Source organism: Nycticebus coucang, chromosome 1 (genome assembly GCF_027406575.1).
Source record: "Nycticebus coucang isolate mNycCou1 chromosome 1, mNycCou1.pri, whole genome shotgun sequence".
Lineage (NCBI taxonomy): Eukaryota > Metazoa > Chordata > Mammalia > Primates > Lorisidae > Nycticebus > Nycticebus coucang.
In genome coordinates, this window is record NC_069780.1 from 67,778,789 (window position 1) to 67,922,967 (window position 144,179).

The following is a 144,179-nucleotide window of genomic DNA, read 5'->3' on the forward strand; positions in this document are numbered from 1 at the left end:
TAGTGATAAGATTATGATAATGTCTATGTTCATCTTTATGTATTTCTGTATTCAGTTCAAATGGTCAGGGGGAGAGTGGCATTCCAGTCCAGAGCTGTATTTGATTACAATCATTGCCATTAGAAAGAAAAACTGTGTGAATCAGAGGAGGTTACTGGATAAGAGACACAGCACATACTGGTGAAGTAGAGCCCATTCATACACTTTCCAGGAAAAGGTTGTCTGGATAATGTAACACAATTATTTGACTGGGTTATTGAGAAGGAGAATACATGATATCGTAAGATGATGATGTTATTAAACATTCAAATCATAAAACACAATCCTGGATGAAACAACTGGACCATGTTAAATTTAAATTAGTATGATGAACCAAACCTCTGGCCTCTCCTGATGACAGCCTGACTGAAACTTGTTTACATCAATGAAAACTTTGTCATGTCAAGTTTCTTACATTAATTCTCACAACACATGGAATGTATATATGCTTATCATCATTTTACAAAGGTGGAAACTGCAGATATAAAATGAACTTGTACACTATCATAGAGAAATTAGACCTGGTAATTAAACCCAGGTCTCTCTCTTTTCAAAGTCCCATGTTCCCTACCTTTCTGTACACTTGAGGATCAGAAGCCCATTTTCGTACTGCCTATCACATGCCACACATTCATCTATAATGCTAGATCCCAAGGTAGGAATTATTAAAAAATAAACTCTCTCTCTATTTTTTTTTCAGCCCCCCTCAGAGATGTTTTTTTTACTTGACTTCTGAAAGGCTAATCATCTCCAAGCTTGTATCACTATCTAAAAGAGCCATGGCTCTCAACCTTCCTAATGCCTCCTAACGCTGCAACCCTTTAATATAGTTCCTCATGTTGTGGTGACCCCCAGCCATACAATTATTTTCGTTGCTACTTCATAACTGTAATTTTGCTACTGTTATGAATTGTAATGTAAATATCTGATATGCAGGATGCATTTTCATTGTTACAAAGGGGTCAGGATCCACAGGTTGAGAACCACTATAAAAGAGGAAACAGATACACACTTGAAACTACTTTAGAATAATTGCAGTTCACCCTTGAACACCGTGGAGGTTAGGGGCACCAATACCTCGTGCAAACAAAAATCTGCATATAAGGTTTGACTCCCTTAAAACTTAACAACTAATAGCCTACTGTTGACTGGAATTCTTGCCAGTGACATAAATAGTCAAGTAAAAACGTTATGAATGTTATATGTATTACCTACTGCATTTGTATAATAAATGCAGAAAGAACAAAATGTTTCCAGTGAAAACAAAATGTTACTAAGAAAACCATAAGGAAAAGAAAACATATTTACTACCAGAAATGGATGATCAGAAAGGTCTCCATCCTTCTTATCTTAAATTGAGCAGGCTGAAGAGGAGGAGGAAGAGGAGGGTTGGTCTTGTCTCAGGAGTGGCAGAGGCTGAAGAGATGAAGGAGGTGGAAGGGGAGGCAGGGAGACTCCGTGAACAGTTTATGGAGATACACTGGAATTTCCGACTTCTTTATTATGTCATTTCTGAAAATGTTTCTATATGATACCAATCTTTCTTTTACGGGGGTGGTTTAGTTTCAGTGCCTGCATCATAGAAAGATCCAGGTTTTAAAAGAAGTCAAAAGCAGTCTAGCATAATCAAAATCTTTCCACCAGATTATCTAATGTCATTGTTTCTTGGCACTACTTCTTCTAAGTCTTCCTCCTCATTGCCCCTGGAAAACACTCATTTCCATCAAGTCCTCTGTCTTCTTCTGTTAATTTCTCTGGTGTGCTGGAATTAGATCTTTAAGTTCTCTAAGATTCATATCTTGAAACCTTTCATTCCTCCCTACCTTTTTGCTATAGCCACAATCTTTCTTGTGACTGCCTTGAATGGCTCTGTCATAAATCCTGTGAAGTCATGTACAATATCCTGACACAGTTCTCTACAGCAGAAATTTATTGTTTGGGGCTGGGTGGCTTTCATGGCCTTTTCTAGAACAAAGATGGCATCTTCAATGGCATAGTCCTTCCACACTTTATGATGTTCTCTTTCTCAGGGTTGTCTTCCACAGTGTCGACTGTCCTTTTCATAAATACTGTGTGTAATGAGCCTTAAAGGTCCTTATGACCCCTAGATCTAGCAGTCAAAGTGGAGACATTGTGTCTGGGGGCAGCTAGGCCATATTGGGATCTCTGGTGCTGAATGCAGGGCATTCTGGGTGTTCATGGGCATTTTCCAACATGAAAACAACTTTAAAAGGCAGTCTCTTACTGGCAAGGTACTTCCTGACTTCGGGGACACAGTATCAATGGAACCATTCCAGAAAAAAGATTCGTATTGTTCAGGAGGTCTTTTTGTTATGCAAACCCTCCTTCCCCCTCTGCTCCCACACCAGCTTCGGTGGGGAGCACCCCAAAAAAAAGACTAGCACCGGGTTTAGCTTTTTCCATTAAGGCTCAGGGGTTAGCAGCTTCACAGAGAAGGGGAGTCCTGATCAAACACTTGACTGCATTACCACAATATAGTAGAGTTATCCTATCCCTCTCTGCTTTACATCTTGGGGCTCACTTCTCTTCCTTTCTAATAAATGTCCTTTGTGGATTTTTCTTTCAGAATAGGACCCTTTCGTTTGCATTTAAAATCTGTCCAGCAGGTATTCTTTCTCTTTAATGATTTTCTTTTTTTTTTTTATTGTTAAATCATAGCTGTGTACGTTAGTGCAATTAAGGGGTACAATGTGCTGGTTTCATATACAATCTGAAATATTCTCATTTTCTTAATGATGTCTAGGAACTCATCTGCTGTGTCCTGGTTGGCAGAGGCTGCTTCTCCTGTTAGCTTGACATGTTTTTCAAGCCAAACTTCTTTCTAAAATTATCAAACCATCTTTTTGCTGGTATTAATTTCTTTAGCTTTCGGTCCTTCACCTTCCTTTTCTTTAAGTTGTTGTAAGATGACTTCACTTTTCCTCAAATCATGTTAGAGTCTGTAGGTACGCCTTTCTTGCACCCTGCATCCACATAAAAACTGCATTTTTAATACAAGATAAAAAACTGTGTTTTTTAATACAAGATAAAAAAACTGTGTTTCACCAAAATTGCAATGTTATCATGTCTCCTGGCATTACTTCAGCGATGGCTTCACAAATTTCTTCTTCTTTTTTTGACAATGGTCCTTGGGATGAATTCATTTAACTTAAAATGGGGGGAATAGCCTCTGCAGACCTCAATCTGTGCTACATACCAAGTAATTCAACTTTTTCTCAGATGTTATAGCTTTGCTTCTTGGGAGCACTTCCAGCATCACTAGTGGCATTTTGTATGGGTCCCCTGGTGTTCTTCGAGGTTTATGGTATTGCAATAAACACTATGAAAAATACAGGAGAACCAGGGGACATCACTTTTTACTGCACAATTTACTAGAGAGACAAACTGCTCACGCAGCGATGATGAGCATCACACTGGGATTCTAAGGGATGCCACAACACTTGAGCTCACCATGCTAGCAAGAGGTAGGCACTACAAAACTGTTTATAGTACTCCAGTGTCTAGGACAGTTAATTTATGCAGTTACGATTTAATACTGCATCTTTATGTTTGTGATTCCTTCCTCTATGAATGATATTATGGATGGTTTGTATTTGTATACATAAATTTTGATAATTTTAAAGTTCTAATAATAAATTTATGTATATTTTATTGTAGTTAAATGATAAAAGAGACAAATATCTACACTTATTTTATCCATTCAAGAAGTACCTAACTTTTTTTCAATTTTTTACCGCATCTAGGCTACATACTTCATTTGTGAGTTTTCTAAAATGGCACAACACTTCAAAAAGTTTTTTTAATAATAAAGAATTGAAAAAAAATCCATGTGTACGTCGATCCACGCAGTTCAAAATCATGTTGGTTAAGGTCCAACTGTATGTGCCAATGCACAAACAAGTATGTTTAAAGGCTAAGGAATTCTGCAGGAAGATATTATGACTAGAAGCTAATATGGAATGTCTCCTTGCAGGAGAAGCCTCTTAAGAAGACATTTGAAAAAAAGAATCTACTTAACGTGTCAAATTTCAACCAGAAGAAGAGTTATAGAGGCACATCTGGAAGAACAGGAGTAAGAGGCAGCCAAATAATGTGCTCTTTAGAATAAATAAAATTATGATCATAAAGAGAGATGCAACTCAATAGATCAGCCAATAGGAAGCTTTTGAAAAACAGACTAGGAAGTTAGTATCTAATATGTAGGTAATTTCCTTAAGGGTTCAGCTATGATTTACATCCAATATGTGAAGTTGGCGTTTGATCTTTTCCTTTGGAAATAAAATTAGCACTTTATCGTTTATCTCTTTCTATGTCAATTAAAAAAGCTACGAAACAGAACCTTACTGCTTATTTGGGGACATTTTGTTGAAACCTTACGTGCAGACAGGACTTTATTTTTTACATATTATACTATTAAATTAGACTACACAAAAATAACATAGTTCAGTTATAATCCTGAGCGCTCTATAGCACCCCAGAAAAACAAACAAACATATTTTTTACAATTACATTGAAGTAGTAGCAAAAGATCATTTCAATTGTCTTTTTTCTAGATAGCATATATTTCAGCCTTTAAGAAAATATGTTTTAAAATGTATGTTTGTTTTATTGAAATTTAAAAGGAATTAAGAAAATGATACTTTATGCCACTTTTGTGCACACGTTATTAAGTCACCCAATAATCTGATAAAAGTTTATTGAATGTTACCACAAGTATGGCACTGTGATATGTAATGAAAATTTCTGAATGATAAGAAAATAACTATGATGTCTCTAGCTGTATGTTCTTTGGCACCTTACTTTATGTCCTTGAACTCCAGTTTTATCATAGATAAATTGAAAATAACAATTTTCCCACATACAGTTTAGATTCAGGATTAATGGTGATGCATAGCAAGCTCTAAGGCCATGTAGTATAGGAATGAGTTTACAGAAACTGCTATTAATGATCTCACAATGTATTACAGTGTATTGCAAAGGGGAAGATGAGCATTTATGGATAGAGATGGGATTAACCACTTAATATCTTTGTGGCCTTTGACAAGTGTACCTAAATTTCCAAATTAATAAAGCTACCCACTTTGGCCAGAAAAAAAAATTAAAAAAATGGGCACAATTTGGGGCTGGGTGGCTTTCATGGCCTTTTCTAGAACAAAGATGGCGTCTTCAATGGCATAGTCCTTCCACACTTTATGATGTTCTCTTTCTCAGGGTTGTCTTCCACAGTGTCGACTGTCCTTTTCATAAATACTGTGTGTAATGAGCCTTAAAGGTCCTTATGACCCCTAGATCTAGCAGTCAAAGTGGAGACATTGTGTCTGGGGGCAGCTAGTTTCACAATTTTATATTTTTTGTGTTTCAGGATCAGGTTACCTCATCCCGATACTACACAAATAGCATGTTATCTTGAGAATCTATATCTGCATGACACGTTTCTATGACTCATGGGACTTAAGTAGATTAAAATCTTTGGGCCTTTAATGACAGGATTCCCTTTTTTCCTCAGATTTTGAGTGCACAGAATTAGTACATATTTGATGTGAAAATTTCCGCAAAAGATTACAGAAACACACCTAGCCAATTAAAATAATATTGTGGTATTACTTCAAAGCAATTGTGATAGACAGTTCCAGGAAAGCTTTTTGTCCAGAGCCACTGCAAATCACTATTTGCAATTATATTGCACCTACAAAAATCAGCCAGGACATGTTATAAACTTTTTATTAGTAGCAATGTTGTCATATATTATCCCTTTGGAAAAGAGGAATTCTACCTCCTACTTCTTCTATGCAATCTGTGACACATAGTAGATTCTGAGTGTACAGTTAACAATCAATAAATGTTAATAAAAGGATGATTTAATAACATTAGTTTGGGATCTGTCAAAAGCCTATTTCTAATCCACAAATCTTTGCCTTCTCAAACTGAAACAACAAGGTTTCCAACACAACTTGTATATCCATAATTGTAACAATTATTTATGCATGGATGAAAGTAGGTTCAAACCATTAATACTTATTACATTTTCACTGTTTGAGCATAAAAATAATCTTTGCAAATTTAAGATTTTCTTTTGCTGCTCAGTAATTTCATTTCTTATTAATGTTTCAAATAGAACAAATATGCCAACTATCACTTTTGAAAGCTATTACTGAGGCAAATGACCTTTCAAAGTTCATCTGAATTTCTGACTTCTGCAATCAATTGTAACCTTTAAATGATTTCTCACAACATAGTACATTTTCTGTGTTGTTTTGGACAATAACCCAAATACATGCTTTGTTGTCTCAACTGCATGGAAGTGGCTACTTCTGTGGTTTATTTTATTAGTATACTGTTTATTGGCAATGCTTTCTTACAGTAAACAAATGATGGTTTTTGATGAATCCATATTGGGCTATTTTAGAACTTAATCATTTTTGCCTCTTTTAGTATATATAAAGCTGAGACCTTTAGTGATATTCCTGTCACTTCTTAAGGCATCTTCTCTGGACCCTGCCATTATTTGGATTTATCATTAGATGTAAAGTATCAGTTGCTCTATGCCACAATTTCTCTCAAAATAAAGTAGAAATGTAGAATAAGATTCTTTGTAGAACTTTTAGGATTAATACTTCTTCCTGGCAATGTTTCTTAGACTACTTTAACTAGGGAGTGTGACTAAGTTTAAATTTCAGATACTCCAGATAAATTTTATATAAGGACTTCTTAATTTAAATAAAAAATAATTCAAGTTGTAAATACCTGTTACAACTATTAAGGGAATAATTAAGTTATACTGTTATTACAAAGTGTTGTTTTAAAATGATATTTATTGCTATAGAGAAATTTTTTTAACTCCAAAACATGAGAAACATCATAGTAAAATATAAGTAAATCAAATGCAGTGCATATTTTGTGGCAAAAATAATTATTTGGCTGTTATGGCTCTTGGAGTTTAATCCAGGAGAAAAGTAATGTCTTCAATAGTGCTTTGCAAATGAATTCTATGTAATATAAGTTCTGTAAAAAATTAATTGGTGTTCTACTATAAAAAGGGTTCTTAAACAAATATGTTTGAGAAATAAGTCAAAACAATATTTAAGGAACTTTTAATATATCAGTGAACATTATGGAGTAATTTATTTTGTAATAAAATCTGATCATATTATATTTTTATTTTTACCACTTTTTTGTGGCCCATACAAGAAATCTTTGCTTACATTCAAGATCTGTGAAGATTATCTCTTATGCTTTCTTTTAGAATTTTTATCATTTTGGCTTTTACTTTTAGGAATGTGAATTGCTTTAAGTTAACTTTTATGTATCATGTAAATTAAGAAATGGAGAATAATTTTTACTAATAAAATACACAACTGTTTTTCCTATCATCTGTTGAAAAGCTCATCCTTTCACTTTCTTACATATGCACAATCACCAAAATTAATTGGACATATGTACGTGGGTTTATTTAGAGACTCTGTATTCTGTTCTATTCATTTGTCTACCTTGATGTCATCATCATATTGATTATAACTTTCCATTAAGTCTTAATGTCTGGTAGCATAAGTCCTACAACTTTATTTGCTAAGCTCTTTACATTTACATATTAATTTTAGGATCAGATCATCGAGTACTATAAGAAAGCCTGATGAGACTGCATTGAATCTATAATTGGATTTGAGGAAAACTGACATCCTAACAATACTGAATTTTCCAATTCATGAACATAGTATATCTTTCCAAGCATTTAAGGGGTTGCAAAACTTTTTCTGTAAAGGACAAGACATTAAATATTTTAAGTTTTACTAAATGGTATGTTGTCTGTGGCAACATTTCAACTACAATAGCTGCCCTAGCCATACATAAATGAACAGAGGCTGCAGGCATAATTTGCCAGCCTCTGATTTAGATCTTCTTCAATGCAGTAGTCCCTCCTTAACCACAGGGGATATGTTCCAAAACCGCCAGTGGATGCCTGAAACTGAACATAGCAGCAAGCTCTACCTATAACTAAAGTTTAAATTATGAATTAGGCACAATCAGAGATTAACAATGCTAACTAATAATAAAGTAGAATAATGATAACAACATGCCATAATAAATGTTATGAATATGGTCTCCCTCTCTCTCTCTTTCTCTGACTCAAAATATCTTATTGTACTGTGTTTACCAACTTACCTATTTTTGAACTTTGGTTGACAATGGGTAACTGAAACCTCAAAAAGTGAAACTACAAACAAGGTGGGGGGAGAACTACTGTATGTTGTAGTTTTCAGAGTAAATGTGCAAACATTAAGTATTTTATGTTGGATGCCTTTGTAAATTATATATTTAAAATTTTGATTCCAAATTATTAACATCTTCTATGCAAAATTATAATTTATGTTTATATATTTATTTACCAAGATATCCTGCTAAACACACTTGTAGTTCTAGGATATTTTGGTTGGGTGGGGGGGGGGGTTAGCTTCCTCAGAAACCCATTGTCTGCAAATAAGAACAGTTTATCTATTTCTTTCCAAACTTTATTTATTTAATTTTGTTTTATTGCATTGTCTGAGATCTCTAAAAGAAGTTAAATAAGAGTGATAAAGAGCAGGCTTTTTTGCTTATAGCTAACTTCAGGGATAAAGCATTCATCTTTCACTATACAGTGAGATAATATCTACGGACTTTTTGCAGGTGCCCTTTATCAGGCTGAAGGAGTCTTCTATTACAGTTTGCTAAAAGTTTTTATCATGGCTGAATGCTGAATTTTATCAGATACTTTTCTTCTTTATTCAATTAATATGGAAAATTTCAAGGACTAACTTTCAAATATTAAATCAGCCTTATATTACATTGAAGATCTTCATCTGTTTCTGTTTCTTTTCATACATTATTGGACTAGAGTTGCTCATTTTTTGGTAAAGTCTTTTTGTGCAATGTTCAAAAAATATATATTTTTTTTTTTTGGCTGGGGCTGGGTTTGAACCCGCCACCTCCGGCATATGGGACCGGCACCCTACCTGCTGAGCCACAGGCGCCGCCCTTTTTTTTATTGTTTTTTTTTTTTTTTTTTTTTTTTTGGCTGGGGCTGGGTTTGAACTCGCCACCTCCAGCATCTGGGGCTGGCGCCCTACTCCTTGAGCCACAGGCGCCTCCAATGTTCAAAAAATATTAATCTGTAGATTTATTTTCATATATTATCTTTGATTTTGGAAGGATAACTCTGGCCTCATAAGGAAGTGTTTTCTCCTACCACATCTTCTTAAAGAGTATGAATAAGAATGGAAAAAGTATTATTTTTTTCCTTAATTGCTTAGTAGGATTCGTCAATAAAACCATCTCAGCTTGGAGTTTTCTCTGTGGGAGGTTTTTAAATATGTATGTAATTTCTACAATAGATGTAGATTAACTTAAACGTTCTGTTTCTTTTGGTGTTAGCTTTGGCTTTCAAAGAGTTCAGTCAAGCTTATTGCTACAAAGTTATTTTTAATATTTCTTAAAAATATTACATGTCTACTCTTTCAATGCTGATATTGGTAATTTATATTTTTCTTCTTTTTCTCTTTATCAATTTAGCTAGAAAATGAAATTTACCAATTTTATTGCTCTTTTGAAATGGATAGCATATTTTCATTTATTTTCTCTTCCACTTCAGCTCTTCATTATTACTTCCCATTTGCTTTGTATATATTTTCCTATTGTTTCTAGTCTCTTAACATATAAATTTATTCTATTGATTTTGATCTATTTTGTTTGTAATATAAGTATGTTTAGCTATACATTTCCAAGGACTATTAGCTGCTCTGCTCAAATTTTAATAAATTTTACTTCCATTAGCATCCAGTTCAAATTATTTTATAATTTCTTCTGTGATTGCTTCTTTGATCCGTGATTTATTTACATAGAAACTTGTTGTTTAATTTGGTAACTTGCCAAAAAACACCTTGGGAAGTTGTCAATCCCTTTCTCATTCACACCTAGGGTGTAAGAGTCATGCTTGGAATAAAAAGCATGAGTAAAGAATAGGCTCAGGAATAAATCAATGAATGTGTGTGTGTGCATGTGTGTGCATATGTGTGTGTGTGTGTATTCCCTTCACAGGGATATAGCAGATTCAGCTTTATCCCAGGGATTTATTGAGCTCCAACGTGGAATCACATCAGAGGGAGTGGCCTAATTGTAAGAGATAGTTTCAGAATCAGAGTGGCCATGAAGCTGCAGGTCAAGAGAACCTTCAGTTAAAGACATTCAATTTGATACAGAACAAAAATTTATAAAGATGCAAAATTCAAAAAGCATACAAGTGTCAAATAAAATAAATCATCACAATCATACTATAATATGACTCTACTGTATTGTTACAGAATATGTCATTTTTCTAGAGGACTAGAAAATCATGGAATGGACTAAGCTCCTGTGAATTATTAATCATAGATAGTAAGTAAGCTAGTAGTTTTAAAATATGAGCAAACATAGGATACATGTTAAAAATAGGTAATGCGTGAGTAGCTTATAAGACATGCATAAAATTCATAAGATGTGTTAAATAGATGATAAAACAGTAAGCTGAAAGATATGTTAAACACAGAATAAATTAAATATATCCTAGAACAAAGATATTGTTTTTTACTCAGCAGACATTTTCCTGTATCATCTTTAAGCTGGCCATCCATTGATGACATCCAATAAGGTCCTATTCCAACCTCATATGTTCTGTACCCATGAAATGTTGACAAGACCCATAGTTATCAAGGAGGCTAATTGGAAACATACAGCCTTGCTCTTATGTCTCTCTGACAGAACAAGTGTGTGATCTGGCCCTGGGCAACTTCTGTGTATATATTCCATTATTGTTTAAACCTCAACTTTGGTCCACAAGGAAAGCTGATTTGGCAGAGGTAGGAAGAGATGTGTGTTATATGAACATTACATAATCCAGGATTTGAGTGGTTGGATCCTTTCACACACTTGTACCCTATACAGTGTATTGACTTTGGCACTCTTTCTCTTTTCTTTTGCTTCTTGTTGTGTGTTTTTAATTGATTTAATAAACCATGGTATTTGAGTACCTTAATTTGCTCTGAAATGTCTAGGATAGTAATTTAGAGGTTAAACCATTTCATTTCTCACTCACAGTCACCGTAATTACAGAACAATAATATTTTAACCAGTGATTAGGGCCATCTATTGGTATAGTTGGCATACATCAGAGAGCTTCTGAAAATTAATTTTTTTTCTATTTTTTTTTTTTTGCAGTTTCTGGTCGGGGCTGAGTTTGAACCCACCACCTCCTGCATAAGGGACCGGCGCCCTACTCCTTTGAGCCACAGGTGCCGCCCTGAAAACTAATTTTGATAAATATTTTGAAGAAACGTTTAGTTAAAAACCCAGACCAGGCATGGTGACTTATGCCTGTAATCTTAGCACTCTGAAAAGCTGAGGTGGGGGGATCCCTTGTGCTGAGGAGTTCCAGACCAACCTGAGCAAAAGTGTGCGTGTGTGTGTGTGTATTTGTACACATTTCATATTTTAGCTTTCTACTAAAAAATAGAAAAAACTAGCTGAGTATTGTGGTAGGTGAGTATAGTCACAACTACTCCAAAGGCACAGGCAGGAGGATCACTTGAACTAAGGGATTTGAGGTTGCTATGAGCAAGGCTGACACAACACTGTAGCCTGGACAGCAGAGTGACATTCTGTCAAAAAATAAATAGGCTCAGTGCCTATAGCTCAGGGGCTAGGGCACCAACCACATACACTAGGGATGGTGGGTTTAAACCCAGCCCAGGTCTGCCAAGCAACAATGACAACTGCAACAAAAAATAGCCAGGTGTTGTGGTGGGCAGCTGTAGTCCCAGCTACTCGGGAGGCTGAGGCAAGAGAATTGCTTATGCCCAAGAATCCGAGGTTGCTGGCTGTGAGCTGTGATGCCACAGCACTCTACCTAAGGTGACATAATGTGAGACTCTGCCTCAAAAAAAAAAAAAAGTATATATATATAATATATAACATATAATAAATAAATAGTGGTTGTAGGATTAAATACACATATAAACCACAGCATAAAATTATATAAATTGTCCAATTACTTCATGATCCTTGCAAAGAGCTTTCATATGTATGCATATGTGTACAAATATATACATACACACATACACACACATTGTAACTTCTTAGATTTAATATTAAGATGAATTTAAAACCATGAAATGTCAGGTGAAATTATTTATTTATTTATTTATTTTTCACCCTGGGTGGAGTGCCGTGGTATCACAGCTCATAGAAATCTCAAACTTTTGGGCTCAAGCCGTCTACTTGCTTCAGCCTTCCAAGTAGCTGGAACAACAGGCACCTGTCACACCACCAGGCTAGTTTTTCTATGTTTAGTAGAGATAGGGTCTCACTCTTGCTCAGGCTGGTCTCAAACTCCCAAACTCAAGAAAATCCACCCACCTCGGCCCCCCAGAGTGCTGGGATTATAGGCATGAGCCACTGTGACCAGTCCAGGTGAAATTATTTTTGACCAAGATAAATTCAACAAACATTTATTTGCTATCCATAGAGTCAAAATCAATGCCAATTTAATTAACTTTGACTATTGACATAGACATATTATTTATATCAACTTTGGTTTACACCCTTGGCTAAAGTTATTACATGTTATAACAATGCATACATTTTAATCATAGAACTAATTTAAGAAATGTATACTTGTTGTGTTCCAGAAAACATATGTGAAGAAAAGTAAAACCCCTGTTTACAATTGTCATTGCAATAAATTATGAAAAATATCCATTTTTATTGTATACATTTACAATATACTCTCAGATTATAAATCTAAGTAAAGTTATTAAAGATTTTTTGAACTAGATTTTCACGGACAAGGTCAAGGGGGTAGTATGATTAGCACATGAACTCATCTCTTGGTTTTATGTAAACCCGTTCCAAATACCAACATATTTACGATTATATGTAATTATAAATGTATTGAAAATTAAGTATGTTATTAGTGTTCTTCATCTCCAGCTTGAAATTAGGTTTCCTTTCCCCTTCTTTGCCATAGGTGCACTGACTTTTCCATTCTAACAGTCACCCCTCTCTATTAGGAACCAGACAGAATCTGTCAGCTACCAGTTCTGCTCTTTCAAACCTGCAGCTAAGCTCTGCCATCCTTTTGTCAGTCACTTATTCAAATAACCTATGCATGTAGCCATGTTGTAATAACTATGGCAGTTTCATTACAGAATTGTAAGAAGATAAGAGAGCAGAAATCCAAGGAAATTGATGAGTTTCTTCCCTGGTGGTGGGTAAAATTATCCTAAAGCAAACAAAATCAGACAGACACAGAGGTTTTTTTGTTTGTTTGTTTGTTTGTTTTTTTGTAGAGACAGAGTCTCACTCTATCACCCTCAGTAAAGTGCCATGGTAGCTGGAACAACAAGCACCTGTCACGCACAGCAACCTCCCACTCCTGGGCTTAGGCCATTCTCTTGCCTCAGCCTCCAGAGTAGCTGGGACTACAGGCACCGGCCACAACACCGGGCTATTTTTTTGTTGCAGTTTGGCTGGAGCCTGGTTTGAACCTGCCACGCTCGGTATATGGGGCCAGAGCCCTACCAGCTGAGTTACAGGCACCACCCCATACAGAGAGATTTTGCATGAGTCAATGGCTTCTCCCATGAACTCTTGTTTTAGAAGAATGAAGTTGCCAATTTAAAGGCAACAGAAGGTAGGGTGCATCTTCAAGCCAGGCTACCCAAATTCACAGCCTTGATGGGCCAATCAATTGTTATGTCATCTTAGTAAACAGCGCAATCGCTCTAGGCCCTAGTTTTGGTTATAATAATAGTTAATATACACAGCCTTTCTGTGCAGATGTACTGAGTTAACATCTGTGCTTACCACAGCACTGGAAACACAACATAAAAACTAGAGAAGTGATAGCTAATATAGCTGCAACTCTTAAAAAGCAGCAACTTGACAAGCTTTTGAAAACTCAAGTAATCTTTAAGAAGAGTATTCCTCCATGGCCAGGACCATGAACTGCAGCCTTGAAGTAAAGCTGTTTGGGGGCACATTTTACCCAAAATGGAAATTTGAGGGGTGGGCCATATATTGCAAAGACAAGAGGATCATGTTGTTCTTGGCAGGTGGTTTAATCTTAGGAGAACCATAAATAAGGCCACGGTCATGGACTTTGAACACTGAATCAGATGAGCTGATTAACTTCCTCCATGTTGTCTCAAAAGCCATAGGAAACATTTACTAGAGACTTATCTTAAAGGCAACTGCCCAATTGGCAAATATAGTCTTTGGAAAAAAAAAATCAGATATTAAAAATACATTAAACTATAATATCATTGTTTATTCTTTGAATTCAATGAGATCATTATTATGGTCACTTTTGTGAGGTTTAGTTAATTTTTACTTCTTTCCACATTATAATATTACTAGTTATCTTTAAGGCAGTTTCGCATTATTTCATCAATCTTGGTCTTTGGTTTTAATTTATGCAGTGAATTACTCATTCATTGGTATGAGTAATTTTCAATATTTTGCCAAACAGAAAATTTGTGGCAACTGAAAATACAAGTTAAATGTATTAGACTTTTCTGTTTGAGTGTAATGCAACAAACACAAAATGATGTTGCAAACCTAACTTCATTGAACTGCAGGCACTCAAAATTAGCAGAAACCACTTTTTTAAAATCTGCATTTAAGAAAACAAATCTGACCTACATATTTGGGAGGCAAGTAGTAGAGCAAAGCACCTATTAGGGTTATAATAATTGTCAATTTCAGTTTATTGTTACGTTAGTTATCTCCCCGATCAGGTCAAAGGCTATATATATCATTTAGCCCACTTTGTTCCAGACCTTACTATATTGGAAGCTTAGTCAATAGTTGTAGACTAATTTTATTATTGTTATGTACTCAGATTGTACTTTAAAGCTGAGCCTTCTGAGAAAGTTCCCATTGGTTTCATAAGGTGTTGTGAAAACACTCCAGTAGCTCAACCGATTCTTTTCAACCCATGATCAATAGGTGTTAAAAGTATGCGGTCAGACACTGACACCCCTCAGTCCTGGGATAGCCAAGGAAGTGTGAAGCCCACAGGTTACTGAGCACCAGCTGAGAGCAGCTTTCTGTAAAGGAGCAGGATCTGAGATGTGATGAAGTCCTCTGGCAGCAGCATTATCTGGCTTTGGTGGGTGGTAGAGTGTGGTCAAGGAGGTGCCTTATTGTCTGGACATCTGTTTTCACCACAAGCACACAGAATCCATGAGAGGCCTGAAGGAGGTTAGAGGAGTTCACCATGGCAGGAGTCCACGGACTCTGCAGTAGTATAAACTGAGGCTGGGCAGAGGGGCCCCAAGGTCCAGCTATTCATTCCTAATCTCTGTCTTCACACCGCCTTGCAATTCTATGTCTTTGCAATGGTATACCATCCAGTTGAAGACTTACTCACACAATGCTTGCTCATTATGCAGATAAGAGCTTCAACTTATTGCTAGGAAAAAGTCTGATTGGACTCAATATGCGCTGACATCACAAGAAAATACAGCATTCTATTGTCACAGACAGAAAAGACTGCTTGGTGTTTTTAAATACAATTTCCAATTGTAGTGAAATTTTGAATGGTTTCAAAACATTTTTGCATCATACTTATTTTGATGCAGACTAGAATTTGAAGTGATTATTATTAAAAAGTAAATATTTACAATATAATACTTGACATGGAAAAGTTGAGTGAATGCAAACAAACGTTCATGAGAATATGAAGTGATTTTATGTGTAACTTTATATACGTTTAAATTGAATAATGTCTAATACACATATTTTTCCAATTTTATTTTATCATATTTATGTAATACAAAGAAAATATAGTTAAATTTTAAATTAAGTGAAAGTAAGCTATAGGGAGCCTTATTATTTTCTGCATGCCTTGACTCTGAAAAGTTTTGGGAAGCACCAACCGGAGGAGATTTTTAGTGATTAACATGTGCATAAGGTTTTCCAAAGTGCTTTCAAAACTCGGCATGAGGCCTTGGGTGCTTACTCTGTGACTCGCAGATCACTCAGCTTCAAAAAACTCAGTCTCTTCCTCCAACTTTAAAATATTACCGTTACAACACCTTATGAGCCCATCAAATGGGACCTTGTTTAAAGTTTCACTCTGGTCTACCCAATAGACTGGGCTCATTCCTGTAAGTTCACTTCCTTGCCAACTGCCTTGCAAAAATCAGTCAAGCTGGTGTCTTCTAATGCTCTCTCCAGTAAGACTTTTAAGCTTCCATCTTCCAGCCTGACCAGCGGGCCCAGGAGGTGGTCTTGTGTAGCTGCTCATCTGGGTTGACACTTTTTCTCTTTTTCTCTGGGCCCCTGGGCAACTTGGGCCTTGCTGCGGAATCCTCCTATATAGTGCCAGTAATCTTGGATGCAGGCTGTGGGCTGGGGACAGTCTCCTGGTGTCTTCTCGGCAGGTGCCCATCAGGTAGAGGAGGGAGCTGGTGGCAGGTGTCCCTGAGAGGCGGGGCGGGTGTTCCTTGATTTCCTCTCGATCGCCCTCCAGGTTCTGCGCCCCTGGGCCGGGCAGTGACAGAGACAGGCCAGGCTCCTGGGAAGCCGTGACAGCTGGGGCAGTCTTACAGAAGCCCGCGGCTGTCCCGCCCCTCCCCCAGCCTCCGTGGGGGGTGTGTGTGTTTATTTTTGCGTCTGCTCCAGGTTCTTTCTCTTTCACTTTTCCTTTCGCTGTGAGTTGGGACTCCCGGGTGGAGGGGTCCCGGGAGAATCCCAGCTGACACGCTGCTCCCTGCCTTCGAAGCCCGACGCCCGGAAGGGAACCGGGTTGCCGTGTCCTACCGGCTGTGGTGGCTGCGGACCCCCACCTGCAGCCAGGACTCACTCGATGGAGGTACAAAACTCGGGTTCTCGGCTTTGGAAGGGGAGGTGGTGGTGATTGAAAAGGCGCTAGAATTCTCCCGGACCGCCTATGCCCTGCGCCCCTCCCACCTAGGGCGCTACCCTCAGGTCTCCCCCAACCGGCCGCGGCCTCGGCCCGCCCCACCCTCCTATGGGGAACATTTCACTGCGACTTCAGTTTTGGCCCCCCCCCCCCCCCCATGACCCTTTATTCCTCTTGTGAGTTCTCCTCGCCATCCTCCCGCTTCCGGAGGAGCGCAGATCGCACAGTCCTCCGCGCGTGGCTCCCCAGCTGGGCTGCGCTTTTCGGGTGTCACTAGCTGCTGGAGAGAGAAAGGGCGCTCTGCGCTCCACAGGGCGGGTGAGTGACCGGCGTTTGGCTGCCCTTGCCAAGCTGCTGTTTTCTGAGAAGACTCAGTCCAGCAGCCCTGAGCGCTGAATTCTGCACCTAATCGAGCTCAATAAGATCAAGAAAAGGTACCTCAGCTCTCTGCTTCCTACCCGCCCCTCTCAAGTTCCCAGCCGGCCGGTGCTTAAGTGTGCGTGAGCGCGCGTCGGTCGGTCTGCCTTGACATTTGCAAAATCAAAAGATCTGCTCTTCTTGGGTCAGACGCGTTTTCTAGGAAGAGAAATGTGCAGGAATGGCCAATGCTTGGCAGTCAGGCCTGAGTCTAGCGTTAGTTCCAATTCTGCACCAGCCACTTACCCCCTTATAACGCAGAACCCCCAAACAGCGCGAAAGAAATGCGAGCGAATTGTACTGAAGTAACATCCTCGCTTGAGGTATGCTTTAAAGAAAAATGTAGAATATAATTGTCTTAACACAATAACTAAGAAAATGCCAGGAAGGCTGTGTTAACCAGTGTGATGAAAATGTGTCAAACTGTTTATAAAACCAGTGTATGGTGTCCCGTGATCGCATTGATGTACACAGCTATAATTTAATATTAATTTTTAAAAAACTTTAATTTGCTAATGTAGTTATATTTGGCTCTCAATCTATACCTATTAAATCCAGAATCAATTTGTTTCAAAAAAATAAATAAAGGAAAATCTAGCTATTTTTTAAAGTGTTATTGAGACTGCCTCTACCATAAATTCGAATTTATGTAATTGCATGCATTTAAAAGTATGTTAAGTTCAAAATGTGTGAAAACCAAGGTTATTCCTGGATGAGTCAGAAGTTTCAAAACTGGAAGTAAAGGGATTGCCCCCTTTCCTTTTCCATTATGTATTTTAAAACTACTTTCTAATGTTATGACACTGATAATGGCTACTACTTGAAAGTGATAGCCGTCCTCATCTTTTCAGTGTGGGCTTTTGGAATTGACTGAGTTCTTGCGCTGGTACATTACAGAATAATCAGAAATGATTATCGCATCCTGCCACGCAGAGGCTGCAAGGTGACCCATTCTACTCAACAACCAGGAGTAATGCGCGCTGAATGTTAAAATACTGTCGTTTTCTTAACAGTGGTTTGGGTATGTCGACTGAGGGAGGAGTTATAAAGGTAGCAACATAAAGATACTATGTATGGGGAAAGACCTTGAAGACAAGCAAGAGCTATTTTAGATGTAAGAAGTGAAGGAAAAGCTAAACTTTTGTTGAAGTGTCAGAAAGTTCTTAAGGTTTGGTCGTGTCTTACTGTTGTCCTTATGTTTCTCTGTTTTCTCTTCTGAAAGTGTTAGCTGGACACAGAAGGGCCCCTGGTGTAGTATCCTCTGCTCTGCTACAGTGCGAGGCAGTGGTGACGTCACGTTGGTCACTGATTAGGTACTTGGGATAGGTAGGGTGTTCCCAAACTTTTGGTTTCACTGCTTTCTGATGATTTGGAATGATGACTCTAGAACTTGATTTGAAGCTGTAGTTCTGGTTTGGAATTTTCCTGCAGATTACTGATGTGTTTAAGACAAATAATATGAAGTGATTTGCTTTAATCTGTGAAATTAATATAACAAAAGTCATTAGCTGTGTTGTAGGACATGGTAGTTATCAATGAAATAATATGTTTATAAACTTTTTGGAGGGATAGAGAAAAACAATGGTTTAAAGTTTATTGAAATGGAGTTTGAATATTAAGATTTTAAGCCTTAGGAGGTTAGATTTGTGGCATCTCATGTAGTTTGGGGAGGCTGGAGAAGGAACCCCGAAAGGCTGTTCACATGTAGATTTTTCTCTACCCATAACTCTAGCCAGTTTTTACAATGTGTCTCTGACTCAAAACAGTTTTAAAACTTTTTGAAAATTAGCAGACTTTCTTTTTCTCATCTCCCCTAGAGTTACTATTAAGTGTTCTTTGTGCATCTGTTCTTTGGAAAATTAATTAATACAGAGAGCACTGGCTTAAGACCCACAACTTGAATTATGGGAAATAATATGAATAATAGTTAATACTATGGAGTTCTTATTATGTACCAAACATTGTTCTAAGCATATATATTTTTAAAAATCATCATAATAAACTTATGTGGTAGGTACCATATTTTATAGGTGAGGAAATTGAAGTGTGGAGTATAGCTTTCCCTGGCCATGGAACTAGAAAATTGTAGAGCGAAGATCCCAATTCAGACAGGCTTAAGATTGCTAGCCTTTTTATGAAGGATATTATTTCCATACAAATATTTCCAACAATTGATATTGATAATCACTCACTATTTTATTTAGAGGCAGTGTTATGATGATAGGATGTTGGTTTTAAAGTAATGTTTGTATAGTGCTTGTATAATTTGCATTATTAACTACATATTTAAAGATTATCTTTTATAAACAAATGATATTCACATGAGTATCTAATGTGTTTGATTCTTTGGAGAAATTTCTTTTATAGTCCTTGAACAAAAATATTTATATAACATATCAATATCTGCTGAAGGGACTTGACACAGCAGACACTTGTGGATTACTGTACATATCTGTCTCTGTCTATCCGTCAGTCTAAGTAGAAGGCTGGAATGTATGGAGAGGTTAGAGCAGAAGATTTTCCCTTAATATCACAACTGGAGATAGTATAGTTCATAATTTGGGAAATAAGAGTAGCTAACAAATCTTAACAGAGACTAAAGCACAAGGTATTGTTACTAGTAGTATCATTTCAGTAGAAACGAACTTGAAAATTCACTAGATGAATTTGAAAATTGCAGAAAGGAAGCCTCTGTGAAGTTTCAGGCACCAAAGAAGCATTTCATGACCATGTTAATTATAATAACCTTGCTTTTTTATCCTCACTTTCCAAAAAAAAAAAAAAACTTGAATAAGGACACAACTAGTAAGATGCATCATTGAGATATATATTGATTCCAAACTTAATGCTCTTTGTTTACATACATGCTTACTCTTTTAGCAAAGGTCAGGTGTTCAGTATAATGAAAAATAAAAATGCCTATATCCTCACCTTGAGATAGATATTGACTGTTATTTGGAATGATTTAATGCTATTTATTATTTTGTCTTATGTCAAAGAATGTCATCCCATTTTTTGAAGTTGTTTGGTGTTGGAATCAGAAATAGGAATTAAGAGACTCTTTGATCTCAGTTCAACAATGTTATTTGTAAAAATTGTACATCCAGAGGCAGAGTATTTGTATGCATATATTTTACAGTATTTTATATCACAGCAGGGGCAGAAGACTCTATATAGACCACATAAAAATGGACTAAAAATGTCTGAATGCAACACATAGTTGATTCTTCTCCAAATGCTAATGGTTCCTCCATGTGCAGACAGGATGTGGACAATCAGGAGAGTGACAAATTACTATGTCAAATGAAGGAATCGAAACTGAAAACAGTTCTAGAAGAAAAAAATCTGATACTTGTAAGGGTGATGGGAGAGAAGCTCTACTTATCATTGTGACACGCCAAAGAGTCTTGTATCCCTTATGTCACTGAATTATTCTTCCCCTTGCTGGGCATTTTGCTCATGTGTCTTCTAACTGAAATTCAAGAAATGAAGTAGTCCTTGCACACTGTTCACACTGACCTCTAATATTTTCAAATAATTATTTCTTAATCAAACATTCCACAGAGATTTTATAATGTATTTTCCAATTCCTTTGCTCCCTTTACTCATCTACAATAAAAATAAGTATATAAATTCAAATTTAATTTTTTTTGTTGTTGTTCTCATAGAGTGGCAGGATTTCAAGAGACAGGGCAGAACTATCCAAAACCATGGAAATTCTAGGTCAGAGTTGGGTACAGTCATTTCCACAACATTCTGTTATTTAAAGAAAGTCACTAGGCCAGCCCAGATTCAAAGGATGGGGAAATACACTTGACCTCTTAATGATAGGATCTGCAAAGTTTTACTGTAAAATATGTGCATATGGGAGGTATGAATGTTTAGGTAAATTTTTGCAATCAATTTATTGCAGGAATTTTTCACTTATGAATATGTATCACCATAAAAATTGTTCCAGAGTAAATCTTTATGATTGTAGATTTTTTAAATTTCTGATTAATATAAGGGTACGTATGATTAGGTTACATGTTGTTTGCATTTGTTGTATAGGATCCAAATTGTTGTTAAGTCCTTCACCTGTGAGGTGTGAAATTTAACTTTTAATTAAAGGTTTTTATTATTTAAAATTATCTTTGGTTATGTTATTTTAAATATTTTCAGTCCACAATTAATCAAAAGAACCCACTCACTTTTGATAAGTAATCCTTAGGCATAAAACTAAAATTATATTTAAAATGTGTATCTTAGAAGTAGACATCTTTGGTACCAATGCTTTGATTAAAGAAGAGTCCTCTTACATCGGCTTTTCAAAGTGACCTTTTAATTGACACCCTTGTAAGACAAGACACATGGTAAGATTCTGGATGGGCAGAGATAGGCCTCCCTTTCCTGAAGTGGAAGAAGGGTACTTATGAAAGGGGAAGTGAGAAAGAAGAACTTGCTGCCGATCATGCTTTGGACACGTATCAGGCTTGTGATTTATAAAATGGAGTTCTTAATGAAGTAGAAGATTTTGAAATTGGTTGTTTTCAAACTCTTCATATCCACATATTCCTCAGAAAGTCCTAGGGTATCACAGGGGTACACATTCTTCATTTGGGAGGTATCTGGTCTTGTCTGCCCTTTTCCTCCAAAGCCCACCCCTGGCTTCTAGATTACCATGGATTACTGTACCTACAGCAAAGTATGGGGGCAGGGGGTGGGCAGGCAGAGCAGTGAAGAACCTGGTCTGGCTGCTGTCTAGGCTTCTAGAGAAGTAGTGGGAAATAGACTCTAGTTAGGGCTTGGACAGCCTCTGCAGCCTGGTCTCCTCTCCTAGCCTTAGCTCCAGTCACACTGCCTCTGTGTTCCAGACATGCTTGCCCATTCCTTATCCTGTTTTTTCAACCTTCATGGTTCTGCTCAAAATGCCGACCCTCTATAGCCTTTGCTGTCTTCATCTACTGGCCAGGCAAAATTATTTTCTCCCTTACACGAATTCATTTGGTTCTTTCCATTCCCCTATGGTATCTTTTATGTCTGTAAATTCATTTTGTAATGTTTCTGTTCTAACATTTGCATTTGAGTAAAAACAAGATAGGGTGCTCCATGGACCTAGCATGGGTCTCATTACACAGTGGGTTTGTATTGACTTCAATAAGAGCCAGTCATATCACTGAAAAATTTGACAGCTAAGTAAATAAGAGATACAAATAATATAGCAAAAATGATGTTGGAATAATGTAATAAAAAGAGTATTTTAGGAAAATTAGTTTGGGTGGAATTTATCAGGAAAAAAGAGGGATTAGATATAAGGCAACCAGCTGGAAATCCATCATGGTTTTATTCCCGTTATCTGTTCAATAATGTAACTTTAGTAATTCTTTCTTTCTGTCCATCAGCACTTTTCTTTCTTTTTATTTATTTATTTATTTTTTTTGTTTGTTTGTAGAGACAGAGTCTCACTGTACTGCCCTCTGGTAGAGTGCCATGACGTCACACTGCTCACAGCAACCTCTAACTCTTGGGCTTACGTGATTCTCCTGCCTCAGCCTCCCGAGTAGCTGGGACTACAGGTGCCTGCCACAACACCCGGCTATTTTTTTGTTGCAGTTTGGCCGGGGCTGGGTTTGAACCCGCCACCCTCGGCATATGGGGCCAGCGCCCTACTCACTGAGCCACAGGCGCTGCCCAGCACTTTTCTTTCTTTGTCTCTAATGCATCTTTCCCATCACCAAGTAGCCATGTTATAATTTCTTCCATTTGAAAAATAAAAGCCTTGTGTTTTTCTCCTCATGTTTCCCTTCACTTGTGCCTGGTTTTTCTGTCCACATTTTACAATGTTAGCTATATTCCCTGCCTCCATTTTGTCTCAAACTGACCAGGTTGTGATCCTTGCTTCTCTGCTGGAAGTGCACTTGTGCAACAGAACCAAGAATAGCCATGTTCCTAAATCTGGTAGTTAGTTATTGGTTCTTTTCTATGCACCCTTTGAACAGGACCTAAAAATCCACTTGGCTTCCAGGACACCCTCTTTTCCTTATTTTCTTTTGACCTCCCCAGCAACATTTTCGGTCTCTGGCTGGCTTCCTTCCTTCCATAGCCTGAGAGCCCAGTTGTCAGGCCTTTTCTATCTGCACACACTCCTTGCTAATCTCATCTAGTCTCCTGACTTTTAATGCCTGCATATATTGATGATTCATGTATTTATATCTCCAGCTTTGACCTCTCCCTTGAACTCCAGGCTCATTCAACAATCTATTCAGTATCAGATCACATGAGATACTTATTGGATTTCTGAATTCACTCCTATCTGCTTCTCTGACAGTCTTCTCCATCTTACTTGATGACAGTTCCATTTTTTTTTCTTGCATGAATAATCAAGCACTGAATCTTGGAATTGTTTTAACTTCTCTTTTTCTCACATTCCACATCAAATCTGTCACCAAATCATTTAGCCATGTCTTCAAAATATAATCCCACATCTGACCTCTTCTCACCATCATCACGGCTGCCACCTAATTCAAGCCAACACCATGTTTCACAGTACTAGCTGCAGAGTTGCTGCTGTATTTGTCCCTGCCATTTCCACTCCAGCCTGTCCTCAGCACAGCAGCCACAGTGTTTCAATATCTGTCACTGCAATATCAAGACCAAGAACCACATCAAAACAACACCCAGAATTCGCCTTAAAAAAACAAACAAACAATAATTTGTTATCTGCTATGATTTAGCAATCTGGATTGCATTCTACAGGTTGACTCCTCCTAGGAGAATTCTGGGGATGAAACATTCAAGAAAGAGTCTTCCTTCACATGTCTGAACCCTCAGCAAAGATAACTGGAAAGCTCACTGCTGACCAGGCATACATCTCTCTCTGTGTGGCCCCTTCACATGGCTAACTTGTGCTTCTTTATACCATGTTGGTCTCAGACAGTTGTATTTAAACAGTGACTGACTTCCAAGATGCCCCATAGCTTATCTCATTATGGCATCAAGCTGAAACTTAAAGTCTCTAAATTAGATCTCAGGGTATGGATTGGATTTCTCTGGTGTAGTTTCTTGAATGCAGAGAGCTATAAACTAAAAAGACATACTCACAAAAAGATAACTTGTCTTCCACCTTCTCTTTGTACACAATAGTAAGACAAATATAGGACAATGGCAATAGAAAATACCATTGAAAAACAAGAAAATAGAAGGCAAATAATAGTCATTAGTTCATAGCAATTTTAAATACAGCCAGGCATACGGCCTCAGGTCTTCTTGTTCTAGAAACAAGAAGTGTTTCTGATTAAGGCTTAGATTTTTTCCTTAGGGATGATATTCCAATCTTTTAACTTTGCCTTTTGGACTTTGGACTCCTCCTTCGATTCTTTCTTCCTTTCCTATAAGAAATAATTGATGTTATTTGCAGTTGAGTAGCCTGCTTCCTGCTGTTAGAGAGTTAATGATCTAGAGACCTTTTGTGTACTATGTTCTTTAACTTTTGGTACTTTTTTCTTTTTAAGTTCAGTTCTCTTTAAAACCTTGGGGGCTTCCTATGAATTTTATTGAGGTCCACTCACTCTGTTAGATAAAAGAGATACTCACAAAACTCTTGACACAGGTCCATCTTTGCTTTGTAAGTCAGGATGCTGTAGAAGCCCTTAAGTATTTTAGAAACCCCTTTGAGTAGTTGACAAGGTTTGTAAGGCGCCAATTTGAGCCTTTCAGAGGTCTTAATGAATGGTCTTCCAGCTATACATTTGATTTGATCTTTAACCTGAGAGAACACAGTATTAGTCCACTCTGGATTTGATCTTTGCCCCCTGGATTTGATCTTTGCCCTGAAACCACTTATTTCTTTCAGAATCTTTTGCTGGCTGGAGAGACAAGAATGAGAATAAGTTTTATTTTCTAACTGAGCAAGTCTGGGGTTGAACTATTAATATTTCCTCTGTATTCTGCTTGAACAATTCTTTAGCTATCTGTTTCTGCACTTAATTGAAGGAAGTTAATTCTCACTTTCCGAAGTACATTTTCTTTATTCCATATTACTGCAGGCATCAGTGTTACCAAACATCTTGTTACATGTTACCATGTTACAAAACATATGACATCAGTTACCCTCTTCCCAGTCTCCAATAAGAATTTTATCACTGCCTTTCTCGCCTCCACTAACAGTGCCCTTGCCTCTCCCTAGGTGTCTGCCAACTCCTGGTCTGGTAGAAGTTTAGTGTCAGTTATGCATTGCTATGTAATAAAGTACTCCCAAAACTTTGTGATGAATAAAAAGAACTATACTTATTTTTTTTTCTTTTGGGTTAAACATCTGGACAGGACATAGTGGGAATGACTTGTCTCTACTCACAATGTCTGTGGCCTCTGCCTGTATAACTCAAATAATCAAGGGGTGCCTGAAATGGCTCAAGGCATTAAGTGTGTATATGGAGCCTCAGTTCTCTCTGTTGGCCAGGTTCCTTGTTTCTCTTCTGTTTGCCCTTATCATAGGGCCAGGTTGGGCTTCCTCACAGAATGCGAGTCTCTTAAGGGCATGCAGCTCTTAAGACACAGATATGGAATTACCAGACTACAAAATTGGTCTTATTGTACTGGGAAAAGCATGTCTGAAGGCCATCCCAGATTGAAAGGAAGAGAACATAGATTCCACCTCTTGATAGTGTCATGCGTGTTCATGGGAGGAGTTATCTGTTTATGCCAGCTACATGTATCTTTGAAGATTATCCACTACAGATAGACATCCTTTTAAAATATTAATCAGATCATGCTACTCCTCTATTTAAAACCTTCCAGGCCTTCTCATATCACCTCGGTAAAGGCCAAATTCTGTTACAATGACCATGAAGTCTCTAAGGGATTCATAGCCCTATTATTTCGTCTACCGTTCTTCCCTTAGCTCACAGATTCAGTCACATTGACAACTTTTCTATTCATCAACCACACTGCTATGTTCTCATCTGAGGGTCTTTTACCTTGCATTCCATCTGCCTACAAAGCTCTTCTCTCAAATACGGCCCACTCCCCTTTACCTCCTTTGGAACTTGACTCAAATATCCCCTTTGCAATGAAGCTTTTCCTGACCAGTGTGCTTCCAATTGCACTGCCACCAACACTTCCTCCACCAGCCCTCTCCATATGCCCATCACTGGCTTATCAGGTTTGTATGTTATCAGGTATGTAGCACCTTATCCAAAACTATTAAGGTCAAAACGTGTCTTAAAATTCAGATATTGAGAATAATATAGTAACAATAAAGCTTATTCAGGCTTCACCTCACGAAAGAGAAATAAATATAGCTTATGAATAGTCTGATGTCAGTTCAGTTCATGTTTTGTTAAACAATGAATTAACGAACTTTCAGTTTTTAGAGCTTTTTTGATTTGATATTTTCAGGTAAGGGATTATCAACTTGTCTGTATTTTATTTAATTATTTATTTTTTAATATCTTCCTTCCTCCATTAGAATATGAACTATAGGAAAGCATGTATTTTTGTTAATTTGTTCATTGCTGTATCTCCATCATCTGTAATACTACCATTGCCAAGCATATGGTAGTTTCTCAGTAAATATTTGCTGAATAAATGAATGGATGGAAGGGTGAAGGGATGCTATGGAGAAGGGTACTGTTAAATGTAATAAAGAATAGACACACAAGCTGTTTTCAAAGAAGAGATCATTTATTAATGCATTTTATTTATTCATTGCATTGATTGATACCCTTTAGCAGCAAATAATTTTGAGTGCCTAGTATGGTCCAGGAACTTTTCTAATCACATGACTGGCCTTGATTTAATGGGAGGGGAAAATGCAGAGAGGAGTCAGCGGACTTTGAGACTTTAATCACAAGGGGCAGGAAAGGTGAATGTAACAGGAATAGATAGGGATTACAGACAGAAGAACATGGGGCAAGGTGGGGAAGTGGATGAACTTGATTTTGGAAATATCAAGACTGGGACACCTACAACTCTTATGTACCCATAATAATTAAAATTAAAAAAATATATTGAGACAAAAGTTGAACATACAACCGAAAATGTCCAGTAAGTTATTGCAAGTACTGGACAGAAGACTGAGTTAGCTATGTGTACAAGAGATTTGGGATTATGAATTTATAAATAAAGCAATATTGATTAAAACAAATGGTCAGAATATTTCCCCAGGAGTTAAATGTATACATAAAAGGTCTGGGGTCACCAAACATGACAGAAGGATTGTCACTGAGCTGGGCACCCTGAAAGAGGAGATGCTCAGGGAAGGCCTTCAAAAAAATGTTGGCCAGCTCCCAGATCTTCAAAAGAGAATGGGGATCTTCTCATACCTTCTAGGGCCGGCTTGCCTGTCAGACTTACTCTATTACTCGCTTGGGGGATTTCATGTTCCCTGTACAGTTATTTTTATATATTTTTTCTTTAAAGAGTCACTTCCTCTATGATATTTCCCTGGGAAAATCCAACTTCACACTTCTACCTCCCCATATCCTTCCTTTGTGCTTCACACCTGGCAGATACTTTGTTAATAATTTATGAAATATTTTACTACATTGACTTGCTTTCATATTGCCTCTCTCCTGGGATAAATGATAAAGGTGGTAGGTGGTAGGAATTGTGATGATGCAGTTGGAAGGGCTAAAGGTCAGGAAACACTTTATCCTCATGTGCCTAGCACCTTGTCTGGCTCATGGTTAACTATAATAATGTTATTTTTATTGTCAGTGACCCATCACAATATGTTTCTGAAGGGTCAAGTAAGACAAGATTCTGAGAAACGGACTTGGACTCAATTTGGTTTAAAGTAAGTTACTGGTGATCACATGGCTGTTGGGAAACAATACCCAGCATATTCCTTATTTTCAGGGTCAGAAAGGAAACTAAATTTTCCTGACAATGTAATTTGGTCCAGGCTATAAACAGAATCTTTACATTCATTATTGAGAGTATGAGCTTTTAAGAAATGAAAGCAAATAGTCCTATTTAATATTTTGTGCCAGTTTTCACATAGAGCTGATAATTTTATAAATTGTAAATAAATGCTTCAAAAAAATGAAAGGAAATGGAAACAAGGCACACCTATTCTCTGAATTCCTTCCAACAGAATTCCTTTCATTTTCTTAAAACTATTTGCTGAAGATTTTGAAAGAAGTTATTTTATTAGTATAAAAAGGATGAGAGAAATTGTGTAAAAATGATAATATTGTTGACATTTAATTTATTTAGTCCCTCTTCTGAGAATCCAAGAGAACAAATATACAGTCCTAACAACATGGCAATGTCATTTTTAAGTGCAGTAACCCCAAATATCAGATTCAAAAATTCTATTATATATATTTTATTATTAGATTTTACCCCTGGGCAGCAAGATCCTTGTGAAAGATCTTTACGACCTGAGACATGCTTTTATCAATGGTTTATTTAACTTGATATTGAAATATTAACCTTCTAAACCTTGACTTTCCTTAACTTGAGCCTCATTACTCCAAGGCACTGTAATTTATAAAGCATGGCTAAGGCTCTTAATCCTGTTAGGCTAACAACAGACCAGAAGTTTTCCTAAACACTAGCAGATATTTACTGATCCCTTTCGTTGTTCATGGTTCTCTGCCAAGTGATGGATGGGATAAAAAGAGGAAGGAAACGTGATTCTCTTCAGGAATGTATTTATTGTCAAGTGGAGCCATTAATGTTTGTACATAGAAAGAAGCAGAGTATCCAGTGTATTGAACTGCTGCCTGTTCTCTGAACACACATGCCTTCTTTCATAGCTAAAGATTTAGATAAACTCCCTGCATTGGGAATGGACCATTTTCTCCACTCTCTCTTCTATATCCCTTTCTTCTAACTTGCTTATTATGTGATCCAGAGTTCTTAATTTGATAGTATTTTCTACGGAAATATTTTTCTAAACTTCCAGTATTGAGTTAGTTAGATATCTTTCATTATGAACTTCATTCAGTAAATATATATGTGTATATATATATATATATATATATTTTTTTTTTTTTTTTTTTGCAGCTTTGGCAGGGGCTGTGCTTGAACCTACCACCCTCGATATATGGGGCTGGTGCCCTACTCCTTGAGCCACAGGTGCTGCCCCATTCAGTAAATATTTTAATAGTTATCATTTGCAGTCATCCATAGTTCCAAACACTTTTTTGTTGTTGTTGTTGCAGTTGTCATTGTTGTTTAGCTGGCCCAGGCCCTGCTAAACAACCTGCCAGCCTGAGTGCCACCCCTACACACTGAGTTATAGGCGCGGAGCCATAGTGCCAAACGCCTTAACGTATTTAACCCTACCAAAGTCATACTTTACTCTCACTTTTCAGATGAGTAAACTGAAGAACCAAAAGTTGAGATGGCTTGCCCAGGGTCCCCCATTAGAAAGTTGCAGAACTGGGGTGTGAATGTAGATCTCTGTCCATAGCCAAACACTTCACATAGAGGGTACTACCTTGCTGACCATTAGTAAGTGTAAAGATTAAAAGAGGGAAGATGAAATTACCATTATTCATTAATGAAAGCTATGCAAATTAACAAACTACTAAAAATAATGAGAGTTCAGCAAGGTTGCCAGACAGATTAAAAAAAAAATCAATAACATTTTTAACAGTAAATAAAATATTAGTTAAGATAAACAACAGAAAACACAACCTCCCCCAGCAGGAACACACTCACCACAGTGAAATGTGGTTTGCTTGAGGATTGTTTAGATGGATCAATATCAGAAAATCTATCAATATCATCTTACTCATGCAGGAAGAGTTAATATAAAGTTCTGAGAAGAAGAACAATATAGGCAGTCCCTGAATTACAAACATCCAACTTACATACAACTTGCAGTTATGAATAAGGCTGTTATAGTAAGTCCCCTATTTAAAAACATCTGACTGACATACGACTCGCACTTACAAATAGATACTATAGGTAATAGGTTGTACCTGTTCAACTTACATACAAATTCAACTTGAGAAAAAAAATTATAGAACCATTCTTATTTGTAACCTGGAGACTGCCAAAAGTTGGATCTCTCAAAATTGCATAAAGTGTATCTACAAAAAAATCTCCAGTGAACATCAAACTTAATAGAGAACTTGGAAAAGCATTTCCTTTAATTTTGGGAGATAATGAATATACCAGTGTTTGCACAAGGATTCCACAGAATTCTGAAGACAAAGATGATAATAACAGCTCATTTTTATTGAGTATTTACTATGTGCCCAGCAAAGTGGAGTAGATTAGCCAAAGTGGAGTAAAGAAAGTCATGAAACTTCCATCTTCCATTCCTCCAAGGTAGAGAGGTGATTATTGAACAGCAGTGAGCTAGGATGAAACAGTCATTCTACAACAGAGAAGTTGTAGGTGGGATATATGACCCAGAAAGTAGCTATTTGGAAATAAATGGAGTGGAACAAATTGTAGTGTAGTAGAATTTTGCTGATGGTAGTGATGAAGTAGGATAGTTAGATCGAATATACAAAATGAGAAACAAAATCTTCTAATAACTGACCTTTGTATATAGTCCATACATGTGGAGTTGCAAGCCCCAAACATATTAAAATCCTAGATAGATTTTAGGGATAAAGGTACACCTTTTGGCGGAACACTATAATGGGAGGGTCTTTATGTGACACAAGCAATCAGTGTAACCTGGCTCTTTGTACCCTCAATGAATCCCCAACAATAAAAAAAAAGTAAGCTCATTTAGAAATTGAAGTTAACATGTGGGAAGCAACATAATGTGTAGCATAAACATTATGCTTCCTCCTAACTACACGGACTTCTGGTGAAGAATTAAAACAGGGGTCCAAAGCACATTGTTAAAACCCAATTTACTTCTTTGTTTAAAACTGGAAAATGCATTTAATTTCACTTTTTTTCTCTTCTGAGAAATTAAGATAATTAGACTAGAGAAATTCCCGCAGGTCTGAGAAGTAACATAACAAAAATAGATTTGACCATTAATCAACTTGTGGACTTTATAGATGTTACTTAGGCACAGAAAGAGACTTTAGAACATATAACCTTTTTATTTTAAAGTAAGGTAACCAAGTCTTAGAGACATGAAGTACCTCATTGGTTACACATAGCTGTTTAATGACGGAACAAAGACCAAGGCCCAAGTCTTTAAGTTTCCAGTTCATTCCAGGATTCTAGTAAGATTAGAGAAACTCCCAATTTCATCAAGGAGTCTTCAATCTCAATATTACATGAACCACAATTTTGGAAATATGTAACATTTTAATGATGAATAGATTGGAGTCTATATGGAATATAGTAAAAGAATAGATAATGAATACTTCCACCTTTGTTTACACCAGACAACCAAAGAGAGAGATTCTATGTCTATGGAAATGAATGTTTGGGCAACATTCAATGTTAATTGCCTAAAACTATTTATTACATTATGACTGAATGAAGATAATTTTCTCTGTTTTATTCTAACTTATATAATTGGATTCCACAAAAGTTTCCAGTTTTCCTTTGTTCTTACACATTAGTCAAAGAATCTTCTTGTTGGTAATATACTCACTTAAGTTAGTAGGGCAATCTTAGTTATTTGGAAATCACTGCTACAAAGAGCAAGTTTTGCCCAATTCTACTTCCTATACCCTTCCGTGCCTGCCTCCAACAAAAAGGAAAGAAAAAGAAAAGAAAGAGTTCTCAAAAGAAATGTGACATCTTAGAATACAAAAATGCAGCCATCTCATGCATTCTATAACAAGCATATCCAGCAGAAGAGGTTAAAATCTTAAAGTCTGTAACAAATGTGAAGTCCAACAGAAGGAATGAGGAACATTGCTTGTTTGATGATGTCTATAAAGCCTACTTTCTTTGCACAAAGGCTGAACTGATATAGGACAGGGAGAATTAAAGCCAAAAAACTGAGAGGCGACATCAATGATAATCTATGTATAGTAATAGTTTTGGTAACTATTGCTTAAATAAAAATATGTGATGAGGTCAGTGAAAGAAGAGGTAAAATTCTGAAACTGACTAAGTCCCCTATCTTGAGGACAACCACTCTGTTAGCTTTGTCTCAGATAATTACATTCAGCTCCAGTGGTGAAGAGAGAAACGGTAGTGCTGTAAAAGATAAACAAGTTCTGATGTCAAATCCAGGAAGAAAAAGACAAAGAGCCACATGAACCACACTAGAGCTCAGGAGTCCAAACACTCTGCAGATTGCTAAATAAACTTTATTAATAGAGACAGCCTGCCTCTCAGCAGCTTTACAAGCACCATCGCTTTGTTATACAGATTTGAGGGGTTTAGTTTATTTGTCAGGAAGGAGCCCAACAAGTGATGCTTTAGAAACAAGCCATTGGAGAGGATTACAGCAAAGGCACAGCCACTGCATTGATTCAGAAATCTGATGTGCAGAGTAGATCACTTGATACAGTTCATAAAAGCCAGGCCTTTGGAATAGGAGATGCCAGGGGTCTAACCAGCAAGAATAATAAAAGATTAAAACGACAGCCAGCTGTGGTGAAACTGTGTGGAAACAGAGTACTGAAGAACTGTGAAGTTTAAAGTGCATCTGTGTTTAGTAAAGCATCAGCTGCGCCTTAGAATTTTTAATTTAATTGTAGATGTTACTCCTGAGAATTGTAGTAATTGCATCTCTTTGCTTCTTTAAGGGATTGGTGGCAAGCAATAGAAATGTTTGAATCCAGTTATTTGACAGCAGGAGATGTGCTGTATCATTAGGCCATTATTTTCACTGATAGGTTATCATCAGCAGGTAATAAGAAATGTGCATTATTATAAATTGTCATACAGTGTTTCATGCTACGATAGATGAGATATGTCTTCTGTGGCAGCTCTGAGTGATCACATAGAGATTCGTGTCATCAGGGCTGTTATAAATCACAACATATGTTTTCATAGTTAAATAATTATCTATAGAGGCAGTAGCAGAAAACTATTTACCAATAATTGTCTGATTTCCATGAGGAAGAATTTTTATATAGTTTTTTTATATAAATTTTTATATAGTTTTTTATATAAATAAATTCAAAAGGAGAACAATTATTTTAAACACATACCTATGAACTTTTTGTTTGTTTGTTTATATTTAACTGAAAATGTTTGAAGTGTACAAAGGCACCAAGATAGCTTTCCGTATATATTTTTAAAGTTTACATGGAAGTTAAGAATAAACATATGTACATATGTAATTTCTATGGTATAAGTGTGGGTCTCAAGAAGCCAAAACTGGCCACTACCAAATTTAGGCCTTTCCAGTTTTCTGTTGCTGGAAGACACAAGTGAACAAGAAAATGGCTTGGCCTGTGGAATGAATGGAAAATGTTTCCTGCTAATGCTAAAAAATGGTTACATGTCTTTCTCTCCTTTCTCTTTCCTTTCTTTTGGTATTCACTGTCATTCTTCTTCACTTCTTTCTTTTCTCCTATCATAATTTTTATGTCTTCAAAACTTAGTTCAAATTTACCAACCAAATAAACCTTACCTTGACTGCCAGCTTGTCTCTGCCCCTTCAGTTCTGCTGTACGAGGCTTTGTCCTATTCATGACAAAGTTTGACAGCTTTCCTTTTTGTGAGAACTTTTATTTCATTTTTTAAATTTATTTTTTTTTATTATTTATATTTTTTGGAGACAGAGTCTTACTCTGTTACCCTGTGCAGAGTACTGTGGGATCATAGTTCACAGCAACCTGATATTCTTGGGCTCAAGTGATCTTCTTGCCTCAGCCTCCCAAGTAGCTGGGACTAAAGATGCCTGCCACAATACCCAGTATATCTATATATAGATGTATATAAATATACACAGATATATATATGTGTGTATGTATATATATAAACATCTATCTATTCATCTCTCTTGCCATCTCTCTTGCCAAGTGATTCTTTCCGCCATGAGCATGGTATGTTCTTCCATTTGTTAATATCTTCTGCTATTTCTTTTCCTAGGGTTTCGTAGTTTTCTTTATAGAGGTCTTTTGTGAGGTATATTACTAGGTATTTCATTTTCTTTGAAGCTACTGAGAAGGGAATTGTGTTCTTGATTAGCTTCTCATCTTGGCTGTTATTGGCATATACAAAGGCTACTGATTTAGGAACATTGATTTTATGTCCTGAGATGTTACTGTATTTTTTGATCACTTCCAGGAGTCTTGTGGTTGAGTCTTTGGGGTGCTCTAAATATAAGATCATATTGTCAGCAAAGAGGGAGAGTTTCACTTCCTCTGCCCACATTTGGATGCCCTTTATTACCTTATCTTACCTGATTGTATTGGCTAGAACTTCCAGCACTGTATTGAATAAAGGACATACCTTGTCTGGTTCCAGTTCTGAGTGGAGAAGTTCTCAGTTTTACTCCATTCAGTATAATATTAGCCGTGTGTTTGTCATAGATGGCTTCTATCTGTTTAAGAAATGTGCCCCAATGCCTATATTCTTCAGAGTTCTAATTAGAAAACGATGTTGAATTTTATCAAATGTTTTTTCTGCATCTATTGAGAGGATCGTATGGTGTTTGTTTTTGCTGCTTTTGATATGGTGAATTACATTTATGGATTTGCATGTGTTAAACCAGCCTTACAACACTGGGATGAAACCTACTTGATTGTGATATATGACTTTTTCAAAGTTAAGCTGTAATTTATTGGCTAGGATTTTATTGAGAATTTTTGCATCTATATTCATTAGTGAAATTGGTCTGTAGTTCTCCTTTTCAGTTGGATCTTTTCCTGGTTTTGGTATCAGGGTGATGTTTGCTTCATATGTGTTAGGGAAGATTCCTTCCTTCTCAATTTTTTGGAATAATTTCTGCAGTATGGGTGTAAGCTCTTCTTTGAAGTTTTGATAGAATTCTGGGGTGAAGCCATCTGGACCGGAGCATTTTTTTGTTGGGAGATTTTTATTGTTTCTTTGACCTCAGGGATTGAAATTGGTCTGTTTAGAAGATCTATTTCTTCTTGATTAAGTCTGGGTAGAGGGAGTGAGTCGAAGTATTGATGCATTTCCTGCACATTGTCAAATTTCTGGGCATAGAGTTTCTTGTAGTATTCAGAGATAATCTCTTGTATCTCTGTGGCATCTGTTGTTATTTCCCCTTTTCATTCCTGATTGAGGTTACTGGAGATTTTACTTCTCTGTTTCTAGTTAGTCTGGCCAAAGGTTTATCTATTTTATTTACTTTTTCAGAAAACCAACTTTTGGTTTCTTTAATTTTCTGAATGATTCTTTTGTTTTCAATTTCTTTAATCTGTGATTTAATTTTGGCATTTCTTTTCTTCTGCTGAGTTTATGGTTAGATTGTTCTTTTTTTTCCAGTTCCATAAGATGGTTTGTGAGTGTGCTGATGTGCTCACTTTTTGTTTTTCAAAGGTAGGCATCTAGCACAATAAATTTTCCTCTCAGGACTGCTTTGGCTGTATTCCAGAGGTTTTTGGTAATTTGTGTCTTCATTGTTGTAATATTTGATGAAATTAATAAGTTTCTCTTTTATCTCTTCCTGAACCCAAATATCATTCAGCATAAGGTTGTTTAGTTTCCAAGGCTTTGTGTAGGGATGAACGTTTTTTGTTGGAGTTGAGCACCATTATAGCCTTGTGGTCTGAGAAGAGACATGTTATGATTTCTGTTCCTTTAATTTTGCTGAGGTTTGATTTGTATTCTATGATGTCATCTATTTTGGAGTATGTGCTATGAGCTACTGAGAAAAAAAGTATATTCTTTTGCTTTGCAATGGTGTATTCTGTGTGTCTATTAATCCCATAATCTAGGGTCATGTTTAAATCCTTTGTATCCTTATTTTACTTCTGTTTAGAGGATCTGTCCAGTTCTGTCAGAGGGATGTTGAAGTCCCCAAATATTAAGGTGTTGTGTGACATCATATTACTCAGACCCCTCAATTCCAAATCTGGGAGCATTTAAGTTAGGTGCATAAATATTTAAAATTGAGATGTCTTCTTGTTGTGTCGTTTGTTCGACCAGTACAAAGTGTCCACCTTGTCTTTCTAAATAAAGTTGTTTTAATCCGCTTATATCTGAGAATAAGATTATAGCCCCTCCTTTCTTATGATTTCCATTTGCTCAAGACACTATTTTCCATCCCTTAACCTTGAGTCTTGATTTATCCTTCAGGGCTCAGTGTGTCTCCTGGAGATAGCATATGGATGGTTTGTATTTTTTTTTTATCCAGTTAGCCAGCCTGTGCCTCTTCAGTCGGGAATTCGATCCATTGACATTTATTGAGAGTATCGATAAGTGTGGTGGAATTCTATTCATCTTCTTATGAGATAGTTTGTTGTGTAGTTTTATTCTTTGTGCCACTGTGGAAGCTAAGCTCTGGCCTTTGGTTTCTAGGTGTTTACTTTGGTGATGGTCCATTGTGGTGTTCAGTATTGAGAATAGGTCTAAGTATTTCCTGTAGAAGCAGTCTTGTTGTGACGAATTTCCTCAGTGCTTGTATATCTGCAAAAGATTTGATTTCTCCATCAATTTTAAAGCTAAGTTTAGCAAAATACAGGCATCTGGGTTGAAAATTATTTTGTTTAAGGATGTTGAAGGTGGACGACCATGCTCTTCTGGCTTAGAAAGTTACAGTTGAAAAGTCTGCTGTCATTCTAATGGCTCTACCATTGTAGGTGAATTGGCACTTATTCCTAGCTGCTTGCAGAATTTTCTTCTTCATTTGACTTTGGACAGGTTCATTACAATGTGTCTTGGGGAGGCTCTGTTAGAGTTGAGATGACCTGGGGTTCAATATCCACAAAGAAGTGTGTCAGGATATTTAGTAAAACTTGGAAAGTTTTCTTTTATGATAGTCTCCAGCAGGGCTTCCATACCTTTGGGACAATCTTCTTCTCTTTCAGGGATTCCTATTATCCGTATGTTTAAATACTTCATGGTGTCTTATAGATGTCTAAGTGCCCACTCTGCTTTCTCTCTCTTCTTTTCTGACTCTGTAACTACCTGTGTTAACTAAAAGACTCTGATGTTCTTTCTTCTCCATGTTCTAATCTATTTTTGATGCTTTCTACGGCTTATTTACATTCTCTGATTGTCTTCTTCATTTCTTTAAGCTCATCTATATCTTTTCTATATTCTACATCTCTCTCATCTGACTTTTGGGTCTGTCTTTCTATTTTCTCATCCATTCCCTTTATTGTCTTAATCATCCATATTTTAAATTCCCTTCTGTTAGATCTATAATTCTTTGTAGGATGAGTCTTCTATAAAAGCTGCCTTATGGTCCCTTGGAGGAGTTTCTCTATTTTGTTTTTTCATGGTGCCTGAATTTTTCTGTTTGTTCCTCCCCATGTGTGCTTTCTTCTTGTTCACCTCTGTGCACTTTTTTCCTTCTCAGTGCCTCCTTTGTTTCAAAGTCCCTTGTTTCAGAGTTTATGTGATGAATAGACCTCTTGGTATGAGGCCAAAATGGGGAGAAAGGTAAGGAGCAGGCAGGGGGAAACAGAGAGAAGAGAAAGAAAGAGTAAAGAAGAATGAAAGAATAAAAGAAAGGAAAAAGAATAAAATAAAAATGGAAGGAGGAATAACAGAGGAAGAAAGAGAAAAAAAAAAACACTTGGAGAACAAGAGAAAAGGTGGTCAAGGGTATATGTGAAACTTAGTAAATGTGGAATGTAAATATCTTAGCAGAATAACTAAGAAAATGCCAGGGAGGCTATGTTAACCAGTATGATGAAAATGTGTGAAACGGTCTATGAAACCAGGATATGGTGCCCCATGATCACATTAATGTACCCAGCTATGATTTAATAAAAAAAAAAAAAAAGAAAGAAAGAAAGAAAAGGTGGTCAGGAAGAGAGGCTGAGAATAACAAAATAAATGGTATTGATCTGGATGGTGCTAAGGCCATACTTACAACTCAAGGATTTAGAGGGGGCTGCACTGGGAGGGTTCCTCAAAATCAGGTGGTGTTTACCAGCCAAAGCAGAGCCAGACTTTTCCTCTTCCAAAACTAGGAAGGGAAGGAACAGAGCTAAACCAAAAATCCCTAAGGACAAATTAAGTAAGAATGAAAATGAAATAGAAAAATTCTCCAGCATGGTCTTGCCAATACTATCTTCCTAAGGCCAGAGATAGAAAGGTCTCTAAACGCCCTTGAGCCCAACCACTGCTGTGGCCTGTCAGACCACAGCTGTGTCTTTCCAGCTCTCAAAAAAAAAAAAAAGGAAATAATATTAAGATAAGAATGGATAAAGGAAATTAAAAAATACTGTTGTATGTAATAGAGGGGAGAGAGAGAAGTGGAGTAAATGTTGAAAAAAGAAAGACAAGAAAAAGGGAGGTGATATCTTAGTTGTTGCAGAGGCAATTATTGTGGGAGAGATGAGAAAGGTAGAAGAGTCTCTGTCCAAAGAGAGAATGTACTCGAGTGAAATATGGAGAGAGAATAAATGAGGCTAAAATACTATAACCAAAAAAGACAGGAGTTCTTGCTCTCAATGAAGGTAAAAATAGAGGTTAAGAAAAAGAACCAACCATACAAATAAGCAAGAAACAGAACACATCAACAGAAAATATTAAAAACTCTAAATTACCAAAAATAAGCAACCTCAGTAACTAATAAATGAAAGAAAAAAAGGAGAAAATACTAACAAGAAGAAAAAAGAAAAAAATTAAAAATTAAAAAAACTAATTATACATATTAGATAGATAGATAGACAGACAGACAGACAGACAGACAGACAGATAGATAGATAGATAGATAGTGGGAGGGTTCAACTTTAGTAGGAATATATTTGTGTTGCAATATATTGCCAGGACATCAGGTGGTGCTGTAGGTTTAGGGGACGGACACAGCTGATACCCTCTCTCTGGAACCCAGGCATAGACCAGATCCTCGACTTAATTGTCCATAGTGATCGCCTGGTTATTTATTCCACATTCAGAATCTGCGGGTTGGGAACTCAGATCTCTCCTGAATCCTTCAGAGGCAGGCCTCACCAGTGCCCCAAAACAATAGTTCACGAGGGGTGCCGGAGTCCCTGAGCCTGTCACCACTAGAGGACCAATCCTAGCAGGCGGAACTAAAATGCTGTGTTCCTGTCAGGACCCGGCCTAACAGCCTTGCTGCCAGGACCTTCCCAGAATGGCTGTCTCTACTGCTGCCAAACCGGTGGCAAGTCCCCTCTAGCCAGCCCTCAAATCTGGCTACTATATACTGTTGGGGTTTGCCCACTTCTCCAGAGAATCTGCTCAACAGTCTTCCCCCGCCAACCGAAAGCTGCCAAAAGGCTTCCTCGCACCTCCACAGCTGCCCACTGCGACTGCCCAGGCCTCGCACCAGCGCCCTTCTGGAGACGGGCCTAGCAGGTCGGATCTCACCCGGCTGCTCCAGTTCACATACAGCAACCAGCATCCCATGGCCTCGCACCCCAAGCCACAGCTCCGGGCAAAATCTGTCCAAACACCACCTGACTCTGGTTTCTCAGTTGCTCCAGGAGGGCTCGGCCTGACGGTCTTCCTGATTTGCCATCTTGCTCCGCCCCAATATTCTCTTTATCTTGAACATTGGGCTGTAGTCACCAGTTACATGGTATGAGTAAATCCACATTCAAAATCCTGTTAAAATACCATTCTTCATCCACTCTCTTCAATTCTGTGGACAGCACTAAGGGCACCTCAGACATCACCTTCTTTCTAAAGTTTTTCCAAGTCCCTCATCTTCCTCATCCTCATAGAATTATAGGCATCATGTAGCACTTTTATGGGGCTTTCTTTACTCTTTACTCTTCTTTTAGAACACTCAGAGCCTTCATTATACAGTTGTTTTCAGATTCCTCTCCACTTGGTGAGTTCCTCAAGAATTAAAATTAATTATTAGAGCAACTAACATTGGTCTTTATAAGTAAATTTGGAGTAAATATTTTTTAATAAATATTTTAGGAAGATGACAGCTTTCTAGCATGCATATAGAGAGGTTTTTGGTTTTACAAATACATTCAGCTTTGACTAACTCAGTAGTGTTCAGAAATAGGATTATCTAAGATAAATATATTATTGTTAAAATAAATATCTTTTATGTCATGGATCATATTGAAATTTAATTAAGATGCTTCTTAATTTATTTTACAAAATAAATTAATGCACTACTTTACTTTTTTAAAGGACATAAGTTGGACTACCTTTTAAAATATAAGTTATACTACTTTAAGTTTTTCATCACATTTATCTTAAAATATGCTATAATGTGATTTACTACTGAGTATCTGAGTGGAAGTTTTGGCACTTTGCTTTCACAGTGGAGATGCTTGTAACTTACTTTTAACATCTTCTTCCGACTTGATCAGTAACGTGTCATCATGCATGCTCCCAAATTCATTTGACATCACATGTGCTGAATGAAAAACATTTTATTCAAGAATTGTAGGAAATAGGGCAGTGCCTGTGGCTCAGCGGGTAGGGCGCCGGTCCCATATGCCGGAGGTGGCGGGTTCAAACCCAGCCCCGGCCAAATTAAAAAAAAAAAAAAAAAGAATTGTAGGAAATATTATAGTTTGTTTCAGTAATAAATTATGATTTGCCTCCAAAATGAGGTAGCTATAGTTGACATAGATGGATTAAAATTATGGGAAATTCTGAAGTTTTTAAAAAAGATTAACCCAAAAAGTTCAGTCTTGACTTCTGATGTATTTTTCCATAAGGGCATTACTTTGTTTTATAGCATGATCAGGTGTGTCTGTAACCATGAATCTGCATAATTTTTGATCTGTCTATCCCTACCTTTGACTCCTACAGAATCCATTCCAATATATGGCCATTTGGCTCTTGGAAGCAATGCTCCACCATGTTCCATGCTGGTGATGCTACACAAGGCACAGAACTCAGTATTAGCAGACAGCCAGCCTACAGAAGATTGTGTAAGTAATGTTTTAAAAATTGTATCAAGCAATATAGACATTTTATGCAACAATGTGATGAATAATACTGAAAATGTGGCAAAGTAGGTAAAGTTACATATACTCATAATTTTTTAAATGAGTATATTTATTGAAAAATTACATCGTGCCATTAATCATAGAAGATTTTAAAGTATTTAAAAGGATAGAGCATACTGCTCATAACAAAAGTGGGCCAATTTTTTTTCCAGAAAAGAGCCAGATAGCAAATATTTTAACCTTTGTGATCCAAATGATCTCTACTATAACTAGTAAACTCTGCTCTATTACTTAAAAGCAGTTTTTTTTGTTTTTTGTAGAGACAGAGTTTCACTTTATGGCCCTGGGTAGAGTGCCGTGGCATCACACAGCTCACAGCAACCTCCAACTCCTGGGCTTAAGCAATTCTCTTGCCTCAGCCTCCCGAGCAGCAAAAGCAGTTATTAACATGGATGGGTGTGGCTGTGTCTGACAGAAATTTATTTACAAAAATAGGGAAAAAAATGAGATTTGTTCTATGGATCCTACTTTGGCAATCCTGGGCAAATAAGATGATACAATTCTGTGTCTCACTTTCTCCCATATTTCTAGGTTAATTTTGAAAGAACTAAGGTGTTTAAAACTAAATAATAAATGTAATCCAATTATGTAATTTCCAAATGAGTTTATTCTATAGTAACATAAGGAAATTAGAGAATGATGTACATTAGATTTTTTAATGACTAATTGAAACTTTTGAAGAATATTTGAGAACAACATAAGATGAAATTAGGTCTTAAGAACTAAACGCAATACAGTTATATGTCACTACACAATGGTGATGTGTTCTGAGATATGTGTCATTAGGCAATTTTTTTGCCTATGGGCACATGATGGAGTGTACTTCCACCAACTTACCATAGACCCAGCCTCTGTGGTATGTTCTCCTAGGCTACAAACCTGTACACCATGTTACTGTACTCAATACTGCAGGCAATTATAGCACAATTGTATTTCTACAATTGTAGAATGTATTGTATTTCTAAACATATCTAAACACAGAAAAGGTACAGTGTAAAAGATCGAAAATGGTACGCTTATATAGGGCATTTATCATGAATGGACTGGACGTTGTTATGGATGAGTGGTGAACAAATGTGAAAGCCTAGGACGATGCTGCACAGTGTAGACTTTATAAACACTGCACACTTGGGCTGTACTAAAGGAATACATTTTTGTTCAGTAATAAATTAACCTTCATTTGCTGTGATGTTTTCACTTTATAAACTTTTTAAATGTCTATAACTTCTTGATTTTTGTAATATCGCTTAAAATATAAACATATTGTACTGCAGTATAAAAATATTTTTCTCTATATTCTTATTCTATAAACTCTTTTATTTTTTATTTTTTTTAATTTAAATTTTTTTGTATTAAAAACAAAGACACAAACACACGTTAGCCTAGGCCCATACAGGGTCAGGATTATCAATATCACTGTCTTCCATTTCCACATCCTGTCCCATCAAAAAGTCTTCATAGCTAATAACACACACACAGCTGTCATCTCTAACAATAAAAATAGCTTCTTCTAGAATACCTCCTGAAGCACCTGCCTGAGACTGTTTTAGTTTCATATATACAGTATATAAGTTTTGAAATACACAAAAATAAAGAAACATAAAATCTGTGCAGGCAGAAATAAATGAGCCTGACCAGCAACACCAATAAGCTGAACAAGTTGAAACTTGCACAGGTGAATCAGAAAGGACGCTGTAAACTATGTTTCTAAGAAGTGAAATAATGGCCCATAGCACAGTCTCAAAACTTTCATAGCAACCTATGTACATATATGTATACAGAGGGCGCACAATTTTAGAAAGGAAAAAAATGATTAAAATTGTAACACTCAAGTGACATTTGACTTCTGCAATTAAGAGATACATTATCAGTATATGTTGAGTATTACAATTTTAATGTTTGTACATAAATATATATAGTACATGGTTATTCATTGTCATTATCAAGTATTATGAACTTTACATAACGGTATATGCTGTACTTTTACATGCCTGTCAGTGCAGTAGGTTTGTTTACACCATTCCTATACACAGGGCATCATATTGCAATGTTATGGCACCTACAATGTCTCTTGGTAATAGGAATTTTTAAGCTTCATTTACTCTTACAGGACCACCCTTCTTGTACATGTGTTGTTGACTGAAACCTCATTATGGGACACATGATTATAAAGTCACAGGTATTTATATTAAGTCCAAGCACCTTACTTCTTATTGATAAAGTGAACATGTACATTTCATTTTTATTGTCAGTTATGATTTCTACTTAACTTTTTCAGACATAATTCTGTAGCATGTTTGTAGATAAAAATAACCAGCCGAGTAAGTGAAGGGTATAAGGAAACTGAAACTCTTTATGAGAATCTTAATAGGAAAAAGGTAGTTTCCTTTTTGTTCCGTCATTGTTGGCACTGTAAAATAATAAGGGAAATATAAATGGAAGGAAAAAGTATGAAGAACATATCCCTTGGGAGTAATTACCTATAAACCAAAATTTACTCCTTAACTTCATGTGCCTCCTTGAAATTACTCTGTTTCCTAGAATTCTTATTAAGAATTCTCTCAGATCATGGACTAGTTTACTGGCATCTTACGAAAACACACGTACTTGGCACTGCTACCCCTGAGGGCACAAAGAAGCAGAAAGGAATTTGGGAGATTGAAGGATAGAATTTGGGACATTTTCAGCAATAGCAATATAACTCTGACAATAACAATATAATCTTGTCACTGAGACATTGATGAAAATGAATTAAGATTCTTTTTTTAAAATTCCCTGATGATCAATTCTGGGCCAAGTAGGCTATGCCAGGGGAATTTCCTTTGAATGAAATCATGCTTGTGTTTTCTCTCATGTGGGCATAGAGTTGTTTTTCTATTGGTTTCATATTAGTATTGAGTATTGTACTTGCCTTTCCATTCTTGGGACTCTTTACTAAGAAAACACAAGTATATTCAAGAGAGGAGAGTGGAGAGGAGGGAAAGGGAAGATGGAGGGAGAGTGGTAAGCTCTCATCTAATGGGCACAATGAAAGGGTATATAGCACACCACGGTAAGAAGGGCTCAACTACAACTTGAACTTTACCTCAGAAACACAAAACAGTGTAACCAAATCATTCGTACCCTCATATTAAATTGAAATTTAAAAAAAATCTTTAAAAAAGAAACCATGCTGGAAACAAACAAGAAATTGAAACAGGAATGTCTGCTAGTCTCTCAGTAGTAAATGTACTTTGAAGTCATAAGCAAAGTGTTGTGTGCTTTTTTTTTAATGAATTCTCTTTGATTCCTCGATTAGTTCTAGTTTTTGCTTCCCTTGTTGCGGTACTTAAAAATAGAGGCGTTTTGATTGTTTATTTTGTAGTGGCCAAGGATGGCTATTCATGTCTGAAGTGAGAGAAGGCTGCGAATTTAGCCTAGGCAGAAGGAAAAGGCCTCTGATGAGTCTTGCTATTTGTATAGTAAAAGCCAGCAGGCAATCAAGTGAAATTTGTTTCTTATTCACTCCTTCTGTTAGAGTAACAGGGACCTAGAAAGGCACTATTTGTATATAGGATGTTCTCTGGAATGTAGCTTTTATTTTGGATCATCAATTGGGAAACATAATAGACTTCGTGGTAAAGAATCCTTCACTGTGATGACATCTAAACTAACCAACTCTCACTTCTAGTGTTTATCATGATTTCTTTGTTGTATTTCTCACATTTCTGAAAATGATTGTATTTATAAAAAGGAATTTGGATACAGAGTAGAATAATTGAGATTTCATTTGTGCTGGTTTTTACCCAAAGACTGTCCTCTTTTATTTAGATAGGCCACACTTGGGTGTCCTTCAGTTACCATCCAAATTTGGTAAAGATTTTCATTTTATTTCTTATGATCTTTCTGATTATAAAAGTAATATGTGTTCATCATAGTAAGAGAGAGAACTACAAAGTTTAGTAGCTGAAATATCACCAGCTATGCAGTTACTAAGAAGCAACTTATTACATGATTCTTTCCAGGGTTATGTTGTCTACATAGTTGATACAAAAAAGATTGAAAATTTGCTTTATGGCTTTGTTTATTTAACAGTAAATTCTGACATTTCACTGTAAATTACATAAGAAATATAAATATTTTTTTTTTTTTTGGCCGGGGCTGGGTTTGAACCCGCCACCTCCGGCATATGGGACCGGCGCCCTACTCCTTGAGCCACCTGGGAATATGAATATTTTTTTAACCTGTATATAATATTCTAATTTCAAATATACACCCATTTATCATTAATTTTCCTAATTTGGGGTTATTAAAAATAATATTTCAGTGAATATATTTGTGAATACATTTTTGTCCAGATTTCTGACAATTTTGTTAGGAAAATTTCCTAAGAGGGCAATTAAGATGTCTAAAGTTATACGTATTTTAATGGTGCTCAACGCATTCTCCAAAAAAAAATGTGGAAATTTACACTTTTGTCAACTCTAACTTATTCATCATTTCTAGGTGAGCCTTGGTGATATTGATTCCACCAGTGCTGTTTAACAATTCTAGTTCCGTGAAGAATATTTTATATTAAGTGTAATTCTGTTAGAAATCATACAGAAAACGAGGAGAATAGGATTGCAGGGATACCCACAAACTAAATCTAGTAAGATCTAGAGACAGTGAAAAACCATAAAATTCAGAACATATTAGTGTAGGCAAAGGTAGCTGAGGCTAGCAGTGTTTGTGCAGGAGACGCTATCAGGAATGCAGAGAAGAATGGGAGTGTGGAGGAGACACAGTGAAGGCAGATGGCAATGGTTGTCAGCACTTAAGTATTCCAAGAAGGAAAGAGCCCTGTTCTGAACGGAACTAAACTAGAGCTGGGAAGAAACTGAGAAAGATACTTGGGCCCCATCAGTGGCAGATCTCAGAATGCACATCTTTAGGAAAATAGGGAAATGCATTGCCAGGAAGTGGTTGTATCTTTTGGTGGTGCTTTCAGTGAGGAAGTTGGAAGAGCTTCACTGGTGTGTATGACATTCCTTATAAGTGATTGCTTTATGGCTTATAAAGCAAATTTTTCACAGGGTGCATCCTGACAGGTAGAGCCAGATTCTTGCCTGCATTGTGCCCTTCTTATCTGGGTTTTTTCTCCTCACTTGGAAATGCAGACAGTTAACAGCCTGTTAGCTTACCTTTGACCAGTGGGATACAGAAGTTTGCAACACATTGTCCCCTTTATCTGCCTCGGTATGACTCCTTAAGATGGAGTTTGTATATCTCTGTGCACTTAGAAATGGCCAACACTGCATTACGTCCTTGTACTGGCTCCCTGAAACCCTCCAACCCCCGTTGTCCTGATTTTTTTTCTTTCTGTTTTCACTTCCTCCTGCTTCCCTGGAATTGCACTCCTTAATAAAATTCTTTCTCTGTATCTAATGATGATGTCAAACTTTTATTGTGTTTCTGATTTTCTGGGGTTCTTTTCTGATCCATGGATTGTTTGAAAATGTATTACTTAATTTTCAAGCAACCAAGGATTTCCTAGTTATCTTCTTTTGTTTATTGATTTCACTGCTGGAATTCTGTCTGAGAGTAGAATTTTGAATAATTTTATTTTTTTTAATTTTGTAATGACTTGCTTTATGGCCCAAGGTATGGTAATTCTGCAGAAATGAAGACTCAAAGACTCAGGATTAACTATCCATTTGTATGCCTACCTTTGGGACTTTTAGGGAGGAGACTTTACTGGCTAAGTGTGATTGAAACATGAATAGCCATGCAGGAAAGAACTGTGCTTAGACCAAAAGCATACGATCCAGCAAGTCCTGTTTAGATGGGGGGGGGGGGGGCTCTTTGTGCTGCATTTCTTCCTCCTTAGTATGGAGTGTGATCTCTCCAAAATGATGATCTTAATTTCTGTATAACTAATTGTTACACAGAAAGGTGGGGGTGGGGGGGAGGCTAGAGTAATATTTTTAGGTTTTATGGCTGGTTTGGGGAAAGGAGTTCTGATTTTTATGACTTCCTTGGAAGAATTCTAGTTTCTATGACTTGCCTTTAGGGAGAACAAGGTGGAGAGACAACAGAGCAGGAGAAGGTCAATGAAAGACGTTGCTTCTGAGGTCTTCATTTTCAGGAATCATTTTCTGAACTCCAACAGTGCACATCATGCACATGTGTGCATTCACAGACACACCCATACACACTCTCAGCCCAGACAGTAGTATGATAATTAGTGACAAAACATTGAAGGCATTTCTGCTAAAGAAACAACGGAATTAGGACAGACAACTCTCAACCCTGCTGGTGATGCTGTAGTAAAGATATCAACCAACAAAGGGGACAAGAGGAAATTTGAGCTTTGAAACATAACAGATGAAAGTAAATCTGTTATATTTTTATGAGTTAATGTTTAGAAATCCCAAAATAATCTAACTGAAAATTCCTAACCATTACTCAATTTCGTCATTTAAGATAGGGGGAAAAAGATAAATATGATTCATTAAAAAAATTCCTTTGGTTTGCAGAAACAACTCTGGGGAAATTCAAAATGTTGATAAACTAGGGAAAAATATTTACTTCTCAAGTCACCAAGTTTTTCTCCCTAATATATATTAAAAGCTCCTAGAAATTGTAGGGGCATGGGGCAGTAAAAAGCATTAGAGTAGTGAGCAAAGAACAGGAGGTGGCACTGGTTTAATTTTAATTCTATGAGGAACACTGCTTAATGGTAAAAAACAGTGTCTCTAAGCCAGGCTGCCGGTTTCCTGTTCTGGTGCTATCATTTATTGGCTATATAACATTGGGTAAGTTACATAATTTCTCTGTTCTGAGATTTGTCTTTTTTAAAATGGTAACAACAGTACTTTCACTATAAAGTTGTTAAAATATAGTTAATAACGTATAGCAGTAATTGATAAATAGTCAATTTTTGTTAGCTATTATTCTTTTCATTTCATTATTACGGATAGTCAAAATTATCCTTCTTTTATAAATTTGAAGACACAGAGCACAAGTTTAATATGATAAGGTGAATGACTTAACTACAGATAGAAAAGTGACTTACTTTAGGAGACTAAATGAAAAATAAACTTGGAAGAGGCAGGTAACTTTGAAAGTGCCTAGAATTTAGACATGCAATAATAGTAGATAAGCAACAGGAAAACTTGAAAGAATTTGAGCAATTGTATGATAAAGCACACACAGTATAGTAAGCATGAGAAAGAAATTATAGTTACAAGAATTCAGCCTTAATGTGATGCAGGCCTAGACAAAGCTGTTGCAAATAGCAGCAGGAACATCAGGGAGAGGGTCTGCCCAAAGGTGATTTGATCCAAGGATTATGCTTGCATTGTGTTGAGTTTAGCAGAAACAGAGAGTTGGAAGAAGGGTGTATTGTCTGGGCAGAAAAATTTTGATTTTAGATTTATGAAGTGTGAAATTATAATGGGATGTTCAAGTAGAAATGTATCAGAGGCCAACAATTGGCAAACTTTTTCAGTAAAGGCCTAGATGGTGAATATTTTAGTCTTTATAAGCCAGATACAGTCTTTGTCATATATTAAATCTTCGTAATTTTTTTCTATTCTATGTGTGTGTATATATAGTATGTGTATATATATGTGCACACATATATTCAATAAATATATTGATAATTTCTTTTGCTGTGCAGAGCTTTCAGTTTAGGTGAGTGCCATTTGTCTATTTTTGGTTCTGTTGCATTTGCTTATGGGGTCTTAGTTATAAATTCTTGCATAAGCCAATGTGAGAAGAGTTTTTCCTAGATTTTCTTTTAGGATTTTTATGGCTATAGGTCTTACATTCCCCAAATGGGGAATTTTTATATATAGTGAGAGATAAGGATCCAGTTTTATTCTTTTATATATGGCTGTCCAATTTTCTCAGCACAATTTATTCAGTGATAAGCCCTTTTGCCAGTATATGATTTTTCTACTTTGGGAAGATTGTTTGATTGTAGGTATATGGTTCCAATCTGGCTTCTCTATTCTGTTGCACTGATCAGAGTGTCTACTTTTATACCAGTACCAGGCTGTTTTGGTTGCCATAGCCTTGTACTGTAATGTAAAGTCAGGTCATGTGATACATGCAGTTTTGTTTTGCTTTTTTTTGCTTAAGATTGCTTTGTCTTTCAGGCTCTTTCTTGGTTCCATATGAATTTTAGGGTTATTTTCTCCAATTATATAAAAAATGTCATTGGTATTTTGACAGGAATTACAATGAATCTATCGATTTGTTTGGGCAATATGGTTATTTTAACAATATTAATTCTTCCAATCCATGAGCATGGGATGTTTTTGTTTTTCGTGTGTGTGTTATCCATGATTTCTTTCATCGGTGATTTATAATTCTCTTTATAGTTTTCCTTATAGAGATCTCTCATCTCCCTGGTTAAGTATATTTGTGTTGGGGGGCGGAGGTTGAAACTACTATAAATGGGATTGCATTCTTGATTTGTTTCTTAGCTTGGCAATTAATTACTGATGCTACTGATTTGTATACATAGATAGTATAAGCTGAAACATTATTGAATTCATTTATTGAAGCTAAGCCTCTTTTGGCAAGGTCTTAGAGTTTTCTAGCTATAATCTCATATGATTAGCAAACAGAAATAATACTACTACCTCTTTTTCAATTTAAATGTTCTTTATTTCTTTCTCTTGCCTGATTGCTCTGGCCAGGACTTAACAGTACTATGTTCAATAGAAGAGGTGAAAGTGAGCATCTTTGTCTTGTTCCAGTTCTTAGGGAGAATGCTTTCAACTTTTCCCCACTTGGCATGATGTTGGTTGTGATTTGTCATATAAGGATTTTAGTATTTTGAGATATGTTCCTTATATTCCTAGTTTTTTGAGTTTTTATTGTAAATAGTCGAGGGATTTCATCAAATGTTTTTCTGTGTCTATTGAGATTATCATATGGTTTTTATTTTTAATTATGTGTATGCAGTGAATCACATTTATGTTAAATGTGATTTATGTTAAAACAGACTTGCATCCCTGTGATAAAAGCCACTTGATCATGGTGAATCTTTTTGATATGCTGCTGTATTAAGTTTGCTATTTTTTTAAGCATTTTGCATCTATAGTTCACAAGGAATATTGGTCTATATTTTTCTTTATTTGTTGTGTTTTCTCTTGGCTTTTTGGTGACTGTGGCTTTATAGAACAAATTAGGGAGGATTCCCTCCTTCTCAATCTTATGGAGAAATCAGTACCCGATCATTTTGTACATCTAATTTGTGTATGAACCCGTCTGGTCCTACATTTATTTTCGTTGGGATTTTTTTTTTTATTAAGTCTTTTGTGCATAGATCGTAAATACATTTATGCCCATTTCAGTGTGTTGATTATTTGTACAAATTGGAGTGCTTACATCGTGCTTATCAGCATAGCTTTCATCTCATTTACCCAATGATAGCATTAGGACATTTGTGTTCTATACATGATAGAACGTTGGGATTTTTTTAATACTAATTCAATTACTGCTCATTATTTGTCTGTTTAGGATTTCTATTTATTCCTAATTCAAGCTTGGAAGATTATGTATTTCCAGAATTTATATATTTCACTAAGTTGTCTAGTTTGTGGGGGCTAGAAATATTCATAGTAGTCTCAAAAGATCTTTTGTATTTCTGTGGTATCAGTTATAATGTATCCTTTTTTATTTCAGATTCAACTTGATTAAATTTCCTCTTTTCCCTTTTTAGTTCATCTATAATAGCTAATTGTCTGCCAATTTGTTTATCTTTTCAAATAACCCAGCATTTCATTTTGTTGATCTTTTGTATTTTTTATTCTCAATTTCATTTAGTTCTTCTTAGATCGTTGTTATTTCTTTTGTTTTTGTAGTTTGGTTTTAGCTTGTTTTCTAATTCCTTGAGGTATGATGTTTGGTTTTTAATTTGTGATTTTTCATTCTCTTTGATATAGGTATTTAATGCTATAAACTTCCCTCTTAGCACTTCTTCTTCTGTATCCCAGAGGTTTTGATAAATTGTGTCACTACTTCCATTCTTTTCAGAATCTTTTAAATTTTTGTCTTGATTTCTTCATTACCTAAATATCAGTCAGGAGCAAGTTGTGTAATTTCCATGTGTTTATATGCCTTTGAGAGTTCTTCTTCGAATACACTGTGAATTTTATTCCACTGTAGTCTGAGAAGTTAACTTGATATTATTTTGGCTTTTTAAAATTTATTAAAACTTGTTTTGTGTCCTAACATATGGTCTATCTTGGAAAATATTCCATTTGTTTATGACAAGAATATATATTCTATGGTTGTTGGGTTCTGTAAATGTTTATATCTATTCTAGAGTTTTGTTTAACATTAGTGTTTCTTCATTGATTTTTGGCCTCAATGATCTGTCTAGTGTTGTCAATGGAGTGTTGAAATCCTCCACTATTATTTTATTGTTGTTTATCTCTTTTCTAAAGTCTAGTAGTCTTGCTTTTATGCATCTAGATGTGATGTTCTGATGTTGGGTGTATATATATTGAGAATTGTTATGTCTTCTTATTGATCCCTTTACTATTAATACAAGTATGCCAAAGTTGTCCCTAAAGTCACCATACATAGGGAAAATGGAAATTGTAGCTAAATGTACCTTTATTTACAAAAGAATCCATTACACAGTTCATAAAGATGGCCAACGTATAGAGAATATTTTGTAAATATTTTGTAAAATTTCATAATGAATACTTTGTAAATAAAGGTACATTTATCTACAGTTTCCCTTTTTCCCTGCATAAGGTGATGTTAGGAGTGACTTTTGGGACACTGTGTAATGACCTTCCTATCTTTAGTTACTATTATTGATTGAAAGTTTTATCTGAGAAAAGGTATAGCTACTTCTGTTCATTTTTGGTGTTCATTTTCATTGACTAGGACTAGAGTCATTTTCATTTTCACTGACTATGACTAGAAGTCATTTCAATGACTTCTTTCATTCCTTTACCTTCACCTTATAAAAGTTAGTTATATGAGTCTTTGGAAGATAGCATATGTTTGGGCTCTATTTCTTTTTTTTTAATCTATCTGCCAACTTACATCATTTAGCCTATTTATGTGCAAAGTTAACATTGGTATGTACAGTTCTTTTCTCATCATTGTGTTAATTATTACCTAATTGCTTTATATTCTCAAGTGTGAAATTGTTTCATAAGACCTGAGAGTTTTATGGTTTCATGTGCTTTGATGACAGCGAGTATTGACCTTTCATCTTCATTATTTAGAACTCCTTTGGGCATATATTGTTTGGCCAGTCTAGTGGTGATGAATTCCCTTAGCATTTGCTTGTCTGGAAAATACTTCATTTCTCCTTCATTTATGAAGCTTAGTTTAGCAGGATACAAAATTTGTGGATGATTTTTTTTTTCCTTTGAAAATACTAAAAAGAGTCCAAATTTTTCCTGGATTGACAGGTTTCTGCTGAGATGTCATCAATTAGTCTGATAAATTTTTATATAAGGGTAATTAGTTGTTTTTGTCTTGCTGCCTTTAATTTTTTTTTTCCTTCATGTTGACTTTAGATAGTCTGGTGACTACATACCTTATTTGTCTTATTACAATGTATATCCCTGGTGTTTCTTGAGCCTCTTTTATATGGATGTCTATATATCTTACAAGACCAAGGAAGTTTTCATCAATTATTTCCTCAAATAAGTTTTCCACACTTTTTACTTTTTTTTTCTTTTCCCTCAGGAATACCTATGGCTTGTATATTTGGATACTTTCTAACCCCATTTTTCTCGCAGTCTTTGTTAATTTATTTTAATTCTTTTTTCATTTATTTTTGAATAGATTAATTTCAAAGTTTTAAAGCTCTGAAATTCTTTTTTTGGCTTGGCCTGTTCTACTGTTTGAGCTTTCAATTGCAATTTGTAATTCCTTCAATGAGTCTTTATTTCCAGAAGTTCTGTTTATTTGATTTTTTTTTAATCTAATTCCTTAGTAAATTTTTCTCATTTCTTTGTGTTGGTTCCCACTTTCTCTTGGATATCACTAAGCTTTCTTACTATTCATGCTTTAAATGTTTTGTCTGTCATTTCAGAATTTTTATTATGGTTGAAATCCATTGGGGAGAACTAGTGTGATCCTCTGGGGGTGTCAAAATGGTCTGTTTTTTCCTATTGCCAATGTTCTTGCACTGTTTCCTCCTCATCTGAGAAGACATCACTTCTTATTTTTGAATTTACTTTCATTTGAATGGGGCTTTTTAATTGCCTTAATCTTTTTATGTTTTCCCTCTTGAGGATGTGCCTACGTTGTACACTGTATTTGCTCATTTTGCTTTCGTTTTGGGTATATTAGGTAGGCAGAGACTTTGTATATGTTCTTGGTAATATAGCCTTTCAGCTGAGGCTTTCTCAGATGCTGATTATAGTAGCAGAGTACTGGGTGCAGTTCAACCAGTAAGTGGCCAGTAGATATGCTTATGTCTAAGAGGAGCCAGTTGCAGCAAGAGCCAGTGGGTATGATCTGTTTGCTTATTCTGGTGGTCTGTGTAATGTTAGATTTTTTGCCTTCTCAGCTCAGGCCTGGAGCAGAGATAAACTTGTGTGGAGCTAGACTGCCAAGTTCACCTTCATACACCCCAATGATGAGAGAAAGTACTAGTCCTGACCGGATGGTGGGAAAAACTCATTTTGAAAGGTGTCATGATCTCCAGTGGGGGACTAGACTAAAGGGGACTGCACTAGCTCCATGAACTGAGCCAGGAGATTCACGATAGGCCTCCCTACTGTACCACTGCCCTTGAGCTCATAAATTTGAGTTCAGGTAGACACTCTTATTTTCTTCCGATCCATTATGTAACTGAATATTGAGTCCAATGACTCTCTGCCAAGATGGTCTCAGGCTGAAAGTTCTTCGCTCAGCCTGCATGCACTCCACTGCAGGAAGCTGCGACTCCTTAGGGGAGGAGTATAGACACCCCTCTTCTGAGAGATACACTTTCAGTGAAGGCACAGGGACTCCTAAATGCCCTGGAATGACCAACTCCCAGTGTGCTGGTGTCAAGTCCGCCAGGAACAACTACAGCTGCATCTGCAGCAGTGGATTCTACAGACAAGGAGAAGCCCCCTCCATTCCCATCCATTCCCATGCACCAGTGCTGCCTGGTCGCAGGGGCAGAATGAGCCCAGTGGGTCTACAGAGCCCAGTGTTGCACTTGCGGCTCCCCTAGGGGTAGAGCAGAGACCCTTGGCTCACTAGGGATGGAACTGTCAGATAAAAGAAAGGATGTGCTCTAGGTTCCCTTATCCCAGACAGCACTCCAACATGCTGCACTTTCCCCTCCCCTAGAGACAGCCTACCCTGAGTGTTAAAAACTCCGGAAGTCCCAAAGTTTTCTTGGAACCTCCCAGCACCCTGTGACTGCTGTAGTCAGAGTGTGTGCTGGGGAATTTTTTAGGGGGGAACTCAGTGATATCAAGACACAAATGCTGAAATTCCCTGGAAAAGTTAACTGTAGAGATGCTGCCAGTCCTTGAAGGGAGGGTCATGGGCTTCACTCCCCATTGAAGCCTGGGCACAATGGACACACCATCAATAGGTATGCAGCTTCCTCAAATGCCCTCGAATGACCATTTCCCAGTACACTCATGCCAATCCCCCATAGGATCAATCTGTAGCGGTGGGTGGTGAGTGGAGAAGTCCTCGTCTCCATGTCCATTCCCACGCACTGGTGCTCCTTGGCCTCTGGAGTGGATCTACTTCTTGGGCAGGACAGAGGCCCACAATAAGTGCACAGGTAGTATGGCACCTACCAGCTCAGGTCTAGGGGCAAGAGACCATGTACTGGCAGGCAACCCAGTGCTTTCCCATAGGTTCTTAATTCCTGTCCACTGTAGTGCTTGGACCAGTGTTCTGTTGCAAAAGGAGGGGAGCAAAAAGAAATACCCCAGCTGGGGGATGCCTGTGGCTTAAGAAGTGGAGGTGGCAGGTTCCAACCCTGCCCCAGCCAAAAAACTGCAAAAAAAAAAAAAAGAAGGAAAGAGAAATACCCCAGCCCACCCTTTCCAGAGCACTCCAAGTTTCTTAGGGGTGAATCACTGCCAAACTCTTGCTTCCTTCTTATTTTACACCTCAGCTTTTTCCTGTGGGTTCTTGAATAGATTCTGACACCCTCCCCTCAGTATTCCCCTTGGGCCATGCTTATCTTCCTGTAACCTAGATTCTTTCTTATGAGAACTGGTAACTGATAGCTCTAAACAGCTATCCTGAAAAAACACAAAAACAAAACTATTGTTAATTAAATAAGTATTTAAATGGTAAGAGTTATTGCTCCAAAATACATTTTATAAAATCATGTCCTACTTACTCTAAACCTTGTAAAGCTATTTTCTAAGGCTTTCTGTCAACTAGATACTATAATATTTCATTAATTAGAATTTAAAATAATAGTTTCAGAAAATTCTTAGTTTTATAATTCTGTGAAAATTAATGCAAAATAACATTTGACTTGCTGGCTATCACAGAGACAGAAAGCAATCTTTGGTTTATTAGAGTATCATGACACATTATGGATGGAATGAAACAGCCTCTAAGAATTATAGCAAGCTGCATTTGGCATTGAGAAATTGGGATATTTATGTCTTAACTACAGAATTAAAGAGGATTGTATTCTTTTTAACTTGACAAAAATAAATGCGTTCTAGGTAGAATTTAAATAAAAACAATTTAGTTCTTTATTTCCATCCAAATTAACCAAAATCAATGTCACAATTTGAAGAAAGCTTTTAAACCAGCCACAATTAATGATTCCATTAATTCCCTTAATTCAAGTAGATCACTAGTGTTTTAGTATGTATTCCTAATGGAATTTTATTGATTGTAAGTTTAGCCAACAAATTTTGCTTTTTACTACAGATTTATAGAAAGGGAGATTCAGTTTCTTTTCCTCATACAACCTAGGAATTATTTTATTTATCTTACTTAAGATGATACCTTATTAGTCTAGTTAAAACAGCTTTTATTTAGATAAATTTGTTATATCTGCAAAGTGTTACTTTCATGTATTTCAATGCAGAGCTAGAATTATAGAAAGTAGTTTTAAATTCAACATTATGTCTAGTTTCAAATACCTTTGTAACCTGAAGTGTTTGAGAGAAGTATTGACAAACTGAATTTTACTTAGAAAAACACAACTAGGAATATAACACATCTGCATACTAATTCAAGAAAAAAATAACTGAAACAACTAGCTTGGAGAATAAAGACCTTGAAGGAGTCTTGGCAAGGGTTTATGTGGGGGTGGCTATGTATATATCATAGTTGTCTTATATATTTAAAATAGCAGATGAAAGAGCTGATTCATTTATCTAATATTTTATCCATCCATCCATTCTTTTAAAAAACAACCTTCCATATACTAGTCATCAGGTATACATTAGAGATACAAAGATGAGTAATATATACTTACCTAAAGAAGCTCATGAACTTATGGGGAGTTTTATAGTTTTGTGGGTATATGTGTTAGCTAGATAAACACAGCTTTTGTTCCCTCCTCTGTAAGTTTGGATAATAATAATATCTAGTTCATAAGGTTATCCCTACACCTCAATGAGGCAGTGGAAATTACTACAATATGCTACAGAATGGGAGGTGGTTTTATATTGTAGGCTGAGATATTTCTTGGTAAGTGATTACTGACTCATATTTTCTAAATCTTATGATCAAAACTTTTAGAAGAAATGAATTATCTGTTGTGTGACAAACCGTTTAAAACTTAGTGTCTTAAAACCACACCACTTTATTTTTTCTCATGATTTTATTAATTATGTGATTTTTTTTTCTGGTCTTATTTGGGATCTTTCCATATTTTCTCATTTGTGTGTCTGGGGCCTTGGGTGGGGATGGCTGTGGTCTGAGCTTCCTTTCTCATGTGGTTTATTCATGACAGCAGAAATATTAAAAAATGGAACAAATGAGTATCAAAGCCATTTAATTCCTAGCTTTGGAAGTCACACATTATTTGACATGCCATATTCCCTTTGTCCTAGCTAGTAATAGGGACAGTACTCATCTAGGTTCTAGAGGACGGGAAATAGAGTCCACCTCCTAATGAGAGAACTGGCAAAGTCATTTTGTTGTAGTCATCTTTACAAATAATCTAGCATGGAAGGTTTTAATTTTCTGTTTGGTAAAATATGAATAATTTATTTTTCTACATATAGTGGTTAACAGCTGTATTTACCTTTATGTTTCAATAATCATTACTAGCAAACAATAGTATGACAAAAAGCATAGCTTAACTTCTAGTTCATAGTGATTATTGGTTTTGATTAAAGAAATATGGCAGCAAATCCTAACCTATGCAATATGAGTGAAGAATTTGTGTCTATGAGAAAATTCTGTGTTTTCAAATCTTGTTACTTTATCATTACAGTATCTGCAGTGTTTCAGCAATAAGAGGTACATTCTGTCTCTTAATTTCTATCATTTTTATTCCTTTATGACAAGGAGATAAATATTTTAATACAGCACTCCTCTTAACTCAGTATATAACCAACAGTTAGCATAGATTTGGGGGATGGTTTTGTTTTGTTTTTATTTTAATCTAGTAGTTTCGATGTCATTTCTAACTAGACAGTCTTCTTACTTTCCGAATGCCTCACAACAAAATATTATTTTATTTCTTAGATCTTTTTTTTGTTGTTGTTTTGTAATCTCAGTGACTTTCACATTTATATGCCATGATCTCTAGAGGGGTCTGTATGACAAAAGCAAAATATGAACTGGTCCATTTTGCTAAAAATAAAGGATTTCAAACATTGGAGTGTAGCAAGAATTCTTCATTGAAATATATTCACAATATTGAGATAGAACTGTAGACTTTAAATATATAAAGGTAATGATAATAAAAATAGATAGTGAACATTGTCTCTTTTTTCATCAACTCTGTAAATTACATAAATTTCCCTGTACATTAGTTTTCTATTGCTATATACCAAACCACCACAAACTTAGAGACTTAACACTACTAATTATACCACAGTTCCATAGATCATGAGTCCCAGCAGGCTTGACCAGATGTTTTACTCAGTCAGGGTCTCTCAAGGTAGAAATGTAAGTGTCAGAAGGCTGGGCTCTTATCTGGAGGCTGAAAACAATTCATTGTGAAACTTACTCAGGGTATTGGACAAATTCAATTACACTTAAAGCTTATACAATATGTGTTTGAAGTGCCTTGGTCCACTTATACCCAGTTTTTTTCAATCAATATATTGGAAACATTTTTGAAGATTTGCAACAATTTAAAAAAACTTCCACATGAACCATGTAGCCTAGAAATACCTAAACAATTAAGAAAAAGTTAGGCATGTCATAAATGCATAAAATTTATGTGGATACTTTTGTATTTTAACACTTGCTACCATAAAATATACAAAGTCTATTATTATAAAGTTAAAATTTATCAAAGCTTGTGCATACACAGTTGAGGAAAAATTTAAAACAAATTTAAAGATGCATAAAATTAACTCTAGTACATACTGTACTACCATAATAATTTCATAGACATCTATTGTTGCTATTTCAGTGATCAAATATACATTTAAAATGCTATGTGACACTAATCATCTGCATGCGAGGAGTTCATCTCTCTAGTAAATTGCATATCAAAGCATAATGAAAGAAGATCTCTTACAATTGTCAAGTATTTGTCATAATGTCTAGTGCAATACTATAAATCTTGAATAACACCATGGGACCCATACGAAGTAGCACTGGTGATGCAGAAGTGCTCCCAAGAAATAGAGAAAAGTCATAACATTATAAGAAAAAGTTGAATAGTTTGATATGTACTGTAGATTCAGGTGTGCTGCTTTGGCTGCCCACATTTCAAAATGAGTGAATCTGGAGTAAGGACTACTGAAAAAAAAAAGAGAGCGTGAGGGGGTGGGGGAGGGGGAGGAAGAGAAGGGAAGGAAGGAAGGAAGGAGAGAGAGGGAGGGAAAATGGAAGGAAAAAGGAAAGAAGAGAGGAGAGGAGAGGAAGAGAAAATAGAAAAACGTTTATGAAACTGTAACTGCACATACCACAGCAGAAACAAATCTTACACTATTTGTGAAATACATTTTTATCTCAAATGGCAAATGTAGCTTTTGCAACATTTGCAAAATGAACGAAAAAAAACTGTGCCCAGATATCGGGCGTGCTTTCACAGGATCTACGACAGAGCCAGTCAAGGAAATTACAAAAGAGATTATAGATATGGCAAAAAAATGTGGAGGGCGAGGTTTCATGATATTCCTTTCAGAGAAAAGAAAGAACTAATAGGCACCACAGCAGAGGAATGAACAGAAGATGACTTGACCTTCCGAGATGAGGGCTTCTGAACCAGTACAGATGATGAGGAAGAAGACTTGGAAGAAGCAGTGCCAGGAAACAATTTGACATTGAACAATCTAGCGGAAGAGTTTCAATTATTCCAGACAGCTTTTGACTTCCTTTCTGACCTAGATCCTTCTATGATGCAGGTGTTGAAACTAAACCACCCCGGTAGAAGAAAGACTGGTACCATATAGAAACATTTCAGAGAAATGAGAAAGCAAAAAAGTCATACAGAAATCCCCCTCCACTCCTGCCTCCCCTCCCATGCCCTCCGTCTCTTATGCCTGTGTCACACCCGAGACAGCAGGACCAGACCCTCCACTTCCTCTTCCTCAGTCTGCTCAGTGTGAACATGACAAGGATGAAGGCCTTTACGATGATCCACTATCACCGAATAAATAGTAAATATACTTTCCTCTCTCTTGTGATTTTTTTTTCAATTTATTTATTTTTATTGTTAAATCAAAGCTGTGTACATTAGTGCAATCAAGGGGTACAATGTGCTGGTTTCATATACAATCTGAAATATTCTCATCAAACTGTTCAACATAGCCTTCATGGCATTTTCTTAGTTACTATATGTAGGCATTTGTATTCTGCATTTAGTAAGTTTCGCCTGTACCCATTCTAAGATGCACCGTTTTCTGTAGCTTTATGATACATATCTGTAGTATATGATACATACAACATAAAATCTTTTGTCAATTGAATGTGTTATCAGTAGGACTTCTGATCAATAATAGGCTCTTATTAGTTCAGTTTGGGGGAATCAAAAGTTCTTTGTGGATTTTTGAGTATGTGGTGGGGGGTTGATGTTCTTGACCCCTGAGTTGTTCAATGGCCCATGGTACTTGCAGCTGTAGGAGTTACTGAGGTCCCTGCTCACAGCTCCTGAACATTGCCTGTATTCCTTCTCATGTGGCTGACTTTGTTTTCTAACCAGTAATGGCATGTCAAATCCTTCTTATATTTTGAGGGTCTTTGACATCTCCTTCACCGACCAGCCAGATATAGTTCTCTACGTTTAAGGGCTGTGTGATTAGATTAGCCACCTCATCCCGCTAAAATCTTCCTATCTCAGGGTCAACTATGCATCCTATATAACATGACCTAAGTACAGCAGTGATATCTTTGAGGGGAAAGGGCATAATTCTGCTTACCATGTGCTATTACTCCAAACAGTAATTGGCAGAGTTAAAGGTCAAGCCTAAGCCTGGTTGAACTCCAGATCTATGTCCCTTATATCACATTCATCAGAAGGCCTGATTTCATCTGCCATGATCATGGACACCAGTCTTATTCTTTATCTAGCCAACTGTGTTGATTCCACACACTGCTATAAAAGTATTGCTTCAGAGGGCTCCTGCACAAGTTTTGTAGGAGAGAGAAGAAATTCAGCTGGTCAAAAATTACAGAAGTGGGATTTTGTTAGGCTGCACATACTTTTGTGATTTGCACTTGTGCTTAGCTGTTTGGTCTGCCCCCATTTTAGCTTTGATTTCTGCTCTATGTCTTGTGTCTTCTCTACTTATCTTGTGAACATGCTTTAAAACCTTGGTTAACTAGGAGTTATGCTCATTGCAGTTTCTTTTGGAAACTTATAGTCATAAATTCTTAGTTTTTCTATTTCCGTAAACCCTTTTCAAAGGTAATCGAGTTGAGTGACCATAATTCTTATAATGATGTGGTAAGAGAGCTGCAAAAGTCAACCAAGAAAAATTGCATCCTTGATCATACACAGCTGTTATTTCGTGATGGACCACAGAGACTTTTATGAAGCAGAATATCTGAACTTGTGCAAACAATAAAAAAAAAAGATGAAATGTTATTTTGTTGATTTTAAATACCATAAATGTATGCCATGTATTTCTTAGCCTGTTGAGGGTGACATTTTTTGAGATACTTTGTTTCTTTGCTGACAGCTTTTGAATTTTGAGAAAGATTTACTTGCCTCCATTAAGAGAATGACAGAGATCTGCTTTTTCTGCCCAATTCACCAGGCTGGACAGAGCCTCACAGATTCCAGCCAGCTTGACTGTACAAGGAACAGTATGGTTTGTGTGTGAAACAAAATCCAATCCTGGTTTACTCAATATCTAAGTGATTCAGAACTAGATGTCTCTGGACCTCATTGTTCCCAATTATAAAATAAGCAGTTCCAAAATTCTATCATTTTAAATGACATCTGCTGTGATATAATTTGGTCAGTATCCAAGTTTCTGGATGTGTTTAATTTATTTGGACTTGGCAGATGAGAGATGTGTTTTCTGGATCTCATAAAAGCATATGGAAGAAGTTTACAGATGAATACATGTGAATGCTACGGGAAAATTTATTTCAAAGTCTATGAGTCTTGCCATACTTTATCAAGTTACAGGATTGTGTTTCTGTCTTTATTTGGTAAAATGCTTTCTTGAGTTCTAGTATTTTGCATACTCTTGCGTTCTCAAATAGGTGCTTTTTTTCCCCCTTTTACTTCACAGAAATATATTTTATTTTGATGTTATTTGTCATAAATTGTGCCTTATTGTGCTTACTTGAAAGGATAGGAATACTTCTTCCATCCAGGATAAATGACCAAAATATTACAAAGCAGATATGGTGTTCACAAACTGTGGCCAGCATGGCTACACGTTATCTTAGAAAAGTTGGTGCTGTCTTTCTTTGTGAAATACATCGTATAAAATACTGATGTTGTCATTTCGATGAGTTCACCCTAAAATTGATGGCCCAGTTTTGACAAGTCAGAGCATCCTCATGATGTTTTAAAGTGTTAAAGAAAATTAAATGAACAGTTAAATTCATGTCTCTTCCTGGAAGGGAGGATATTATGGACAACATGCACATAGGAAATGATTTTTTTGGTAATAAAGTTTGAAAAGCAGCAACCAAAACAGAATGAAACTATTCATGTTGTCATTCAACATATAGAAAACAAAAAAGAGTTTCCACCGTGTAAGAACCTATACTACTAAAGATTTGCAATGATGGCTAGCGCAGGGGAAAACAGCTGTTTATCTGTTTTTCCTTTGTTTTTATTTTCTTTTTACATTGCCATTCTGTCAGTACGTGGCTTCATAAAGCTCTAGGATTCTGATAGGGAAACTACCGAGTCCATGTGCTTTGGAAGCCAGTGTGCTGATTTCCCAGCTTGATGGCAATGTTTTATTATAGCTGGAGGGAGAATGTGACGATGTTTGTTCCAGGCAGGGTGGTATCACCAATACCATGTCCAGAAGTGAGCTATCTCTTGTGTTTTATGCGTTTCATTCCACTGAATGAATATTGTACCACTGTTTTTATTTTTTTTTTTGTTTGACTATCAGAGACTTGTCAGGCGGTTCTGTTTCTGTCACATACTTGATGGAAAGCCTTGTTGTAAAACTTCCTTCATGGAGACAGCTTTATGTCTTGGCTATAAAGTTCCATAAACTTTGATCGGAAATTGTCTTTATGAGTTGCCTTCTGCGTGTCATTAAAAGCTAAAAACCAGACTGTTACTTTTTAACTCAGACCTGTATTTTCTTTGTGGATTTGGACTTATCTTTCATCTTACCACTTTCTTCCTGCAAAACATCTCTCCCACCAGTCTGCCTCCTGAGTCTCCAGTAGTCACGTTCTACCTGTCCTCTGCTTTACACCAGAGCCAGGCTCTTTGAATGTCTTCCTTGACTATTTGTAATGTCAAGAAGCAAATATTATTTATGCTCAATAATTTACCTCTTTCATTATCCCAGTCATATCTTCTAAGAAGTGCTTTACACCAAAGAGTTCTCAATGAATATTAATTGAACATTTGGGGGAATTTTTTATTGAATGAACATGTTCTGATGCCACTTCTTTCTTATTAAAATGTCTTGTTTTCCACTTAACCTTTTGGGGCCATATCACTCTGGCTTTGGGTCCTTATCAGCTGACATCTGTGGTATTCACTTTGGCAAGTACACACCTGTACACACCTCTGCTCTCCCTGTAATTCTGTGACCTGTCAGTGGTTCTGTTTTTTTTTTTTTTTCACTTTTATTATTTTTTTATTGAAAAATAATTGTATATATTTGTGGGGTGCAATGTGATTTTTTTATTGAATTATAACTCTGTACATTAATGCAATCATGGAGTGCAATGTGCTGGTTTTATATACAATTTGAAATATTTTCATCAAACTGGTTAACATAGCCTTTACGGCATTTTCTTAGTTATTGTGTTAAGACATTTGTATTCTACATTTAGTAAATTTCACATGTACCCTTGTAAGATGCACCGTAGGTGTGGTCCCACCAATAACCCCCCCTCCAGGTTCTGTTTTATCTTAAGGCAGAGTCTAACACAGGACCCTCTTCCATTACTGCACGTTTTTCTTCTTCCTACGGCTTTGGATTGGTGCTCTGAACTCTGACACAAGATGTGCTGTAAAACATAATTTCTTTCCTTTCTTTTTTCTTTATGAGTTGCATAAGTAAACATGGGGAGAAGACATTCTTTTATGAGGGTAATAGAAGCTATTATAATCTTTTGCTTTGCCTGGAAACAGGTTGCTCAGGATCCAAAGGGAGACTTTGGTAAACGGTAAACCTGACAGGCTTTTAAGTTGAACCTTGATGCCTCAGGGTGGCCTAGATGTTTAAATACTGTAAGCAGGGAAATTTTTTTTTTACTTTTATGTAATGCTGTTTGCTTAATGTAAACATTCAGTTCTAACATGATAATGGGTATCTCAGGGAATTAAAGTGAAATGACAAGATTTTAAAAATATTTTTATTTGCATATAATCTATGTTTTATATATTTCTACTGGAAATTGAGAAAACATTAGCCCCTCAAAGGCAATTACTCTGCAAGATCTTTTTACCCAATTAGAAGACTTTCTTTCTTTTTAGTTCATAATTCACAGTATCTCTTCAGGTGCTCCAGTTAAGTCATTAATTGGCTTGACTAAGGGGTTGCTAGTGAAGAAAGCTTATTCTCTCCATTGGTTGTGCATAACTCTCAGTCATTAAATGACCCATTTTGTTGTTCCTAAGACCAAGAATCATTAGTTTCCTTTGGCAGAGTACTGTGGACTTAATTCACAAACTTGCAACTCAGGTTAAAGTAATTTCGTATAAGAAGTGATTTTTCTAGACAGTTGTTCATATTTCTTAATTAAGAGTCAACATTAGATACAAGATTTGAACTGGTAGACTGCTCTAGAGATTATTAATGTGAGACTTTGTTCTTGTAGTGTACCTTTCTCCCTTCTGAAATAATTTTTGGTGAGCTGTTTTGTTTTTTTCTGAACATTTATTCAAAGTTAGCAACAAAGAAAAGTTTAACTATTATCTTCACACAAATATCCAGCTTTGTTTTGTGTGTGTGTGTGTGTGTGTATATATATATATATCCCTCTTCTTAAATTAAGATCTGAGTTTGCTGAAAGAAAATTTGAATGCTAGGAAAACTTTACTTAATAATAATGGATAAATCTGAATTTTCTTTGCTAAGTCAAATCTTGGAAAATATTGATAAGCAAATCTCACAAATGAAATTAAGTTGATCTAGAGTTATGCATTTTTCCCTATCACTTTTAATCAAAACTATTTAAGGTTTCAAGTACTATCTAGAATATGTCTGTCAGAAAGTCATTGCTGTTTACCTTTCTCTGCAAGTCTATAACACACATACATAATGTCTACATATATAGTAATATTAAAAAGGTAGTATAAGCTCTGTAAGAGGAGACATTTTTTCCCTTTTGTTCTTTAGAGTGGCATATGCACACATGTGCATACATAGTGGAAAGCCAACATTGGAAAGTTCTCTGGGAAGTTAGGAAAAGGGGAGAGACAATGTGGTGTAAGAGAAATAATACTGGACTTGAGTCTCCTATTTAGTTGTTCTACTAAACGCACAGTGGGAACCTGGCACAAGTTATTTAATAACTTCTGGCTGACCTTTATCTTGTCCACATATTAGGATAATGTTCTCTAGTATCCTTTCACATTTGGTTATTAGAATAACAGTTATTTGAAGATGGAAAAAGTGATGCGAAAGATACAGAGTAGAGCTTAGCTAGGAGAGATAAGGGTATTAATTTTCTAGGAGGGGAAAAAAGAATTATTCACTTTTTACTTTTATTTAGAGTGAGAGTTTTAAAGAAAACTATAACCCAAACATATCATAAATGGATTTGTATGGAGATTAAATAATGATCAGCTTTCATAGGCAAGCTAAAACATAAAAGCAAGAAGAATACTTGATATAGAAGATTTTTTTAAATATACTTAGGGAAGCAACAGTAACAAAGAGCACCCCAATCCAAATAGAAGGTCCTAGTGTGCATGTGTGTTGAAGAAACTGGGAGATTTCGTGCTGTGATCTCAACTAATTATGAGCCAATCCTGTACCTATACAGCTAATAATTAACATGGGCGTTCGGCATGCAATCAACTGTAAATTCTCACTTGTCAGTAATCAACCATCTCTCCTTTTTTATTAAAAATGATTGTTGATGACCAAGAATCATAAACTAATTTGCTCAAGTAGAAGGCTGTTTATTAAATTAAGATCATAGTCCATGTAACAGGTAAACACGTGGTCTGGGTTTCTATACTAGCTGATGTCAAAAGAATGTGTAAGTATTTAACTTTCTTTTCAGTTATGCATTTAATCGCTGACTAATCCCTAACAAATACAATTGTTTAGGTAGCATTAATGTCTAAGAATCTGAACTGGTATCCCATTCCCTGGTAAACCAATCAGATTCGTCAGCTTGGCTTCATATGTCATGTGGAATCTGACTCTAACCTGCCTGCCCACGTGTATTTCCTTTGACTTCTTTCAAGACTTTTCAATCAGTAGCTCTTCTTACAATTTCTCCTACTATCATGGTATTATTTATGCTGGGGCTACATTAGCTTGGCATATCTTTCTTTATCTTGTTCAAAGTTCATCCACCCTTTAAAACTAACCTCAACTACTATCCAATCCAAAGGCCTTCTTCATTTGCAGCAGCTCTCATAGGCTTGTATTCACAATCACTCAACAAATATTTTCTGAGTACCTTCTATCTTACAGGTGCTACCCTTTCTTAAATATGAATTTTTATTGCATCTAGAATGATAACCAAATAGTATACTGAGTTTGTAGTTTAATGTCTACTTTATCTCCACTACAAAATTGGGCTCACCTTGGCGGTGTTTTGTCCTTTCTTTTTTAAAGTCATTAAATAATGTAACGGAAACCACGCAGGGAGTTAGGAAGCTGGCTTTGTGTCTTTTCTTGGCTACCCCTTAGTCATTGAATACTTCAAACCAGTGAACATTTTTTTAAGTCTTTCATGTACATTGCAATGTTAGATACCAGAGATAAATCATTTTATGTAGGCAACAATCTAGAAGATAAATACTCTACCTGAGATCTCAAGTCTTAGATAATTTAATATTTTAGGTTCTGAGGATTTTATCTGAAGTTTGAATATGTACTTATGTGCATTTTTCCGAGAAGAGAGTTCATAGCTTTTAGATTTTAAAGGTATTGATCTTTTTTAAAAGGTTAAAAAGCTCATGATCTCAATATGTGTAAAACAACACACAACTAAAGAACAAGAGTCATAGAGGAGCAACGGTATCCTAAGCTGGACTTAAAAAAAGGTAAAATGCTGGCTCAGCACCTGTAGCACAGTAGTTATGGTGCTGGCCACATGCACCAAGGGTGGCAGGTTCGAACCCAGCCTGTGCCTGCTAAAAATAGGTAAAATGCTATCTAACTGTAGTTGTTCAAGGGAAAGATTCCTCTCGAAACAGATATCATGCATCTTTTGGCTGAGGCTCCCTCATGGAAAAAACAGGATAGATTATAAGATATCTGCTATTTTTTCCAGTTGTATTTCTTGATTTGATCACCAGATGCCCATCAAAATGCCAGTAATACCATAGGTATTCAGAAAACATCTGTTAATTAGCCAGCCCTAAAACTAAACTTTAAAAATGTGTTTCCTCAAATATATCTATTAACCTGAGTTGAAATTTTAGAGTACTTTAGCATTAGCTTCCTAATATTCCATAAAAAGAAGGGAAGATTTATCAGATGTTTTAAGATAATTGCTTTAACCTTTTATATGGCTGATCAAAATATTTAATTCATTATTTTTCTTCTATATTTTATGGCATTTTTAAATATCTTTGTTATTTTTTAATGCTTGTTCTTATAGCCATTCAAGACTCCTCTTTAGATTTTAAGCTTTGTGGGGGTAGGAACTCTTTTCCCTTTCCAATTTTTCTGCCCTCTGCATACTCGCCTAGCTCTTACTTATTTTGGTGGGCCACTTTCCTACAAACATAACAGCACAAATATAATTCACAGTCACCTGTTCACATCAGAACACATGGCCTGCTGAGAAGCAGAAGGAGTATGCAACCTGTTGGCCAAAGTTCACACTACAAGAGGAAATGCACCAGACAGGCTCCCACAGGGAACAAAGGCAAGCAAAAAAAACATGTCAGCCGTCTTCAAACATCGGCGCAGAGTGAGAAATTCATTATGTCACCTGAGGTCCGACATAGGGATCAGAAAGGGTCTTAAACCTGTTTGATGTCATTTGGAACCTAATACATTCCCTCAGCCAAAATGGGCTTAGTAAATTGAATGACAAATGAAAGGCTGCATACCAAAGTGCATCAAAATAATCAATAAATTACCTAGTTCTGGCTTGGCACCCATAGCACAGTAGTTAGCGTGCCAGCCACATGCACCAAGGATGGTGGGTTCAAACCCAGCTTGGGCCGGCTAAACAACAATGACAACTGCAACCAAAATATACCTGGGAGTTGTGGCAGGCATCTGTAGTCCCAGCTACTTGGGAGGCTGAGGCAAGAGAATCACTTAAGCCCAAGAGTTGGAGGTTGCTGTGAGCTGTGATGCCACAGCACTCTACCGAGGTGACATAATGAAATCTGTCACAAAAATAAATACAGAAATAAATAACCTATTTCAATGTAGCACAGACATGAAAGAGTATGGGCTCCAGAGTGACACTGAGTACTCAAATCTTGTCATTGCCTTGCTTCCTATAAGCCAGCACATTTGACAAGTTCTTTAAATTTATCATTCTCAGCTTCCTCATCTGAAAAGTGGGGTAATGACAGAGTCTGCCTCATATGGTTATCATGAGGACTAAAATAATAAACGTTGGCAGGGTGCCCAGGACATCATAAACAAGAGAGAATATAGGTTTGTAGGCCTCCCAATTTTTCTTGTGTCTGAGCCCTCTTTAAGAGAAATAATTACAGATTTTGAATGCAAAATCAGTTAATTAGAACATTTTGGGGGTTTTTTAAGAATGAAAAAATAAATCACAAATTACAGATATCAAAACTGAAAAAAATCTATACTCATTACAAAATATTATTAATTAACTTCCTGGTATATCTTTATACTTAATTTCCTATAAATTTTTAGATGCATACACTCAAATTTCCTTTTTCATATGATAAAGAATTTTAAATATTTTCTATAGAGCCAATAGAAGGAAAATCATTTGTTTCCTCAAGCAAAGTCAATTACGATTTGCTTCTTACTGTTGGCAGTTTAGGAAATATTCATTTACCTCCATAAAACATTCCTGGAAATGCCACATTTCTAACTTCCTCCCCAGCTACTTGTTGAGACACTCTTTGTTTGGAAGGAAGCTTCTGAGAAATCCACCTTTGGAGTCTTACTTGACACAATCTCAGGTTAGGACATTGGCCAGCTCTCTCCCAACTCTCCATTTTCACCATGTTGGGCAGGTTTTGCTGTGAAAAATGAGGGGATGTGTTCCAGCTCCATCCATGTAAACATGAAAGAGGTAAAGTGTCTCAAGAATGGAAGAAAAAGTACTCAATGTACTCACCCTTATTATGAAACTAATGTAGGACCTTCACATGAAAGCTATATCCCAGTTATAACCTAAGAATAGGGAGAAAGGGGAAAGGGAGGGGAGGGAGGGGGGAGGGAGGCGGAAGAAGGCGGACTAATGGGATTACACCTGCGGTGCATCTTACAAGGGTATATGTGAATCCTAGTAAATGTGGAATGTAAAGGTCTTAGCAAAATAACTAAGAAAATGCTACAAAAGCTATGTTAACTAATGTGATGAAAATGTGTCAAACGATATATGAACCAAGTGTATGGTGCCCCATGATCATACTAATGTACACAGCTATGGTTTAATAAAAAAAAAAAAATGAGGGGATGAAGTAGAAAGTAGTCAAGATCCTGGGAGACAGTGGTCTCAAAGCTTCATGTACATTCTTAGGGTCACAAGTAAGGTACTGATCCTCTCTGAGGTCCATTGGAGTTAGGTTCTCACTGGAGTCTAGATAGATCGATGGAAATTTTTCAACATGACTGTCTGATAATGCCTTCTGCAAACCCAGGATGGCTTTTAAGAGGTAGAAAGTAAGCACGGGCTGAGGCCACCTCCATGCCTTCACTGCAGGCCTAGGGCAGAACAGGTGAGGGGCATTGAAACCTAAGCTTCACTAATTCTGGGGTAAATTTGATTCTAAGAGCTCAGTGTCTTAACAATTACCCTTATTGTTTTGGTCTTTCATTGCCAAATAACTTCTGGCAATTTTTTAAAATAAATTCATAGGAATTTTGCAGTGAATGTCTGTTTTGATCTTATATAATTTTTTATTTAAAGGAATAATTCTTTGTCCACTTTATCCCAAACAGGGTGGGATTCTAGATAACCCAACCTCTTACTAAAGTAGACTTTAAAATGCGTTGTGCCAGAGTTAATTTTTTTAGTACTTCATGATCTTATTAGGATCTAATTATAGTGAAATCAAATGCAGTATTTATTTTATTCTTAAATATCTTTTGTAATTGATGCCATTGTGTGTTTTCTATGAAAGACTATAAATTTTGCTATGATTATGCTATTGCCATGTTCCATGGTTGCTTTATTTTATCTTTATTTATTTATTTTAACTGATACATTGTAATTATACACTTTGGGGGGTGCAGTTTTGTATTTTTTTTTTTTATTAAATCATAGCTGTGTACATTGGTATGATCATGGGGCATCATTCACTAGCTTCACAGACCGTTTACCAAGTTTCACATATACCCTTGTAAGATGCACCACTGGTGTAATCCCACCAATCCCCTTCCCTCTACCCACCTCCCTCCTCCCTCCCCTCCCTTTCCCCCTTCCCCCTATTCTTAGGTTGTAACTGGGTTATAGCTTTCATGTGAAAACCCTAAATTAGTCTCATAGTAGGACTGAGTACATTGAGTACTTTCTCTTCCATTCTTGAGATACTTTACTAAGAAGAATATGTTCCAGCTCCATCCATGTAAACATGAAAGAGGTAAAGTCTCCATCTTTCTTTAAGGCTGCATAATATTCCATGGTGTACATATACCACTATTTATTAATCCATTCGTGGATTGATGGGCACCTGGGCTTCTTCCATGACTTAGCAATTATGAATTGGGCTGCAATAAACATTCTGGTACAAATATCTTTGTTATGACGTGATTTTTGGTCTTCTGGGTATATGCCCAGTAGAGGAATTACAGGATTGAATGGCAGATCTATTTTTAGATCTCTAAGTGTTCCCCATATATCTTTCCAAAAGGAATGTATTAATTTGCATTCCCACCAGCAGTGCAAAAGTGTTCCCTTTTCTCCACATCCGCGCCAACATCTCTGGTCTTGGGATTTTGTGATATAGGCTAGTCTCACTGGAGTTAGATGGTATCTCAAAGTAGTTTTGATTTGCATTTCTCTGATGATTAAAGATGATGAGCATTTTTTCATATGTCTGAAGGCCGCACGCCTGTCTTCTTCAGAGAAGTTTCTCTTCAAATCCCTTGCCCAGCCTGTGATGGGATCCCTTGTTCTATTCTTGCTAATGCGTTTGAGTTCTCTGTGGATTCTGGTTATTAAACCTTTGTCGGAGACATAACCTGAAAATATCTTCTACCATTCTCAGGGCTGTTTGCTTGCTTTACTTACTGTGTTCTTGGCTGTGAAGAAGCTTTTTAGTTTGATCAAGTCCCAGTAGTGTATTTTTGAAGCTGCTTCAATTGCACGGGGGGTCCTCCTCATAAAATACTCGCCCATCCCGATTTCTTCAAGGGTTTTCCCTGCACTCTCCTCTAGTATTTTTATAGTTTCCTGTCTTAAGTTTAAATCTTTGATCCAGTGAGAGTCTATCTTAGTTAATGGTGAAAGGTGTGGGTCCACTTTCAGTCTTTTACAGGTTGGCAGCCAGTTCACCCAGCACCATTTGTTAAATAGGGAATCTTTTCCCCACTGAATGTTTTTAATTGGCTTGTCAAAGATTAAATAACAGTAAGTAGCTGGATTCATCTCTTGATTCTCTATTCTATTCCAGACATCTACCTCTCTGTTTTTGTGCCAATACCATGCTGTTTTGATCACTATTGATTTGTAGTATAGTCTGAGGTCTGGTAGCGTAATTCATCCTGCTTTGTTTTTATTTCTGAGTAATGTCTTGGCTATTAGAGGTTTTTTTCTGATTCCTTATAAAACAAAGTATTGTTTTTTCCAGATCTTTAAAGTATGACGGTGGAGCTTTAATAGGGATTGCATTGAAATTATATATTGCTTTGGGTAGTATAGACATTTTAACGATGTTGATTCTTCCCAGCCATGAGCATGGTATGTTTTTCCACTTGTTAATATTTTCAGCTATTTCTTTTCTTAGAGTTTCATAGTCCTCTTTATAGAGATCTTTCACGTCCTTTGTTAGAGAAATTCCCAAATATTTCATCTTCTTTGGCACTACTGTGAATGGGATAGAGTCCTTAACTGCTTTTTCAACTTGACTGTTGTTGGTATATATAAAGGCTACCGATTTATGAATGTTGATTTTGTAACCTGAGACGCTGCTGTATTCCTTGATCACTTCTAAGAGTTTTGTAGTAGATTCCCTAGTGTTTTCCAGATATACTATCATATCATCCGTGAAGAGTGAAAGTTTGATCTCTTCTGACCCTATATGGATACCCTTGATCGCCTTTTCTTCCCTAATTGCAGTGGCTAAAACTTCCATTACAATGTTAAAAAGCAATGAAGACAATGGGCAGCCTTGTCTGGTTCCTGATCTGAGTGGAAATGATTCCAATTTAACTCCATTCAATATGATACTGGCTGTGGGTTTGCTGTAAATGGCCTCTATCAGTTTAAGAAATGTCCCTTCTATACCGATTTTCTTAAGTGTTCTGATCATGAAGGATGCTGGATATTATCAAAAGCTTTTTCTGCATCGATGTAGAGAATCATATGGTCTTTGTTTTTTAATTTGTTTATGTGCTGGATTACATTTATAGATTTACGTATATTGAACCAGCCTTGAGATCCTGGGATAAAACCGACTTGGTCATGATGTATAATTTGTTTGATGTGTTGCTGGATTCTGTTTGTTAGGATCTTGTTGAATATTTTTGCATCTATATTCATTAGTGATATCGGTCTATAATTTTCTTTTCTTGTTGGGTCTTTCCCTGGTTTGGGGATCAGGGTGATGTTTGCTTCATAGAACGTGTTGGGTAGTCTTCCTTCTTTTTCTACCTTTTGGAACAGGTTGAATAATATAGATACTAATTCCTCTTTAAAAGTTTGGTAGAATTCAGACGTGAAACCATCTGGTCCTGGGCTTTTCTTTTTAGGGAGGTTTTGTATGGTTGATTGTATTTCCGAACTTGATATGGGCCTGTTCAACATTTCCACTTGATTCTGGCTAAGTTTTGGAAGGTGATGTGCTTCCAAGTATTGGTCAATTTCCTTCAGATTTTCATATTTCTGAGAATAAAGTTTCTTGTAATATTCATTAAGGATTTTTTGGATTTCTGAGGAGTCTGTTGTTATTTCGTCTTTGTTGTTTCTGATTGATGAGATTAGAGATTTTACTCTTTTTTTCCTGATTAGGTTGGCCAAAGGTTTATCTATTTTATTGACCTTTTCGAAAAACCAGCTTTTTGATTTATTGATCTGTTGTATTATTCTTTTGTTTTCAATTTCATTTAATTCTGCTCTAATTTTGGTTATTTCTTTTCTTCTACTGGGTTTGGGGTTGGAATATTCTTCCTTTTCCAGTTGCTTGAGATGTACCATTAAGTTGTTAACTTCCTCTCTTTCCGTTCTCTTGAGGAAGGCTTGCAGTGCTATAAATTTCCCTCTTAGAACTGCCTTTGCGGTATCCCAGAGGTTCTGATAGTTCATGTCTTCATTGTTGTTTTGTTCCAAAAAATTGGCGATTTCTTTCTTAATCTCATCTCTGACCCAGCTATCATTCAGCATAAGGTTATTTAACTTCCATGTTTTTGTATGAGTATGCAGATTCCTGTTGTTACTCAGCTCAAGTTTTATTCCATGGTGGTCCAAGAAGATGCATGGAATAATTTCTATTCCTTTAAATTTACTGAGGTTAGACTTGTGACCTAAGATGTGATTGATTTTAGAGTAAGTTCCATGGGCTGATGAGAAGTATGTGTATTCAGTTTTGTTGGGATGAAATGTTCTGTAGATGTCTGCTAAATCCAGATGTTTGATGGTTAGTTTTAAATCTAAGATTTCTTTGCTCAGCTTCTTGTTGGAGGATCGATCCAACACTGCCAAAGGAGTGTTGAAATCTCCGACGATTATGGAGCTGGAGGAAATCAAGTTGCTCATGTCTGTTAGAGTTTCTCTTATAAATTGAGGTGCATTCTGGTTGGGTGCATAGATATTAATAATTGAGATCTCATCATAGTGAGTATTACCCTTAACAAATATGAAGTGACCATTCTTGTCCTTCCTTACTTTTGTTAGTTTAAAGCCTATTGTATCTGCAAACAAAATTGCAACACCTGCTTTTTTCTGATTACCATTTGCCTGAAATATGGACGACCATCCTTTCACCCTGAGTCTGTATTTGTCTATTAGGTTAAGATGTGACTCTTGTATGCAACAGATATCTGGCCTAAGTTTTTGTATCCAGTCAGATAACCTATGCCTCTTTAGAGGACAGTTTAAACCGTTCACATTAATGAAGAATATTGATAAGTCTGGTGAAGTTTTGGGTATCGAGTTTTTCAAAAGTCCAGTGGCCATTTTTAACCCTTTCACCAGTGTGGAAATTGGAGTTTGATCTGAAGTTTCTGAGTGAGTTTACTTTTGTGGTATAGGATTGGGTTGTTCACTATGGAGGAAAAGTCTGAGAATATCCTGAAGAGCTGGTTTGGTTATGGCAAATTTCTTCAACATATGAATATCATTAAAGTATTTAATTTCTCCATCATAAATGAAACTCAGTTTAGCTGGATACAAGATCCGGGGTTGAAAGTTATTTTGCTTTAGGAGATTAAAAGTCGGTGACCACCCTCTTCTGGCTTGAAAAATTTCAGCAGAGAGATCTGCAGTCATTCTAATATTCTTGCCTTTGAAGGTAATGGTTTTCTTTCTCCTGGCAGCTTTGAGAATTTTCTCCTTCATATTAACTTTAGTGAAGTTAATTATGATATGTTTTGGGGATGTCTTATTGGGGTTGAGTCATGCTGGGGTTCTGAAGCTGTCCGCTATCTGAATTTCAGAATCTCTAGGCATGTCTGGAAAATTCTCTTTCATAATTTCATGCAGAAGGGCCTCTGTGCCCAGCGAGGCCACTTCATCTGTTTCTGGAACTCCTATGATTCGGATATTCGCCTTCTTTGAATTATCCCAGAGCTCTTTGAGTGAGCGATTCGTTTTTGCTCTCCATTTCTCTTCCTCTTTGAGAGTTTGGGAGCGTTCAAAGGCTTTATTTCAATGTCAGAAATCCTTTCTTCTGCTTGCTCCATTCTGTTACTGAGGGATTCTACTGTATTTTTCATATCTTTGAGGGCTGCAAATTCTTGCTTCAGTGTGTCTAAGTCTTTGGTGGTTTTATCTTTAAATTCGTTAAATTCTTGAGACAACTTTTGAATTTCTCCTCGAATTCCTAATTCCACTTTGTTAATCTTGTCTGCAATCCAAATTCTGAATTCGATTTCTGACATCTCAGCCAGTTGTTTATGAATGGGACCTTCAATTGCATCTGCCATATCTTTCCTTGGGGGGGGGGGTTGATCTATTCTGGTTATTCATGTTACCAGAATTTTTCTGCTGATTCCGCCCCATGGTTGTTTTACTCCCTCTGATTTTTTCCCCTGGGGCTTTGTCGAGGGCCGGTACAGTGTTGTGGCCTGAGAAACTGGGGCCCTGTCTGGTGTGGTGGGGCTAAATGGTTCTGCCTTGTTTTCAGCTGGTTTCTGTTCCACCCTAGTGAAACAGAAACTTTGGATTGAAGTCTCAGCTGTGGAGAAATATCAGCAATTAAGTCACCCCATCCCCCACCGGCAAACAATTGGAAAAGAAAAATCAAACCTTCCTACCACTGTGCACCTAGGGCACCACCTAATTTGTCCTCAGGTGATTGGTTCAGTTCAAAAATGTCCAAATCAGTTGTCTCAGTCTGCACCTGTCCCGGGTGAGAGAGTTTAAGAGGTCTCAGGGAACTGGATCACAGGGGTCTGGTGACTACTCTGGTGTGGCTTGCTCCAGTGCTGTGTGGAGTCAGGAGAAGCCACCCAGCCTATAAATCAGTCTGGGAAGGTTGCTGCCTCCTTCCCCACCTTGCACCACTTCACACCCAGTCACTGATAGCCCTGCAGTTGGCTGACCCAGTTGCCTGTAGTGAATCGGTACTCCAGGAGTTTGTACCTGCCTGAATCACAAGGAAGTCTGCCAGGCCGCTGCGCTCTGCCTCTCTCCAGCAGGAGGAGGTGAGGCCTGACAACCTCGAGTGCTAGATGAAGGTTGAGGGGTTTTCACTCAGATCCAGTCTCACTCCTGATTAATGTTACTGACAGAACAGAACAGAACAACTCTGTGTTTCCCCTGCAGAAGAGAAGCTGAATTGAGTTCCAAATCAGCTTGTCTTTGCTCTTGTATTGTCTATAGGCTGACGATCACCTGAGGGCCAAGTGCATCTTAGGTTTAGTAAAGCAACGTCTGGGTCAGCCCCACCCTGGGAGTTTCTCTGGTTTGCAAGTTTATGTTGCCTCAGGCAAATTCAGAGTCTCTGGTTGCCCAGGGAGACAGGGGGTGTGGCTTCAGAATATTCTGTAGTGAGCCGTATTGCTAGCAAAAGAGGGCTGCTGCCCTATGGCTCAGGCAACCGTTGTTCTGTTGCAGCTCCCCTCCGGCCAATCGTCCTCTCTCCGCTCCGTACCCCAGAGTCTGCACCGACAGGCTGCAGCCCAGCACTGTCTATACCCCTTGAGCAATCGCCCAAGAGTCTGGACCCCTGGGGGACAGGCCTCCAGACCTTGGAGCGAGAGCAGAGGGGAGCGTGGGGAGTGCTGGAAGCCTGGGGTTGCAGGCAGAGAACACACACAGCTTTACACAGTTTTATTCCTGGCCGTATTATCACCAAAAGACAGCTGTCGCACTGTGCCTCAGGGAACTGCCACTCCGGTGCAGTCCCCTCTCCGCCGACCGTCCGGGACTGGCTTCCAGACCCCAGTGTGAGGGAAGGAGAGCGTTGGGAGCTCAGAATTCCAGGTAGAGACCATATACAGTTTATACAGTTTTATGCCTGGCAGGAGGACACCGTGGCACCCCAGTAGGGGAGGTAGGTCCAGTTTTTAGAGGGTCTCTCCCGTGGAGTGTAGTGGGAGGACCTTTGAACTCTGCCTGGTTGTTTGTGGGGCACTCTGAGCCGTTCTCATGGGGGAGAGGACTCCCGTCCGCTTGGTGATGGATTTTGTACCTTTTGTTTGTATCCTTGTGGTCGCAGCTCGCCTCAGCGGGGTTGACGTGCGTTCTACAACCTTCTCTCTTAGTGCAGCTCAAATCCACCAGGTTACTTGCTAAACTTTTGTCCTTTAACTCTCCTTCTGAACGGGAGCCTCTGTGGAAAGCTGGCTTCAGTAAGCCATCTTGTCTCCTCCCCCCAGTTTTGTATTTTGATACTTCTCTGTGTTGTGTAGTGATCCAGTGAGGCTACTTGGTGTATCCATCACTTCATGTACTTAACATTTCTTTATGGTGAGAACATTCAAAAACATCTCTTCTGGATATTTTATAATATGCAATATTTTATTGTCAATCATAATCACCCTACTATTCAATAAAACACCAGGAATTATTCCTCCCCTATAAATATAACTTTGTACCCATTGATCAGTCTTTTCTAATCCTCCCTTCTCCTCTTTCCTCAGCAGTCTCTGAAAACCATTGTTCTACTCTCTTTTCCTATGAATTGATGTTTTTGAGATTCTACATGAGTGGAAGTCATTACCATAATGACTATGATAGTAAACAGTCCTACCTACAGTGTATAAGTGTTCCCTTTTTTCATATAATCACCTTTTTTTGTCTTTTTGATACTAGTCATTCTAACTCAAGTGAGGGAAAATCTCGTTGTACTTTCAATGTGCACTTCCTAATTATTAGTCCCATTAAGCATTTTTTCATATACCTTTTGGCCATTCATATGACTTCTTTAAGAAATATCTTTTGAGATCTTTTCTTATTTTTTAAATTGTATTGCTTCTCTGCTACTATTTAACTTCCTTATAACGTATATTCTGATTATGAACCCTTGTTAGATGTGTAATTTACAAATATTTCCTATTTTGTGGGTTGTCTCTTCATTCTGTTAATATTAATAGTTCTTATTTTGCTATGCAAAAGTTTTTTGTTTTGGTACAATCTGATTTGTCCGTTTTTGCTTTTGTTACCATTTTTTTCGTCATTAGTTTCATAGCTTTGGATTTTACATTTAAGTCTTTAATCCATTTTGAGTTATTCTTTGTATGTTGCTTATTCTCATTCTTCTGCCTGTAGCTATCTAATTTTCCCAACATCATTTTATTGAAGAAATTGTTTTTTACACAATATGTGTTCTTGGCATCCTTGTCAAAAATCAGTTGGTTATAAATGTGTAAATTTATTTATGGGATTTCTATTTTGTTCAGTAGGTATATGTGGCTGTTATTATGCCAGTACCATTGCTGTTTTGTTATTATAGTTTTGCAGAAATCAGTTGGTGTGGTACTCTCAACTTTATTCATTTTGCTCAGGATTGTTTGGCTGTTTTGGTTCTTCTGTGGTTCCATATGAATTTTAGGATAGTTTTTTCCATTTCTGTGAAAAATATTTTTGTTATTTTGATAGCTATTGCATTAAATCTGTAGGCCACTTTGCATAGCATCCCAATTTTAACAGTGCTAGTCTTCCAATCCACATCATGGGATATCTATCCATTTGTTTGTGTCCTCTTCAAATTCTTTCATGAAAATTTTATAGTTTTTACTGTAGAGATGTTTAACCTCCTTGGATAAGTTTGAAATGTAATAAAATTTTCCAGATAGCTCACTATTAGCATATGGAAATGCTACTCATTTTTATATGCTGGTTTTGTATCTGCAACTTCACTGAATTGTTTATTAGTACTAGAAATTTTTCTGATGGAGTCCTTCAGAGTTTTCTACATTTAAGATTACGTTATCTACAAACAGAGATAACTTGACTTCCTCCTTTCCAATTTGGATATCTTTTGTTTTTTTCTGTTGCTTAATTGCTCTGACTGGGATTTCTAGAACTATGTTGAATAGTTGTCTTGTTCCTTCTCTGAGGCAGTGGTCCTCACCCTTCCTAATGCCTCCTAATGCTGCAACCCTTTAATACAGTTCCTCGTGTGTGGTGACCGCCAACCACAAAATTATTTTTATTGCTACTTCATAGCTGTAATTTTGCTACTGTTATGAATCATAATGTAAATATTTGATGTGCAGGATGTATTTTCACTGTTATAAAGGGGTCACGACCCGCAGGTTGAGAACAGCTGTCTTAGAGGAAAGACTTTCAAGTCTTCCCAGTTGAGCACGAGAATTATGGCTTTGTCATATGTGGACTTTACTGTGGTGAGACACAGACATTCTTACCTAGTTTATTGAGAATTTTTACCATGAAGTGATGTTGAATCTTATCAAATGATTTTTCTGCATCTATTAAAATTATCATATTTTTTGGTCTCTCTATTAATGAGATATATTACATCTATTGATTTGCTTATGTTAACCCATCTTTGCATCCTTGGGGTGAATCCTACTTGATCATATGGAATAATGCTTTCAATGTGCTGTTGAATTCAGTTTGCTATTGTCTTATTGAAAATGATTACATATACCATGTACCAATGTACATATTGTTGTATAGTTTTATTTTTTGTTATGTCATTGATTGATGTTGGATTCAGGGTAATGCTGGCCTTATAAAATGAATTTGGAAGTATTTTCCCTTCTTCAATTTTTTTCAGTAGTTTGAGGAGAATTGGTATTAGTTCTTTAAATGTTTAATAGAATCCAACAATAAACCCACCAGGTCCTGGGCTTTTGTCTGATGGGTGAGGTTTTATTACTAATTCAATCTCCTTGCTCATTATTAGTCTGTTCAGATTTTCTGTTTCTTCATAATTGAATTTTGGTAGGTTTCATATATATGTTTGAGATTTATTCTTTTTTCCATGTTATCAAATGTATTGTTGTGTAGCTGTTTATATCAGTCTTTTATGATCCTTTGTATTTTTGTGATATCAGCTGTAATATCTCACTTTTCATTGCTGATTTTATTTATGAGTCTCCTCTCCTTTTTTTTTTTTTTTTTTAGGTACTCTAACTTAAGGTTTGTCAAGTTCCCTTCATTCTGTTGCTATTTGAATTAAATTTTGTAGTCTCTCATTTTTTTCTGCTCTGAATTTTAGAGCAGAATTTTCTTTTTCTTGTTTTTCTAGTTTCTTGAGGTACATTGTTAGGTTATTTATTAGAAATATTTCTACTTTTTTTTTCAGGGCAACAGAGAGATTTTATTCAGAAAGAACAAAGAGAAAGTTTAGAGCATTTTCAAAGAGAATTGGAAGTGGGTTCCTCTCATGAAGAAGAAAAAGTGGGAGAAATGGAGATGTAAAAGCCTGCAGGCGTGTAAATGCCCTCTCTGTTTTAAATTGGTTGCAAGTCTTTCATTGGCCTCTCGGTGCCTCCAGGCAATATTGCCCTTTTCTATTGGTCACCGATTGTCTCTTCCTATTATTACCTAAATTACTTCCCACCCACATTCTTATGAGCCCTCCAGACTACCTGGTTCAGGAGGCCAGGTTTTGCTCCCATCCCCCTTGAAGCCCCATCCTTAATGTCCCTTCTCATTCCCCCTGAGGAGATATAGTCCTGAAATTTTGAAGGGAAAATGGACAATAACTGTTCTTAGCTACTTCCTGCTGTTAAAAGAGTGTTGGCCTACCTGTCAGGCACCCTCCTCAGGTTTCCTATTCTAAAGGGGTTTCAGGTTCAGATGATTCTGGCCACTTGCAACAGGTCCCATTAGGTATTTGATTAACATTAAAAAAAGGATGATCATAACTGCAGGCCCGATGAAAACATATAAAAAGAAAGGTTTCTTTCAATCAGGTCTTCTTAAGCAGATGCATTTAAAGGAGCTTGTTTTGAAGTTGAGAATGCTTTTTCTTGTTCCCTACCCCACATTAGTTCTGGTACCTCTTCCCCCTTTAGAACCTCTGAGGCTTAGCCAGCTCTCCATATTAGGGAGTCCATATTCAACAGTACCTTGTCATTCCCAGAAACTCTCTGAGTAATTTTTTTTTGAAGAGAGGCTAGTGAGGGAGAAAATTGTCCTGACACTTTTGTGTGAGAGCCTCCTCTTACCAGGGGCAAGAACAAAGCCCAAGTAAGTAACTCAGGTATGCACAATCGAGCCTTTTCTTTTGACATTGTAAATATTTTCTCCTTAAGGAAATTTAACACCTGTCTAGTGTCTTCAAGCAAAGATTTATATGAAGAACTACAGATTAGTAAGTCATTGGCATACTACATACATATTTACAGATTAGTAAATCATCTACATGTAAGCTCTTAGAGGAGCCAAGTTGAGCTCTCTGAGAAGTTTACCTAGAGCATTCCCCAAAATTCTAGGATTGTCTCAGAATCTCTGGGGGAGTAGGATCCACATTAATTTAGTTGGATGCCCAGTGTCTCAACTACAAAGCAAAGGAGAAGTTAAACACTTGTGAATGTGTTGCCTGTTGATACTAATGATGAAGTGAGTGGAGAAGAACAGGTAACCACCAAAGGCTTTCAAAGCCAAAAACACTGCTCTTGTGTCCCAAAATGTGACAAGCTCACTGGAGACATTCATTGTGACCCAAAGCCTTCCTGTTTGAAGAGCCTGGGCCCTGTCAATCTGAAGATGATTGGTTTGCTGTCATCTCCTGGGCTGCTTTCTTGGGACAGTCAAGGATCTGGTGTCATGGGGTACCACAGTGGAAGCAGGTGGGGTGGGGTGGGGTAATACTCTACCTCCTCTGCCATCCATGTTAGGTCCCTCTGGTGACATTCTGTTCTCTGAGGGCCTGGTTTGCCACAGTTGAAACATGTCTGGCTGGACATCATACTACTACCAGAGGACAAATGTCTCCCTTGCTTGTCTTGTACTGGACCATGGGGATTGGCTGTAATAACGGGTCTTAACAATTTAACCTTTTGGCATTCTTTACTTGCCTCCTCCAGGTTGCGGTTGTTGAACACCAAGGTGGCCAAGTTCAGTAGCTCGTTTGAGTCACTTTGGGGTCCCAGTGCCTTACACTAGAGTTTCTGAAGGATATCAGGGGCTTATTGGTCAATAAAATGAGTAGTAAGCATAATTCTCCCTTCCACTGATTCAGGGTCCAAGTTGGTATGCTTATGAACTGCTTCCACTGGCCTTCCCACAAAGGAAGCTGCATTTTTACAGCTGCATTACACTGGGTCAGCTCAGCTAACTTGGAAAAGTTTATTGGCTTTATTTGCATTTACCTCATGCCTTTTTTTCTATAAGGCAGGTCTGCATGTAAGCCCTGGCTGCTCTGCCAGCCTCTTCTGCTTGCCCAGGTTGATAGTTCACCCATGGTCTTGAGTAGGAAGCGCATTTGCCTCATTAGCCAAATTGTAATTAGCAGCATGTTGTCTATCTGCCCTGTGCCATTCAGCTGTTACTATAGGCTGCTTTTCATGAGTAAAATCATTAGGTTTTTCCAAGTCAAATCAAAATATTAGTCAAATGCTGAAAATCCTCTATAAACTTCCCAAGATCTACTGAGAAATTCCCTACTTTTTCTTTACATGTTTTTAAGTCTGCCAATGCTAAAGGGAGTATGTACTTTTAAAACCTGCTGTTTTTTATGGGTGGCTACTCATGTAAAGAAAGAAGAGTAGGGTAAAGACTGGAAACCCAGGGTCTCAGGGGGAGCAGAGGGTGAGGTGAGGCTGTGTTCCCTCCTGAAACGTAAGCTGGCAGGGAGTCTTTCATTTTTGGTCCCTCCTTCTCGCCACCTAATGGGGTTTTCTCCTTTGGGAGTATACACAGGCAGTGCCAGCAAACCACCTGAGGGGGAAATTTTGGTGTTTTTCTCAGTCTGTTTCCCCTCTAGTCCTTTCCTCCTCAGTTGACATTTCTCTGCACAGGACTCACAGTATTGATAATTATCCCTTAAGTACATAAAAGTTTGTACATAGGGTACCGCTGACCACTTTCCCTCATTTCTACAGAAGTCTAGCTGCAAGGTGGTATTATAATTTAAACTTCCAAGTCTGGGCCAGACTTCCCTATATGGTAACTGGTATTGAAGCCAAGCTGTGTTACAAAAGAAAGTTAATTTAGACTTTCAGAGGCTGTCAAATCCAAGAGTCTTCCAATTCTTTAAAAGGCATCCCAGGGGTGAGTTAGGGTACTGAGGCTTATTGTTCCATAGTCCTCTACAGGACAGAAAAGATGGAACACTCCAGCCACGTAGGCATCCCTCCGGTCCCAGTGTCCTCACAACCCCAGACAGGCGTCCCCATCTGGTAAATCAAACCTCCTTCCAAGGCTGTGCATGGGGCTCTTAGAGGAGTTTACACAAAAACAACTAATTTTTCCCAAGGACTGTCACATGGGGCCACTCTATTCCCTTGTGATGGCTCCCAGGGACAGCACTCTACAGTATGGCCCCTGGTACCAGACCTCTTTTCTCCTTCTCATATACCACTCCTTGCCTCTCACAAGCCTCTTCCATGATGGCCTCCTAGCCCATTTGGACCTGTTATAGGTGTCCACTTCAATTGGCTTCTTATTCCCTTCTCTCCTTCAGTTAATGCTATGTCTGAACTATTAACCACAGTTTTTGTTGGGATGATTGGTCATTATAGTAAAATGGAGAAACCACTAATGTACAGTTTTCAGTAAAGACTCTGCAAGAAATCAATCACCAGAGGAAAAGTGGACAGACCAGCTCTATAGCATACTGTGAGCAAACCCTGGATCCTCCATGTTAACACCTTCCCTCCCTCACTGGATGCCACATGATCTCTCTGCTCCTCTGGGAACCACATGGTCTCCCTGCTCCCCTTCTAAGATACTGTGACCTCCCTGCTCCCCTTCTGGAAACCAGAAGAAACACCATGCTGTGTTATTCCAAACTTGGTCTATAGAAATGCCTCTCTCATCCTGGGAGCACCTACTGACCTTTTCACCCTAATACTTTAGTGAGCACACCTGAGGAAGGAGATGAACAAAATGCTGGTTCAACAGGGCTGCGCTCAGCAGACATAGGCTTTCTGACCTCTGACCTTGAATATGGGGAAGGCAAAGTTCCTCTGGGAGTGTTTCTCCTGCAACTTCTGTGGCAGAAAAAAAAATTGTTGAGGTTTTTCTTCCCAGATTTCATGGCAATAGAAAAGAGGTTGGGTATCAGGATCCTAGTTCCCTGAACCCAGTGAACCAGATTTGCTTACTCAGCTGAATTAGAAAGTTCAACTGAGTCCTGGCAGTAACCAAAAGCAAAAGTGATTGGAAACTGAAAATAAAACTGGAGTGGCACAGACAGTATAAATAGAAAAATAGCCTACACAAGTTTCAGAGGTTTGATTTAGGAAGAATAGAGGAAGTCTAGAACACTTCCAAAGGGAGTTGGATCTCTCTCATGGAGGAGAAAAGGTGAGAGAGGCCATAAATCCTTCTACTTTTTCTTCATATGGATGTGCATTGATACAGACTTTCTTCTTAAATGCTTGGCTGTGTCTTGTAGGATTTGGTATGAGATGTTTGCATTCTAATTTCCTTTTAATTTCTTCATTGATCCATTAGTTGTTCAGGAGCAAGTTGTTTCGTTTCCATGTATTTGTGATGATTTGAAAGTTGTTCTTGATTTCTAGTTTTATATCATTGCGGTCAGAAACAATATTTGTACAATCTCTAGCTTCTTAAAGTTACTTAGAGCTCTGTTGTGGTCTAACATGATCTATCCTGGAGAATGTTCCATGTGCACTTGAGATGAGTGTGTGCCTTCAGCTGCTGGATAAAATGTTCTGTAAGTATCTTTTATGACTACTTGGTCTATGGTACAGTTTAAGTTCAGTGTTTATTTATTGATCTTTTGTCTAGATGATCTATCCATTTTTGAACATGGGGTGTTAAGATCCTTTGCTATTAATGGATTGAAGTTTATCTCTTTTCTTAGGTCTAATAATATTTGCTTTCCATATCTGGGTACTCTGGTATCAGATGTATAAGCACGTAGAGTTGTTATATCCTCTTGTTGAATTGATTCCTTTGTCATTATATATTGTAGGTTATTTTTTTTAAAAAATTCATTTAACCACTCTATATCTTTTAATTGGAGAATATATTCTATTTACATTCAAGGTTATTATTGTTAGATAAGAATTTACTTCTACCACTTTGTTAATTGTTTTCTAGTTGTTTTGTGGGTCTTTTGTTCTTTTCTTTCTCTTTTATTGTTTACCTCTGTGGTTTGGTGGTTTTCTGTGGTGCTTCGTTTTCCTTCTCTATCTTGTTTCTGAATATGTTGTAATTTATTTCTTTGTGGTTTTTGTGGGGATAACATAGAGAGTCTAGTAGTTTTAATAGACTTTTTAGCGGATAGCAACTTAACTTTGGTTGCATAAAAATGCTTTAGACTTTTTCTCTCCTCTTCATGATTTATATTTTTGTTGCCTTAACTTTTCTATTTTGGATTCCCTAGCCACTAATTGTATCTGTTTTTTATTTTTTTTATTTTTTTATTTTTTATTTTACTATTCTGACTTTAAACCTTTCTATTAGAGGATGTAGAGGTATTCTAAGTTTGATTTATGAATTTACCTCTGCTGGTGAGTTTTATACTTTCATGTGTCATATTTTAATAATTATTGTCCATTCATTTCCAGTTGTAGCACTTCCCTTAAGCACTTCTTGTAAGGTCAGTCCAGTGGTGATGAATTTCCCTGCTATTGCTTATCTAGGGTAGTCTTGATTTCGTCTTCATTTCTGAGGGATATCTTTACTAGCTGTAGTATTCTTGGCTCAGAGTGTTTTGTTTTGTTTTTCTTTTTAGCACTTTGAATATATCACTCCTTTCTATCCTGACTTAAAATTTTTCTGCTGATATTAGAATGGGAATTCCCTCATAGAAGTATATAACTTGACTCTTTGTCCTTGACATTTGACAGTTTGATGATAATGTACCTTGGAAAGGATCTTTTTGGGTTCAATAAAATTGAGGATCCTTGAGGTTTCTAAATCTAGATGTTCATGTTAGTGCTTGGGGAGTTTTCAGCTATCATTTTGTTATGTATGTTTGCTGTGCCTGTCTTCAGCTCTTCTCCCCTATCATTCTTATAATGCAAATATTTTTTTGCTTAATGATGTCGCATAGGCTTTCTTCATTCTCTCTTTTTTCTTATTTCTTTTTTTTTTCTCTGATGAGAATATTTCAAAAGACCTGTCTTCATGTTCTGAAATTTTTTCTTTTGCTTAATCTGGTCTGTTATTGAAGCTCTCACCTGAGTTTCTATTTCATTATTTGATTTATTCAGCTCCAAGAACTCTGTTTTCTTCTTTTTGGTGTATCTATTTGTTTAATTTCTCATTGAGATCATGGATTTCCTGATTTCATTGACTTGTTTCTCTGTGCTTCTTATATCATGCTGAGTTTAAGATCACTAATTTAAAAATTTTTTAGGCATTTCATTAATATCCTTTGCTTTGGGGTCTGTTACTGGGAACTTACTGTGTTCCTTTATGTGTGTTGTATTTTCTTGCTTTTTCATTTGTGTGTGTGTGTGTGTGTTCTCTACATTGATATCTGTTCAGCTATTAAAATAATGAGTACTTTCCAATACTATGGAGAAGTTTTCATAGAAACTTTTTCATAGCAGTATATCCTAAGGTGTCATTTTGGCATAGTGTTTCAGCTTTGGCTCTGGATCGACTCAGTAGCATGGTCCTCATGTAGTTTCTTCACTGGCGTCCTCATCAGTGATCTCTGTATCCCCTCAGTGGCCTAGTCTGTAGAAGCTTCTGAGGTGGTGGCATGGTTTTTCTGGGGGAAGAAGCACCAGGTTGGCTGCATGTAGATGCAGGGGGCCAACAAGCTGTCAGGCATGCTCTTTAGAGAGGCAATGGCTGCCCCTAGAAAAACCTCAGCTTCATATTGAAGGAGCATAAAAATGACAAATTAAAACATAGCACTTTTAAATTAAATTTCCTAAGTTTAGGATAAAGAAAAACATGTTACTATCCTTATTTAAGATAAGAATCAGAATAAACTTGATCATGGTACTTACAATTTATAAATCCCTTCCTCCCACTTTCTCATCAGCCATCTCAGACAGGCTTCTGTCTCCATCATATAAATTAAAGTGCTCTTGTCAACATCACCCATGACCTCCAAGCTGCCAAACCCTCTGGGCAGTACTCAGTCTATGTCCTGCTTGAGATTTCAGCCCAATGGACATGATGTGTCCATTATTTCTTTTTCCTGGATATACTCCCCTGATTGACTTCTAAAACAACATCACACTCACTTCACTCTTCCCTTCTTCATTGGCCATTCCCTTTGACTTTTCTTTACTGTTTATTTTTTCTTCTTTTCCTTAATGAATCAATATTGAAGAACTCCAGGCTTAAGCTCGGTCTTTGAAACTTTTCTCTACCTACATGACTCCTTTGGTGATCTCATCCAGTCTCATGAATCTCATATCTATTTCCAAATCAGACACTTTCCTGAACTTGAGATTTCATGTGTCTAAATGCCTATTTGACATTTCCACATGAATATCTAATGGGCCTCTCAAGTCAGTGTGCCCAGAAATGAAATTCCCAATCTGTTCCCTGCTCTGAAAACATCAGCTCCTCCCACAGCCTTCCTTGCTTCAGTTGATGGCAGTTCCATCTTCTCAGTTTCTCAGGGCAAAAATCTTGGAGTAATTCTCTCTCTCTCTCTTTTCCTCTCATACATCACATCAATCTATCCAGAAATCCTATTGGCTCTGTCATAAAAATGCTTCCCACCTCCATCCACATGCCTCTTACTCCACTGCTACCCCTTCATTGCAGTCATCACCATCTCTCACCATGATTACTGGAGCTTCTGAGGGAAACTCAGGACCTTCTTTCATCCTTGCCTCTTCCCTAAAGCATTAGCATGGGAGTCAGTGGAAATCTTTTAAAAGTTCTTCAGAGTGTATTAATTGCCCGCTTAAAAAATTGCATTGGTTTCTCATTTTATTGGCTGTAACAGCCTGACTTAATCCAGATCTACCTCTCTCCCTCTGCCTTTTTGACCTCATCTCAGACTACTTTCTCCCTTTCTCACTTCACTGGCATTTTTCCTGTCCCTCAAATTCATTGGCAGACAGTTATCTTTGGGCTCTAGTTCCAGCTATTTCCTCTTCTTCAAATGCTCTTCATTCAGCTGCCATGGAGACTCACATCCTACCTGTCTTTATGTCTTTGATCCAATTTTGATTCCTCAGTGAATCCTACCCTGACCACTTTACTATAAGCTACAAACCCACCCTTCTTACCTTGTTCTATGTTTCCTTTTCCTATATCACTTGTCACTCTTTAATAAAATATATAAATATAAATTATTTGTATATGTTCTATATAGTTTGTTTTCCTAAAATCTAGGTTCTTTATCTTTGTAATCATTAAAGTATCTCAAGATCATACAAAAATGCCTGGCACATAGTAAGCTCTCAATAAATATTTACTAAATAAATCAAAGACAGTAATGCTGTCTCATATTCTTTATATTATACTTATTATTGGTTTGCTTTCTTTTTAGTTTTTGAGTGAATTGATAATGTGTTTAACCCAACAAACCAATACTTATATCTCTTCTTCCACTAGTAAGTTTGTGTATTTTATGTATGCATGTATTTACTTTTTGAGACAGAGTCTCATGTTGTCCGTTTAGTAGACTGTTGTGGCATCATAGCTAGCAACAACCTCAAACTCTTGAGCTCAAGTGATCCTCTTTCCTCAGCCTCCCAAGCAGCTGAGACTATAGGCGCCTGCCACAATACTCAGCTATTTTTAGAGATGGGGTCTTGCTCTTGCTCAGGCTGGTCTCTAACTCCTGAGTTCAAGCAATCCACTCACCTCCGAGAGTCCTAGGGTTATAGGCATGAGGCACCTTGCCTGGGCCTATTTAATTAATTTTAAATGTTTACTTAGACAAGTAAAGAAATACAACAAAACAAAACAGCAAGTATCTTAGATTATATTTCCTCCCTGGGCAGTAAACATGCACAATGCAAAATGTTCAAAATTATTTTCACAAGTCACTCCAGATTTAAATCAGTCAAAGCTGCCTGGCTGTGTTGATCTGCCCACTTCAAGTTGTATTCTCCCTGGGCAGGGTCATTCTGCTAAGATCGAAGTGCTGCCATGTGATCACCAGTCACGCTGCAGAGAGACCCAGTCATAAGATTCTCAAACAATTCCTACTTAAACCTTGCAAGCTCCTCGAGGGTAGGGCTGAGATTTGGTCTTTTTGTTCTTGGATCTAGGCACACAGGTGACTGAGGACAAACCAAAAATGTTGACTGTGAGAGCAACTCAAAACACTTTGTGAGTATGTGCCAGGATTAAACATTGCTTCCATAGTTCTCCAAAATGTGACAGAAAAGAAAGCAGAAAATTTATTTCCTCTCAATATTGGCCTTCTCAGAAGCTAATTAATCTTATTTTAGCCACTTCTCTCCAATAGGTATTTTGTGAGAATCCAATGAAAGAATGTTGTGAAAGAATGTCAGTTCTATTGCACATCTAAACAGTTTGAAAGACTCATATTTAAACTCTCTGAGAGTAGGAGTTTATTATTATTCACATGAGATGAGTCAGATGCTTCCTATAGTAAGGAGCCTACACTTTTCAACCATAGGGTTTGTAAAATTTCTTACATCCCCCTCTCCCTGCCCAACTGGGATTGTGAAATAAAATTGTAATGGCTATATGCATGACATGTACTCTAGACAAGTCACTTAACTTCTCAGAGCCTCAGTTTTTTCATTGTAAAAAGTTTCTTCATTGTGATATTCTTTCACAGTATCTTTATGTGAAAAATGTAATGAATGTGATAATGTATGTGAAATAATTTTCTAAATATACTTATTCTACTTAAAATCATCATTAACAATAATTATATTAATATTTAACATTGAGTCCTACCCAAAGACAAAGGAATGGGCTATTTTACCTTCTCAGGTCTTTTTGATCCACAGGATTAGACACACACACACACATATATTCACACATTTCTAGTAGAATTTTTGTTACACTGAACTATAGTTTATGGCTGGGAAAAGCTAAACTTTTTGCTGTCAACCCGTAAAGCCATGTAAGTGCTTTTGCTAAATGACAATGACTGCCCCCACCAAAGCTCATGTTGACATTCAACTGACAATGTAACAGTATTAAGAGGTGGAAACTTTAGGAGGTGATTAGATCACATCATCTGCTATGATGGAGCAGGTTAACCATAGCAGATGTGGGCTGTTGATAATGAAAAGATGAGTTTGGTACAATGTCCTCTCTGTCTTGAGTATTCATTTCCACCTTCCACCCTTGTGCGCTTATGCTGTGGGAGGACTCTTGTCAAATGTCAATTTCATGCTTTTGGACTTCCCAGCCTCCAGAACCAGAAACCAAACTTCTGTTCTTTATAAATTGGGTAGTCTGTGCTATTCTGTTACAGCAACAGAAAATGAGCTAAGACAGCAAATTCATACTGAGAAGTCGGACTATTGCTATAAAAAAAAAAAACCTGAAAATGTGGAAGCAGCTTTAAAACTGAATAATTGGTTGAGCCTGGAATAATTTGGAAAAGCAGTCCAGAAAAATGTCTATATTTCCATGAATGGAGCATTAAGGGTGATACTGCTTAGGGCTCAGAAGAACACAAGAGATCTAGGAAAAGTCTGAATGTTCCTAGAGATTACTAAAATGGTCATGACAAGAATGTTGGTAGAAATATAGACAATAAAGGCCATTATGATGAGATCTCAGACAGAAATGAACAAAATATTGGAAAGTGGAGTAAAGTTCTCCTTATTATAAAGTAGCAAAAACTTTAGCTGAATTGTATCCATAGACATTATGGAATGTAGAGTTAAGAGCAATGAACTATAGTATCTAGTGGGGAAAAAAATCTAAGCAGTGAACGTTGAGATGGCCACATAGCTATTTTTAAGTGTATACAATGAGATGAGGGAAGAGATGAATGACTTAAAGATCTAATTTATAATTAAAAGGGAAACAGAGCAGAAAGATTTGGAAAATTCATAGCCTGGCTATATAATGAGTGGCAAAGCATATTCAGAGGAGAATACTAAAAATGAGGCCATGCAACCATTTGTTAAAGAGATTAATTACCATTCATTGAAACAATGAGAGAAAGACCCCTCAGGTATTTGAAATATACTTGTAGCTGCCCCTTCCATCACAGGCCTAGAGCTCAAGGATGGCAGAATGCTTTTGGGAGACAGGCCCAGCCAGGCCCACCCTCCAGGGGACTCTCCACCTGGGGGTGCCTTGACACTCTGATCCTAATATTCTAGTGCAGTGCTCTTTGTACACCTTAACTGTGGCTTAGATGGCCCAGGGTGAAGCTTGATTCACTGTTCCAGAAGGTACAAGAGGTAAGCCTCATTGGCATCTAGGTAGTATGAAGTGTGCAGGTGCACAGAATGCAAGAGCTCTGGTGGAAGGTCTTTCTCCACCTTGATTTCAAAGGATGTTGTAGACATCTTGGGGGCCAGGCAGAACTACCAGTGTGAAATTCCAACCTAGAAAAGATGCCGGCATGAGACTAACCCAAGAGAGCTGAAGTGTGGACTGAAACTAGCAAAGCCATGGGAGTGGGGCTGCATGAAGCTTTGGGGGCCAAATAATCACAAAGGACCCAGGATCTGGAGCATGAAGTGAAAGATTATTCTCCAGTTTTAAGATTTAGTGTTGTTCTGTGGTGACACCCGTAGCTCAGTGGGTAGGGTGCTGGCCACATACATAGAGGTTGACAGGTTCAAACCCTACCAGGGCCAGCTTAAAAAATGAGACACCTATAACAAAAAAAAATAGCCAGGTGTTGTGGCAAGCATGTGTAATCCCAGTTACTGGGGAGGCTGAGGCAAGTGAATTGCTTAAGCCCAAAGGTTTGAGGTTGCTGTGACCTGTGATGCCACGGCACTCTACCAAGAGTGACATAATAAAACTCTGTCTCAAAAAAAAAAAGAAATGATTTAGTGTTGTTTTTCCAGGTGGGTTTTGGACTTATTGGGGAGTAATGACCCCTCTTTTCTTGCCTATTTCCCTCCTTTGGGATGAGAATATGTATCTTGTGCCTGTCCCATCATTGTATTTTGAAAATAGATGACTGATTTTGATTTCTTAAGTTTATAGCTGCAAGGAATTTGCCTCAAGATTGGTTGTGCTTTAAATCTCACCCATATCTGATTTACACGAGACTCTGGACTTTAAACTTCTGAGCTAATACTGGGCCTATTAGGATGAATGAAAGTACTTTGCATTGTGTGAGGGGTATGAATTTTTGAAAGCCAGGGGTGGAATGCTATGATTTTAATGTCCTGACAAAAACTCATGTGAAATGTAATTGCCATTCTGACAGTGTTGAGAGATGCAACCTTTAATAGGTGATATGGCATCTCCTCAGGGACCTTCATTAGCTAAAGCCCTCTTGAATGGATTAACAAAGTTATTAGGGGAGTGGAGTTAGTTATTGTGTGAATAAGACCCTGATAAAGGGGTGAGTTTGCCTCCTGTGATTGCTTCCAATTTCTGCCATTCTGCCATGGGAAGCTAGAAAAGCAACCTGAAAGATGATGGAGTTTGAGAAGCTAACCTGAAGCAGTACAGCTGACTTAGTCTGTTCAGCCATCTCCACACACCTTCCATGATTATCTAATTCAGGTTTCCCCATGATTGTGAGGACAATTACATCAGGAGACTTGAGGAAGTTGTCACACGTGGACAATAGATGTTGTGATATTAGTAAAGGTTACTTTGATGATATGATTTTTTTCTTTAATGATTCTCTTAGATATTTTGTTAAAGTGAAAGCTACCTTTCTGTTGTTAAAACATTTTGCATTGTTAGAATGAAGACTACTTTGATGTTACTTCCTATCAGATAAAGTTAAATTTTTCTAGCTTTGTTTCTTTGTATTCCCATTTTAAAAGTATTAGAATTGTAACCGAGCCAAAACAGAGTTGAGAGGCTATTTTCACTGTTCTCCAAAATCACTGGCTTTCTGTATTAAAGTTTGGTAGACCTAATCCCTGTCTCTGCTTCTGGCTGAAAGTGACAGGGCCCTCTTCATCCAGTAACAATGGGATAACCTTTGCCAAATGTCAGTGCCATGCCTTTGGACTTCTCATTCTCTAGAACCATGAGCCAAAAAACTTGTGTTCCTTAAAAATTTCCCAGTCTGTAGTATTCTGTTATAGCAGCAGAACATGGACTAAGATAACAATGAAAGCTATAAAATGTTTCTTTTTAGACACACTGGTTTCCATTATCACTATTTTGTTAGAACCTTTGGAAGGCATTTCCTACTGTTTTACTAATGTTTAGAAATCATAGTTTATTGTGGAGCCTTCTGGCCAAAGCATTTAGTCTCCTTTTACATATAGCAGCAGGAGGTGATTGGGCAAGGCAGTGAAAGTCCATGATGGCATTGTGGAAACTCACTGCTACAAGAGGTCATTGTTTACAAATATAGTTTTCTGAAGTCTTACTAAGAATTATATCATCCTTAGCATAATCAATGCCAAGTCAACAAACAACTGTTTTTTGAAAAATATGGAATTTGGGTACCACATCTAAAAAAGATATAGAGAATTTAGAAGGATTTGGACATAATTACAGAGAATTATGAAATTTTATTTCAAGCATTGAGATAATTTAGACAAAGGGAATAATCGTAAAATGAGAGTAAGAAGGAGGCTGTGTCTCAAATAAATATGTACAGTAACTACTGCTCTTATTAATTAGATCAACAATTCAGTGACTGTATGAATTTATGTATTTGGTTGTTTCTACTTTTCATGAATATGGCTCTAGAATTTGTTCAGGGAATAATATAGTAAGAAGAGTTTGGCTTTTGTAATCAACAAACTTGGTCTTAAATCCTGCACTTGCTGTGGGATCAGCATAGGTTATTGAAATGCTGCTAACTGTACCCCACAGGATTAGTGTGAGGATTAAATGTGATGTACATATTAAGTAACTGACAGAACACCCATTAAAAAGAGATGCTCAGTAAATATTAATTCCATCCCTTCCAGCCCCTATTAGTCCACTTGTGTTTTTAATGGATCACCCTTTATCCTGGATTGTATTGCAGGAGACACTGTGGATGGATGGCTGCTGGAAACCCATTGCCATAGCCAGCTCTTCTTCAATACCTAAGGACTTAGTACGGCATTGAGTAATGAGAATTTCGGTAAGAAAAAAATAGATGTTATGGAAAATTTCAAATGTATGCAATAAAATAATGAACAATAGTGTAATATAATTATTATACACTGACTTCAAATGTTTAAAAAAAGAAAAAGAATAGATAAAAATAGCATATGGACTTTTCTTAAAGGGTCATTTGAATTTCAGATAGTTCATAATATATAAGATCTAAGGCTGTCACAGATATCTGGAGCATTTGAATTGTTCATTTTTATTTTGAAAATATATAAAATAGGTAGGACATGGTGGCTCATGCCTATAGCCCTGGTACTGTAGGAGGCCCAGGAAGGATGATCTCTTGAGTTCAGGAGTTTAAGACCAGCCTGAGCAAGAGCAAGACCCCATCTATACTAAAAATAGAAAAATTAGCCAGGCATCATGGCAGGCATCTGTAGTCTCAGCTACTCAGGAAGCTGAGGGAGGAAGATCACTTGAATCCAGGAGTTTGAGGTTGCTGTGAGCAAGGCTGATACCATGGCACTCTAGCCTTGGCAACAGAGTGAGCCTCTGCCTTTAAAAAAAAAAAAAAATTAAACACATGTGTGTATATACATATACATATATATCTTTAAGAAAATTATTAACAAATTTGCTATACTTTCCATGTCATTGTAAACATATTATTTCACTTATCCCACTTTATTTTGTTCTTTGAATATCTGTCTAATCAGTAAATTATGTAGTCTTGAGGCCAAAATCTAGATATCACTCATCTTTTTAGTGTAGGCTAAATGAATCACAGACTCTTAGTGATTAAGGTGGTAGTTACACTGCTTTCTGAAACTATAAAAGCTTTGGCAACACTAAAAGCTTGGCAACACTTTGGTAGGCAAAAGTTTAAAACTCTGGAAATTTCTAAGATAAACAACTTTCCTTTATTACCAAGAAAAATTGTTATTCAGTAATAGAGGTTGAGATAGAACAAAATTATCTTCAGTTGGTTTCATTTTTAACCAGTTTTTCTTCCAATGATACTAATTTGTAATTATTTCTCATATATTTACATTAAAATAATATAAATAGTGCATCTAAGTTATTAAAGGATGTTATTAATATGTGCTATATAAAGTATATTGGCCTTATTAAAAAGCAGACAAGGATGAAGGAGAAGTCAAAGGTTATGTAATAAAGTGGTGACATTAGCCCATACATAAATAAATAAACATGTGAACATTTTAAAATTAGTATCATTTTCATACATTTGGGGAAATACTTATTACTAGAATGTTGTGCCTAAGAGTTAGAAATAGGAGAGAAAGCAAAAAAAGATAAATTCTGCTTTCATTATTTTTGATAAGAAATCTTAATTGTGAAGTTATGGTAAATTTACAGCTTTGGACCTAAAATATGAGAAAATGTTATTTTAAACTTTTTCAACTAAAGAAAGTAACCATTTTGTCTCTGATTATATTTTTCAGAAACCATATTTGAGAAGTACTTCCATCCAGTGCTACTTGTGTTTACTTCTAAACACTCATTTTTTAACAGAGGCTGCCATTCGTGTCTTCATTTTTGGGTAATTCATCTTTAGGCATAAATATCATAATGCTAAAGGCCACGATGATTGTCTTCAAATATCTTTGTTATTAAACTGGTTTATGTTCAGTTTGCTTATATTGCTAGGTATTCAGTATTTGGAATATGATAGAAAGCAGATTGTGAAGATTAAGAGGAGATTTGGTAAACACCTAACTGAGCGTTTTTAAGTCCTGTTACTATTCTAAATGTGCATTACATCCCCCTAAAAATTGGGCCTCTAAGCCTGATATCCTACATGCTTTTCACAGCAGTAAAAATTAGCTGTTTAGAACTTGCTTGTTAGTTTTGGCCCATTCCTGACTCTTCTTATCCTTGTATTCCTACTCTAGTTCAATTTAAAACATTCCTTTCTTCATTTAAGCCTTTTGTTTTTCCTTCTAATAAACATTCATATTTTTCCATGCCTATTAACTTTTTTCTTCTCTCTTAGATGCAGCTAATACACCCAGTTGGCCCAAAGCAGTCAATCTATAGTTATATAATCTGACTCCCAGTTCAGTTTTACTCTACACTAATGCCTTCCTAGCATTGGGAACCATAGATTTGTTCAGGTAAATCATCGTAAGGCAGATTAGTGTTGCCTATCATTCATCTGTGCAAGATCCATCAAGGAGTTACTTTTTTTTTTTTCTAAAGCTCTAAAAACCATTCTATAATCTCTTGGTCAGTATAATTGTCTTTTGTGTGAATATTAGATTTTGAATTTTACCAAAGTGAGTAAGTATATAATGTCAGCCTAGATTGGCCTAAAGACTGTAATATTTAGTTTTTTATTATTTTTTTTATTAAATCATAGCTGTGTACATTAATGTGATCATGGGGCACCATATACTAATTTCATAGACCGTTTGACACATTTTCATCACACTGGTTAACATAGCCTTCCTGGCATTTTCTTAGTTATTGTGCTAAGACATTTACATTTCACATTTACTAAGTTTCACATATACCCTTGTAAGATGCACCGCAGGTGTAATCCCACCAATATTTATGAAGAAAGCAGTTTACAGTACAGTACAGTTTACAGAATAGTAATATTATGAGAAGCATAGAAAGGGAATGTAAAGAACATCTGTTGTCAAAATCATGACAATAAAAATAATAATTTTTAGGAATTTTACCTGTGTGTTAGATTTAAAATTCTGATGAAACCTCTAAGTAAGGAAAACAGATAATTCACTCAAAAATGTTGATTCAGCACACTTTCTATTTCATTGTGAAATAAAACATAAAACCATAAAATAAAATGTGTTTATTTCAGGTTATATTTGAATTATACCTCCAATTAAACTTTTCTCTAATCCATGTTGATAAATCCCAAAGCACCAAGGTTGTATTATATGTTCAATGTTCCTGTTTATCTGTTGAGTCTACAGAGACAAGGGTTACACAGATCTTTTCACTGGTCAGGTTAATAAATTATTGATTACTGTTGTGCTTATGATCATCAAGACCATATTATGCTCATTCAAAATCTTTGCTTTATGATTCTTCTTTCAGCTGTATCAGTGCAGGTCTTCCTAAAACAGAGGCCAACTGGCACCATGTAATAAGTGACCTGAAAATAATTGAAGAGCTTATTCAAGTGAGTACTCATTTTCTGCAAAGTAGCCAGTATAATTGCTATAGAGTATGTCTCTCTCTGTGTTTTCCCTGTCAGTCTTAATGAAATTTCACTTGAAACAATAATATTTTTGTAGAAATTTATGAACCTTGTAAAGCCTCAAAAGAAACTTTTTTGTTACTGCCTTAAGATTCTAACGAACTTTAAAAATTAATTTATGTGCTTATGTGGCCCAGTCTGAAGAACTCTAGTCTGCACAGGTTAAAGAGTCCCTTTCTCTATCTAGAGAAGTGAGGGAGATTGGTGGCACCTGCAGGGAGAATAGTTTAACCCAGGGAAGAGTTATCTTGCCTGTAGATTACAGACCCAACTCTCCCTCTTAGAGTTACCATGTGATCTGATAGAAATGGTAGTGGAAAGAGAGCAGAACCACCCTCAAAACAGTGGCCTAAAGAGGTACACTTTATCTCCAGAATCAGAGTTTCACATCCTTTACATAGAGAAACAAGATGGTCTGGCCTGGAAAAGTACTGCCTTCTCTAAGAAATGACACCAAGGGGATCAGAGAAAGTCCAATAGCACCAAATAAACCAAAATGGCACCATAAAAGTTCTGAAAACTACCATGTCATTGGAATCACAGCTTATGAAAGTAGGTTAGAACATGCATGCTAAATTCAAACAGGCTAGCTGCATGTTAAAATAGAAAATATAAGTAGGACAGGAGACTCCTAATATATATTATAATTATAATATAATATAATACAATATAATGCAAAAAAACAATTGAAAAATCACTCATCATACCAAGAAGCAGGAAAGTTACACTTAAAAAAGAAAATGCAATCGACTAAATCTAAAATTGAGATAGATCAGATGTTGGAATTATCTGATATGGATTTGAAAGCTGCCATTATAAAAAAAAAAATGCTTCGAAAATCAATTACAAGTACTCTTGAAGCAAATAAAAAAGAGAAAGCCCTAGCAACAATATAGAAGATATAAAAGGAACCAAATGGAAAGTGAAAATTACGATAACTGAAATAAAAAACAAACTGAAAAGGCTCATTAGCCAAATGAATATGACAGAAGAAAAGACAGTTAATTGCAGATACCTGTGCTAGACAAATGTGGAGATACAGATCTATGAAAAAGAATAGAAAACCTAGAGACAAAACCAGGCTCATATCGCCATCTGATCTTCAATAAGCCAAACAAAAGTCTACACTGGAGAAGAGAATATCTATTCAACAACTGGTGCTGGGAGAACTGGATAACTACATGTAAAAGACTGAAATAGGACTTGCATCTCTCACCAGTTACAAAAATTGCTCACAATGTCTAAAAGATTTAAATTAAAGACACAAAATGATAAAAATCCTAGAAGAAAGTGTGGGGAAAACTCTTGATGATAATGGCCTGGGGAAAGATTTTATGAAGAAGACTCCATTGGCAATTGCAACAACAACAACAAAATGAGTAAAGGGGACTTAACAAAGCTAAAAATATTCTGGACAGCTAAGGACACAACAATTAAAGCCCACAGACAACCTTCAGAATGGGAAAAGATATTTGCATACTAAAAATCAGACAAAGGGTTGATAACCAGAATCTACACAATCTTGTCAGCCAAAAAAGAACAAAGAGCAATCTCAATATCACTGGACAAAAAGTATGAGCAGAACCTTCTCTGAAGAAGACAGGTGAATGGCTAACAAACACATAAAGAAATGCTCATCATCCCTAATTATCAGAGAAATGCAAATCAAAACCACCTTGAGATACTACTTAACCCTAGTGAGAACACCCCACATCACAAAGTCTCAGAGCTGCAAAGCTGGTGAGGATGTGGAGAGAGGGGAACACTTTTACACTGCTGGTGGGATTGCAAAATAATACAGCCTCTTCAGAAAGAAGTATGGAGAATCCTCAAAGAGCTAAAAGTAGACCTGCCACTTGATCCTACAATCCCATTACTAGGTTTCCCCAGAAGATATAAAAAAATTTAGCATAAGGACATTTGCATTGGAATGTTTATTGCAGCTGAATTCATAATTGCCAAGATTGGAATCAATCCAAGGGTCCGTTAACACATAAATACATTAACAAATTGTGGCATATGCATACCATGCAAGACTATTCAGCTATAAAAAAAAATGGAGATTTTATATCTTTTGTATTAATCTGGATAGAATTGAAGAAAATTTTCAGTAAAATATCACAAGAATGAAAAAACAAGTATCCAGTGTACTCAATACTGATATGAAACCAGTTGATGAACAAGTACACACCCACAAAAGAGAAAAACACAATTAAACTCAAGTGAGAAGGAGGAGAAGGGAGAGGATTGGTGTGTTCTCACCTGATAGGCACAATATAAGGGTACATAGCACGCCTCCTGGGTGAGGAGCAGAACTCAACTTGGACTCTACCTAACAAACACAAACAATGTAACCTAATCATCTCTACCCTCATATTAATATACAATTTTTATTTTTATTTATTTATTTATTTTTTTTTTTGTAGAGACAGAATCTCACTTTATGGCCCTCGGTAGAGTGCCATGGCCTCACACAGCTCACAGCAACCTCCAACTCCTGGGCTTAAGCCATTCTCTTGCCTCAGCCTCCTGAGTAGCTGGGACTACAGGTGCCTGCCACAACGCCCGGCTATTTTTAATATACAATTTTTAAAAATACAGTACTGGATAGAGAGAAAACTGACTAGAAAAAAGCCTCAGGAACTTGCACACAGTTATGAAAATTCAGTATTTCCATTATCAGTATCCTAGAAGGAAAGGAAAAAGAGAGTATACCAAATAAAAGACTGGATAAGTTAATAAAAAAGCACAACCTGTGTCTTTTACCCTGAAGAAGCTTACTTCAGACAGGTTGAAATTAAAAAGATAGATAATGATATATCATACTATAGTGGGATGAATAGTGCTTCCCCACCAAATTTCACATCCACTTGAAACTTTAGAATGTGACCTTGGAATGAGCAACTTTGCAGATATAATTAGTGAAGTTAAGATGAGATCATACTGGAGGGAGGTGGGCCCTAAATCCAATGACTAGTGTCTTTATTACATAAGGAAAAGGCACAGAGAAACTCACCAGGAAGAATCCCCTTGGAAGGCAGAGGCAGGGTTTGGAGTGATGCAGATACAAGCCCAGGAAGGCCAGGGATTGCCAGGACCCACCAGAAACCTGAGAAAGTCAAGGCACATGTTAATTTTTAAAAGTCTCTGCATTACTATCAGAGTTTCAGCTCTAGGAAACTGATACATGTGCGCGTGTTAATTTTTAAAAGTCCCTATAGTGATAGCAGATAGAGTTTAGAACAAGAGTCAAGAGAGACAATATATAATGATAAAATGTAAATTAACAAGGAAAACATAATGATCCTAAGTGTATACACACCAAACACCAAACACTCAAAATTGATGAAACAAAAAGTAATAGATCCGGAAGGAGAAACAGAAAAATCCACAATTATACCTTCTCAGTAACTAATACAACTGTTAGACAGAAAATCAGGAATGATATATGTACGAAAGAAAGCACAACAGCTTTAAGAAAGTTAAAAATAGTGATAATGCTAAACAAATACAAATAAAAATAGCACAAAAAATGATCATTCTAAATATACATAAATAAAATATAAATTAAAATGGTGATAATCCTAGCAAGGAGGAATAGAAACTGGATCACTCCTACATTGCTGGTGAAAATGTAAAATGGTGTAGCCACTCTATTAAACTGGTTTGTTCTATTAAAAAGCATGTATTTGCCACATAATTCAACAGTTGTACTCTTGTACATCTATCCTAGGGAAAGGAAAACTTATGTTTATGTGAAAATGTACACATAGATGTTCATAGAGTTTGTTCATAATTTCCAAAAACTAGAAGCAACCCAGATGTGCTTTTCAATAGGTAAATACTTAAACTATGTTATACCATGTCAGGGAGCACTATTGAGCAATTAAAAGGAAAAGCTAGTATTTAGTTCCCAACTATGAGTGAGAAAATGCAAGATTTGTTTTTCTGTGCTGGATTTATTTCCTTTAACATAACGTTTTCCAGTCCCATCTATGTTGTTGCAAAGGGCAGGATGTCATTCTTTCTAGGGCTATCTCTATCCGTTCATCTGTTCATGGGCACATAGGTTGATTCCAAATCTTGGCTAGTTTGAGCAATGCTTCAATAAACATGGGAGTGTGCAGATGCCTCTGCCCATATACTGATTTCTCTTACTTTGGATATATTATATACCCAGAAGTGGGATTGCTAGGCCACACAGAAATTCTATTATTAGTTTTGTGAGGAAACTCTGTACAAACTAGTGATGCAACCAGTTGGTTGTATCTCTAGGATATTATGCTGGGTAAAAAAAGGCCAACACAGCCCGCCTTCCTAAACAAATTGTGGTACATTAATACAACAGAAAAAAAGAAATGAGCTATCAAACCATGGAAAGAAATAGAGACACTGCTAAAGCATGTTGGTAAGTCAAGAAAACCAATCTGAAAAGGACTCATTCTGTATAATCCCAACTATATAACATTTTATAAAAAGCAACACTATGAAGACATTAAAAAGATCAGCAGTTGCCAGAGGTTCAGAAGGAGGGAGTGATGACCAGGCAGAGTGCAGATGATTTTTTAGGCAGAGAAACTACCCTGTATAACAATGTAATGGTGGACACATGTCATTATCTGTTTGTCAAAACACATAAAATGAACAACACAAAAATGATCCATAATACTCTATAGACTTTAGTTTACATGCCAATATTGAGTCATGAATTATAATAAAGGTACCATAATAATGGAAGATATTAACAAGAGGGCAAACATGAGTGAGGGGAGATATGTATAGGAGAAGTCTTTATAATTTCCACTTATTTTTCTGTAAACCTGCAACTACCTATAAAAGATCTAGTATTTAAACAGTTCACTTCAATAGGTGGAATACTGTAAGATTCCACTTATATAGTAATATTCATGAAATGACAAAGTTGTAGGAATGGAGAAAAGAGAAGTGGTTGCCAGAGGTGAGAGAGATTAGGTGGTGATGGAAGGGTGATGTGTGGGTAGGAAAGCTGGCTGTAACAGAACAGCAGAACAATTCTTGTGGTGATGAAACTACTGTATTTTGTATTTTGACTGGTGATAGTGATGAGAATCTGCACGTGTGATGAAATTGCATAAAACTGCATATGCGCTAATGCACATAAAACCAGTGAAATCTGAATAAGGTAGGTTGTTGTGTTAATGTCAGCTTTCTGGTTGTGATATTACACAATGATCAGGCAAGATATTATCACTGGGGGAAACTTGGTGAAGAGTATACAGGATCTCTCTGTATTTTCTTTAAAAATTTTGTATGAATCTAAAATGATCTCAAAATAAAATTTAATTTAAATAGCTTGATTGAATGCTTTCAGTAGGTTATTCTCATTATATCTAAAACTGGGCATAGTTTTTCATGTTATATAATTTTCTTTCTTTTCAGTCTATACATATTGATGCTTCTTTATATACTGAAAATGATGTTCATGTGAGTATAGCATGTTTTTTTTATAAATTGGTACTTTGGCAGTCTTCAAAAGTTTAAGAAGTATATTTTCATAACATACCCCTAAAATATGTATAATTTTTAAATCTACCATTTTTGTGTTTCTAAAATATAATGTCAATGAATTTTATAACTGTTTGTTGAAGTTGTAAGTCAGAGAGCTACATAAATTCTATTTTTGTTATATTGCCAAATCAAATTTTTAAAAGTATTTCTGTCTGTGTCAAACAAAATACATCACACCTTTTAATGATGCAGTTGGATCATGATGAAATTAGATGTAAGAATCAGTTTAACTGAGGGGAAGGGGCAAGATGGCCTAGGGGAGCCAGCTTTCAACAGAAAGGGAAGGATAATGTACCCAATTAAGCTGAAGACTGGGAGCCAAGCTGAGAGAAGAGTGATAACTGCAGGTCACCTCTGCTGAGGCAAGCTGCAACTCCAAGAAAGCAAACTTCAGCTGAGACTTCAAACCAGAGTCACTGATCCACTAGGATCAGACAAGAACCAGCTGAATACAAGACAGAGCCACCTAACCCCACCACACCCAGCAGGTCTCCTCAGGCTCAGACTGTAGTAATGTACGGGTCCTCTGCAAAGCTGTAGGGGAAAAAGCTGCAGTCACCAGTCCAAGATCCTTGACAAAGGGCTGGTTAACCACAATTGCGGGAGCTCTCAATCTGGTTTCACCTTACCTGCTCATCTAGTCAACCAGTGAAAAACAATCATGAAGTGGAATCAGTGGAAAAACTCTGGCAACATGAATAATCAGAGTAGATCAACTCCCCCAAGGAATGATATGGCAGGCACAGCACAAGATCCCATTCACAAACAAATGGCTGAGATGTCAGGAATCGAGTTCAGAATTTGGATAGCAAATAAGATCAACAGGATGGAGGTAAAGATAGAATTAGAAATTCAAGGAGTAATTCAAAAGATGTCTCAATATTTCAACAAATTCAAAGACAAAATCACCCAAGATTTTGACATATTGAGGCAAGAACTTGCAGCCCTTAAAGATCTGAGAAATACAGTAGAATCCCCCTCAGTAACAGAATGGAGCAGGCTGAAGAAAGAATCTCTGACATTGAAGACAAAGCTTTTGAATGCTCCCAAATGCTCAAAGAGGAAGAGAAGTGGAGAGCAAAAATGGATCATTCTCTCAGACAGCTCTGGGATAATCCAAAGAAATCTAATATTCGCCTTATAGGAATTCCTGAAGGTGACGAGGTTGCTTTGAAGGATACAAATGCTCTGTATCCTTGATTATTTTCAAAATAATGAAATAATCAAAGAGAACTTCCCAGACATGCAAAGAGATTCTGACTCAACCCAAATAAAAAAATCTCATAGACACATTATAATTAGCTTCACCAAAGTTAATATGAAGGAGAAAACTCTGCAAGCAGCCAGACATAAAGAAACCATAACCTACAAGGGAAAGAACATTAGAATGACTGCAGATCTCTCAGCAGAAACCTTTCAAGATACAAGGGGGGAGGATGGTCATCAACCTTTAATCTCCTTAAACAAAATCACTTTCAACCCAGGATCCTGTATCCAGTGAAACTGAGTTTCATTTATGATGGAGAAATTAAATACTTTAAGGACATGCATATGTTGAAATTTGCCATGACTAAACCAGCTCTCCAGGATATTCTGAGACCCATCCTCCACAAAGAACAGCATAATCCTCCACCACCAAAGTAAAGTAATTCAGAAACTTTTGATCAAATTCCAACTTCCACAGTGGCAAAAGAATTAAAAATGTCCACTGGACTTTTGAAAAACTCAATACTCAAAATACTACCAGGCTTATCAGTACTCTCAATTAATGTCAATGGCTTAAATTGCCCTCTAAAGAGGTATAAGTTGGCAGACTGGATACAAAAACTCAGGCCAGACATCTGCTTCATTCAAGAATGTCACCTTATCTTAAAAGATATACATAGGCTCAGGGTGAAGGGATGGTCATCTATAATTCAGGCAAATGGAAATCAGAAAAAAACAGGTGTTGCAATTTTATTCACAGATATAATAGGCTTTAAACCAACAAAAATAAGGAAAGATAAGGATGGTCACTTCATATTTGTTAAGGGCAACACTCAACATGATGAGATTTCAATTATTAACATTTTTGCACCCACCCAGAATGTGCCTCAATTTATAAGAGAGACTCTAACAGACCTGAGCAATGTGATTTTCTCCAGCACCATAATAGTTGGAGATTTTAACACTCCTTTGGTAGTGTTGGACATATCCTACAATAAGAAGCTAAGCAAAGAAATTTTAGACTTTTAGACTCAACAATTGTATTTAACAGATATCTACAGAACATTTTAACCTCCTTAATTTTGGAGGATGATCCATGAGCTAATGAGAAGAATGCGTATTCTTAGGTCACAAGTCTAACCTCAGCAAAATAAAAGAATGGAAATCATTTCTTGTATTTTCTTGGACCATCATGGAATAAAAGTTGAACTGAGTAACATCAGGAATCTGCATACTCATACAAAAACATGGAAACTAAATAACCTCATGCTGATGATAGCTGGATCATAGATGAGATTAAGAAGATAATTACCAAATTTTTGGAACAAAATGATAATGAACACACGAATTACCAGAACCTCTGGAATACCATAAAGGCAGTCCTAAGAGGGAAGTTTATAGTGTTGCAAGCCTTGCTTAAAAGAATGGAAAGAGAGGAAGTCAAAACTTAATGGGACATCTCAAGAAACTGGAAAAGGAAGAACATTCCAACCCTAAACCCAGCAGAAGAAAAGAAATAACTAAAATTACAGCAGAAAGAAATGAAATTGAAAACAAAAGAATCATACTACAGATCAATCAATCAAAAAGTTGGTTTTTTGAAAAGGTCAATAAAATAGATAAACCTTTGGCTAACCTAACTAGAAGCAGAAGAGTAAAATCCCTAATTTTATCAATCAGAAATGATAAAAGCCAAATAACAACAGACTCCTCAGAAATTCAACAAATCCTTACTGAATACTACATAAAACTCTATTCTCAGAAGTATGAAAATCTGAAGGAAATAGATTAATACTTAGAAACACACCACCTTCCTAGACTTAGCCAGAAAGAAGTGGAAATGTTGAACAAGCCCATAACAAGTTCTGAAATAGCATCAACTATAACAAATCTCTAAAAGAAAAGCCTAGGACCAGATGGCTTCACATCAGAATTCTACCAAACCTTTAAAGAGGAACTAGTACCTATATTACTTAACCTTTTCCAAAACATAAAAAGAAGGAATACTTCCCAACACATTCTATGAAGCAAATATCACCCTGATTCCCAAAACAGGAAAAGACCCAACAAGAAAGGAAAATTATAGGCCAATATCACTAATGAATATTGGTGTAAAAATATTCAATAAGATCCTAGCAAACAGAATCCAACAACACATCAAACAAATTATACATTACAACCAGGTGGGTTTCATCCCAGGGTCCCAAGGATGGTTCAATATATACGTAAATCCATAAATATAATACATCACATAAACAAAGTAAAAAACAAAGACCATATGATTCTCTCAATTGATGTAGAAAAAGCTTTTAATAATATCCAGCATCCTTTCTTAATCAGAACACTTAAGAAAATAGGTATAGAAGGAACATTTCTTAAACTGATAGAGGCCATCTACAGCAAACCCACAGCCAATATTGTATGGAATGGAGTAAAATTGAAATCATTTCCATTCAGATCAGAAATCAGGCAAGGATGCCCACTGTCTCTACTGCTTTTTTACATTGTAATGGAAGTACTAACCAGTGCAATCCGGCAAGAGAAGGCAATCAAGGGGATCCAAATAGGACCAGAGGAAATTGAACTGTCACTCTTCACAGACAATATGATTATATATCTGGAAAACCCCAGGGAATCAACTACAAAACTCCTAGAAGTGATCAAGGAATATAGCAACATCTCAGGATACAAAATTAACACTCACAAATCTGTAGCCTTTATATATACCAATAGTCAAGGGTAAAAAACAATCAAGGACTCTATTCCCTTTATAATAGTGCCAAAGAAGATGAAGTATCTGGGAGTGTATCTAACTAAGGATATGAAAGATCTCTATAAAGAGAACTATGAAACTCTGAGAATAGAAATAGCTGAAGATGTTAACAAATGGAAAAATATACCATGCTCATGGCTGGAAAGAATCAACATTGTTAAAATGTCTATACTACTTACAGCAATCTACATAAAACTACATATCCCTATTAAAGCACCTATGTCATACTTTATAAATATCTGGAAAAATAAGTACTTCGTTTTATATGGAAACAGAAAAAAGCCTTGAATAACCAAGACACTACTCAGAAATAAAAACAAATTGGGAGGAATCACACTTCTAGACTTTACACTATACTGTAAATCAATAGTAATCAAAACAGCATGGTACTGGCACAAAAAGAAAGAGGTAGATGTATGGAACAGAATTGAGCCAAGAGATTAATCCAGACACTTATCATCATTTGATCTTTGATAGACCTATCAAAAATATAAATTGGGGGAAAGAGTCCCTATGTAACAAATGGTGCTGGGTGAATTGGCTGGCAACTTTTAGAAGACTGAAACTGGACCCACACCTTTCTCCTCTAACAAAAATTGACGTCTCAATGGCTAAAGAACTTCAACTTAAGACATGAAACTATAAAAATTCTTGGAGAGAGTGCAGGGGAAACACTTTAAAAAATTGTCCTGGGGGAATACTTTATGAGGAGGACCCCTGGGCAATTGAAGCAACATCAAAAATACATTACTGGGATCTGATCAAATTAAAAAGCTTCTGCCCTGCCAAGAACACACTAAGTAAAGCAAATAGCCCTCAGAATGGGAGGGGATTTTTGAAAATTGTATTTCTGATAAAGATCTAATAACCAGAATGCACAGAGAATTCAAACTTAACTAATAAGAATAAAACAAGTGATCCCATTTCATTGTGGGCAAGAGAAATGAACAGAAGCTTCTCCGAAGAAGACAGGTGCATGGTCTACAGGCACAAGATAAAATGCTCATCATCTTTTATCATCAGAGAAATGCAAATCAAAACCACTCTGAGATACCATCTAACTCCAGTAAGAGTAGCCCACATCACAAAATCCCAAAACTACAGACATTGGGGTGGATGTGGAGAAAAGAGAACACTTCTGCACTGCTGGTGGGAATGCAAGCTAGCACGTTCCTTTTGGAAGGAAGTCTGGAGAACACTCAGGGATCTAAATGTAGACCTATAACCGTTTGGTTCTGCAATTCCTCTTCTAGGTGTACATCCAAAAGACCAAAAATTATTTGGCAACAAAGATATTTTCACCAGATTGTTCATTGCAGCTCAATTCATTATTGCCAAATCATAGAAGAAGCCCAAGTGCCTATCGACCCATGAATGGATTAATAAATTATGGTATATGTATAACATGGAATGCTATGCAACATAGTATTCTTTTATGTGTACATGGATGGAGCTGGAAAATATTCTTCTTAGTAAAGTATCTCAGGAATGAAAAAAATATCCAATTTTCAGTGCTAGTATAAAACCACTTTGTAATCACTCACACTTTCATATGAAAGATGAATCACATCTATAGCCTAGGATGAAGGAGGGAGAGGGAGGGGAAGGGAAGGGCGTGGGTTAGTAGAAGGAGGGTTTATAGAGGGACCACACCTATGGAGCATATTTCAAGTACAAGTTGAATCTATCAGTGTAGAACACAAATGTTTTAACACTGTAATTGGGTAAACAAGGTGAAGGCTATGTTAATCAGTAGGATGTAAGCACTCCAATTTGTACAAATAATCAACACATTGAATCCCATAATGGCATAAATGTATTCATGATCTATGTACAAATGGCTTAATAAAAAAAATCAAATAAAAAAATTTAAAAAGAATCAGGTTAACTGATTCCATTTCAAAGAATCCAACATATTAGTTATTTCTGGTATTGTAATATATCACCATCTCCAATTATATTTTCTATAATTGCTTAAAGGCATCTGTGTTCTGCATATTTCATGGATATCTATGTTTGCCAGGAAAAGATTCTAATGATTCTATGCATGAGAAAAGAAAAATAATTGATAAAATGTACCAGAATTCAAACATGATCTTGAACTTGTTTCATTAATATATTGACACTTCTTGAGGCATGTAGGATTTCACTCATGATGTAGTCCTTTCCTTTTGGGTTGTTACCAAAACCAATGAAAAACCTCTAACTTCAACCCATAGAAAACAAGCTCTATGTCCTCCCTCTGTTATTTCTCTATTAGAATTTGTCTGACATAGATGACTTTCTAACCATTGGGAAGAAGCGATAGCCAAAACCTGGAAAAAAAATAAATATTCATCAGCTTCTTGAGGAGCACTTCTGTGCATAGAACTTGTCTCCCTCCTCTGCTTCAGTGTGTTTCCTATTTCTCTTTGCATTATTTAGAAAGCCAAAATTAGTCAATTAACCACCAATATTTAGCAACCCAAGATTGTATTTTTGCAAGAAGATAACCTTATAACTCAGAGGTAGAATGAATCAGAGATTGAAATTTACATTTAAACAGCGACTCAACCACTTTCTTTTTTTTTTTTTTTTTTGCAATTTTTGGCTGGGGCTGGGTTTGAACCCACCACCTCCGGCATATGGGGCCAGTGCCCTACTCCTTTGAGCCACAGGCATTGCCCCACGACTCAACCACTTTCTACTTGTGTTACCTTAGAAATCACTGAACATTCATACCAACAGCACACATTATCTGGGTGAAAGGCCCACTTCAACTCTGATTCAATCTGTACAAAAACAAAGTATATACCAGGGGCATGCAACCTTTGGCCCTCAGGGTGCCTGCAGATTATCTGAAGACTGTTTTGCTTATTTTGTGGTGTGGGATATCATGGAAAGTATGCAGGAACCTTTTCTTTTGCTCGTCAGCTTTCTTTAGTGTTTGTATATTTACTGTGTGGCCCAAGACAATTCTTATTCTTCCAAAGTGCAGCAGAAAAGAAAAAAGGTTAGACACCCCTGAAACATGTATACTCCTAATATTCTGAAATAAAAAAATAAACAATAATAAAAAAAATCACTAAACATTTCTGAACCTCAGTTTTATTATGGCTAACATAGTGACGATATTTATCTTTCAATATGAAGCAGCTGCTGTGGGGTGGAGGGGTGGGCAAGGAATATGGCCAGTGTTGAGCATAGGAGTGTGTTCTTTCATATACCTGTCCATTCAGTAAGCATTTTTAAAGCACCTACAGGATCCCAGGCACTATGCGCTGAATTGGGGACACAAAGTCAAACACGTCATGGTCAAATCCCCAGATGTTCTTTAAGTACTTACTGTCTTTGAAATTTAGGGATTGTTAAAATAACTATTGTGGGAAATGTACTTGTGTGGTAGCTAGGAGACCCCTTTCTGATTTGGCCAGCTTGTGAGTAGGCAGTAGTCTTGCTTTGATTTTATTTATTTCTTTCTTTATTTTTGTCTAGTAACAAAATTTTTTATTTTTTTTTCTGAAAGAAGACTTAGTAATCACATAATGAACACTTCTTGTTCTCACTGATAAAAACCAGAGCTTACATATATTAAATAACTGACCCAAGTTTTCATGTAGTCTGTGTCAAAGCCACTGTGTCATTTTGGGGATTAAAGCTTCTTTCTCTGAAAAATGGAGAGGACATCAAAGTCTGCACAAAAAGACAACAGTAGGTGGGTATTAGGTTTGTCTTCTTACCAGCTTAGATTTTTCTGATAAATTTCTTGGAATCACTCCTCCATCTGGAACTTTAGAACTTGCCGGAATAATATGGTTAGTAGCTTCCACTATTTAAAATGTCAACAACACAACCTAATTCTAAAAATTCTTACACATGCACAATCTGTATTGATGTTTTGAGAATCTAAGGCCACTATTATCACCCTTCCCACATGAAAATGTGCTCAGTGAGAAAAAGTACCATACTCTTTCTAGATTTTCCAGTTTTGTGCTCTTCCATACAATATCGCCAGCCTTCTGAATTGTGTTTTGTTAGTTTTAGTTTTGATTTGAAGGCCAAACAAAAAAATATGCTGTGTTCTTTGTAAAATGTCTTAAGATTATTGTGTATCTTTAAAAAATATTTAGATTGACTTTTAAGACATCGAAATTATATCAATGTGAAAATGAATAATGAGAAAATGATTTGTTTTCAAAATTGTTCTTTGTAACTCTTATTTTTTAGCCGAATTGCAAAGTAACAGCAATGAAGTGCTTTCTCCTGGAGTTACGAGTTATTTTACATGAGTCCAGAATTGAGCTTCTTAATGAAACCTTAGAAAATATTATCTTCCTAGCAAATAGCAGTTTATCTTCTAATGGGGTGAGTTGTCCGATAATCATACAGCACCGCATCAGATGTTTTGGACTTGTCTTGGAGAAATCATTCATCCTAAAGGGCACTCAGGAGAGAGAGTTCAGTTCTAGGGGAGTACCATTCGAAAGTGGCATTCAGAGAGGTCTGGCATGCACGCAGTCCTAAACCGTTCATTGATTTATTCAGTAAATGAACATTTACAGAATAATGGCAGACAGTGTGCTTCAATGCTAACGTGACAGTTGTGAGCCAAGCCGGTCACTGACCTGAAAGTGTTTACCTCGGGTGTAATGGACAGACATTATCTAATTAGATAGTCAAGTGTTTAGTATCAATAAAAGTACTCACATTTATTGGGTTATTAGAGTGTGCCAGATGCTATTCTCTGAGCTTTAAATTGATAATTAATTTAATCTTCACAAGGAATCTGTGAAATAATTATCCTTATTTCTGTTTGTTGGTTGAAGAAATTGGAGTACTGAGAGCTTGAATCACATGCTCCAATTCATGCAGCTAGTAAAATGGGGAACCATTGTGTTTACCTGAACAGTTTCACTGTGAAGTCTGTCCTCTTACCTCCTGAGAAGATAAATGCTGAAAAAGGATCAGAATAAAAAATGCTAGTTATTTGAGTACAATCTAGAATATCCCAGGCAACGTGAGAAGTAAAGAGTTTCAGGAGATCAAAGTCTAGGAGCTCCCATAATAGGCTGGAAGACCAACTGCACAAAGAGACTGAAAGGAAAAGAATTGTGCTCTTCGTGGCAAATCCTATTTGGCCCAAGCATGGTGGAGAGAAGGCAGTTTCATAAACAAAGAAGACATAAGAAAATCAGTTCATGTGATGAATACTTTTTAGCCCTTCAGGAGGGAAAGAGAAACACCCGCAATCCTGGAACAGAAACAAGCTAATACATCAGAAAATGAATAATAAATTACATGTTTATTAAGTCCAATGAGGAAAAATTAGGCAGATAAAGGAGACTGACTGGGGCTCTAGTTCAAGAAAAGATTTTACTAATGAACTGACATTTGACAAAGATGTGAGGGCATGAACCTTTTAAAGATATGTGGGGAACTATGTTTAGACAAAGGCAAAAGCCTAAGTTCATGTGACTGGACACCTTGACTTTCTTTAAAAACCCTAGTTTGTTCCAGGTCACAGCTTAAATGTCACCTCACAGTGACATCACCTATGCACAGTTGCTGTGCCGTCACCACTTTATACCACTGTCCCCTTCTCTGCATGCCTCACTGTCATACTATATATTTTATGTAATAGGTATTACATGTTTCTTGTACTAGAATGTCATCTGCAAAGGTGTAGGTGTTTTTGTTTTTTCAGTGCGATATCTTAATTTCCGGAAAAAATGTCTCCCATACCCTAAATACATGTCATATTTATGCAATGGATTTAATGTTACCAATACTCTACAAGATGTTATTTCATCTTATAGGTGGGAAGAGTGAGACTTGCAACAGATAAGTCATGGCAACATCAATGATGAACTGTTGATTGTGCATGTTGATAGTCATCATGACATAGTGTGACAGATGTACAGAAATGAGTGTATAGGACTGCACAGTCAGAAATCTTGGATGTGAAGCTTTTCAGTTGATTATATCGTCTGAGATGAGTCATTTAATATTCTCTCTCCCTATCTGACATGATTATTTTCAGGGTCAAGTAGGCTAGCCTTACATCAGCTATGATAGTGCTTGGCATGGAGTATGTGCTTGATAAATATTGGTGAATCTAAATTCCAAATGCTTAATGGATGTAAAACCTAATTTTCAGCTTTGCTGACACAGCCTTCATGGTTCAGATGATCTCCTAAAATGCTGATTAATATTTGCCACCTTTGGAATATTCCAGTTATTGAGGACACAGTACTTAAATTACCGTCATTTATAATATTCCCCTAAATGGTTAAATTCGACAACAATGATTTGTTAATTACTGTATGCAAGGCCCTATGCTACATACCAGGGAAACAAAAATATAGGGCTTTGCCTTTCTAAATGGGGGCTTAGAGAAGAGTAGTATAAAAAAGATAAAAGTTCATAATATAGATGCAATACATGATGTACTGTGAGAGAGGTCTAACCAAGGGGCTCTGAGATTCAGAGATGGGACGTTGTACTAAGCCCTCAGAGCTCAGGGGTTCAGAAAAGGCTTCCTAAATGAGGCAGCCCCTGAATAACCTTAAGTGTGAGTAGCAACGGTTAAAATGGGAAGAATGTCACAGAGAGAAAAGCAAAGAAAGAAAGGCATCTGATAGCATGTTGTGCATTGTAAGGAGATACAGGGGCTCCCCCAGTATTCGTAAACCATAACACCAAGATAGTGGAGAACAGTGAAACAAATAGGCAAGGAACAGCTCATGGAGGGCCTGTGTGCTTTATGTGAGAGGTGGATGATAAGAAACTAGTGGTGGGCTTTAAGCAGGAATTCCATGGTCTGGTGGACATGGCTTATTTTTTTCAATGTCTTTAATCTATCACATGAAAAACAAATCCATATCAAATCTCCCAGTTTTTCCTAATATTATTTTGCTAAGTTTTCACATGTTAAGACCTTACCAAATGGTTCAAATGATGTGGTATTCTCATATCTTACGCTTGCCAATCTAATCCTTTCTTTTCATTTGGCAGAATATAACCGAATCTGGATGCAAAGAATGTGAGGAACTAGAAGAAAAAAATATTAAAGAATTTTTGCAGAGTTTTGTACATATCGTACAAATGTTCATCAACCCTTCTTGATTGTGATTGATCCTTTTCAGTGTTTCTGTTATTAACAAACACCTTCCTGCTGCTTGCGGACAACAAAACACTCCACATTTCAAATGTGCCGCCCTGGCAAGTTTTTCTAGTAAGATGATGATCAGGATCTCAGATCAGATGAACTCTTAGAAATGAAGATAGAAAAATGTCATTAAGTAACAATGACGATGAACTTCTTTCAAACTTATTTTGCTCATTTGTTTTAATTTATTATTTGAAATTGTACATATTTGTTATGTAATATAGAATGTTGAATAAATGTGTGTACATGTTTTATCATTTGAAGTTGCACTCGTATTTTACCTTGCTATAAGACAAAGGGGGGCATTTGTTAAGGGATAATGAGGGTACAAAAGATGCTGGCCAACAGCTATGCTGGCATTCCCCTGCCAGCGCAGAGCCATGGGCTACCAGTCCTCACTCATTTCTTTATGAGGTGTAGCACTCAAAAAAAGAATCAGCTTGCCAGTGAGAAAAATAGGAACCATGTGGGAACCCTGTGCTTTCCTCTGTAATTTAGTCACTAATATATAAAGCACCTGTTATGAAGGAAAGAAATTACAATATGTGGCATGTAATGTACGTCAGTAAATCATAGATGGTGTCGAGGCAATAATAAACTTGCTTTATAGGTAAAATGATGTATAGAAAACTAATGGTGATGATGTTTATATGTCGTGCTTTTCCGTGTACAGTCTTTTATTTTTGCTATATTGGCAGGAGAAAAAATTGTTGATTTGTTGGAGCCAATGTTATCTGACATAAAATAGTTGTTTATATATTTTTTGCACTAAACTGTCTAAAACTAGGAAGCTCTTTCTTACTCCCAGATTCATTTCTGCCAGTCTTCACTGAATGATTGTGGCATAGGAAATGATCTAAAAATTCTGTTTCTCTCCATTCCACACAACATAAACTGGTTCTCTGTTGCAGTAATTTTGTCATCCTGTGCCCTATCCATGCTCATGTATCTCAGTCCCTTAGTCAAACTGTGCTTATGAATATCTCTCAAGATAGTTTTGGAGAAAACTGTTTCTTATGTGACTTTTAAGGAGCCAGATATTGGCTTTTACCTTGTTTCCTAATCTCAGTTCAAACAAATTATATTTGGCACCCACACTTTAAAGTTTATAGGTTGAGATCGTGGTGGTTTTTTTAAATTTTCATATTATATGGAATTTTGTTTTCATTCTACCTTTTGATTTTGTTTTTCTAGATTTCTATTGATGGAGATTAGGAAAAATGCACCATTTTTAACTCTAAGTTTCCAATCCAATCCTTAGAAAACGGTTAGTCCCTCTCCAGTATTTGTTGGGATAGAGAAAGAAAAATCATAATTCTAGTCACGTTACAAATAGTATTTTATAGTGACCAATAGTTCATTGTGGTTGTAAGCACATAAATGGTTTTTAAATCTTGAATATTCCAGAACTTAAATTGAAAATTCTTCTCATATTAGTTATATGCACTTGTAATCACTTGGCTGATCTTTGGAAAGTCAATGTCTTCAGTTATTTTAAAATGCTTAGTTAACTGAAACAAGATAATCATGTAAAACAGTTCAAATTTGTTTGTCATGCTTGTACTCTTAACAAATTCAGTCTGTTGTATGTGTTTCAAAATCTAGCCTTCTGGAACTGACTTCCTCAATTAATCAGTCCAATGTCACTTGTGTAGAGAGTACTGTATCCATACCTCACCTACTGTTCTAAAAGCTAAAAATATTTGTTGTATATACATATAATAAAGCACCAAACTATATACCTAAAAATTCAAACAGTTGAATATAAGCCTGATCAAAATCAAAAGTCATATTGATGAATTAAGTTCTTGCCTTTTCTTAATTTTAAGAAAGAAAAAGGCAAAGGAGAAAATATTATCTTTACTTTCTCCTTAGCCATGAACAAAAAGACTAGAAGGCAGAGGTCATATAATTGCAAACATATCCAATTTAAAATTCCAGAGAATTTTAAAACCCAATTACAATCCAATTTTAGATGCTCTCATTTCTTTTAATCCTAGAAAAGCAAATAATAGAATTATGTTTTTTTGCTGCTGCTGTTGTAAGAAGGGTTAAATGTTTTGATGTTACTGCTAATGGCCATCAAATGCAATAATTCATAGCATATATAGTATAAAAATGAAGTGATATGATTTTTCCCTCTTTTCTTCTCCAACTGGACACAGAGATACTAGAGAATGCATTTTAGTCCTTCGTCTTTGTTATGCCAAGCTTAGTATAAGCTATTTGCACTCATGAGAGTCATAGCTGATATATGCATACCATATATAAATATTTTGTCCACAAAAATTTCATTTCCAGAGAGATTTGTTCAATGTTGCTCAATGTATGCAATGACTGATTTGTATCTTCATTAAGGAATTTATTATGTAAAGTAAATTTTAGCTTTATTTAAAAGTCCCCTAATTGTAATTGCATAATTTATTGATGCAAATCAGAAGAGAATGTAATGAATGATTTAAAAGGATTCATGATTTTGTCCTATATTTTGCTTCTTTAACCATGTATTTCAAAATAACTCTTAGAGGTAAGGAAGAAGAAATTGTTAAACAGAAACAGAATTAAAAATTCTGCATTTAGTTTTTATAAACAGTGTCAACACTTTCAGAATATTGTCATCAGAGAATCCATTGTCACTCTACAGGTTGTTTTTTCTTCCTCAACAGCACCACTGTTTTCTTTCTTTAAAGAATACTCTCCCTCAGTCATATTGAAACATGTTTGTTATATGTACAGTATCTACAATTATATATTGTATTATGCTGGGTGCTGCCATTATACTCGTGAATAAGAAAGCTATAGCCTCACTCTCAAGGAGCTTGCGTTCCAGCAGAAAAGTCTTATTGTCAAACTAATCATTCAAGTGCTCTTTCAGTTGCTATCCATTCTACAAAGAGCACCAAGAGAACACATAAAAGGAAGATCTAATTTATTAAAGGTGATGAAGAGGGCTTCCTTGAGAAAGTGATATCTGAACTTAGCTAAGAATTATGATTAAGATTTTCCCAGGGGAAAGTGGGAAGAGTCACTTAGAGAAATAACCTGAGAAAACCTTCAGTGCAGAATGATCACGGCATGTTTATAAAATGGAAGAAAGACCAGGACAGCTAAGCCAGGGAAAAGAACTGAAAGAGGAAGCTGGTAAGATAAGTATCACCTAGATGTACAGGTTATAATAAGGGTTTTGCTCTGTGCCCCCAAAGAAACTCAAAAAAATGAGACTCTGATGGGCATAAAAAATAAAGGATGTGTTGTTTCTATTGTCAAGAAATGAGGTAAAGTCAAAAATTCCTTATTGCTAAACCCAAACTTAGTAAATTAATTCCTAATAACAATATCTTACATGGGTCATATCATTTCAGTCATTTAATGAACTTCTTTCAATTCTTAATGGGGATCACCTTCCGCAAATAATTACCTACTCACTGTCAAAAACAACAAAACTGTTCATAGTATATATGATTTCAGAGGCTAAAGTCATGAGAATTAACATATGAATTCAGAATTGGAAATTAGGAGACAGAGCAAAATAAGACTGTCCAGAGACAGTCCCCTCAAGAAATGTCAATTTGAACATCTATCTATGCATAAAAATACCTTGATAAGAGCTAAGAAACCAGGTGAGAAATTGTAATACCTGATTATAACATAATAATAAGGAAGTACACATTGACACATTGAAGAGGGTAGGAAGAACAGTTTCACATTACCTCATTATCCCTCCCAGTCCTACACAGGATAGCATAGAGAGATAGCATCCACATCAGAAAAAGACAAGTAAGTTTGTGTAGAATTTTTTCCATAGTCCCTAACATCAGAGTCAATCACAACGAGAGTACCCTGTGACACATTATAAGAAATTATTAAACATTAAAGAGAGAAAAAAAAAAAAAGATCCTGAAAGCCACAAGAAAAAAGAAACATATAAAGGAGTTCCAATACACTTAGCTGCAGGCTTTTCAGAAGAAAACTCACAGGCCAAAGGGAAGTAGGGTGATATACTCAAAGTGCTGAAGGAAAAATATTGTCAACATAGGATATTGCGCCCAGCAAAGTTGTCCTTCAGAAATAAAGAGGTGAAGACTTTCTCAGACAAACAGAAGCTGAGGAAGCACAACACCACCAGACCTTTCTAATAAAAAATACTAAAATGAGTTCTTCATGGTGAAAGAAAAAGATGCTAACAAGTAACAAAAATATCTGAAAATATAAAACTTATTGGTAAAATGAAACACACAGTGAAATTTAGAGCACATAGATATTACAATGGTCTTATATAAATCACTTATGTTTATACTATGAAGGTTAAAAGACAAAACTAGTAAAAATAATAACTATAATAACTGTTAAGTTCTGTGAAAAATATGAATATTGTGACATCAAAAATTCAGTTATTGGGGGGAGTAAAATTATAGAAGTTTTGGCTGTGTCATAAAACAAGTTGTTTTCAGCATAAAATATCCTGTTATAACTCTAAAATACTTTCTGCCAGCCCTATGGTAAACACAAAGCAAAAACTTAAAATTGATCCACTAAAAAAAAGAAATCAAAACATTACTAAAAAAATCACTAACTCATAAAGACAGTAAGAGAAGAGAAAGAAAGGAGCTACAAAAACCACAAAACAAGCAATGAAATAGCAGGAGTAGGTCCTAATCTATCAGTAGTTTTCTTGAATGTAAATGAAATAAATTCTCTGATCAAAAGACAACGAGTGGCTGAATAGATTTTTTTAAAAAGAGAAAGAGATGTCCAGGGGGCGGGCAGTTCAGGATGGCAGACTAAAAAAAGCTCCTTTGCAACTGGACTCACAGTAGACTTCCATCACACCTTCAAAGATGAGTTTACACCTATGCTTCAGAGAATATTCCAAAACAATGAGAAGGAAGGAACCTTTCCCAACACATTCTATGAAAGAAACATCACCCTGATTCCAAAAGCAGGAAAGGATCCAACTAAAAAAAACTACAGACCAATTTTACTGATGAATATTAAAGCAAAACTACTCACCAAAATCTTAGCTAATAGATTGCAGCTACACATTTAAAACATTATACATCATGGGAGGTTTTGGTGGAGGGAGGGTAATGGGTGGGGCCACATCTACGGTGCATCTTAGAATGGGTACAGGCGAAACTTACTAAATGCAGAATACAAATGCCTACATACAGTAACTAAGAAAATGCCATGAAGGCTATGTTGAACAGTTTGATGAGAATATTTCAGATTGTATATGAAACCCGCACATTGTACCCCTTGATTGCACTAATGTACACAGCTATGATTTAACAATTAAAAAAATTAATAAAGTTATTTAATACAATAGTATAACAATAGTTATAAAATACAACTATTAATTTTAGCTATATATAATATATAAACAATGTAATGTAATTATATATAAAACTGTATAATTTTGAGAAAATATCATATGATTAAATACCTTTTTGTCAAAAAATAAATAAATAAATAAATAAAACTATACATCACAATGCAGTAGGCTTCATCCCAGGAATGCAAGGATATGCAAATCCATTGATGTAATTCATCATATCAATAAAACAAAAACAAAACATTGTGATCCTCTCAATAGATCCAGAAAAAGCATGGACCAAATTTAACATCTTTTTCTAATAAGAACACTTAGGAAAATAGGCATAAGTGGTACATTTCATAAGCAAATTGAACCCACCACTAATATCATACTGAATGGAGTAAAACTGGAAGATTTTCCACTTAGAACTGGAACCGGACAAGGTTATGCTCTATTATCACTACTATTCAACATAAAGCTGGAAGTTCTAGCCAACACAATCAGGCAACAGAAGGATATAACAGGCATCCAAATGGGTGCAAGGAGATCAAACTCTCACTCTTTGCTAATGATATGATCTTATGCTTAGAGAACCCCAGGGACTCATCCACAAAATTCCTGGATGTGATCAAGAAATACAGTAACATCTCAGGGTATAAAATTAATGTCCACAAATTAGTAGTTTTTGTATATGCCAATAATAGTCAAGTTGAGAAGCTAATCAAGGACACAATTTCCTTCATAGTAGCTTTGAAGAAAATGAGCTACCCAGGAATATACCTAACAAAAGATGTGAAGGATCTCTACAAAGAGAATTATTAAACTCTAAGAAAAGAAATAGCAGAAGACATTAACAAATGGAAGAACACACCATGCTCATGGCTGGGAAGAATCAACGTTGTTAAAATGTCTATTCTACTCAAAGCAATCTACAAAATCAATGCAATCCCCACAATGGTCTTACGTAAAGATTCAATGCAATCCCCACAATGGTCTTATATAAAATTAAAATTATCCCTTAAAGTGCCAACATCATACTTTGAAGAATTCTTTGTTTTGTATAGAACCTGGAAAAAACCTATATAGCCAAGGCAATTTTTAATAATAAAAGGCATCACTCTACCGGACTTTAGGTTATATTACAACCCTCCTGTGATCAAAATAGCATGGTATTGGCACAAAAATAGAGACATGGACATATGGAAGTGAAAGGAAAATTTACAGATGATCTTTGATAAACCAAACAAAACCATACATTGGGGAAAAGAATCCCTATTATATAAATGGTGCTGGGAGAACTGGATAACCACATGTAAAAGATTAAAACTGGACCCTTTCACCACTTAGAAAAATTGATACAAGATGGATAAAAGACTTAAATCTAAAACATGAGATGATTTAAAATCCTAGAAGAAATTGTAGGAAAAACTCCTGAGAATGTTGGCCCAGGGAAAGATTTTATGAAGAAGACTTCAGTGGCAATAACAGCAATAACAAAAATAAACAAATGGAACTTAATAAAACTGAAAAGCTTCTGCACAGATAAGGACACAAAGCAAACAGAGAACCTTCAGCATGGGAAAGATATTTTCATTTTATGAATCTGAGAAAGTCTTGATAACTAGGATCTACAGAGAGATCATTCTCTTTCTGGGTGAAAGGTACGCTTACAACTTTTAGTTCAAATATACAAAATCAACAGCAAAGAAAGAGAAAACCATCCCATCTGTCACTTGGCAAGTGACATCAACAGAACTTTCTCTGAAGAAGACAGATGAATGGCTAACCAATCTATTAAAAAATGCTCATCATCTCTAATCATCAGAAAATGCAAATCAAAACTACCCTTAGATATCAAATAACTCCAGAGAGAATAAACCACATCACAAAGTCCCAAAGTTGCAGATGTTGGCATGGATATGGAGAAAGGGGATCACTTTTACACTGTTGGTGTGACTGCAAACTAATATAGCCTCTTTAGAAAGAAGTATGAAAAATTCTCAAAGAACTCAAATTAGACCTCCCATTTGAGCCCAGAATCCTATCTCTAGGCATCTACCCAGAAGTAAAAAACATTTTATCATAAAGATATTTGCACTAGATTGTTTATCATAGCTCAATGTATAATCATCAAGTTGTGGAAACAACCTAAATGCCCATCAACCCAGGAATGGAATAACAAACTGGGTATATGTATTCCATGGAATACTATTCAGCCATAAAAAGATGGAGACTTTGTATCCTTTGTATTAATCTGGATAGGTTTGAAACACATTTTTCTCAGTAAAGTATCACAAGAATGGAAAAGCAAATATTCAATGCACTCAATACTTATATGAAGCTAGTAGGTGATCTAATACATGCCCACATAAAAGAAAAACTTAATTGAATTCAAGTTGGGGATACAGGGACTGAGGGAAGAGGGAGTGGGGAAAGGGGAGAGGATAGGTGTGCTCTCACTTAATTGGCACAATGTGAGGTATATGGCACAACTTTTGGGTGCAGGACACACTACAAGAGGGATTCTACCTAACAAATGCAAATATTTTAACCTAAATGTTTGTCCCATCACATTAACCACAAATAAAAGAAACCAAAAATTAAAAATTTAGAAGAGAAACATAACACAACAAAACGTATGTATGAGATACAATGAAAGCAATTCTAAGAGAAAAGTATATATTAACATCTACATCACAAAAAAGAAGAGAAAGATCATAAAGAAAAAAACTAATGTTGAACCCCCATGCAACTAGAGAAATAACAAAAAAAACTAAACCTCAATCAATCAAATAAAGGAAACGAAAAGGATAGAGCAGAAATAAATGAAAACTTACAGAAATGATAAAAAATGATGAGTTGATTTTTTGAAAAAATAAACAAAATTGACAAAATGTTTAGGTACACTGGGGGGGGGGCGAGAAAAGACTCAAATAAAATCAAAGATGGAAAGGGAGACATTACCCCTGGTAGCACAGAAATAAAAAGGGATTTTAAGGTACTAACATTAAAAATTTTACACAATAAATTGGATTACCTAGAAGAAATGTATAAATTTCTGTACAAATACAACCTGCCAAGTTTATATCATATTATAAAGAAAGAGAAAATGTCAACAGAACAATAATGAATAAAATGACTGAAACAGTAATAAAAAGTCTTCCATCAAAGAAAAGTCCAGGACTTGATGGGTTCACTACTGAATTATACCAAACATTTAATAAAGAACTAGTACCAATTATACTCAAATAATTTAAAAACACTGAAGAGGACAAGTCCTTCCTCCTCTTATTAGACGTTATACTGACAGCAAAAGCAGACAAGGACATAACACAAAAAGAAAACTATTGGTCAATATCCCTGATAAGCATACTTACAAAATCCTCAACAAAATACTAGCACATGGAAAAGATCATTCTCTTTCTGGGTGAAGGCTATACTTAACAACTTTTAGTTCAAATACACAAAATCAAACTATGTAACTAAAATGTGACTGCCCCCATAATATTCTGAAATTTTAAAAGATCATTTCATGATTAAGTGGGACTTATTTTAGGGTTGTAAGGATGAAACCATAGGCAAATTAATAAGCATGGCCTATCACATTAACAGAATGAAGGCCAAAAACTGGATATCCATTTCAATAAAAGGGTTTTGAAAAAATGCAACCTTCCTTGAGTTAGTTGATAGAAGCACTCAACTAACTAGAAATAGAAGGAATGTACCTCATATAATAAAGGCTATGTATGACCAAACCACATTTAATATCACAGTGAGTTGAAAGCTTTTCCTCTAAGATCAGAAAATAGGCAAGGATTCCCAACTCCCCATTTTTATTCAACATAGTATTAGAAATGCAAGCCAGATAATTAAGTAAGAGAAAGAAAATAAAAGGCATCTAAATTAAAAAGGAAGAAGCTAAATTATCCAAGTTTGTAGATGACATGGTCTTATACATAGAAAACCCTGAGGACACCACCTAAAAAATGGTTGGAGGTGGGCGGCGCCTGTGGCTCAAGGAGCAGGGCACCGGGCATGCCGGAGGTGGTGGGTTCAAACCTAGCCCCAGCCAAAAAAAAAAAAAAATGGTTGGAGGATACAAAAATCACTGATCACAAATCAAATCACTAATGTTTTTATACACTAACAGCTAACTATCAGAAAAAGAAATTAAAAAAAAAATCCCATTTGCAATAGCTAAACAATAAAAGTAAAATGCTCAGGTATAAACTTTATTAAACTTTATCAAATCCCTACACTAAAAATCACAAACATTGATGAAAGAAATTTAAGATGACAAAAATAAGATATCCCAGGTTCACGGAATGGAAAAAATACACAATTAAGGTGTCTATACCAAAAGTTATCTATAGACTCAATGCAATTCCTATCAAAATATCAAAGGCAATTTTTATAAACATAAGAAAAAAATCCTAAAATTCACATGGAATCATAAAAGACCATGAATAGCCAAAGCAATCATGAGCAAAAAGAACAAAGCTGGAGTCATCATACCATCTGACTTCAAAATATACTAAAAAAATATAATTTTAAAAAGCCTACAGGAAGTCAGGAGCAAGATGGCTGACTAGAGATATCAATATCCCAGGAAACATGGAGACTTACAGAAAGCCTAGATTCCTGAGCTGCTGGAGAAATTTTCTATCTCATGAGCCCAGAAGCTGCTGCTGGAAAACTGGGAGTTTTGGGGTTTTTTTGTTTTTGTTTTTGTTTTTAATTCATGTTAATATGAAGGTGCAGATAAAGTTAATATGAAGGTTACATTGTTTGTGTTTCCAATGTAAATTTCAAGTTGTAGTTAAAGAAGTTAAGTAAGGGTGCTGTATACCCTCATAATGTATCTATCAGATGAGAGCCTACCTTGATAACAAAGCACTGAGATGTTAGCTTCCTCAGGGTTGCTCCCTGTCACACAGACCCCAGCCAAGATGGTGAGCACCATACTGTGTTTCCACCCATCGTATGCCTTTGTCCTCCCTTGGGAGCTTCAGACAATCAATTTTATTCTTGCTTGTTCCCCCACAAACATTTTCTAACTCTAGCCCAGAACACAGTGGCCACAGAGGCCAGTGGGTCCTGGGAGATCTGTGTGATCCCAGAACTTGGACATTCTAGGTAGGCACTCTTCCAGGGAGAGGAACAAAGGGAACTAGAATGCCACCTCTGTTCTTCCCCTTCATTCCACTCCTCCACTGCTGTAGAGTATTACAGGTGCCCCAAAGGACAATTGAGTCAGGTATCTCAGGAATGGCTGCTTTCCCTCTGTTGGCATGTTCACTACACTGAGGCTTCCACAGAGAGTGGGGCTCACACCTTACTCTGAACTCCCTGTTTGATTGCCTGCCTCAGTGTTGCCCCCCTGGATACTACAACAGAGCAGGAAATACCCTGAAACAGATTCACCAAACCTGCTTGAGCACATCGTGAGCATCTTAGGACCCAGCACACTTCTCTCTGGCAAGAAGGTATTGGACTTGGGAGAAGAGGCCTACGGGTTGGATCCCACATCCACAAGATTCAGTCATGCTGCTTGGGGGCATGGAGGGGAGATCAGTGAATTAATCCTGGGAAGAAAGGGATACCACATGAAAGAATTGAAAAGAGTGCAGTATAGATCGGAGGCACAGCATGCTCCTCCCCCCACAGGAAAGCTATGCTTAAATTCTGGGGCAGGATCCTTCCTCTTACAGGAAAGCTATGTGTAAAGTTTGGGACAGCACTGTTGCTGGTGCACTCAGCTAGTTTGGGTTGCTGCTTATGGCCAGATGTTGGAAGGTGATCCACAGGGTAGGGGAGGAGAGGGAAGAGTTAAATCCACTCTTGACACTTAGTCAGTGAAACCCAGATGTCCCCTCTCCCACAAAGAAACTTTTCAGCTTTTCCTGATACTGAATGATCCTTGAGTCAATGATGAAATTAAGATGGAACTCAATAGTATACTTGAACTGAATGGTGCAGGGGACCCATTTCCAATATCTATGGGGCACTAAGAGGGAAGTTCACAGCCTTAAATGCCTACATCAGAACAAACGATCACAAATGAACAACCTAATGTCACATTTGTCAAGGAACAAGAGAAAGAAGAACAAATCAAACCCTTTAAAGCTAGAGGGAGAAATGAAATAACGAAGCTCAAAACAGAACTAAACAAAATGGAAACCAAAAAATCAATACAAAAAAAATCAATGAAAGAAAAAGTTGATTCTTTGTAAAGACAAATAAGATCAATAAACCAGTAGCCATATTAACCTGAAATAGAAGAGAAAGTTTTTAATAAGTTAAATCAGAAATAAAAAGGAGACATTAGAGGTGATACCACAGCAATATAAAATATCATCTATGATACAAAAACCTCTATATGAACAAACTGGAAAACCTACAAGAAATAGATAGATTCTTTGAAACATGAAAACTCCCAAGCCTGAACCAGAAACAAATAGAAACCTTGAACAGACCAATAATAAGCAGAGAGATTTAAACGATAAGGACCTTACCTAATGTGCATAATGCAATGACACATTTCAAAACTATTAAGAATAGAATATACATATCTTACCACAACAAATAAGTAAGCGAAAAGATGGTTATGTTAATCAGTTAGATGTAAGCATTCCACATTTTATATCAAATTAGCACACTGTACCCCATAAATGCATTAATGTACACAGTTATAATTTAATTTTTAAAAAGCTTTGTACCAGAAAGATCCACAGCTAAATTCTACCAAATCTACAAAGAAAAACTGGTACCTATCCTACAGAAAACATTCCCTAACAACTAGAAGGAGGCAGGATTTCCTAATTAATTGTATGAAGACAGTATCACTTTGATACAAAAGCCAGGAAAGGACACAACGATAACAACAAAAACAACAGACCAATAACCCTTAAGAATGTATGCAAAAATCCTCAACAAAATACTAGCAAACTGAATTCAACAGCAGACCAAAAATATAATCCCCCATGATCAGGTGGGTTTTAGCCAGTGAAGCAAGAATGGTTTAATAGATGAAAATCAATAAACATGATGCACTATATAAACAACACCGAAACTAAGACCACATGATCATCTGAATGTATTCATAAAAAGATCAAATTAAGCACCAGTTCATGTTAAAAATGCTTAAACTAGGCATGGAAAGAACATACCTCAAAACAATAAAAGTTATACGTGATAAACCCACAGCCAACATCAATGGGGAAAAAGTAAAAGAATTCCTCTTGAGGACTGGAGAAAGACAAGGGTGTCTACTGTCATGGCTTCAATTCTACATAATAGCAGAAGTTCTAGCCAGAGCAATTGGACAAGAAAAAGAAATTCAGCAATATCTCGGGTTGTAAAATCAATACACATGAATCAGTAGCATTTCTATATACTAATAACAATCAAGCATAGAGTCAAATAAGACCTAATACCATGTACAATAGCTACAGAAAAGTAAAACATCTAGAAATACACTTAACAATGGAGGTAAAGACCTTTATAATGAGAGCTGTAAGACACTAATGAAAAAAGTCACAGGTGACAAATGGAAAAACAAATGGAAAGACATCCCCTGCTCATATATTGGTATGATCAACAATGTTAAAATATCCATGCTGCCTAAAATGGTTTACAGAATAAAAACAATCTTCCCAAAATACCATCATCATAGTTCACATACCTAGAAAAAATAATTTTAAACTTTATTTGGAACCAACAAAAGAGCCCAAATAGTCAAAGCAATCTTAAGCAAAAAGAACAAACCAGAAAACATTACATTACTTGACTTCAAACTGTACTACCAAGCTTATAGTACCCCAAAGAACATGGTATTTTTATAAAATTAGAGGACATTAACCAATGGAACAAAACAAAGAACCCAGATATAAAACCAACTACCTATAGTCAACTTATCTTTTACAAAGCAGGGAACAACATACATTGGGAAAAGGAAGCACTATACACCACATCCAGAAAAATAAAACAGGATCTACAGGATCTACAGGATCCCCCTCTCTCACCATATACAAGTACTAATTAAAGATGGATTTAAGAAAGATGGATTTAAGACAACACCATAAAAATTCTAGAGCAAAATATAAGAAAAATTATTTTAGACTTTGGCCCATGCAATGAATTTATGACTAAGACCCCAAAGGCAAATATAACAACAAAAATAAATAAGTGGAACTTAATGAAACTGAAAATCTTATGCTCAGCAACAAAATCATCAACAGAGTGAACAGAAAACCTACAGAATGAGAGAAAATATTCAAAAACCATACATCAGATGAAAAAAACAATGTACAGAATCTACAGAGAACTCAAACAAATGAGCAAGAAAAAAAAAAACCAGCATAGAAGATACCAATGTCAACAAAAACACTTCTAATGAATTAATATTTTGAAATAAAGAGAATCCTAAAAAATTACTTAAAAGCCTATAAACTACCCCAAAGATGACATATTCTTTTTTTTTTATTGTTGGGGATTCATTGAGGGTACAATAAGCCAGGTTACACTAATTGCAATTGTTAGGTAAAGTCCCTCTTGCAATCATGTCTTGCCCCCAAAAAGTGTGACACACACCAAGGCCCCACCCCCCTCCCTCCTTCCCTCTTTCTGTTTCCCCCCCCATAACCATAATTGTCATTAATTGTCCTCATATCAAAATTGAGTACATAGGATTCATGCTTCTCCATTCTTGTGATGCTTTACTAAGAATAATGTCTTCCACGTCCATCCAGGTTAATACGAAGGATGTAAAGTCTCCATTTTTTTTAATGGCTGAATAGTATTCCATGGTATACATATACCACAGCTTGTTAATCCATTCCTGGGTTGGTGGGCAATTAGGCTGTTTCCACATTTTGGTGATTGTAAATTGAGCTGCAATAAACAGTCTAGTACAGGTGTCTGTGATAAAAGGATTTCTTTCCTTCTGGGTAGATGCCCAGTAATGGGATTACAGGATCAAATGGGAGGTCTAGCTTGAGTGCTTTGAGGTTTCTCCATACTTCATCCAGAAAGGTTGTACTAGTTTGCAGTCCCACCAGCAGTGTAAAAGTGTTCCCTTCTCTCCACATCCACGCCAGCATCTGCAGTTTTGAGATTTTGTGATGTGGGCCATTCTCACTGGGGTTAGATGATATCTCAGGGTTGTTTTGATTTGCATTTCTCTAATATATAGAGATGATGAACATTTTTTCATGTGTTTTTTAGCCATTCATCTGTCATCTTTAGAGAAAGTTCTATTCATGTCTCTTGCCCATTGATATATGGGATTGTTGGCTTTTTTCAAGTGGATTAATTTGAATTCTCTATAGATCCTAGTTATCAAGCTCTTGTCTGATTCAAAATATGCAAATATCCTTTCCCATTGTGTAGGTTGTCTCTTTGCTTTGATTATTGTCTCCTTGGCTGTACAGAAGCTTTTCAGTTTAATGAAGTCCCATTTGTTTATTTTTGTTGTTGTTGCAATTGCCATGGCAGTCTTCCTCATGAAGTCTTTCCCCAGGCCAATATCTTCCAGTGTTTTTCCTATGCTTTCTTGGAGGATTTTTATTGTTTCATGCCTTAAATTTAAGTCCTTTATCCATCTTGAATCAATTTTTGTGAGTGGGGAAAGGTGTGGGTCCAGTTTCAGTCTTTCACATGTAGACATCCAGTTCTCCCAACACCATTTATTGAATAGGGAGTCTTTCCCCCAAGGTATGTTCTTGTTTGGTTTATCGAAGATTAGGTGGTTGTAAAATGTTAGTTTCATTTCTTGGTTTTCAATTCGATACCAAGTGTCTATGTCTCTGTTTTTGTGCCAGTACCATGCTGTCTTGACCACTATGGCTTTGTAGTACAGACTAAAATCTGGTATGCTGATGCCCCCAGCTTTATTTTTGTTACAGAGAACTGCCTTAGCTATACGGGGTTTTTTCCGGTTCCATACAAAACGCAGAATCATTTTTTGCAAATCTTGAAAGTACGATGTTGGTATTTTGATAGGAATGGCATTGAATAGGTAGATTGCTTTGGGAAGTATAGACATTTTAACAATGTTGATTCTTCCCATCCATGAGCATGGTAAATGTTCTTCCATTTGTTAATATCCTCTGCTATTTCCTTTCTGAGGATTTCATAGTTTTCTTTATAGAGGTCCTTCACCTCCTTCGTTAGGTATATTCCTAGGTATTTCATTTTCTTTGAAACTATGGTGAAGGGAGTTGTGTCCTTAATTAGCTTCTCATCTTGACTGTTATTGGTGTACACAAAGGCTACTGACTTGTGGACATTGATTTTATATCCTGAAACATTACTGTATTTTTTGATGACTTCTAGGAGTCTTGTGGTTGAGTCTTTGGGGTTCTCTAAGTATAAGATCATGTCGTCAGCAAAGAGGGAGAGTTTGACCTCCAATGCTGCCATTTGGATTCCCTTTATTTCCTTGTCTTGCCTAATTGTATTGGCTAGAACTTCCAGCACTACGTTGAATAGTAAAGGTGACAGAGGACAACCTTGTCTGGTTCCAGTTCTAAGAGGAAAAGCTTTAAGTTTTACTCCATTCAGTAAAATATTGGCTGTGGGTTTGTCATAGATAGCGTCAATCAGTTTTAGAAATGTGCCACCTATGCCTATAGTCTTCAGTGTTCTAATTAGAAAAGGATGCTGGATTTTATCAAATGCTTTTTCCTGCATCTATTGAGAGGATCATATGATCTTTATTTTTGCCTCTGTTAATATGGTGGATAATGTTTATAGACTTGCGTAGCCTTGCATCCCTGGGATGAAGCCTACTTGATCATGATGAATGACTTTTTTGATGATAAGCTGCAATCCATTGGCTAGGATTTTGTTGAGAATTTTTGTGTCTATATTCATGAGTGAGATTGGTCTGAAATTCTCCTTTTTGTTTGGGTCTTTTCCTGGTTTTGGTATCAGGGTGATGTTTGCTTCATAGAATGTGTTGGGGAAGATTCCTTCTTCCTCAATTTTTTGGAATAATTTCTGCAGTACAGGAATAAGCTCTTCCTTGAAGGTTTGATATAATTCTGGAGTGAAGCCATCTGGACCAGGGCATTTTTTGGTTGGAAGATTTTTTATTGTTTCTTTGATCTCAGTGCTTGAAATTGGTCTGTTCAGGAGCTCTATTTCTTCCTGGCTGAGTCTAGGGAGAGGGTGTGATTCCAAATATTGATCCATTTCTTTCACATTGTCAAATTTCTGGGCATAGAGTTTCTGGTAGTATTCAGAGATGATCTCTTGTATCTCTGTGGGATCAGTTGTTATTTCCCCTTTATCATTTCTGATTGAGGTTACTAGAGATTTCACTTTTCTATTCCTCGTTAGTCTGGCCAATGGTTTATCTATTTTATTTATTTTTTCAAAAAACCAACTCCTTGTTTCATTAATTTTCTGAATGATTCTTTTGTTTTCAATTTCATTGATCTCTGATTTGATTTTGGATATTTCTTTTCTTCTACTGAGTTTAGGCTTAGATTGTTCTTCTTTTTCCAATTCCATAAGATCTCTTGTGAGATTGTAGATGTGCTCTCTTTCTGTTTTTTGAATGTAGGCATCTAAAGAGATGAATTTTCCTCTCAAAACTGCTTTTGCAGTATTCCACAGTAGCTTGTGTCTTCATTGTTGTTATGCTCAAGGAAGTTAATGATTTCCTGTTTTATTTCTTCTTGCACCCATCTGTTATTCAACAGAAGATTGTTCAATTTCCATGCCTTTGGGTGGGGTCAAGCATTTTTGTTAGAGTTGAGTTCCACCTTTAGTGCCTTATGGTCTGAGAAGATACAAGGTAAAATTTCAATTCTTTTGATTCTGTTGATATTTGTTTTGTGTCCCAGGATATGATCAATTTTGGAGAATGTTCCATGGGGTGATGAGAAGAATGTATATTCTTTATCTTTGGGATGGAGTGTTCTATATGCGTCTATCAAGCACAGTTGTTCTAGGGTCTCATATAAATCTCTTATATCCTTGTTTAATTTCTGTTTAGGGGATCTGTCCAGCTCTGTAAGAGGAGTGTTAAGGTCCCCTGTTATTATGGTATTATCAGATATCATATTGCTCAGACTGAGTAAGGTCTGTTTCAAGAATCTGGGAGCATTTGAATTGGGTGCATAGATATTTAGAATTGAGATGTCTTCTTGTTGTATTTTTCCCTTGACCAATATAAAGTGACCATCTTTGTCTTTTTTGACTTTAGTTGCTTTAAATCCACATGTATCTGAAAATAAGATTGCAACTCCTCTTTTCTTCTGAATTCCATTTGCCTGAAAAATTGTCTTCCAACCCTTGACTCGGAGCTTTAATTTGTCTTTTGAAGCCAGGTGTGTTTCTTGCAGACAGCAGATGGATGGCTTCTGTTTTTTAATCCAGTCAACCAATCTATGTCTCTTCAGTGGGGAATTCAAGCCATTAACATTTATTGAGATAATTAATAAGTGTGGTAGTATTCTATTCATCTTATTTTGTGAGAGTCCATTGCTTAGTTTTATCTTTTGCATCAGTGTGGAGGTTAGGTTCTGTCGTTTCATTTCTGAGTTCTTACTTTGCTGCTGATCCATTGTGGTGGTCAGTGTGCAGAACAGGTTGAAGTATTTCCTGTAGAGCTGGTCTTGTTGTGGTGAATTTCCTCAATGTTTGTATATCCGTAAATGATTTGATTTCTCCGTCAATTTTGAAGCTTAGCTTAGCAGGGTACAGAATTCTGGGCTGGAAATTGTTCTGTTTAAGTAGATTAAAAGTAGATGACCATTGTCTTCTTGCTTGGAAAGTTTCATTAGAGAAGTCTGCAGTCACTCTGATGGATTTGCCCCTGTAGGTCAACTGGTGCTTACTCCTGGCAGCTTGCAGAATCTTTTCTTTTGTCTTGACTTTGGACAGGTTCATCACAATGTGTCTTGGAGAAGCTCGGTTAGAGTTGAGGCAACCTGGGGCCCGATAGCCCTCTGAAAGCAGAGTGTCAGAATCTTTGGTGATATTTGGGAAATTTTCTTTTATAATATTCTCTAGTATGGCTTCCATTCCTCTGGGGCATTCTTCTTCCCCTTCTGGAATTCCTATAACTCGTATGTTGGAACGCTTCAAAAACTCCCATATTTCTGAGAGTGAACGTTCTGCTTTCTCTCTCTTCTTTTCTGCCTCTTTTATTATCTGAGTTATCTCAAAAACTTTGTCTTCTACCTCTGAAATTCTTTCTTCTGCATGGTCTAACCTGTTGCTAATACTTTCCATTGCATCTTTAAGTTCCCTGATTGACTGTTTCATTTCCTTCAGCTCTGCTATATCCTTTTTATATTCTTCATATTGTTCATCTCTTATTTAATTCTGTTTTTGAATTTCCTTTTGGTTAATTTCCACTTTATTAGCAGTTTCCTTCATTGTTTCCATCATTTCTTTCATTGTTTTCAATATGTGTATTCTAAATTCCCTTTCTGTCATTCCTAACATTTCTGTATAGGTGGAATCCTCTGCAGTAGCTACCTCATGGTCCCTTGGAGGGGTTGTTCTGGACTGGTTCTTCATGTTGCCTGGAGTTTTCTGCTGATTATTCCTCATGAGTGATTTCTTTTATCTGTTTACTTGCCCCAATTTTCCTTTCACTTCCTCTTGCTCTTTAAGTTCTCATGCCTGTGGACTAAGGGTTACAGGACCAGAAGGGTGAGAAGGTTGAAGAGCAAAAAAGGGATGAAAGAAAGGAGGACCGAGTGATAAGAAAAAAAAAAAAGAAAAATAGAGAAAGGAGAGGGGGTGGGTAAAAGGAATATTGACAAAAAGAAGAGAGGCACAGAAAGAGGGAGACAGAACAATATAGGTGTACAGTAGGGTACTTTGATACAACCTTAAAAAAAAAAAAAAAAACACCTTCTGGGGGTGCCCAGTTGGGTGGTTCCCTTGAGGTCAGCAGCTCTTTGCTAACCTGATCAGACATAGTACCCCACTTCCAACAAGTAGAGAGTAAAGACAAAAATGCTATAAATCAAACCAAAACAAGCAAACAGAAAACTCTACGGGATAAAATTGGCTGAAAAAACCAAATAATAGCGGTAGAAACACTAACAAAAATGAAGTTCTAATTATTGAAATAGGCAGCAATGGGAAATTATAATTAAACTAGAAAATTTGAGAAAGAAAAAGGATCTGTATGGGAAAGGTTGAACTTAAAAAACAAAACAACAATCAACAATATCAAAATAAACAAAAAAAAAACAACCAAACCAAAAAAAAAAAAAAAAAAACACAACCAAAAACAAAGCAGTATGTATATGTTATTGAATATTGTCTGGGCAACATGTGGTGTTCTGGGGTATGAGATGTTAATTACAGTTCTGATACGACTGGAGGCTGCTAGTTTCTCAAACCCCAGCAGGTAGACACCCTAAATCTCTCTTCAGCCCACTTAAAAGGCACTTTGAACTTTTTCACTTGCTGAGCAGAAGCTTTCCCAGGGGAAGTGCTTGTCGCTGGAATCACTGCTGAAGTGGCTATCCACTTACCCTGTGTGCCAAAACTGGTCTCCCTCTGCCCCCGAGGGTTAGGGCTGCAAGGCGGCTCAGACCCTACCCTTACACTACTTGGTCGCTGGGTTACCAGCTTCCACCCAATTCTAGCTCTGCGACTCTGAGGGCGGAGCTTGCCAGGGCAGATCGCTCAGAATGGCTGCCTGTGACCCAGAGCCAAACACTATTAGCTCCGTCTGGCTCAGTGGCTCAGACTGGGGCCCCAGATAACGGCCAAAGTTCTCCGCATTCCCGCTCAGGCTCTCCCCAAGGCAGTTCAGCTGAGTGCCAAGTCCAAAGACACCAAAACAGTTCACAGGTAAGGCCTTTCTGGTTTGCAGTCTCGCTGCTACTGAACTTACAGTTGCGGGCGGGTTTAGACGGATTGAACACACGCGACCACTTGCCAGTTTTCCACTGTTTTAGTCCTCCTCTTGGGGTCCAGAAGTCTCTCGCTGACTCCCTGTATCCTCTCAGGGGTGATGATAGGCAGATCCCACCAGCCAGAGATGCCTGGAGTCCTATCTCCCCAGACTCACGGTGCCCAGATGCAAGGAAGCTGTTACTCGGCTGCCATCTCGCTCCGCCTCCTTACTTTTTGAGACAGAGTCTCACTTTGTCACCCTATGTAGAGTGTGGTGAGTCACAGCTCACAGCTACCTCAAACTCTTGGGCTCAAGTGATTCTCTTGCCTCAGCCTCCCAAGTAGCTGGGACTACAGGTATTTGCCACAACATCCAGCTAGTTTTTCCTCAGTAGAGACCAGGGTTTGTGCTCTTGCTCAGGCTGTTCTCCAACTCAAGATGACATATTCTTTAAAGATAAACCTAGAGTTTCTTCAGAAAGATTCATGAATCGAAATCTCAAAATTGAATAAAATGTTAAGCATCATTGAAAAAGATATAATAACCTAAGAAGCGTGGTATTTTTTCCATAACATTTTGTATATTAACCCCTATCACATGTGTAGTTTGCAAATATTTCCTGGTATTCTATAGGCTGTCTTGTCACTCTGGTGATGTTCCTTTGCTTTGCAGAAGCTCATTATTTTGGTGTAATCTCGTCTATTTTTGCTCCTGTTGCCTATGCTTTGGGCATTATAGCCAAAAAATCATTGCCCAGACCAATGTCATGAAGTTTTTCTGCCTTGTTTCCTTCTAGTAGTTTTGTAGTTTCAAGTCATGCATTGAGCTCTTTAGTCCATTTTGAGTTGATTTTTGTATATGGTATGAAATAAGTCTGATTTCATTCTTCCGGGTGATGATACACACTTGTCTCAACACCTTTCTCTAGTCTGTGTTCTTGTCACCTTTGTCAAAATCAGTTGGCTGTAAAAGTGTGGATTTCTTTCTGGGCTGTTTACTCTGTCCCATATCTGTCTTACTATATCTTTGAGGTGTATTTTGAAGTCAGTCAGTGTGACGCCCCCACCTCTGTTCTTTTTGCTCAAGATTGCTTTGGCTGCCTGGGGTTTTCAGTGAGAACTGTTTAATGTAAGGGGGGGCAAATCAGTCTAGTCAATAAAGGAAGGCACAGCAGTGTGCTGATAGTGCTCTGCTGAGTACAGTTAAAACATGAGAAATAGAAGGAGGCCAAATAAGTGTGGTCGGATGGGGAGAGAAAAAGCTTTAGAAGTGCAATTGTGCTACATATAATCGGGACCTCATGAAGTCAGGCTGTATTTTGTCTCAGAAGAGATGAAAGCTGATGTATTTAAGGAGAGGAAAGGAAAGAAGTAACATTTCTGAATAAATGACAGCTAAGAGCCTAAAGGGGAAACTAGAATGTCAGTGTGATAGTTCCACATTACAAGCATCATCTTTTCCAGGGTTTTAAAGATCATGGTCATCAGCCAAGTTCAGTTTTTAATGAAGTCAAAGCCCCAAATGTGTCTATGAGTTCTGCTCTCTAAGAACACACCAGGCTGATGGTAATAATAATAACCTCCTCATACTCCTATTGTCCTTTAACGTTCACAAAGTACTTTTTATCTACATTATTTCAAAAGAGTTTTCTTTTCCCTCATGGGCATAGACAAGAAGAAATCCAGATCCTGGAAAATATTTTCTTGTATTACTGAAATATGAAACAAACAGAAAGAAACCACCTAACATATTATTCCAGATCAGCTGTGCATTCTTCATATTTTATTTCCTTTTATGTTTCATTTCAAATGAGCATGAATATAATACTTAGGATGGAAAATTATATATATATGTTGTTTAATAAATCAAAATAAAGTTTCAGCATGTATTTTTATTCCATATTTTGATTATTTTCTCTTCACACAATTCTATTCTAGCGTTTTGTTTGCTTTTCCCAGATGGCAAATGCACCATTAAGTTTATCCAGCCTGAATTAATTATCTCTTTATAGTAAAAGAAAATCCTCTTCTTTTGACAAGTAAGATGTTTGTGCTGTATTTTATAAATAAATAATGGCAGCTGTTATAGACAGCATTATTAATAGCAAAGCTTTACACATCTCATCTGAAAAGAAATCCACTCTTTTCAATATAATGTAAGCTCTTGGTGTTCCAGAGTTTATTAAAGAGTGAAACCACATACTGTCATCCACATTGCAGCTTAATAAGAAAAATATCATGCTTTCTATGAGAGGCATCCAGTTCAAAATAGTAAACATAGGCAATACTCTTTTAAATGGTTATTGTCTTTGCTGGTTGTTTGTTTCTGATTCTTGACACATTAATAGTCTGTAGATCTTAATGTGTAGCAAAGCCTCTCTCCCTGAAGACAAAAAGTTAATAGTTATAGTTAATAACCATAGACTTTACCAAAATGGCCACAGTGATGCCATTCCCTACTTTTTGATAGGCAAGACAGCCACTGTAGAAGGGATTGGAAAGAATAAAAGAGAACATGTGTGCAAAGCAGAGGAGCCCTTTTCCCTCACAAACAGGTCTTCTTAACTCCAAGCCAGAAAAGTTAAGAGCTTCAAAGTGGAATCCTTTTGTCACCATGATGCGATCCCAATTCTCCCAATTTAGATGATTGAGCTTCAGACTTTCCTTGCTTGAAAGAACTTAGATTTTTATGACACCACATTGTTTCTCAGATGAACCAACTCATTTCTAAGCATTCCTGTTATTTTAGTCATCTTTATTTACTTACAACAACAAACATAAAACATGCTCAGAGGAACACAAGTTTTTCAAGTGGCGACATGAAGGGTGAGCAGCAGAACTCCCAGGTGTGGGCTTCAAGGAAATCCATTGTTGGCAGAGAATTTAGAAATAATAATAAAACTGAGTAAAAGTCTGTCTGCCTTTATGTTTACTGTCAGCAACTACCACGTATATACAATGCCAGTGGTAAAATATTGTTTTTTAAAAATTTTTTTTCCATCTGAGTTAAACAATTGCTTGGGTTACAATTGTTTTTCATAGCATGCTTATGCTCTGCTAATCAGCACATATTTATTGCTTATCGTTTAATAAACTTTGTACTCTACATAAAAGTTCATTTGCAGGCCTTGGTGACATGGGTGGCCTTCTGTCCTAATAAATGCAGTTGACCGTCACTTCTGAAGAGTTCGGACTTTTTTGCACTGGCTTAGCACATGGTTGGCACCATTTTTACTGCCCTGGTCCTGCACAGTCTTATATTTTAACAGACTAAAATAAGTAACGATAGCACAGAAATTATAAAAATGAAAAACTTAATCTTACCTCAATTTTGTTATTCTCTGTGATCACTTGGAATTTTGCATTAAACATTTCAAATGGTAAAAAAAAGAGCAAACTTCCAAGTGTAACTTTTTAGTAAATTCAAATTTACCTCCATGAAGTAGTTTATTGACTATGATTAGCATTGTTAACTCTGAAATTTGTTTCTTCAAGTTAGTTTGATTTAAAAGAATGAAGAATATAAAATGTGACACAAATGTATGATTGAGTGTTTATCTAAATTGCATCTTTTGCTGCACGTGTTTTGGCCAGGGCTGAGTTTGAACCCGCCACCTTCCGTATATAGGGCCGATGCCCTACTCCTTTGAGCCACAGGCACTGCCCAATAATTTAATCCATTGTGGTATCACTGCTTATCCAAAACAAGTTCCAGATGCCTTGAGAATTAATATCATTACTAGATGGTATTAATCTCCTCACACTAAAAATAGACCTTTCTCCAAAGTCCACATAAAAAAGACTAATAGAGGCAATCAACATTTGATGACTTTATGATTTTAGCTATTTTATTAAAGGGTGAAAAGTTTAGAACATGGATAGTTTATTCAGAATCAAGTTTTTTAAATATTTGATTTGCTGCAGGCTTATCAAGACAAAACCAAAATTTCCAGCTTTTTACTTAGCTGAATAATTATAAAGTTTTTTTTAAAACACAGCTGAAATTATATCCAAAATTCTTAAGAATGAGGTATCTGAACATTATTTTAGAAAAATATGCTTATCGATAAGGAAGATCTTAGCATTGTGACCTGAACTCCAAATAGCTATTGATAAAGTTCCTTGAGAAGAAATAAATAATAGGAGAAATAAATGGAGGGAATTTTTATAGGAAAATTTATTATGTCCACCAAAATTAGTTAAAGAAAATGTTTTGCCAGTTTCTAGAAATGCATATAGGTTCAACTATGGTTTTTCATTTTCCAAACTTTTTTTACTGATTTTGATTTCTCCTTCACCTTATTCATTTGTCAAAGCAATCTACACATAACTAGTTAGTCCTTACACGAATTTCAGGGAGGTCTAACCCTCAGAAAGTAAATATAAGTGTGTGTACCAATGTGCATATGTTTTTTTTTCAGGAGAGAGTTCTTAGTTTTCATCAGATTTTTCAATATTCCATGAATCAAAAATGTTTAAGAATACCTCTCTAAGAATTGCTCATTTCACCTCGTAAGTCAAAGTGTCAGACAGTGTTGTATCTTGTAAAACTTGAATATGCATCATTTTCATGTGCATCTTAGGGTCTTGCTAAAATTCAGATTAGGACTCAGTAGCTACCAGGAGGCAAGATGCTGTTGGTCCAAGGAACAGACTTTGAGCAACATGAGTACAAACCTAATAAAGCCTTTCATTATGAGGCTTTTGTCTCTGAGCTTGCCCAGGGTGGATACCAAGCAGAAAGACATGGGATTAGATGTGTTCTTAGTTATCTGATCCTGAGAAAGTCACTGAAACTTTCAAATTCTATTTCTTGTGTCTAGAAAGGCAGTGACTATATTATTGACTTGTTGTAAGTTAATTCTGATGCCAACTATAGCTCTTGGTACAGAGTAGGTACTAAATAACTTTCTTCTTCTTCCCTACCTTCTTTCCTGAAGCACTTTTTGGTTTTCTTTTACAAAATTATGAGGTGATTACTTAGGGGTTTTTGTAAGCATAATGGAGAATAGCCTCAGATTGAAAACAAGTACCTCCCATAATACAAATGCCCAGAATTTCCTTGGAAAACTTGTCTCCACTTAACATCTCCTGGTATCCAGAAGAATTAGAGGATTAGCCTTTTTTACTCATCAAATTTCACTAGTAATCTTCTAACACAAATTGGCTATTCGCTGTGCTTTTTGGTTTAGCCACTGTTCATCTTGGAAAATGCTGTCTTTAAGTCAATCTGACCACTTCCCACTCTCCCTCCTATTTCAACTTCAAAACTTATTTGCTCCAGATGTATTGGTTAATTGTGACCTCTACAGTGAATACTGCAATATTCCCAAATTCCTATCCTCTCTCCTCAAGTCATTGTCAAGCTACTTTGCTGCTAATTTTCACCTATTTTGCTAAAACAAAAATTTCTGTTTACCCTATTACTGCTGCTGGATATGACTGCTGACATTATTTACATTAGTACTTTTATGTATAACCTTGGTTACTCATCTTCTTATTTTTTCCTCAGATATGTCAAGCATTAAATACGCGTAGGTTGCATTGTGTTATCACACTTACATGTCAAGTGGAGCGGGGAGCTTAAATGCTTTGGACTATATCCTGATTATTTCTTCTTGTGGTTTAGTTCACTGCCCTTGCTAATGAATGACTTTTTGTTCTCACTATTAAGCTACAAAGACAGGACAATTGGATTACTATTTTTTTATTAGCACAACGTCAAGGTCACATGATTAAGATGGTACTTACATTAATTTGACCTCTTATCAGATTCTCATCATTGACGATGACACTAAACAGATGATAGTAAACAAACATGGTGGGGAAAAAAAGAGGTTCTAATTGATAATTCTTCGATTCTTGAACTTGTCACTTGTATGAATTGTTTACAGGATAAAGAAAAATGGAAAGAAGGAAAGACTGTTTGTGCTATTCTTGAAGATTAAGGCTCAAGGTTACTAGCCAAGCATAATTATTATTTAATTCTCTATTACCACCTAATCCTGTTTATGTCAGGAACACCTTTAATAGAATGTCACTTGAAATAACTGAAATACAGACAGGTGCTATAATTTACACTAGCTACAAAATAAATACCCATCCACAGGGAGCCCTGAGTTAGAAAGTACATCAGGGACAATGTATGCTGCCTCTGAGCTCTCCCTGAAAACTACTGTCATTAATTGATGGATGCCATCTAAAAAGAAGGTGACTTCCTTGTTGCAGAGACCTCCATAAGAGTGTTCCCCTCCCCCTTTCTGAAGGAGGTTGCAGGTACTCATCCAAGCAATAAAATGTTTCTTGTTTCTAACACTATGGTTTAATTTTAGGTTTTCTGTCTAAAAATGGACACATTTCACTTACCTACCCAACTCCAAGTGTTAGCTCTGCGGCATAGGGTGCTCTGATGTCCCCCAAGGCTGTCTTTAGGGACTAGGGTATCTGGTAGAAGAACTCCCCAGTCACTGCTCACATGTAATTAAAAAAATCTGTGCTAGGATTTTTAACACAGACTGGACTTACCATGTATTTGTGGTTGACCATTGGCAGCTAGAGACGAGAAAGCACAAGATTGTACAAGTCACTGATAGGACGTCAAAGAGATTAGTAGGAATGAAACTCCTTACAGAAAAATCATATGACCTTTTATTTACTCAATAATTAATTGATAAAGCAAGAATATAAATGTTGATTATTCCATTTGATGACAAATGGCATTTGATTGCTAGTTAGCCATAAATTAGGGCAGTAAAATATTCTTCGATTGTAGAAGCAACTGAGGTTTGTGGAAGCCATTGTTAGTATGTCTAACAGACTTTGTTGCATGGTCAGTAAACTCCTACAAGAGGCTTACCACTGAGAATGCGAAACTCCAACCTCATTTCCCCTTTTGTGTCTATAGTGTGTACTTCAGAATATTTTAGTGTCATGATTGAGTTATCCACCTTTCATAGCTAAATTGGCCAGAGCTTAAGGGGCACAGGCTAGGGAAACGAAGGAGTCACACTTGAAGGGCCCACCTGATCAGTGGATGCAATAGGCGGGATGGTAATGGTCCCTATCCCATTTTTTCTACTCCTTTTAGGCATCACACCATTCCTATGGCTACTTTTTTAATGAAAATCTCTTTGTCTATTACTGTGTTTCTGAAAGTTTAGTATGCACTAGATTTACCTGGTCAGCTTATGAGAACACAGATTGCTGAATTTCAAGCCCAGAATTTCATCTTCAGAGGGTTCTGGAGTGGGGGATGGAGCAATAATTTGCATTTCTAACAACATGATGGTGACATTGCTCTTGTGAACCACTGGTCTATTATATAGCTCCTTTAGAACACTTTCCTTTTGAACACTCCTTACATTATTATCAATATCTGTCTTGTTCAATATTCTTCCTCATTGCCAAAGTAGAATTTACATTCCAAGAGAACAGAAACGCAATCTCTCCAAGGTCATATGTTATTGCCATTATAAGAATTTAAACCAATATCTGTCTCTAATCCAGTAGACTATTTAGTGGCAGGGCACTGTTAGATATATTCTTGGGAGTGCTACAGGAGCTGAGTCTTGAAAGGAGTCTAAAGGAGATTACAGCATGTCTCTTAAAGGAGGTGACATCAAAAATTTTAAAAAGCAAGTAGAAGTTTACCTATAAATGTGTCAGCGTATAAATCTCGTCATTCTGGGCTCATGTTAGAGTAAAGTTTATGTTACTTTTTGCTACACAAATTGTTCTGTGTTAGAGCAAGAACAAAGATTGTACAACATTTGTACAAGTCATAGAACATCAAAGACATTAGTAGTCACATTTGTGTAACTCCCTGGTTTCCTGTCTGTAGCTGCTTTATAGTACAACCACTGAAAGTCAATGCCACTTACATATAACATTAAGAAGTCATTTCAGGGGTGGCGCCTGTGGCTCAAGGAGTAGGGCATCAGTCCCATATGCCAGAGGTGGTGGGTTCAAACCCAGCCCCGGCCAAAAACCACACACACACACACAAAGAAGAAGTCATTTCAGAAACCCTGGTTTCAGAGCTCAAATCCTGGCTACCAGTGCCATTGTTTCCAGAGAGGTTTCTGAGAAAGATGTATGTACAAAAGGGGAAAGACAGAGCAACTTATATAAGCAGGTACCACTAGCTTAGGTTTAACACCTGCAGGCCCAGGTGGGATCTTTGTGAGCTATGCTGGATGACAGCACTGTAGTCCCTCTTGCCTTTGATGCTGTAAGCAAATTTTTAAAATTTCATTGCTCAGCACCAAGGCCAAGCAAAAAGAAAATATATCTACAAGGAAAAACAAACAAAGGATGGAAGACTTCCTTAATACTTAAATAAAGGATAGTTAGCCTGGATGCTCAGCCCAAACATTCTTAGGATTGGTCATATTTTCGGCTCCATGAGAAGAGAGCCCCAAAAGGAGTGTCAACCCCCTCCCCACTACATACACACATACGCACACACATACACACTGACTCAGACCTCTAATTCCTTCCCTGTCCCATAAACCTAATTGTCCTTTTTTAGCACAACTATCCAGCAGACCCACTTGAGCTTACCGTAGTGCATCTTGGGGTTTATAGGTTTCTGTGTGGCTGGGGAGAAGTACTTAAGAGTCCAACTTGCACAGCTCTGATTTGTAGTCCTAGAATGGTCTTGCTGGGAGTGGTAAAGTGGGGAAGCAGCAGCCAGAGACTCCCTAGAATTTCTGACAATGGGCTCCATAAAAAGACATGGAAGAATTATAGAGACTTAGATTATGAAAAAAATGTATTATTATCTTTAAAATCAAATAACTTCCTCAATCTGGGTTCTGAAACTTCCATCAATGGCCCCACTTTAGTTTTCCAACCTTATCTCTATTTCCTTAAAACTATATCCTCCCCTAACCTCAGCAGCTGTACCTTTTTGCAAAAACAAATGTCATTAATCAGTAAGGCTAAGGGTAAGCCACACCTTCTCCAAGAATCTTTACCCATATTACCCTAAGTAATAGAGGTCTGTTTTACTTTTTCCATTCTTCACCAAATATCTAGGCATCGTGCCATGCTGTCTTATTATTTTGTGCATGTGATCAAGTTGTTTCATATAGGTATGATTTGTTTGCCAACATAGCCATCAAACTTGTAGCAAGTTTGTCTCAGGAGAAATCTTTTTTCTTTTTTGCATCCCCAGGGCACTAGTAAATCACATATTATTCCACTTGCAAATGTTTGTGACTAGATGATTGGATGAATGAATCTCCCTATCTCCAAAAGTAGTTCATTCGAAAGTGATAGGGAATAATGTAAGGTCAAAAAAGAAAAGATAAAAGCAGATAATATTTATGTTAGAAGAAATCTATTTAAAGAAGACCCATAACAATTCTCAATAAAGAGAGAAATTTACGAAATATTTTTGCATGCCCAATTACTTCATTAAGATTATGGGTGTTTCTGGCTTGGGGCCTGTAGTTCAGTGGCTGGAGTGCCAGCCAAGTATGCTGGGGCTGGTGAGTTTGAACCCGGCCCAGGTCTGCAGAACAACAATGACAACTACAACTACAACAAAACAACAACAACAACAAAAAAAAAGATAGCCAGACATTGTGATGGGTGCATGTAGTCCCAGTTAGTT

General features: G+C 36.6%; 1 protein-coding gene across 4 annotated transcripts; it reads left to right on the plus strand.

Moving 5' to 3' along the window:
* The first annotated feature begins 16,789 nt into the window (after positions 1–16,789).
* IL15 (interleukin 15) lies at positions 16,790–115,317 on the plus strand. 4 transcript variants are annotated; one of them, XM_053582171.1, is made up of 9 exons: positions 17,154–17,430; positions 41,123–41,244; positions 43,433–43,501; positions 94,382–94,480; positions 95,916–96,013; positions 97,537–97,621; positions 103,118–103,162; positions 111,432–111,569; positions 114,219–115,317. In XM_053582171.1, the coding sequence occupies exons 4-9, from the start codon at positions 94,469–94,471 to the stop codon at positions 114,327–114,329; spliced, it is 489 nt and encodes a 162-aa protein (XP_053438146.1). In that variant the 5' UTR covers positions 17,154–17,430; positions 41,123–41,244; positions 43,433–43,501; positions 94,382–94,468; the 3' UTR covers positions 114,330–115,317. The 4 variants fall into 4 exon arrangements, with proteins under 4 accessions (XP_053438128.1, XP_053438146.1, XP_053438118.1 ...); XM_053582153.1 differs by lacking the exons at positions 17,154–17,430; positions 43,433–43,501 and adding an exon at positions 16,790–16,945; XM_053582143.1 differs by lacking the exon at positions 43,433–43,501 and having other exon boundaries at positions 17,155–17,430.
* The last annotated feature ends 28,862 nt before the right edge of the window (positions 115,318–144,179 follow it).

Bases quoted from the DNA above. Each gene is read 5' to 3' on its own strand.
- IL15 (XM_053582153.1), top strand. The intron at 96,014-97,536 runs GTAATTCATCTT...TTCTTCTTTCAG, and splicing joins ATTCGTGTCTTCATTTTTGG to CTGTATCAGTGCAGGTCTTC. The intron at 97,622-103,117 runs GTGAGTACTCAT...CTTTCTTTTCAG, and splicing joins TAATTGAAGAGCTTATTCAA to TCTATACATATTGATGCTTC.